At 39.7% G+C, this 144,179-nt stretch overlaps 1 protein-coding gene and 1 long non-coding RNA gene across 3 annotated transcripts; one reads left to right on the top strand and one right to left on the bottom strand.

Moving 5' to 3' along the window:
* Positions 1-3,856: 3,856 nt before the first annotated feature.
* Positions 3,857-30,721, bottom strand: NUDT4 (nudix hydrolase 4). Of its 2 annotated transcripts, none has more exons than XM_063154906.1 (5): positions 30,560-30,721; positions 16,968-17,078; positions 11,028-11,072; positions 8,521-8,608; positions 3,857-7,483 (listed from the first exon to the last, which is right to left on the bottom strand). In XM_063154906.1, the coding sequence occupies exons 1-5, from the start codon at positions 30,656-30,658 to the stop codon at positions 7,281-7,283; spliced, it is 546 nt and encodes a 181-aa protein (XP_063010976.1). In that variant the 5' UTR covers positions 30,659-30,721; the 3' UTR covers positions 3,857-7,280. The 2 variants fall into 2 exon arrangements, with proteins under 2 accessions (XP_063010976.1, XP_063010978.1); XM_063154908.1 differs by having other exon boundaries at positions 8,521-8,605; positions 30,560-30,716.
* An 11,213-nt stretch (positions 30,722-41,934) lies between these two features.
* On the top strand, positions 41,935-67,308 carry LOC134417561 (uncharacterized). Its single transcript, XR_010027588.1, has 4 exons — positions 41,935-44,534; positions 61,082-61,302; positions 61,493-61,568; positions 66,944-67,308. It is a non-coding gene; the product is annotated as an uncharacterized LOC134417561 (long non-coding RNA).
* Positions 67,309-144,179: the final 76,871 nt, after the last annotated feature.

Consider the following 144,179-nt stretch of genomic DNA (forward strand, 5'->3'; position numbering starts at 1 on the left):
TAGCATAGATAACTTCTGTGGCAGGCAGCTGAGAATAAGTCAGCTGTGCTGTAGACTCTGGATTCACTTCACCTACCTCTTAATGCTTTATCTTATACTACATATGCAGCTTTCCTCAGCTCTGTCTCTAGTCTAAGGGCTGGTGGCACCCCCAGAGGACAGTCAGACCCACCTAAGCATCCTCTTTGAGAGTGGCTTTCCCTCCCTTCAGCAGAGAAACAAGACCTGAGCTGGCACTTAAAACAGTTTCATTTTCATAGGCAGAATTAATCCAGACCCAGATAATGTATATTAAATAATACTTACTTTACTTTTAAACCTCTAAGAGCCCTGTATAGAGTCAAGCTGGGAATGATCCAGCTTGTGTCAAGGAATGTGTGACAGGCTAAGTTCTTTGAAGCCAGTAAGATAAAAGCTTTTCCTCAGCAACTGGGAATATACACCTGCTTAACTATGTGAAACAGTTATCTCTCTTCCACCTACCATTGCAGCTGATAAGCAAATGCAGCTGTCTTTTATGGAATGTTAGTTTTATCTCCATTTTTAGTATGTGTCTATTGAATCAATTTACAGCAACTTCAAAATAAATGGGTTTCCTCTACCATTACTGGTGCTATGTGTCAAATGTCCTAAAATCCTGAGCAAGAGTGATGACATAGCATTTTATGTGTCAGTGTTTGGGTAGAAACTGTGCAGCTGTTGAGCCTGGGTTATCATGTGGGCTCTGTAACCACACATGCAAAATACTTTTGCAGTAGTTTCCTGTAGATCAAGAGGAAGACTTTTGGTTTTGTATAAATATTCAGTGGTGGTCTCTTCACATGTAGCCATGTTCTGTCATGGGTATGAAGTATATGATTATTGGGAACTGATGGAACAGGTGTTTTGTATCTTAGCTGACTTTAGTCTAAACCAAGTGAAACATTGCTTTGATAGCTTTCAAGTAATTGTATTTCTAACACATTGAGACTATTGTGGACCATCTTAATGGACTAGTGACATCAAAAATTGTGACATCTCTATTTATATACATTTCTTCTTGGGTTGGGTTTTTTGTTTTTTGGGGTTTTTTTTTTTTTTGAAGGTTAAAGTAGAATGTCTGGTAGGTTTTGTCAATAACATGTCTTGACTGTAATGTGATATGACACTGAAATAAAAGGAAGAGTGATTATTCATTACTTAGGCACTGAGCTTCATTTAACTGCAGTTGGCTGCCATCAGTGTTCAACAAGTTTCCTAAGAGTTCTTAACATCTGGTAAAATAAGAAAGATAACCTTTAACTACTCTTACAACTTTTCAATTGCTTGTGGCTTCCCCTCACATTGTAGAGAGAAGAGCAGCACTTCTAGCCTAGAAATCCTCAGAGGAAACTGCTCTGGTACACAGCCCAGAGGATGTGTTGAGTCCCTCCACTGCTTCCCCACCTTTTTTGTTTGTTTGATTTTGTTTTGTTTAGGAGTGTGTGGGGTCTTTTGTTGTTTTTTGGGGTTTTGACTGCTTGTTCAAATCTGTCTGGTTTAGTACAAGGCTTTCCTACTTACTTGCAAGTTTGGACAGTTTCTAGTGCTATCAAATTGATAAATGTATTGAGCTTTGCTGAAGTGTGTTGCATTATGAGCATGGCTGTGTTGCATTATTAACAAGGTTAATTATCACATGCCTGCTGGAGTGGAGTTTGTACAGTTTATTGCAGCCTTTTCCGTGGAAGTGTGCGGGATGCTTTTAAAGCAAATATTTAATTATGTTGCACTGAAGTGCATTAGAAAAGAGGCATCAAGCAGCATGACTGCCTTATCTGTGGTGTTTGCTTTCATGAACTCCCCTCAGCTCTTAGATAAGGGTTTGGTGAGCAAGTAGAGTACACCTGGGGAAAGGCTGCTCCAGTGAAGTGCTCAGGGGAACTACCCACTGGGTTAGGGAAGGGAATTGTCCCCCAAGAGGACACAGCTGGGTAGCTCAGTTAGTTGCTGCAGAGCTGTCACTCTTGGTCAGCTCATCACTGAGACCGAGTGCTCTACCTGGAGGAGAATTCTTGAGCACTGGCAGGTAGAAACCACAGGTACTTCCACACTGCATGGTAAGAGATGGATGCAAGTGTGACATGTAACAGAAGCATTTTTATTAGTTCATGTTTTAGGAAGGTAAATACAAATTATTTCACATAAAATCATCTCTGACTGAAGTACTTGTGCAAGGTTGCTCCAGATACTCGTGTAAGCTGGGTTCTTGCCTTTAGAGCTGGAGTGAAGGAGTATTTTTGGTTCAGGCCTAATCTGAACCTTCCTACCTAAGCTGCCTACTAAGGCTTGAAAGGTCATTTATAAATCAGAAACATTCCATGTTTGATGTTCAGTTGTTGCTTGCTGTAGTGGGTGTGCTTGTCTCAGCCTGAATACCTGCTGTCATTTTCCCATCAGCTACTCATGAGTCATACAATGTTCTTCCAGGTAAATCTGAAGGCTTAGGTTGGGTCCTGGTAAATTTATGGAAGAATGTCTGTGGTCCCATGCTCAATTATCAAGGGCAGACTAATCCCACAAGACACAATAAGATGATTCTAATGGTGTTTTTTCTTCCTTCAGTTGCTGTGGATGTTCGTCCAACTTATTCAAAGACAGGTTGCATTAGTGTCCCAGCCAGAAAGCAGGAAAGGAAATATTTAGGAGAGTGAAGCAGTTGAATGACAGCAAAAAGGCCCTTAGGACAAGAACCTTGTTACAAAATTTGTCTGGATGTAATGAGCACTAGGCCACAGGTAAGCCAACAGCAGGGTAAGTGCACAAGCTGATGGTCTTTGGCCAGCATCATACATGGCTGTAGTGCTTCTTCATACTGCCCATCCATCAGAACTGGTGGTAAAATGAGGGAAAGCTGCTGGGAACCAGTGCTACTACCACTGAGCTGCTGAAAGCAGTGTGGGCTGTGAGGCAAGCAGCAGCTGATCACACAGCAGCCACATTCAGTGGCCTCTTGCCTTCCTAAAATGGCTATTTGAACAGTATTTCATGCTTACTTAAGGGAAGGAAATTGTCTGAGATCGTTGTTTGGGGTGGTGGTGCATAGCACGTAGCAATCAGACTGTCACAAGCAGAAAATGCCTGTGATTGCTGAGTCTGCAGGTTAAGAGGTGGCACCATTCCTTATGTGGAGCATTGTCCTAATGGGGATGTGGTGCTGTTCATCACTTGAGCCAAGGAGGCAGTGCCTTGCCTAATGCCACAGCAGTACTGAGACCCTAAGAGTATTGAAAGAGGCTAAGTTTAAAAAAACCCTTAACTTTTTCAGTTCAAGATTGAAGATTCTTAAAATTATCTCCCAAGTCTTGGGAAAGTCAATCACTCTTGCCTTACTTGCCATGTGTGTGCTTTGTCACACTTCTGCCTTGAGTCTTACATGTCACTGGATGCCTTGGAGATCCAGTGATAGGAGCGAGTCAGGACTATGGCACAACTCCTTAAGCTGAAGAGAGAGCTGTGGTAACTGCTTGTCACAAGTCATACTGACAGGGGCAAACACAGGAGCTGCTCTCCAGCCTACCAGCGTGGAGGATTGCAGGTTCAAAGAACAAGGTAAGGGGAGGTAGGGCTCCAGCAGCAGGCTGAGCACTGCCACCAGTTTTCAGTTTTCAGGTTGGGACAGGCACTGGATATGAGTGCTAAGGGGAGAGGGGAGTGTCATGTCAAGTTAAGGAGAAGAAGTGATTCTTTGGAACAAGGAGCTTGGTAAAGCTTGAGTGCAGGGACAAGGCAAGAAGTAGGAAACATTAGATGAAACTTAAATGTAGTTTAGATGGGGTTGAAGCCTTTCATACAGTCATTTCTGGTGAAGTATTTGCAATGGAATGACTACATCATCCACAGGACTAATTTAGATTTTATTCTGGTATTTCTCAAATATAAAAAGTCAGAATTCTTACATCAATCTTTAAAGAAAATCCATGCAAGCAGGTCAAAATGTGTACAACTTAATTCCCTTCCCACCCCCCCTCCCTTCCTTTCAGTTTTCACTTCACAAACCATGCTGGTAAGTAAACCAAGTGTCTGCCCCTCATGTTTCTTTTCACAGCACATTGTTAACAGAACAATGCTAGGCTAAGCCAGGGGTGCAGTAAGCACCAAAATAAGATTTTTCACTTGAACAGCCTCTCTGCAATACCTCAGGATTTCTTGTGTTTAAAAGCATGTCCATTTTGCTTAATTCTGTCTCCATGAGATTTTAAACTTTAAGGCTCTTTTTCTTTGATACCACCATAATGTAACTGATGAGAAACCATCAGCCAGGAAAAGCAGCAGTACAAAGGAGACTCCAGCAATTGCAGATGACAACCTGTCTCTTCCCTTTTTCTTCTGGAGAACCAAATTGGATACATTGTACAGAATTTTTTGGTATGAAAGAAATCTCAAATTTGCTTTGTTTGAAATAGGTTTGGCCCCTCAAACTAGTGATTCATGTAAAAACAAAATGCTTCTAACATTTAAACTGATTGGTAGTAGAAAAATTATAGCCTTCCTATTCCCATTTTTACAGCTCTTTCTTTCTTGTTGGAGTTCAGTGTCAGATTTCATTAGTACTGAAGCCATACTGCTGTCCCTTTACTGCAGTTGTTCCCTGTAGCAAAACTGAAATGTCTTCAGTTTACATCTGCAATTCACAAAACATTCTCTTTGAAAGGGAGTAGAAGTCAAAGCAATAGAACTTCATTCTGAAGGTTGCATAGAGACTGAAGAGATTTGTACAACAAATGCTGTTTAAAAAAAATCTGTCTGGCACTACTGAACAGCTCAAATGTGTGTGACCAAAAATATTTAAAGGCAATCAACTCTGAGTTTGTTAGCAACAGCAATACTGTACATTTTACATTATTATCAAATACATAATTCAAGAGTTACAAAATAAGATCATGCATTACCACTAAATCTCATACAAGCTTGGATGATTTCATTCCAAGAATCTGAAATGGAGACAGAGCGTTTTCTTAAATGAATAAAAACCTCAAACTCTGGATTCAGTTTTAGCTTTCATGGATTTGATATAATCTTGTTACAAGAAAACCTATAGTTTGCTCAATTTAAAGTGTTAAAATAACTACTGAACAAAAAAGGTGAGCATTAAAGTGATCAAAAAAGGGAGCTAAATGATTCATTCTTTTAAAGGCAGCTTTGGAGCCAGAGGTACCCTTCCACACCATGAGTATGATTTTAATAAAGATTAGACATTCATTGTGCTCAGCCCCTGCTTCTCCTGTTTCACCTGGCAGAACAGTTTAAAATAGTGAGCTGAGCAAATGGTGTGCCAGTCTGGAAGAGGTTCAGTGTAAAATAGGGATTCCCCTGTGTGCACTACTGAAACAGCAATGCTCCTTCCCTGGCCTCCCACCTCATGAAAGGATGGACAAGCTGTTGGCAATGCTTCCACCTGTAGGTGCACCTGAACACTTGTGTGTTCTTTCCAGTTCTGGAAGTGACCTGGACTAGGAGCTAAGAGAGATGGAAAGCAGCGTCCTACCCACTGTTTCAGAAGTCTTCAGCTTTGTGGCTCATGCCTCTTGTCAGTAGTATTTATGCCTCTTCAAAGAGAGCAGCATTAAGAGATCAGATCATCTATCTCCCTAGTTTCACTGCATTTACATATGGCACAAGATTGTTTTTCTAGGAGTAACTTGTGGCAACAACATTTTTTTTCCTAAAAAAGTGTAACAGCACAAAAAAATTCATAGCAGCATTTTACACAATTTGTGTTAAAAAAGTAGAAGTTAACCATTTGTGTATTGAGTAACAAAAGATTTAAATTACATTTATTTTCCATTTTACACTCACTATTTACTAGTTGGACTATTTACAAAGGTTCAAATGTTGTATAAGAGAATGAGCTTTACCCAGAATAAACTTCACGTGTGAGGTAGTGGTCTACCTCGACCTGTTTTGGCTGGATATAAAGGAGGTACAGTTGGGTTTAAATCCTAGAAAAAATTCAGAAGTAGGATGTTCATGTGAATTAGACTGTGTTCTTGTAGAAGAAACCATGCACACACACACATACAGAGAGAGTAATCCTATGGTAAAAACATTAAGACCAACAGTGGATTTAGTTTTCATCTTCTTGGATGAAAAGCAGGAGAAATAATTAGAACAGGGAGGTTGTCAGCTGTACCTCATTTATTTCAACTATATTTTTACCAAGAGGCCAGCTTTTATTTGAAGAATCTAAAGAAACTGATGTTCAAACAGTAGAACTGAAGGATTTAAGAATTAACTTAAAACTGGGGGTTTCAGCACTCCTAATAGGACAAAGGAGTATTTTTTCTCTCCTGGTGTAGTAGCTGTCAACACTCCTGTCCCAAGCACTGCAGGCAGCACTCCTGGCTCCTGCAGGGCAAGGCACCTCAACACATGCTTGCTAAGAGACACCTCTGCAACCTCAGGGTGCCCCTGGTTAAGTCTTCCTTTCCTCCAAACATTTTTAAATTGCAACAGACTGCAGGAACACTATATGAGATGTTTCTAATTGAAGAAAGAAGTTTTTGGAACCTGCAGTGTAACCACACCATGAACAAAACATGGATCAAGGTTAGAAGGAAAAGAAAGGGGGAAGAAAGATCTACAATGCTTTTCACACAAATCTTCTGACAGTTCACCAGCTGACCAAGTGATGAAACTACAGTCTAGTGGATAGTTTTGGTAGCTGCAAGACAAATTCTTGTTCTTTCCCTAGTTTTATGTTACATGAAGATTGCATAGGACAAGGCAACCTTTTGGATAATTGAGGCAAGCAGTGCTTAGTGTTGGTATCCTTTGCTCTTGACAGGCTGAACGTGGTTTAGTGCTTTATTGTAGTCACCCTTGTGCACCTCTGCCTTCAACACATTCATTTACCCAAATACTGCCAGCTCAAAGTCTTAGCACTTCATCTGTGGATACCAAATAAGAGTTTAGTATTAGACTATCTGCTCAAGCTTTAACTACTGACTAAAACTCACAAGTTTTAAATAAGCTGAACACCACTGAGATGCATATTTTATTTTAGCAGATATGCAAATTTATAAATTTATATAGTCAAGTTTTTTTTTTAATGGCCTAGTAAGGCATCTTAAAAAATCCCTATATGGCTTTGGTTTGCTGAAATACTACTTTACACTGTTAAAAGAAAAACATGTTCAAATAAATTTGACATTATGACACATTCACATATTTCACTTAGAACTGACAGTTATACAGATGCCTACATGTGATCACAGATGTCTCCTGTTGTGATGACACGAATAAAAAGGTAATCCAAATGTTTATCTCACAGTAGAGGGCAACCCAGAAGTCTGTGCAGAAGTGACATATAAGGAGTTATTATCTGGAAGAGGGGGAACCACAGAGTTTCCATTAGTGGGTGAACAGCTCAGTTTCAGTTTTTCCAAGTATTCTGCATGAACAGGCTTGTGACACTGAAGGACCTTGATTGCATCTTCTACTTTAAACCATTCTCTTTTCCTTCCTGAATCCACAAGAAAGAACAGAGGTATAAAATGTTAACAGCACTATTAGTTGCTATCTAGTTATTCACTTTTTCTCAGTTCTTTGGAAGTTGAAGTTGTCAGGCAAAAGAGTGAACAAAAAGACCTTGAAAGAACTGATTAACCCAAGAGATTCACTCAGGCTTACTGAAATGCAATTCATAAGAAGGAATTTCAGGTAACTCTCTTGAAGCAGATAGTGGACAGAAACTCATATGACTCTTTATATGCTCCAAAAGCCCCAGCTGGTCATTAGAGGAAAGTGTGATGTATTTAAATTACTAGATACTGCCATCCTACATTGTTGTGCCCAGCAGAAAACCAATCTTGAGACTGAACATGCATGCATGAGAATGGCTTGGTCTGATTTCAAAAGCCATGTTCCATACTCAAAGTCTCCATATGCATCCATATATGGACTTGCTCAGGTTAGGTGTGAGTTTTAAAAAATAGTATACCTTGTATCAGACATGTTTATGTAAGTTTCAAGACTTTACTAAGATCACTTAAGACCATCTTAACTTTTACAAGCTGGTCCTTTAAAATTCAAAGTCTCTGAAAATACATATAGCCAGGTCAATGATGGTCTTGTTAAAATGGAAGGAATTCTATTTTTTTTTTTTTTTGGTTTTACAGCATTATATGTACTCTGCTTGAATATACATAAACCACTTATTTAAGATCAAGGACACTTTCAAAAACACCCTAGATTATCAGACAGCAAAACATTCTACTTTTTATGGAAAAAACAATTTGGCAGTATAGTATTTGGCCTCTAAAAAATTACAATATTTATTTTGTCATAATGTTATAACAATTAGAGTATTCTAAGAATAAGAGTAACACTATGTTGGAAGCAACCCTAGTTATGTATTAAAGTATACAAAAACCGCATGCTTTGAATTTTTCAAGAACAGAATTAGTATTACCCCCAAATTAAACAAACTGCTTAAGAAAAATGAAGAGTTTGCTCACAACATTTTCAAGTGTAGCACATAAGGACAGATAATTAGTTTACCTATATTAACTGAATCCTCCCAGTCTTCCAGTATTTCTGTCACAGTAAGAACATAAACGTACGTCCTATGCTTCCGATCCTGGTTCTGCTTGAATACGAGAAGGACAAGTTTAAATTCTCATCTAAGTAACTTACAGACTTGCCACAACTACAAGATAGAAATTACTTACCTCTAAAGGATAGCTGCCAGCAAGCCTGACTTTTATTTTCACTAAACAAACATCTGTACTGATGAGACCCAAAATAATGGGAAAACAAAAGTTTTATTTGAAACAGCTATTTTCTTTTACTAGACTGAAAAAACTGAGCCAAACCAAAGACAATACTAACAATTTTGAAGATTGTGAAGTTCTGACCAAAGTGTCATCCAGCTAAATATTAGCATTATCCACTAGTACTGCCCTGGATAATTACTAGTACTTATCTTTTACACATGTTGTAAATTACCACCATACTCCACATTTGCTAAAACTGTTTCCACAACACATTTCGTGGATGAAAGTTCATTTAAAAAAACCCAAGCACTTTTTTCAAGATGGAACCACTGCATCATGTGGCCATGTCATCTACACAATGCTGGCTGTAAAGTTTCACTCTGTGAGTGCGGCAAATTAAATAGCCTATGCTTGCAGTCATGCCAAGTGCAAAAATCATTGCCATCTGCTCATTCAGCAGGTTTGCCACCATGGCAGCACTCACCACGTGTTTCAAAGGCAGGTGTTTTGCACGGGGCAGGTTAAACACAGTCTGACAGAGCTGTCTGCTCAGGGCAAGGCCCCTATGCTGCAGCCAGCCCATGGGAGGTTGGCAGAGACATTGCTCCCTGCTACTCCAAAGCAGGCCAGTGGCAGTGTTTGAGGTGTTAGCCAGCCCATTAGACCATCCTTCCCCTTGGAGAATAACTGAGCTCCTAATAAAACCAGGACCATCTGCAATGACAACTGTACTAAGAACCAAGAGATGTTATGGCCTAGCTGCCCTAACATATGATTGCATTCTTGTGCAAATAACCTTTCCCACTTAACTTTATTTCACTACAAGCTTAAAATAGTTTTGAACTGATGCACTTTACTAGGAAATAAAAATTCTCCAGGAGTTCTTTGTCAGTATCACCATTAAATGAGATACATTTATTTATAACACATATCCTTTCTGGCTGTAGTTCTAGAATAAGAGGACTCAGCAGCAGCATTTATTTCCATCTTCTCTTAGTTTCATCCCAAGTCACAAGGTGTGGCCCCCTCAATGGTACTAACAACAGTTTGTGGGAGCCTGTTGAGAAATTAAAGTAGGGGCTTGATTTAAGTTAGAAGTAACCTAGAAAAGTTACAACCAATTTTAAATGGCTTCAGAAGAACATATACCTGAACTATCAAGGAATCAGCATGCTTTGCAGCCAACAAAGTGACAGCTTATCCTGGGCTTTTTGGTCTGAGCTGAGAAATGGAGAAAACTTTTGCAGACTGACCAGCAGAGTTAAAACAGCCAAGTTTTTAATGTGTGAGACCATCCAGTTCAACTCAAACCCAGAACATATCAGAAAAACTACAAAGCTTCAGGAGCTCCTCTAATTGTGTCATGTCTTCCATACTTCACACACTGGGACACATGACTAAGTAATACCTCACACAGGAAAACCCTGTCAGGAATACACTGCCTATAAAAGCTGGGTGAAGATTTGTACCTCACTGAGACTAAGGGACTTAATATACAGCACAACATAGTAACAACTGGATGTATTAGGAGCTGAAGACTATTTAAACTACAGTCTGTTCTGGTCTAGAACTCGAGCAGGACTAAAATAGAATTCTAGCTAGCATGTGTCCTTGCACTGTTGGTAGTTCAGAGTCTGATGTTTATACCATCAAATAGATGTTTTGAACCACACAGTTTGCTAAAGGTTTGATATATCTGTTTTCCAAAGCCTTGGCCTTTTTTTAGCAAATTAAAGCCATAAAGAGAATTCATATCCCGACTCATCAATTTACATGTGTGAAAATTGACAAATTACTTCAGCAAAATCTAACCAGGGAGGAAAAGTCAAAAGAGTGCCTCAGAAGAGGCTGGTGTAATGGTTCAGAAATTCTAACTTTATGACTGGTTTGGTTTTTAGGGATTTTTTTTTCTCCATAAGTACTAATTTAATCTTTCCAGTAGAGGTCCAAAATGAGCTGAGATTAGCTCAGCTGGTGAGAGCTTGGTGCTGGATAACACCACATTGATGAGTTTGATCCCTGTACAAGACATGCACTTAAAAGCTGGACACTGTGATCTTTGGGGTTCCCTTCCAACAGAGAATATTCTGTGAAACTGGGATAAGTACCTTGAACTCTTCCTATTCAAATCTTCACAGATCATGTAACACCTAAAGTCCTGTCTAATGCAGCAGGTCCAGCAACACTGCAAAATTATAGGTAGGTAATACTTATGAACTTAAGTGTGATGTTGCAGCTTACCAGTTTTCACAAAGCAGCCATTGCTTTCAGAACTCAAAGGAAATAGCTCACCTCAAATATCCCAAGTAGTCTGCCTAGCTTTCCCTTTACTCCAGCCTACAAAACAAACAAGAAAAAGTGTTAGTATTTGGTATTAATTTAAAAAATATAAAGCATCTGTACCATCATCCTACATTAGCATACTTCTCCTTATTAGGGTTATTTAAGTAAGAGTTTTAACTTAAGTTTTAATTAAATACTGCTGCACTAATTTTGGAGATTCTAGTTTTAGACTCTTTATGAGTATTAGAGTACAAAAGCTTGTCCTAATGAGTGAATCAAAGAATCCATAAATCCTTCAAGGTTCCCATCCAGACCAAAATACCGTATTACTTCCCACATTTTTAATGTACTGTATTTTATTAAATAGATAAATCATACCCAATACTGAAATAATCTAGGAAAGGAGAAAGGACAAGAGAATTTCAAATAGTATTAGAATTAATCTGAAAGAAGCAATCATCAAAACTCCAGTGCTATTTTACACAGAAATTTAAGTACAAGTTTTAAAAATACAATAATAAATAAACTGTAGGTTGTTGCATGGATTTTGCAGCATAACGACTTCACGTGTGCTAGTTTTCATATCCCAAGTAGCTTTTGTCATGTAATATAAGCCCCAAATTTACATCCCCAATTCTCTGCAGTTTTGAACTCTTTCTAGCTAGTACGATTACAAAACACTTTCAATTCAGACTTTTATTCCAATATTTTAAAATAATCCCTGTATCAGCCTATGCTTTGTGATTTTTATCAATTCAGTGGTCATTACTTTCTACTAAGATTCTGAGGTTTGCTTTTCCAAAAGTAATATATCATGCCTCTTCCAAGGGACATGGCTTATGATCCTCCACTAATTCTAAACAAAACTCAGTCCATATGCCTGACACATAAAGGCATATGTTGCCTACTGACAGACAATATTTAGATTGTTTTTGTCTTGTTATACAACCAATATTTAAAATAGGGCTTCTTAGTGCTAAGATGACATTTTCTAGTTTTCAGTCTTTGCTTCCAGCCTTAGCTAACGACAGTTATTGATGTATTATGTCTTTATATAAAGGACCATATGGATCTTCATTACATTTTAATGAGTAACTCTGACAGGCTTTAGCAATAAGTCTAATCAAAGTCTTACAAGTGAATGTTTTCTGTGACTGCCTTTTTAAAGAAAGCAGACGGCTGGTGTTATTTATTAAGCCATTTGGATGAAGAAAGCCCAATCACAGCCTCTGCAAAATTATCAAGGCATTTTGCTTATCTAGAGCAAGAGCTAGAGCAAAAGTTAATGCAAAACTACATGCAATATTCTGTTTGTCTGCTGTGATGGCCAAGATACCTGTTAGAGCTCATAAAGCCAAAATACACAACTGGACCTGATAGATAAGTGATTAAGCAGCACATTAATTAGGAAAGTGACAAGCCCTTGTTTTGAGCTGAAAGAGTAAGGTATGCCACAAGAGGCACTAGAGATTGCTTGTGCTTTATACTGGGTAATGAAAAAGCACTTATTTGTGAAAAGCAACATGCTGAAGAAATGTTTTTTACTGATCAGTCCTAATTTCCTCAGCATTACAGTATCACTTCAAGTGAGAGTCTGACAACTAATATTTAACACATGGCAACACCACCATGACCAGCTAGGTTTACTGATACTGAATAGCTTTCATAGAGGACTTTTGTCAACTTACTGGTATCCCATAGTCACAATGTGAATTTATCAATGTAACTCTAAGTGGAATTTACTTAACACTTTCTCTTTTCTCCCTCCAAGCAAATAAATGGTTTAAACAAATGCACTTAGCTGAGTAATTCTGAATGAAAGTATTAGAAGCACTCCATTAGATCATGTGTAACAACTTCCCAAAGCTTGAAGTGAAGCTTTGGTGCAACCAGATGTTGCTATGTAAATGTGATTACTATAACCGATGCCTAGTTACTCTCAAATAGACATGTTTCCCAAATGTAGCATCATCCCTGCAGACAGCAGTATATTTAGAAAATCTCTACACTCAGAAGTGCAAGAAGGTAGTAATTCAAGGGCTTGTGATTTTTTCCTGAAAATAATCTTCAACTGAACAATAATTCAAAGTCTTGTGATTTTTTCCCAAAACGATTATTCAAGTGAATAATCTTCATAGTTGAAGAAGCACCTTGAATTTGACAGTCATCTTTTAAGTGCTTTTACTAACAAGAATATTTCCTTCAAGTTCTTTTCATAATGTGCTTCAAAATGTGTCAAATTTAAGTGCTAGAGGACCAAGAAATAGTTCAGTTTTATCCCCAGAACATCAAAAGCAGTTCCCCCTTTCCCAATGGTAAGCTTCTAATCCAATACAGTGGTTAAATTCTAGACTTTGAACCATTTTGCCTCTCATAAAAACATACTTCTTCCTTTGGCTTTTATGTACCCATGGCTCTTAAAATATGGTTCTTCATGTAAACAGAATCCTATTGGCTTCTGTAAGTGTGTAAGGCCATCTAAAGTTTGGGAAAAAAGCCTGAAAAACCCCAGTTTTCTTCTGACAGACAAGCTGTTGAATTAAGTGCTATACTTGCCCAGAACAATTCTCTAGGGAAGTCTGAGTGCTCTGCAAACAGGACCTCAGATCTGAACATTATGCATATATTTTAGCATTAGTCTAACTCAGCCACAAGAGAGAGAATTCAGCACTGCATGCCATGATCGGTGTGCCCGAGGTCACTCCCGCTGAGCTGCGGAGGCACTGCAGCCTCAGAGGAGCGCCAGACTCGCCTGTGCCCTGCAGGTGGAGCCAGAGTCACACTGCAGTTCCACGGCTAAGCCAACAGCTACCAGGGCAGAAAGTTGCTGAAGATATGAAAGATTTGGGTTATTTTTAACTCCGGCATTTGTAGGATAGTATTGTTGCCATTTTATTAGCTACACTCCTGAAGAGATGGTGGCAAGACTACTCCTGCCCCATTTTTGCATACTTTTACAAAACAAAATGCTTGACTACATCTGCCCTAATCTTTCAGCTGAGAGTGTGCTTTATTTCTGCAGTGTCTAACTAGCTCTAGTCTGTAGCACCCGGTCATTTTTCAGATATTAGATGCTCATTGGAGCTAATTCCTCTATTTCCTGTGAGAAGTCTTAGATGATATTACTGTCATTTTCACAGTTGCAGCAAATGATCTTCAGGATCATCCTCTTCTTCTCAGAAACTATCCACACAGGGCTGAGGGAAACTGCATTTTTTCTCATAGGCCTTTCAATACACTACTAAAGCAAACAAAACAAGAGTCTCTTTTTTGTGAGATGGAGCCAGAAAAGGGAGTGGTTCACAGTTCACAGAACATCTCCATTTACAAGGCTGGGCATCATTGGCTTGCCACTCATTTGTGTCATTTTTCTTTGAACAGTGCATTTTGCAGACAACTTATTTTAATCTTTCATGCTATGCAATTAAAGGCAAAGTTCCAAATTCATTAATGGAGTAGCTCCTCATTTTGATGAGGTTCAATACCTTTCTGGGATTGCTTTATTCTATAACTTCATTTTGGTATTCTACTTGCAGGTTTGCAAAAGTTTATTTCATCTAAATAATTAAGGTAACTGTCAATTTCCAGTAACCTGTGAAATGTCAGACAACCTTAAATGAAACACTAACTATCTAACTAATGAAACACTAACACTAACTAATCATTATCACTAACACAAACAGAATTGAAGAGTAAAAAACCCCTGGAGTCATGTACACAGGCAGACAATGAAACAACTGCCATGCATGTACATTACAGAGATCTCTGAGTTGTAAAACATTCTCAATACACTACTGTTGATGTTGAAGTGAGGGTATTTAAGCCAGTGGGCTATCAACACTTCTACCATTAAAAAATGCTATTATAACTCCCATTATGACTTTATCCATTTTAATAAATTAATAGAAATACTGAATCATGCTTAGTTTGTGCATGACCCAATACTGAAGAAACACATTTCAAACCAGCACCACTGTGCTTTCTTTGAAGTTTATTCATTCACAAAACTCTTAACAGTTCACTGTACTGTAACCAGCCTGCCAGGTGACATTGACCTTAGTATAAAAATAGAAAGGACATCCACCTTTAGAAAGGTCAGTATGAATTTCCATGGCTCAAACCCCTAAATACCATTCTTTTTTCTTTAAAAATGGCACTTGGCAATCTCATGGAAGCATATAAGACTTACCCAGTAGCTGAAGAATATTTCACTTTATGGTATGAGCTTCTAAGTCTGATCAGCTATACAAGCTATCATACCCCAGGAATTCTAAGGGAGTAGAACAAGTGTAACCAAATTGTTTTTGCTTATTAAAGCCCCTAGTCTGTGAAAACTCTTCATGCATTTGCAAGCACAGCTCAAAGCTGAACATGGCTGGAATTTTATATTGTACTCCAAAACACCATAAAAAGCACAGTCCCTTCAACATCATCCATTCTTTACCACCAAAGAAAAAACCCCAAACATATGACTACAGTTTAATCAGCTTTAATTTAACATGGAGATGAGACTTTACTATCCTTCACCTTGGACTATAAGTCAGATCAGCAATTATAATTACCACCATTCCTAAGAACACTGAGCAGAGGACTGGGCTTTTTAATCCTACCCATGGAACTTGTGACAGTGGGAAGACAAGACTCTCCCTAGAGGTGTTACTACTGCTTGGAAACCTAAATCTTTGCTGAGTCATTGCTAGAACCCAAACTTTTTGCTCCTTTCAAATGGACTGTATCCTGTGGCTGAGTATGTCTTGTGTGGGTCAAGATGAGCTCCTCCAGCCTGGAACAACCACTTTTCGTTCAGTGAGGTTTATTCATGCTTGAACCTTGCTGCAGGAAGGCTGCTGAGAGCAGCCAGTAGTGAACCAGTCTGTTCCCCAAGGAAAATGGGAGAAGGGTCACTGAGTCATAGCTCACAGATCTCATTTTGGCACTGAATAGCAGGCACTGCTTGGTGCAAGTCACATCTACATCAAGTTCCTAAGCCTCAACATCACAACAGAACCAGTTTTAAGGGTAAGCAAGATGAACCATCAAATAGTATAGCTAATAGAAAAAATCATTACAAATACTAATCACCAACAATATTAGCCATAGCAAAATGGGATGAGAAAACTGGTTAAGTCTAGTTGAAATCCTACAGTTCACTCACCAGAATGCATCCAATTTATAAAAAAATCGTATACCTTCTATTTCAAAGTCTGATATTTTGATTTTTCTTGCAGTTTTATTTGGTTTAGACATGGCTGTTAAGATATTAAAGAAACACTTAATATTTTTCAAAATTTTCCTAGGAAAAATAAACAGCAAATGAAACCCCAGAATTCTGAATTTGAAACTAAAGTGTTGTAGTATAGGGAAACTGCATGAATTCATCATGATTTAAGCTCTGTTTTGCCTGGTCATAGGGGTAGAGATAGAAAGGCAGACAATAACCATGGTGCTTTCTTTATAGATAAGCAGCCATAAACATATGAATTCTCAGCTGCTCAGACAGATCAGTTTCTAATCTGTTTAATTTGAAATGTCCTCAAAGGTTTGCTGATTTCTTGTTCTTATGCAGCTACATGTTAATGGTTAGTTTACCTTCACTCTGTTCTAAAAGAGCTGCAAGTCAAACATTTTCTTCACAAACACAGAAATGTTACAACACTATAATATGCCATTTGGCATAAAGTCACAGTTTTACTTCCAGTACTTGTTTGTAAAGGCAGACAGAAATTTAGCTATGAAATGAAAAAAGAAGCTAAATTGATTAGTTCACCTCACCACACTATACCCCAATTCTAACACACAGAACTGCAGTTCTTTGAATTTCATAGCCACAAAGGTCTGTCAAGTACTGGATAAAGGAGGTAAGTAATTCCCTCTTCCTTCTTGGTTCCCATCTGAAGGCAACAGCAGCACAGATCAGCTGGATATTTTGCTTTGTTTGGTTTTTGTTACCTCTTCATAGACCTCTCTCACGGCTGCTCCCCCCGGCTCTTCCTCTGGTTCCATTCCTCCACCTGGTACAATCCACTGGTCTGGGTATCGGCTACTGCTTACCAACAGCACCTGGAAAGAATTGCAAGGGACTGTTACATACAGCTCACAAGTCAGGAATCTCACTGCTACCTGCTTGTCCAGCAAGGCACTTATTCACCTAGCCAGATGGATTACAGGCTTCAGAAAGAAAACCTAACAGGCAAGCAGGAGTTGGAAAAAGAGGAACACAGTTAACATCCAATGTGTGAAACTAAGTCAAGACATTGTCATTGTGATCTCTTTGTACAAATGCTTTCATTGGATGCTTAACACGATGTGGAAAATACAGAATAATGTGCACAGGAGTGAAGGCATACAACAAAAATCTAACAATATTTTCCAGAACTAAGCTTCAAATCATAGAGATGGCAAAGTGTGAAAATTAAGACATTTTCATCACAGAGAAGTTAAATTAATTCTTCTGGAATGGCATCTTCTGGCTAAAAATAGACCTTTGAAAATATTTCTCATTTTTAGACAGATACAAGCTTCTTTTTAGTTACTGAAGTGTTATGTTAGCATGACACGCTTACACTATTGCATAACTAAGATACAGCAAGAGTACTTCATTGGCCCTTATCCAATTTGATTTCTTTTAAACATTTATGTAAGAGGAAAAAGCACAACACATTGAATTTGATTTCTAAATTTAACATTTTTTCCCCCAAGATGCTTTAATTTCACTTAATTTGACTCTAACCTGGTTCTGTCATTGATACACACCAATTTAAAACTCCCTCTCTGTAGGACCTGCACTTCATAATATTCAGAGCAGAAAGATGTTAGCTACCTGTCCAACAAACTATGATACCTTGTATTTGGAGTAATTTTGCAGTAGAAGTTTATGAAGATAAGACCTTGATTCAGGACCCCTTGGAGATAAGCAGTTTAACTTATATTTGAGACACATCCCAGGTACCAAGACATACTCAGTCATCTGTGTAGTAAGAGACTTCCTATTCTAAGCATTGCTTACATGAACCCTACCCTGAAGTCAAAGGACAACTGTGGGGAGTAAAAGGGCAGGGTCAGTGCTCAAATCTTGAAAAGCAATTAAAAGACTAGAACAAGAACCTCAAGTCTAAAGGTTAGAGTTTTAACTGGTGCCAGACAACTTAAGTGACCGTCCCAGCCCTCACCTTTATGGACTTCAAACTTACCCCTGTTGGCTTAAATAGGAAAATGACTCTGCTGACAGTAACAGGGAGATGATTACCACTTACACCACATCCCTTTGGCACTCAGGGAAATGGGCTGTAGGTTCACCTACAGGAACTGGGAGTGTAATTCAGATGGCTGCATACTTGGTGCATGCAATGATATGTGTGCATACTGAGGTGCACCTGGAAGAGCCTTCTCTGACAGATACTGTCCTGCAATGTTTATCTTGTGTGCAGTCAAGATTAGTACAGTGGAGAATCCTTTAGGGTAGGACTAATTTCCCCAAAGCTTTTTCCTATGCTAAGGAATACAGCAGAGACATCATTTAGTACAGAAGCATTCTTAGCATCTGATCTAAAAGTTCATGTTTTCAGTCAACTCAAGTACTTTACTCAGCTACCTAAAAACCTAAGAATATTCACAAAAGCAATAAGGTTAGACTCAAATGCATCTCAACTTGATTTTTACAGCCAAAGGTTTTGGTTTCCTAGGATCCTTTGACATTAACAAAAGACTCACAGAGCGTACACAGCTCTACTGAAAGTAATTTTAGAAAATGTTTTTGAACACTTAGTGGAGCACCTATATCACTACAAAGAACCACTTTAGCAGTGCTTAAAAAGCAGTTGTAAAAATCAAGTTATGAATTCACTTCTGAGTTCCAGATTTAACCAGTAAAGATAATTTTCTGCTGATGAAACTAACACTCAATCCACTCACGTAAAAGCTAGCAACAATAATAAACAAAAGGATGATTATCATTAAATCATTCCCAGCTTGGTAGAAAATTTAAAATCAGCATTCATTGCTTAGATAAGGCTAAACATAAAATTCTTAATTACTACCATGGGATAAATCAGGTTGCTCATTCTGGCAGTGTAGTGTAAAGCCAGGAGTTTTTACGCCTTTATATTTAGTAGTTGACTACTGCTAATCAGATCAATAGACTATTAAGCTGGGCTTGTACATATATTAGCTTTAAATTACCCTCTTAAAAAGCAGAAACAAATACATCTATCAAGTAATCAACATTAAAATACATCAACTCTTGTAGATAGGGTTTACAGCTACATATACAATAAACTCGCAAGTGTTACAACCTGGGAATTAATTTTAGCAACCATCCAAACCTCTAAGCCTGGAACTGAAGCATTTTCTCAAACATCTTTCCCTCTGTGCTTTATTGTCCTGTGATCCCACTGCTTTTACAGTCTGAATCCAAGAGATCACACTAAGATATATCCCTGAGATCCTCAGATGCACAATTTTTTTTTACCATTAACACATGAAGCCACTAGGGCACGAGGCATCCATGCTGGGGTAATGCTATCAAAAACATACTTCGTGCTAATCAGATTCCACAAACAACAAGACCTGATAGCTAGCAGCTGCAGGATTGTGTGGTAAGGCTGAAAAGCATTCCACAGACTTTTCCAGTATAGCATCAAGCAGTCTTCCATGTTTTTGGGGTTTTTTTCTATGCTGTTTTTCAGTCCATATAGTTTTGAGGTATTTCCATCTGTAAGTGGCCAGAAGATACATCTCCCAGTATTTAATGATGAGAGTGTAAATAGAAATGTGATTTAACTATGAAGACACCAAAAAGCTGTGGTTGGTTGACACTGCACTCACATGCCAAGAGAAGTGCAAAAATCAGCAGCAAAAATGCAGCAATTCACCTTCCCTTAATAGAAGATAATCAAACTAGGAGAAATATGATCTAGGTTGCCTGGACAATCCAGTCTTGTCTGAGGAGGCTCACGGTCAAGCAGATTACAATAGTCTACTGGAAAAGAAAAGACTGCAGAGCCTCACACACCTGTATTTTTTCCTGGTTTATGCACACCAAATTTTACACCAAAACCCCATTAGGCTCAGAAGAAAAAAAAGCAAAAGTACTTCCTATGCAAAGAAGTCTGTGTCCTGTATCCCCAGATGCAGAAAAAGGGCTAAGATTTGAGTTGCATTACTTACTAGAGGTCACTGCCTTTCCCAGGTCTCTGACTAAGACTTACTGTCCATAACTCTTGTTCAAAAAAGGTACAGAGTACTGCAGTGCAATCTGCTTGTCTAGTTATACAGCTGAGCTTATCTTACTCCAAAGACTAAGGTAAAGATGCTGTAATGCTGCCAAGTGAAGAAGTAAAGCTGCAAAGTTCAGCTAAGAGGAAACAAAAGGAAAAATTCTTCCATTAAGTGTTACCAGCCAAGTTTCACCTCACTTCCAAGTCCAGGAATAGAAATGACCTTTGAGTGTAGTGAGGAGGAGAAGCTGCTAGCCAGTCTGCTTGTAATAAGCACCTATCAATACTCATAACCATAATATGGTTAACCAAAAAGGTTATTACAGGGCAGGTGGCATCATGGGACTTGGTCACTATAAATGCTACGCTTGCAGACAAACAACTGAAAATTTCTAAAGATGCTGAAGTTTTGGCCTTTTTAGTGTTCTCAAGTCAAAAGCCCTCATGAAACAGTTAGCAGCCCTGTATTCCAGAAGACCAAAATGGTAACAGCTCAGAGTAATATAAATTATAACCACAAGATATTAATCTTGATATTTTTTCATATTAAGCTCTAGAGAGATACAAACTGGTTTAAGTTTATATCATTGCTTTCTACCTTTCTTAACTGAAGGACATTATACTTTACCAAAATAATCGTATTAAAAACCAATTTACATTAAAAAAGCAAGAATAAAGTTTAAATTAGCTAGAGCAGACCCCCTCAGAGCTGGATTCTTTAGACTTCAAAACAAAGTGATCCCCAACTTGAAGGTGAAAATATACCATCCAATTTTACAATAATTATTTGTCATCAGATGTCAAAATTCTCTATTCCCAGCCTAATCCCATCTATTCTTGTCTTTCCCACTGCACACCTCATTTTCATGGCTCCCACTACTCCAGTAAGCTGTCCAGCTTAATGTCTGAATTACCTGATGGAGTCAAGTCTGCCCTTCTTTATAGCAAAGCTGGCAGTTAGAAGGAGCCATGTCCAAGAGAAAAGGAATCAACCCCTCACTTCCAAAAGACAGCTGAGCATTTGTGACTCAGCTGCAAAGAACATCACACTGCCCAGGTGTACTGCTCAGAAGACAGGTGTGAGGAAGACAAAGGATTCAGCTCCCAAACTCTACAAAGGTGAGCACACACAAATCATTTCAGAAGATTTAAACAGGTCAGAGTATAGAAAAGATCAGTAAGGCATTAAAAGGTACCTCTCAGGTACAAAACAGTGCCAAATGCTGTTAAGATGTATTGCATATTTTCATAGGCATCAGAAACATTAAGAGGATAAAACAACCAAGCCTACTTTGAGAAAAAAGACAGGACCTACTCTGATGGACTTAATATAATATAATTTAACACACTCAATATGGAAACTCAGCCTACATGGTAGGTCTGCTTAAGTCACAGGCAACTGAAAGAGTCAGAAACATGGTTTAATCCTAATAAAGCCAAAAGGGTCAGTCAAGCCCTAAGATTTGTTTAAAACCAGCCTTAAGCCTTAAGCTCAGGGAAGAATACAAACAGTAAGTACTTTATTATTTCCTAAAATTTTCAACTTGCAATTGTTTTCACCTCAGGAGCTTCCTTAAAAGCACTAGGGGACAACTTTGAATGCTGCAACTCAGGAACACTATTGAGAAGCATCTTTTACAAACACTGGATCATATTTGCAGATTTAACTGTAAAAATTTTTAGGCAGAAGCACACATTTCAGAGAGCATATGTCAATCTGCTACTGTAATTAAAGAGATTTCCTTTATCTAACAGTTTTTTCCTCTATTTCAAGAATCACAGCCTCATTTTAGTAGTTATGAAACAGTTTTGCAGTTCCCCTATAGGTTAATGTGGTATCCTTGTCCTAGAATGCCATTGCCTTTTGGCAATGAGGTTGGAAAATGCAGCTTTAAACCTTGCCATAGCAATGCCACACAGGCAGCATTTAGTAAGGAACATTTGCCTTCCTGAAAAGATTCTCAGGAGAGTGACTGCTTTTAGTCCTCATTTGTTACTGCCAGAATTTTCAAATTTATTTTTTAAACATGGAGAAATAACATGTGCAAAGTTATTGTAAAGTAATAACAAAACCACAGGATCAGACTGGACAGCATTTTAAGAGCTAATTAAAGTCAAGACTGCAACACCTTTACTTTCCCCCTAACACTGGGATAATGAGTTTATAGGAAGCTGATCAGGATGAAAAGTAGATTCCCCATGAAAGCTTTGTCCAGCCTGCCCACACAACACCCATCAGGACACAGCTGTTCAAGGGGCAGTGCTGCACAAACTGGGGCAGGAAGGCACCACTGCAGCCTCCCAATTCCAAATGGGCCTGTACTAATTTGCAAGAGCCTCTGCTAAAGTGCTTTAAAGGCCACAGACTGAAAAGCAGTCCCCAGCTATGACAGAGGTTATAAAAGATGATTCAGCCTCACTGAACAGGAGCTAGCACAACAGCAGAGGAATGGCTAACTAGCAGTACATTAATCCTAATGCTCATTAATTTGAGCACAAATCTTGAATGCATCTCGGAAATCTGGGTTCTGTCTACACAATATATTAAAGTCTGAAATATCCTCCCAACTTTACTTGTATATCCCTTTTCAAAGCAGCAACACAGCACCTGGATATCAGTCAGTGCTACTTTTCCCCCATTCTGAAGATGAATGGTAAAGAAATATGGGTATAATTATATAATACTATATATAAATAATTAGATCTGCAAACTATTTTTCCTTTCAGACTTTTTAAGTTTAGGGCTATATAGCAATAAGGAGAGACATGTCAGCTTTTTTTCAGAAGAAGTTTTGCTTTGACTTGCAATTACAGCTGTAATATTTCATAAAAATTTATTTCATATTAAACGCAAATATTTGGTTAACATGTTACAGTGACACAGAATTTTAGTGTCTTCCTCTGGCTATTTAATATACTTCATTTTGTTCTTTGGCTGAAGTGTTCATATCAGGAATAGAACAGCACTGTACTACTATGGCATGCCAGTCAGAACACATTTCCTCACATAAAGTGACTCAAGTCACCTGTAGCATTCCATCTCCCCTTAAGCTTTAGCATGCTTTGGAAAAACAGATGTGACAGGTCTCACAGTGTGATGAAGGGTGCAGATCTTGCACCCAGACATATGACAAAAGGAAATAATGAAAAAAAACCCCTGCAAAAAATAAGAAACTTCCCACAAGTACCTATATAAAAGTTTTACTTTTTACTGAGCAAGAGTTTTACTTCTCACACTGGGCCAGTTCCCGAATCCTCTATACCCAACAACCTTCCTCCCTCATGCTTGCTAATGCAGACCAAGGGAGAAACCACAATTCCAGGTAGCAGGGGAAGAGCTAAATTAATATTGCAGCCCATTTCTTTTTAACTTGAAACCACGTCCTAATCTCGAGCAGGGGAACTGGGCTTTGCTGGTTACTCAGCAACATAATCTGTTTGACTGAGGGATCAGCTTCCAAGCACTTGTCAGAAACAGGAGCTCCAAGCCTTTGAGAGCTGCTCAGCTGCAGGTAAAGATTTGACAAGGTTATTTCTTGACAAGTACCAGTTACCTTTTAGCCTTTTCTATCTTTGAGATACATCTTTGAAGACTAAAATTTGTGTTTAAGTATTTACATTTGTAGAACTGGTTTCACCGAAGTGCTTAAGCACTAGGTCAAAAAGCCAACAAATTAAAGTAAGCTTTTCAAGAGTTCTACAAACAAGACTGGGAAAAAAATACACATCAACCTATGGTCTGTGAACTCACACATCTACAAAAGATGTCTAAAAAAACATGTGTACAAACTCTAGCTAGAGATAAGAATGCATATATGTGTATGTAAATAGGCATATATATATCTAGCTATGATATTAATGCATTTCTGAAGAAGTCTGCCAGTGCTATTTCACAGTAACTTGGAAGTTTTGAGCCCCACTGAGTTAACTGAAGCAACTCAAATAGAAACTCTGCCACCAGTTTAAATCCCAAGTAGATTTAGGATGGTGCAAGTAAGCTAAAAGGATATTTTTTTTAGTATCTTAACATAAATATAACTGGCTCAAAAAGACATCATCTTCAAAACAGGGTAAAAAGTGCTTTGTTACAGGACATCTTAGACTGATGTTATACAAGTACAGCCATATTTCCTTCTCCCCTCAGCCCAGCCCTCTTCAAGCAACTATCAACCCCATTAAACATATCCATATGGCATAGAAAAGTAATACCACAGGTATAGAAAAAAAAATTTGAGATTTCAAAATAAAAAAAACCCCATCATCGTTGACTGATGTCAGTATCTGAAGACTTATGAGTGAAGACTGAAGATTTATGCCATGGTGGACAGTTGAATTCCCACAGCCTCACTAAACCTGCAGGCTTCCACTGCTGGCAAGTAGTTGGAATTTGTGGAAAAATATTCCAGCATGAAAACATAGTGTGTATGCCACGCCTGCAGAGAGCTGCTTTGCTGTGAACATAACAAACACCAGTGTCTTGTATCCAGAGTTGGTTACCTGACAACATTCAATTTTTCTTAACATTAACACAAGCTTTAACCCCATATGAGCCTGCAGGGATACACTATAAGCAAATACTGCCTCTGTAGACACATCATAAAGAGCCATTTTGGAAGCTGTTTATAGGTCTTGATTTTTCAAGCTATACCCTTTTCTACAGCATGCAGATCATAGTTTCATAGAATGGTTTGGACTGAAAGGGACCTTTAAAGATCAGGCGGTAGCTCCAGCCCCCCTGACACAGACAGGAACACGTTCCACTAGAACTGGTTGTTCATCCAACCTGGCTGATAATGTCCAAGTGTCAAGAAAATGCTGAGGAAAAGATAAGGCAGCAATCACCCTATGTTAATTACTCTTCCTGTCCATTAGCAGGGCAGGGACATGAAACAGAGAAAATAAAAGCCACAGTGTGCTTGAAGTCCACAGTGAAATGTGTATTGTCTGTCATTTAAAATATGTCTATATTCTATCAGACCATCATAATGTAAGGTAGGTAACCCATACCACTGTGGAGACCATGCCAGCCTTAAATGAGGTGCCATGGTCATACCCCAAGTTATTTGAAAGCACACATTATTTGCATGTTGACACCTGAGAGCTCTACACTGAAGGATAAAGAAACCAAATGAAAAATTCCATGTCAAGAATGGAATATCTTTCATGACTCTGCAAGTTTAATTACAATAATTCCTCGAACACTCCATTTTGCCAGGGTAGCCAGGTGATACTTCTGGGCTCTGGTTTTATGGATCAGGTTGCATAACAAAAGGTCCTTCTGGCTTTCAGACCATTTAAACCAATGCACATAAAAATAACATTTTGCTTTTTTCTTTAATAAAACCATTGCTAATATAAAGCAACATCTAAAGACAAACTAAAGAACACTATCTTTTAAAATGATTAAACTATGACCATCATAACAAGATATAAGAAACGCTTGCTTAATCAATCTTGATATTCTACAAGCAAATAAAGTTATTAAATCAGACCAAAAAGGAGCTATAACACTAGGAGCTTATAATTTTTAACTCAAGGACACAAGATAAATAGTTGAGATGCAAGTGTATGCCCTGCTACAGAGGGGAAAAAAATTTCTACATTTCCTGTAAGTACGTAACAATACATTTTTCCTCACTGTCTCAATATTAAAAAAAACCACCTTCCCATCTGTTTTCATCTCATGTACAAGGCTGAACAACAAATGCAAAATTAAAAATTGAAAAGCTTGAAGACTTTTTTTGCATATTAAACTATTTTAGGTCTGCCACTAGTAACTGCTGACTGAACACTAAACTAGGGCTTTCAGTACCATATTTGATTACATAAAGCACTCTTACAGATGCCAAAGTAATTAGAATGCACTCAAAGTTTATATTCAAGATACTTAAAAATAACTACTCATTTATTTGTATAAGATGTAGTTGATGGAAAAAAAATTAGGTTTTAAAATTATTTCAGTTACTCAAATTGCTACAAAAATGATGTTTATTACTATTTGCTCCTGCTGCTTTAAAGGCATGCCTTGTTCTCTGCATTGAAAAGTAAGAATCCCCTTGCATACCTTCTGTGCAGACCCTAAGACAGGAGGGTTTTTATGTGAAACCACTGTTTGCTGCACACTGAATGTCTAAACAATTCCAGCCTGTGGAAGCCCCTCAAGAGGGCTCTCCTGCAGGCTTATTCTAGAGCTGCCATCCCCTCCCAGTTGCTTAAGAGAAACTTGCATTTCCTCCCAGCCCATCCCTGCCTGCTGAATGCCATCAGATTTTTGCACACACCTACCAGCTTCTTGTTTGTTCAATGCAGAAAGGCTGCACCCCCCACACACTGCATGCCCACACAGCCTGGTTTCTTTTTTTTGGGATTTCTCCTGCTTCATTTCCAGGATGTTTTTTCTTCCTAAGGGCAGACAGTCCCTGCAATTACTTGTTTATTTCCTTACAGAACAAAAGGAACCAGCACTTCAGCTCCTATCCAGCCATTTTGCTCTCTCTTCAGCCCAAATGACAGCAGTAAGACCAAAACAGGCAACACTTTACTGGCAGTAGTCCAGGAGACATCCTTTAATACCCAAAACCCCCAAAGCTACTGGGCACTTTACTTGGATATTTGGGTTTGCTCCTTCTTAAAGGATTTTTCTTTTTAAATCATACACTATGACAGCATGAAGGAAACTAAATCTAAACCAAAATGGGCTGTATAGCACTAAATCATTCTGTGTGGAGGCACTTCCAGATGAAGAAACATGATTTTCACAGTGGTGCAGCTGAACAACCATCAGTCGTCTCAGGTCCAGGTTTTCAGCTTCAACATCAGCTCTCAAAGCAGCAGCTTTTGACAGGTGGCAGGACTGCAGGGAAGCCCAGTTTGCAGCCTGTAACACTCAGGAGAACTGACTCAACAATTTTAAGCCTGGCAGCAAGGAGTGGCAAGTCCAGCAGTAAGCCAAACTGGACAGGGGGCTGGAGCTGGGAAATAGGAGCTTGGAGGAACCACCAGGCTGAGTTTTGCCTCAGCAGTATTCTACAGCACACTTATGTTCCAAATTGAGAAATAAAGAGCAAACTGAAACTCAATGTAAACAGTTGTGTAATAATAGTAATAAAATAAACAGAGGTATAATGAAGTGTAAGGGATGGGTTTGGCCAGTCTTTTTCCATTGACATGTTACTTCACCGTGCATAAAACTCAGCTGTAACATCAACATCAAGGAGGCTGCACAGGCAGCAAAAGGAGAGCAGTATGGATAAGAAATGGACCAGGAAGCCATAACAAGCAGATTTTGCTAGATGAACAGTAGAGATATTAACTGTTTTAGTGACTTGCCCAGTTTTTGTCAATGGGCACAAAAAGCTGTTACTGAACATGCCTGAGTCTTTAGTCAAGAGGCAGCATCCAGAAGTCATGATATCAACAGGGAACATCACATGAAGTTGCAGAAGAAGGATCACCTCAGGTGAGAACACTGCTGTGGATTTCTGGTACAAGTTCAGAGTTCATGACGTGGCAACAAGTAAGAGACTTAGATATCACCAGAAAACACAAGATGACTACACAACAGCTTTACAGTCATGTAGAGATGGGTCCTATTGCAACATTTTTTCTGGTATAGCTAGAGAAGTGTTAGCAACCTTTCGCGCAGCATGATCCCATCTAAAGCACAAGTGTCACCCACATTAAAAAATACATTTTCCAAATGGAAGGAGATGTAAGAGCTACCATGATGACCAAAAGAGAAAATTGTTTCTAAGAAAAGATGATTTAAGTCTTAAAGTTCATAAGAAATGCTAAGAAAGGAATGACTGCTCTCTACAGATATGTCAGAAAACTAAGTGCAAGAAAGGAGAAAAAAAAAAACTTAAGCTCAGCTATAACTGGCTAGGGACAAGCCTTTTGGACAGTCAGAATGGAAGTAGAAAGAAAGGTTAATTCTAAGATTTGTACCACAAGATTGCTATAGATACTCATTCCTCCAGAGAGAGCCTAATCAGATGAAAAATAGACCAAATTTAGTCTTGCAGACAGTATCTCTAGAAAAAAAAAAAAGTTGAGATTTGGATTTCTTGCTTTTAAGAGTCCTAAAAAGAAATGTATTGCTAAAAATTGTTTTCAGTTGCTGGTTCTATTTTCTCAACTCCAGTGTCAAGCAACTCTTTGCTTATCCTGTAAATCAAAATAACTATGAAAACTATTCTATTCTGTAGTTCCCCTCCACCTCCCAATAACTTCTGCAGGAGTCTCCTGTTCCCTTCTTCTCCAGCCACTGAGACACCATGCTTGTGTTCCTTTCCTGCAGAAGTTACCCTGCACTTAAACACCCTGGAGGTGTAGCTTGGCTGAAAACTGATGGTGCAACCTCTAAAGACTTAGAAAAGAAACACTGAAGACATTTACATGGAGTAGACCAACAGAGAAATCACCTGGACAAGCGTTCAAGAAAACAGAAGCAAGCCTCAAACACCCAGTTTGGGGAACATGGCTCATGATTGAAGCTAACCACAAACAGCAGTCAGGCATCAAACTTGTAAGGAATAGATTCTGTACTGACACAGAGGAAGCTGGCACTTGGGAAACAGCTCCTAAGCGAGTTCAAGCTGTTGGCACTGCTTTCCTGGAAATAACTTGTCAGAAAGCAATTTTAACTGTTTTCACAGACATAATCTATGTCCTAAATCTGATCTGATGCTCTCCCATCCACTTCATCCTCAAGTATGTCTACCTGCATGATGCCAAGGCTTCATACCAGCAATACCAGTACTCCATCCAGAATACACAAGGAACTGCAGTGCAATAATGGTCAGCACCCACTCTTCTCACACAGCCCAGCCAAGCTGCTACTACCATGCTTAGCCTCAAAGGATGTTATTATACACAAGCAGTATTCTGAAGCAGCCAGTGATCTCATTGGATGCAAGACTGAAAGAGAATGACAAGAAGTTGTATCAGGAAATGAAGAATGAACACAAATCACTGACAAAGGTGACCTTAACCATGAATTTCCAACTACAATTGGTGCAAAAAGTTGTAACAGTGGCTCAAGTGTACAAACTCCAAATAAGTCTGGAGTTGCACCCAAAAATTCATATTAAAGTCACATAAATGGTGAAGTATGTTGGAATGTCAGAGACCAAAGAAAAGCTGTAACCCATAACAAGACCTTGCAAGACTCCTGCTGGGTGCCTTTCTCCCTCACACTAGTAAAAACTCATCAGCACGGTCCCGAGGTTATATTTATAACACAAAGGAAATAATTTTTCTTTGCTTAAACCCAAGTGCCTGTATTTTTTGATCAGGCCTCTTCCCACTGCATTATATTTACTTAGTAGATTTGTAAGGAAGACATTTGCTGTACTGACAGCTTGGGAAGGGCACCAGCATCTTCCAGCATCTAGATAAAGGCAGGAAAAGCCTCTAAACACTAACCTTTATAGTTATTTCATGGCTACCAAACAGGAAAATGAAAAGAGAAGTCGCAAAAGGGTACGCGTCCAGCCCGAGACCATCTAAAAAGCATTGTGCAATGAAAGCATCAGCGAGCTCCCAGATAACGGGCAGTGCCATTGACCTTGGCTCGGAACACGGGACAACTTTGTTGCCACCTCCCGACTCTGCTGCAACACAAAATTCCGGGGGAGCGCCACCCGCTACAACCACAGCCGCAGCAACAACTCTCCCGAGCCCGTTCACGAAAATATTTCTAAGCCCCATTTTACTCTCTCCGTGGGAAAACCAGGTGTTCCAGGCGCAGGGTTTTTTTATCGCACCCAAGCAGGAGGGGCAGGAGGTTCGCCTTAGGATGACACACCAGCCCTGCCCTCCACGCGCCATTATACATTAACCGGTTTTCCGCGTGCCACGGGCGCAGAGACGATAACCCTGGAGTTCCAGCCGGTGTCCTGGCCCATCCCGCCCCGCCCGGAGAGCTCGGTGTCCCCCTCCCTCCCTCCCTCCCTGCTCTCCTCTCCCCGCCGCGGGGGCCGGGGCCGCGCACAAAGGCGGCGCCGCGCACGTGGGCGCGCACCCCACCGCCCCAAGATGGTGGGCGAGAGGCGCGCCCGCCCCGCCCCCGGCCCCGCTCGGACCGGCATGGCCCGGGGGCCGCCCCGCCACCGGCCCCGGCCGGCCGCAGCCCCGCCGTGCCGCCCCTGCCGGCTCTCGGGGTGCCGGCAGCCCCGGCACGACCGTGCGCGCTGGGGGCGTCCCCCGGGAGGCGCCCGCGCCCCGCGGCCAGACAAAGGGATGCGGCGGCGGCGGGGCCGGCGGGACGGGATCCTCGGCCGGGCCGGGCCCGGCGCCCCCGCCCCACGTGCTCGGCGGGCTCACCTCGTCCTCCCGCTCGCTGCGGAAGCACAGGCACGCCGCCCGCTTCTTGTAGCCCTCCCGGTCGTACGTCCGCGTCTGGTTCGGCTTGAATTTCATCATAGAGGCGGTGACACGCGGGCTGCCCCCGGCCGCCGCTGCCGCCGCCACGGCTCCTCTCTATGAGCGCCGCCGCCGCGCCCCTGGGACACCGGCGCGGGGCCCCCGCTCGGGAGCGGGGCTGGAGGAAGGCCAGTCCCAGCCGCTGTCACAACAGCGCCGCGCCGCCTCTGCCGCTGGTGCCGCCGCCCCGGGAGCTACGCCGCGCCATGGAGGCTCTCCCGGCGCCCCGAGCCGCCGCCGCCCGCCCGCGGCGGCCGCCCCTGCGCCCCCACTATTTAACCGTAACGCGCATTCCTGCGCCCGCCGCGCCGCTCCGCGCAGGCGCCGGGCGGGGCGGGGCCGCGGGGGGCGGGAGGCGAAGCGCCGGTCACGGCGGGCGCGATCGGCGCCCTGGGGCGGGCGCTGTGCGGGCCGGAGCAGCGGGCGGGCCGTGTGGGGCGGGCGCTGTGCGGGCCGTGTGCTGTGCGGGCCGTGTGGGGCGGGCGCTGTGCGGGCCGTGTGGGGCGGGCGCTGTGCGGGCCCGGGCAGCGGGCAGGCCCCGCGGGGTCGGGGCAGGCGCCGCTCCAGGGCCGCTGGGCCGGTGCCCGCTACGGCTGCGGGGCGCGGGAGGGCTGCGGTCTGTGCCGGCAGCCGCCGTGGCACCGAGCCCGCCGTAGGTGTGCGAGACGGAGCGGCGTTCCCTGAGCGTACATGGGGTATGCGCATGGCTCGGGTGCCGTAACAAGAGTGTAGCTTTGGCACTGTAAGTTAACCCCTTTTGGAAATAACTTGTTTTTGGAAAACATGCTCTACGCAGGGTGCGGGCAGCTCAGGCTGGTTTGATTTCGTTTATATTATATTATTTGCGAGCTCAGGATGGACAAAAGGCCTCCCCAATGGTGCCAGTAGGCTGGGATGAAGTCTACTAGCTCCATACTTTTATTATCATCAGACTGTTGACATAAAAATCCCCCAGCCAACTCACAAAACCCATCCAAAATCAAAACAAGAAAACGCTACTCCTTTCAATGTCTCGGGTTGCTGTCAACTGCAAGAAGTCATCAATGCCTTCAGTGGTCGCGCATGAAAGATTACTCAGCTGTGTTGGCAGACAGAAGGTTGTGTGTCCTTATTTTAGTGGTGTGATTGTAAAAATTTCCCATCCCAAGTGTTCCTAAACTTTTTCCTTCAACTGAACCTTTTTGCTGTTCAGCAGGCTCTCTTATGCTTCTAGGGTGGAGCAATGTGCTTTAAACTTCTATTCTGCTTGGTTCTTGGTGTTACAGAACACCTATTTTTTTCATCCTAGTATTATTTTTTAAACAGTTTTGTTGATCTGTAACAAGTCAGACTTTTTGTATGCTGTTTATGGCATGTATTGAAGGGAGATTGGATTGTCATCACTGGTTGCTCTGGTCCTTAGTGAAATTTGGACCTTCTCTTCTTCAGAATATGAAGTGCAATGAATCAGTGTGACGTCAAGCTTCAGAACTATGAAAGCTGAAGGAAAGAAAGCACAATTGTAATGAGTTATATTATTCTGCCAAAGTTATAAGAAGCTGTAAAGTCAAACACCAAGAGATTAGGAAACTCCATATTTAATTTGCTTTTCCACATTAGTTACTTGTATAAACATATATGTTTAAGAAGGCCTCTGCCAATTTGCCACTTTTGCTGCTTAGCAAATGGACTGGCAGATAAGATTTCTTCCTTTTCTGCTCATTCAGTGCAGATCCAGGTCTCATTTATTGCTGCTTGTTACCAGTCAGGCCTCAGACTACATATGATTTTAGCAATTTAATGGATCTCCAGTCAGGATAAATTCTTTGTAATTTTTTTTTTTTTTTTTTTTTTTAATATATAATGAGGGAAGGACCAATACCTAATTAGTGTCTGACATTTTTAGTTCAAAGGTTACCAAGTTAATATTGGAAGGCTTTCAGAATACTGAGGAATGCTTTTGATGCTTGTATTCATAAATTTGTCCATGATACAGGGCAGGGAGTGTGGTGTAGTCTGCTGAATTCTTGTGTAGTTTAAAAGACTCATCTTACATCTCTATAAACCAGGTAGATGTCATTCATCAAGTGCATAAAGCAAGAAAAAAGATCTTGTCATTCTTTTGCTTTTAAAACAGACCAGGGTAGAACTCATTTTGGTTTGGGTGGTTCCTTGGGCTAGTGTTTCAGGGTTTGCCTTTCAATACAAACCCATTTTTAGTCTTCCACATGGATCTTTCCGAATTAACTTTTTTTGTTGTTGTTTTTTGTTTTGTTTGTTTGGGAGACTTCACCTCTCATAGATTTGGAGGAGGTTCAAAAATAGGATTTATACTTAATGAGAGCACTGTCCAAAGATCAGATGACCTTAGGCCAGGTTTTCCACGTCTGTACAGCTCACCCCTCCCAGCCCCCAAAAACAAACAAAACATTTGGCTGCCAAATCAGAACACAACACACAAATCTGTCTCTTGTGAAACTCCTGGTTTCCTTGTCATGTATTGCAAAGGTAAGGGCTGGAAGGCAGAGTTCTGTGAGACAGGCCCATCAGTGGCTGGCTGTAGTTACAGCTTCTAATCTTTCTGTTTGTTTGTTTTATTTTGGTTTTGTTTTTTGTTTTGAGAGAGAAAAGCTGAAATTCATTGTGCTGTGAATTCATCTTAAGTGCCTGAAATGACCTTTTTTTTTGTTTGGAAATGTGATCCTTAAACAAACCTTGGTTTTTAATCATCAGGAGGCTTGAATCTTCAAAGTTTTTGTGTTTTTTTCAATTCTTTCTTTTTTCTTGTAAATCTAAGTAATATGGTCTGTGTATACACTGAAATCAGCATCAACTGGGTGAAAAAGTCATATAATCAGTGAATAATTGATATTTACAATGCTACCAGATACTTATATTCATAATAGTTTTGTAACAATGCATTGCTTTTTATTTTCTTAAGGCAGTGCATGAATAGTGGGTATCAAATGGGATATATTGCTGAAAGGAACTGCTGCAGTGTGGTACCAAAGATGTATTTTAATCAAAGATGGGGGTTTTTTGTCTGCTTTTTTTCTGATGAATGTCTCTGGATTTTGTGGTTTACTGTCGGTTTCTCGGCTGTTTAGGTGTTCTGGAAAGGCCCAGAGTGGCCTTGGGCAGCCCGGCGCTTCAAAGGATGAGGAGAGACTTCTGATCTTGTTTTGGTCTCAGTGTTTATTAATTGTTTATCTAAAAGATTTTCTTTCAGCCCGACAGAGGTCTGCACAGCAGTCAGCCATGGGCACACTGAGAGCCCCCGGGGCGGTCACTTATCTTTATACCCGAAGTTACGTGTACAATATTTATAATTTTTCCCCAATACCTTCTACTCTTATTAACCGGTGCACTTCTAGTAAAGACCAATCCCAAAGTGCCACCATCACCACAGAAGATGGAGGCCAAGAAGAAGAAGAAGAAGAAGGACAGGACACGCCCCAATTGCTCCATCTTACTTCTCTAGACCCCCCTGTACAGAAATCCTAAACCCTGTGTTCTACACCTTAATTAACTTATCCCTTCACCATTCACCCAGTGAAATCCTCCCAGTCCTCATACAGGTGTCATCTCCTGTGTAGGATCAAAGTCCAGCCACCAGACACTTCTGGCAACATTCCAGGACTCCCGAGCCCCTCAAGGGTGGTCTCGGTCACTCTGCACCTTCATCCTGAGGTGCTGAGATCCCACAGTTTACCTCTAGTAATTGTGAAGTAAGTGATGATTCCTTGAGGACACGTGTGAACCAGACCTGAGTATAGAACCCAAGGTGCAAAGAAGGAGGTTCAAAAACCTCTACATTCAGGCAAAAATTATTTATCACCTAGCTGTAGTTACACTTTGGAGTGAAGTCTGCTTAAATGCAAAGGAACAATTTTCTTTTCCTTGAGAGGAAAGAAACAGGTTTAAAAATTTACAGAGTAATTAGATTTTCCAGTTCCCTTGACCTACATTTATTGCTGAGATTAGAAACTGCAATGTTCAATAACTATGTTCTGGCGAGTTTTATGTGACTTTCTTTGCCACTCTTAGTTTATTATGGTTAATAAAAAAGAAATATTTGCTTTGGAGGTACTTTTAGTGCTCTGCTTAATATTTGCTCTGGAGAGGAACAGATACCTCAGATTTTTTGTCGCCTCTTCAAATAGCACATCCAATTAATGACTTTATGTTAGGGAAGCCAGTGTCTTTAGTTATTATTCTAGGTGATCGTTTGCTCTGCCACATTGATAACATTTTTTTGTTATTCAACAGCTAAACCAGCACAGAACCCCCAAAGTTCAGGAGCAAACAATCCCTCTAGTGCTGCATAGCCTGGGCATTTGGAGCGGTGGGTCCTCATCCAGCTGCTCTGAGGCCGGGTGAAAGGCTGCCTGGAGCTGCAGCCTTGTCACCATTTCAGCAGAAGCTGCAATAACTGCAGTGCTGAGGCTGGAAAGGTTAGCCTGACTGCCACACTGGTGAGCAGCTTTCCCCAAACTAGAGTAAAAGTCTTGAACATGTTTCAATACAAGAACATCTGGTTTATGGAAAATGTAAGGATTCATTTGGGTTAGTTCTTATTTAAGTTGATTTACTCCACCCAGATACAATAGGAGGGAGTAGTGATTCTTCTGGGATTTTATATATTTGGCAGGAAAAAAATTACTTTAGGTAAGCGAGCAAGTGAGAACTGTGCCAAGCTAGCTTCCCTGCAGACTTAAAATATTATCTTTTTAATGATTTAGCAGTTATGAAAATGCCAGCATTAGTCTTAAAATAATTTTAAGTGCCAAAAAATATGCAAAAGTCTTGCCAATTCATACATGCACTCTCTTCTGGTAAACACTGAACAGGAAGAACTTTGAAAAATGGAGCACTTACATATTTCTAAATCATTCTGCTGCATAAAGAAGCTTTTGTGTAGTAAATCCCACATTATCTTTTCCCTCAGAGCCAGATTGTCACCTGGCTGTTTCAGCTGCACTTTGAGGAGAGTACACATACATGCTCATTAAAACAGGAGTTGCATTCTCCATCCACAGGGCTCCCTAATTTTCAGGTGAATCTTGACCACTGCTACAGGTGCCAACAATTTTTTTTTCTTTGGTTTATTCTTTATTATTATTTCTTTGCTGAACAACAGGTATGAACTGTATGCAATTACACTGTTATTGTCTGTGAGTCCAGCTTTATAATCTTGACTTTTATCAAAAAGTATAGTTTGCACTGCTTTGATGTCTGGTAAAAGTGACCCTGCCAGTAAAGATAGGGATTAATATCAAATGCTTATGAATGGGGATGAATAATAGTCACCATTTAATTGAAAGGAGGAATCAATTAAATGCTGTTATGTTCATTCGAATGTAGACATCTGAGCATGTTTATTTTTTATATATTTAGAGAACTGCCTATTTTTGTGCTTTTTTTTTTCTTGTGTTCAGTGAATTCTGATTGATTTGGATTTGCTTAAAATTGAGCTTTTAGTAAAATAGAAAAAGTACTACTTTATGTAACTGTTTAGCATATATTATTGAGCTTCTGTAATAAGGTTGTTTTGACAATACTCAACTTCATTCAAAGTACCTGAAGATTTTTTTGAAGTAGTACAAAATTATTTTATTTTCCTTATAGAGACAATACAAAATCTAAAGGATTTGTCCAAATTCCATGAAATAAGTAAATAGAAATTAAGATCACTGTTAGGTATTTCAGATTTTCTGTGAGATTATGTAATTTTAGATTCGGGGTTAAGCTCCTAAGGTCATAAAGCTTTGTTAATTGTATCTCCTGTTGTTTAGTTTTAAAGTCATAAATGTTCCTCCCGTGAAAAATGCATTTCACAATAGGGTCCTTATTATTTTCTCCTCTTTAGTTATGAACTCATTGCCATAACACTTTTTAAATTCAAGTTTTGATTTAATTCTGGTAGTAGACTACTTATAGTGCAAGTGGGTGTAGTTTGGAGAGACTGTATGACTTACTTACAGGCTTGTTCAGTGATAAAGTTATGCCTTCTAAGTGATAGCAATGAAATCCGGATTTAAGTGGAAAGAAAATGAGAAGTGTGGCTCCATGAAGATTGTGATAGTATGGGGTTCTTTGTTGATCCTCATTCAGTTTCCTGGATAGCAAAGGGTAAAATTTGTCTAGGTTTTGAGGAGTTTGGCTTATTGGAAAGATAGGACTTCACTTATTCAAAGCTATGAAAATACCCAGATAGTTTGGAGGTCTACCTGTGGTTAAGATGTTATCAATCCCAGAGCAGCAGCAAGCCTGTAATAAATACCAGCTGCTCCAGTGTCCTGGTTTAATGTACAGAGGAAATTGGACCATGAACTGAGTTGCCAAGAGATGGACACATGTTCTGTTTGGCTAGATCTGTGCAGTGTCTTTTCCAGCCATGGGCTGAGGGAAAGAGTTTATAGTGGCCTTACATCAAAACCATGCAGCTCTTTCTGGCAGAACCTACTTACTAGAAGCCAGGTTAATATTAAAAGGCTTGCTGTATTATTATCAGTGCATCCAAAATGGAAGAATAGAATGTCATTTACACAATCTTCTTTCCTAGTCTAACAAAAGTCTTCTTGGCTAGACTTGGCACTCAAGTCTCATAGAACAGGTTATTTGTTTGTTATGTTTATTTTGTTATGTTTGTGTAGCCAGGTTACTGACTATTTGACCCTGTCTATTTCTGATATGACTTTACATAAATCTAGCAGAAGAGTTTGAATGACAATGCACATCTTTTTTGACTGTAGAAAAATGTAATTTGTGGCAGAAACACTGGGGGCTTGACCAAGGTGTGTTTTATGAGGAAATGTGCTAAACAGCAGTGGAAGTTATTTTGTGTACCTGTGAGTTGAAGAAATACTTGAGATAATTACTAAAGGTAATTCCACATGAGCAGTAAACACTTATTAAATTTTGCTCTTATATCTGGTAGAATTTCAAAGGTAAATGGAAAAAGTGATTACTGCAAAGGTGTGGTGGCAGAGAGGGCAGTAAAAAACCCTGAGTGCTCCTCTCCATGTTTTCATCTGAAGATTTAAATCCAAAAGGGTTTAGACTTAATTCTAAGGGTTGTTGACCCTTATACATTTAGTCAGGCTTAACGTTTCTTGTTGGAAGCTCCCTTTAAAAAGAGTAGATAATAAAATCATAGAATCATTTAGGTTAAAAAATACTCCAAAATGCTGATAGATATGTACAACAGTATGGGTGGAGCAGATTTATAATAGGTAACCCACAAATTTTAATCATAGTTAGTCATTTTATGACCCATTACCAGACTCTTAAGATTGATTATGGGCTTCTTGAAAACATCCAGACTGCAAGCTGCTCATTGCTCTGTTTCTACGGGAATGTTGATGACTGAATGTGTTACTGGCTTTGGAACCAAATTGCACTGGGGCCTGGTATTATCACTTATATTTCAGTGCTTTTGTTTCAGACTGTGGTTTGGCTGCTGTTGCTATATATATGCAGCAGAGCTGTTTGCAATTTAAGATTTGAACCTCCCGGTGTTAGGAGGCCAGCAGAAGGTAGCATTTAAGCTGTGCCTGAGGGCTCTGCTGAGGTCAAAGGCACAGATGTGTGCCTGGTTTGTTTTTGTGCACAGAAAATCATGCAAGGACAGTCTGTGGGCAAATGGAAGATTTGCATATAAATGTACATGTTGGTAGCAGTAGGAAGTCACTCTGGTGGCTCTGGATTTTAGCCTAGTGATTTCCACATGCTTTGGGTTCTGTTGCTCAACTTCTGAGCAGGTGGAACATGTTTTCTGTGTAGGGCCACAATAAAATGGTATTGGTATGGGGGATGGATTCAAACATGAATATGTTATTAGAGCTAGCCAGCTTCAACTTCAGTTTTACTGAAGAATTGTATTTATCTTGACAGATTGTATCCAGAAAACTTTCCACTACCCATGGGATAGAATCTATGCTTTAGAAAGATCATCCGACTGGTCAGATGGTTGGAGCACTAAGACCCAGTAAGCTCCAAATTAGGAAAAGCCAAGTAGGGAATTTCTAGTTGCTACTCTGACACGTGCACTGAGTGCTTTCCTTTATTGCACAATCCACATGAATTATTTAAATGTTTATATTTATTTAAATTTAAATTATTTAAATTACAACTTTTGATAACTATCTATTGAAACTTGTTCCTTTTTGTAAATATTTTTCCTCTCATACAAGTAGTATGAAAGTGTCCACTACTTGTGTGTCAGTAGTCTTGAGAAGCATTCACCAATTATAGAATTTTTCTTAATAGCAATTTCAATTTCCCAAATTTTAGGAAGATAGAAGAAAAAAAAATGCACTTATGCACAGAATAAAATCAAGTTTTCCTCCTGGAGTTTCTCCAAAGTTAGCATATCAGGCTTTAGTTACTACTTTATAATAATTGCTGTTTGTTTCCAGTAGAAGCTGAGTAAATGGTTACTGAACTTTGTCCTGAGAAACAATAAATGGGGACAATTTCAAATCAAAGACTGGGGATGTTTGATTCTATAATTCAACTTGTCATTGAGCTGTCTGTTAACAGCTTCACATCTTTCAGTGCAATGAGGCTCAGATTTTACTATTGTCTAGGTAACAACTGTTAAAATATTGATGGCAGTGGTATTTACTGTAAGTATGCTGTAAATTAATACCTGTTCTATTGTTACTACTTGTAAAGATGAACTACAGTAGGAATTGATTTGTCCATTGTTTTAATAAAGTTCCCTATTTTCTTGATTTGGGATGAAATCCAGCTGTTTTGGATTCTTCCATAGAATAAAAATGTTTTCTATTCTGGTAATAAGTGTTTTTCAGGAAGAAAGCGTTTGTTATTGTTTTAGGATTTATCTGGTCTGCCTGTTGTTCATATTGATAGACAATGCCTCTTCAGATTATAGCGTTGCCCGAAGTCTGCTTTTTAAAAAATATTCTACCTTTGCTGTATTACTTCATTTGTTGTCCTATTAAATTAAATAACTAATGCAACAAATTCCATCCTTCCATCATGCTTGTGCAAGCTTTGGAAGGTTACTTCACTGTCTGTATTGCATAGAACTGTTCATGTAATCTTAGTTGACTTACATTATGACATTGTAGCTCTATCTTTATCAAGATTTCCTAAAATATTGTTTTCAGCTTTATCTCAATACTCCCTTACTTATGTGACTGTGCATGTGAGTTTTCAGGGATGCTGCTGAGTTCATCTCATTCTCAACAGGTCAAGTGGAGTGTAGAGCTTACAACGTTTTATCAGTGTTATGCATATTTAAATTAAAATTTGACTTTATAAAGCTTCATTTTCCATTTAACGTAAATTTTAATATTACTTTTTCTTGGATAAAGTAGTAATAAATTAGTAAAATTTCTGATTAAATTAAAAATTATTCTTCTGAATGAGTACTTAATATTTTCACTGCGGAAAAAGGGTAGGTGAAAAAAAAAGTAAAATTTCTTAAAAGACAGTGTATCTCCGTAAATTACATGTATATAAATGAAAACTCTGGGATAAGGGTTTAGGGTGCATCTTTATTCTAATTTTAGTAGCCAGTTTTAACATTTCTCACAGGATGGAAAAAGGTGAATTTTCTAATGATTTTTTTCTATTATTTCCTGAACCTTACTGTTACTATTTTTAAGAGTTTAGATAAGGTATCTTTGTATAGCAAAGAAAATTCTGGCAATAGCAATGCATTACTGGAAGCATAAAAGATGTCACAAACAAGCTTTTCTTTGTTTTTTTTTTTTTCCTAATAACAGGTATAAACCTGATTTATGTAGTTTGGTGTTTGTCACTCTTTCCTTCTGCCTGAATGATGAACACTAATCCTAGAGAAACACCAAGGATCCCATGGATTGCTAGTATTAGCAGGAGGCTTGTAAGAATGATCCACCAAGGACAGTGCTTTATTACAGATCTTGTCAATTTGAGTTTTAAAGGAAATGAAGATATTGTGGTTTAAATGAAGTTGGAAATAGGATTTAGAATTTGACTGAGGACAAATCTAGTTTAGATTGGTTTGAAGGCATAGACTTCACAAGTCATATCCTGATTATGGAAATGCTAAAAGATCAGTTGTATTTGCAGCTGCAAATTTGTTGCTATTTGAAGTGGTGACATGTCTTTTGAAATCATCTATTAGACTCAAGATACTTGCCTTGAAATGTGGCTGAAACCAGATTTTGCAATTGAATACTTGGAGTTTTTGCAAATGTTTTTCCCCTGATAGTAGGACCAAAAGTGCAGATAATTTCTAGAGATGCATTGTAAGTGGCAGCAAACAAAGTCCACTAAAATAAATAAAAACTGACCACATGAATTAAAATTCTGTAATATAAATGGTGAGCATGTGCTTTTTAGATTTTACCTTTCTTTCCTTTTCTGATTTTCTCTGATTACCTCAAAGATTTTTCCTTTTATCTTTTCTTTTACCTTGGGAAGTGTTATCCTCTTTGTATCAGTTTTATGTAGTATTTATATCGAAGCTGCTGCCAGATGGACTTTGTCAAAGGTCTGTAAAGTCTTTTGGGCCTTTCATGTATGTGAAAGGGACCTGAATTGATCCAGTTGTGGAATTGGTATTATGCTGGGTAAGACTGTTGTGAGTTTGATGTGTAGTGTTGCCCTAGTATTAGAGATCTTAAAACCATTTCATTCTAGACCTTGGAAAATAAGTAATAATTAGATATGAATTGTTTTGTGTTGACTGCAGTGGCATGCTTTCGTTGTTCAATGACACTGGAGCAGTCCCTTTTAACTATGAAGTAATGTCTGCCACTCAATTTGTCCCCACTTGAACTCAATGTACAGGCCTCTTATATAATAAAGTGCAAATAACAAAGAATGAACATGTAGTACAAGTACTTTATTATAAAAATTTAAAATTGATGCTGACATTTCCCATTCTCAACAGTTTTTAAATACTGTGTTGTGTGCATTATACAGAAATGGTAGTTTATTTTAAGGTAAGATTGGTTCTTTCACTGTTTTTCCTGTTACAATGATTTTGATTCATTCAGAGAAACTGCTTCAGTAGATTCATTTCTAAAGGTACTGTAAAATTCATTCTTACGTTAAGGATTGTAAACTTCTACAGATGTGACCATAATTTTTCTGCCTTGGCAGATATTTTAAGACATCTTTCCTGTCTATAGCTATTGAGCATTTTCCACATGATGAGCTTCAACTGGATGTACAGTGTATTACCTCATTGCCATTCTTAGTGAATAAACTTTAAATACTAAACCAAATTTTAAATGTAAAATGACATAAAGAAACTATACTTTCATATATTTTCTTTTTGAGTAATACTTTATGAATCCAGCTACTTAAAAATGCTATTTCATCATAAGAACTCTGGAGCACCTGTTCAATGTGGTATAATAGAAACTCAAACTGGATGTTCTTTCATGTTTGACTTTTCTTCTGAACCATTGGATGGCTCTACTTCATTGGCTGCTAACTAGTGCATACTCCACATTTTCTTTCTGCAACCACAAGAAGAAACTTCTTAATACACTTACCTTCCTCATTCATACTTGGTAACATCCATATCTGACATAACTTGAAACTCAGCTTTGTGAGTAATATATTTGTGCTGTAAAAGCTGAAGAGTACTAGAGGAGGAAGAGGGTGTGATTGAGTGAGTGTGGGGAAAAGAATGTGCTCAGAAACATGTAAGGCAATGTGTGGAGCCAACCTGACAGGAGGTATACAGGGTTGTCCAGGGAATGGGTGACTCTTCCTGGGTGTGCTGAAGGGGCAATGCATTTTTATTAAGGGCAGAGAGATACACAGCTGAATGCTTGCTTTTCAAGAATGCTCTGTTTCCCAGCTCCTTTTCTGCTCTTCCTTTCTTCCCTTTATGCCTATTTCTACAGTGATAAGGTTATCTTGGCAGCAAGGAAGTTGTGTGAGCATAACCATTCCTAATAGAAGGGCAGTTATGACTCTTCTGCTATGTGGAAGGGCTGGTCTGCTCAAAGATTGCTTCACCTTTTATTGTAGTTGACTGTAATCCAACAGAAAGCAGTAATAACAATAACAACAAAACCACAAAAACAAAAAACCCAAACTAAAAGCCAAGAAGATGCTAATTGATTTAGATGTCTAGTATTTTATTTGCATTTTGTTTACATTTCACTTTTTTTGAGGCTTCCATTGCTCTTCAGTTTCAAACAGCTTTACTGAATAGCCTGAATGAGCTTGTAAAAGATGTACAAGTGTTTTTCCTTCACACAGGTTCTAAGTCTTGAAACATATTCTCTTGAAATATAATATTATGTCTGAGTTATTCCACTGTAGAAAAACATACAGGATGAGATAGGATAATCTGTGGAAACGCCTTTCCTGGGATGGATGATCAGAGTTAATGGTGTCCATTGCCCTTTAGGAGATCTTCCAAGACATTTGGTGGGTGCTGTAAAGGCATTGCAGAGCATGGGAGGCTGAATTCTGACTGAAAAAGGCAGAAGTGATCAAATGGTTGTTTTCTTTCTCCTGTGCCTCATTTTGGTGAGCTGTATGCCTTAGTATAAATCTGTTGTGTTAATTCTTCCCACTAAGAATTTTAGCCAAGCTGATTATTGATTGTGTGTGCAGTCCAGAGATGGGAAGTATGATCTCATCTCCTATTGTATCTCTTGGTGACTGTCTGTAATTTGGTGACAATGCTGTACTTGCTCTTTACTGGTGTTAGATATAATATTTATCTGATAGTATGTGCTAATTATATTTGTGGTAGTATGTGGAGTAGTATTTTCAGTATGCATTTTTAAGGGAGTAGAAGACTCCTAAGAGAGATTAAATGGATGTAGGTAGTAATACTGTGGATTTTGTGTCTTGTCATGCATAAAAGCCTTCAATATTCTTTTCCCCTCCTCACCTCCTACTAAAAAAAAATCAGTCCTGTATTTTCTGTATTTTTCATTTTCATAATTGAAAACCTGCAGGATTTGGCCCATGGCGGTTTTCCCACATGTTGCACTGTTTTATACTACTCAAATGATCTCTATATCCGTATTTCTGAACAATTTTCACTTAGTAAGGTAAATGTGGATGTCTTATAAAAGTTCAAGCAAAATTAAATTTTACATTCTCAACATTCTCACATCTGTCTTGGATACTATGTTTTGCCAAATGGATATGGAAGTAGAAACTTGGGATAACTGAAATAAAGTCTGAGCATTTGATGTAAAAATAATTAATTTCCTGTAATTAAAAAAAAAATTCTCACATGGGCAGACAGTTCTAGAATTTGTCACGTTAGGGTTTCTTATAACATCCTTTGAAGGATTTTCTTTTTTACAAGTGCTTCTGGAAACAACTGGATCACTGGCTTATCTAACAGCATTATTTCTATGACTTTAATGGCAATCTTGTGCAGAAATGAGCATCAAAATGACTTAAGTAGTAACTTATATGACTCATCAAGAGTCACGTAAGTAGACTCAGATTAGCTGCGATACTGATTTTATGAAGAAGGAATATTTTCAAACGGTAATCTAGGCCAGACTGGCCTCTGTAAATACTAGAGAACTATTTTGCAAGAGTAAAGTAAAGCTAGTAATTCTTACTTTGTTTTGAAATAGTATACAAAAATTTTAAACTTTCCTTTAAAAAGTCTTCCTCTTCCTGCAGTGTAAACATTTCAAATTGCCCTCTTTGTGAAACTGAAATAGTTGCAAATTAGCTTGTGGGGTTTTGTTTTGTTTGTTTTGTTTTCTTGTTTTTGCTCCTCAGCTCTTTTCAAGAACACAATGGTTGTTGTTTGAGAACATGCAAGCAGTGAGTTCTGGACTGAACTGAAACTGAAGTGGAATGATAGAAAGAATTTCTGAGAACTAAAACAACAAGAATGAGCATCAAAAAAAAGGATGGAAATGAAAGGGAAAGGCAGGTATGAAAAAAGGGTAAGGCAGATATGAATGACAAAAATAAAAAAAAGATAACAAATATGATTTTATAGTGCATATTAGCTGCAATTAATAAAAATGGTACTTAATCTGCCCATGTGGATTAACATTTTTGTTTTTGCATCAGTGAAAGCACTTTGCTGCAGCTACCAGCTACCATTTTGGGAACCTCATTGCATACGGTATTTCTGATATTTCCTCTTTAACCAAGAGCCAACATTTTGTTCCCAAAATGTGATGACTAAACAGGAGAACAACTCTGAAAATGTGCTTAGCTTTATCTTTTTTTTACAGTCTGAGACTTTTATTACATAGAAGTAATTGGTAAGATTGCAGTTAGGAAATATAAATATCTCCAGAAGGAAATAAGTTTATTCAAGGCATCTTATGAAAACAGGCTTAAAATCACATTGTCTTCAGGAGGAACACAAAACATTCAGGTACTTAGATGACACTTCTATCACCTGATAGTGTATACATTAATTCTTATTATTTTCTGGTGAGAAAGGACTAGTTGCTCATCTGCAAGCCAGTCATATCAGTATGTTGGTACAAAATTTCTTACAAATGAAGGAAATGAATGTGGTAATTCTCTGTATTGTTTTTTTAGACAATTGTTGGTTACTGTTCTGATGTGCTAACAGTGTAGCAAATCGTTATAAACCAGTGGCAAGGACTGCTGACCTAGGCATTCCTGTGTCCAGGAATTTTCAAACTTAAAGCATCACTTTCAAGGCACAACTCTCAGCTTACAACAGCCTGCCAGAAATCAGAACATGTAATTAAAGTGCAACTCCTAGAGTATCAGTCTCCATATTTTTTTCCATAACTTTGTAGAAGCCTCTTCTGGGATGGGGAGGTTTGATTTCGTTTGTATCTTCTTGTAATCAGATGTAGGCTATTCTAGATATGGAGTCAAAAAATGTCAGAATACTGTTTAAACCCTAGCAGTCCTGCCTTGGAGTAGAGCAGTGGACCAGATGACATTTTAAGTCCTACTTTTTCAAGTCCTTGTTCTAGAAAGAAATATTTTTTTTCCTGATGTTTTTTTCCCATTGGAAGCAGGACAGTCTGACCAGTAGCAATGTCTCATTCATGCAAAAGGAGATAAACTGTCAGTCATCTGTCACTGCTGACAGCCTGTGATGACACATGGCATGCAAAAATAAGTGATGTCCGTGGTGTGTCCATGAACCATTTAAGACTTTAAGCATTAAAAGTAATATAAATAATGACTATCATTTTATGCATTTATCTCTTTTTCCATAGCAAGAAGGATTTCTACCCCTGGTCAGGGCTTCTTAGGATAAAACCTGGTTTGGAATGCATTTCTGTTAATATGCTGGAGAATAAGACTCAGCATGTGCTAGCATTCTCAATTTTCTTTGACATTCATGATTTCCAGCACAGCTGCTTTTTTTTTTCTTAATGAATGTCAGATCTTTGTAATGCCAACAATGTCTCATTGCCAGAAAAAAAATAAAAACAAAAAATCAAAACCCAGGAGGCAATAAATGGAATTGATTTTTTAAAAGCTCTTTTTACTCTTAAAGTAACTGAGGAGCATGCAGGTTTTCAGAACAAGATGTGTTTACTTTGGCAATAGCTGCCATATGTTATTTTTCTTTTTTCTTCAGTCATCTCTCATAAGGGGGATAGAACACTAACAGAACATAACTCTAAAGAGAGTCACCCCTTAAATACACATTTCCTCGTGGTATTATAAACTGGTGCAAGAAACTGCTTGACAGTTTCAGTTCAAGATAACTATGCCCAACATTTTACATGTAAAATAGCTATTAAATACAACACAATTGCCCAGTCTTAAATCTAATTTTCAAAGATGTGTGAAAGTAAGAGGTGGTTAGGAATTTCCTTAAGATTTGACTATGCTGTCAGTTTCTGGAAAATGTATGCTGATATAGTGGTAGCCAGCCACTGCTGTCTCTTACTGTTGAAAGCCATACATCATGATATGCTTCCTGATGTCTCTTTTTGTGCTGGCTGGGTGGTTATCTCCTTGCAAAATTGACATGAATCATGCCTTAGACATGCTTGTATTTTTCTTCCTTTTTCCTGGAAAGGCATTGAAGCAGCAACAGGGTAGTATAAAAGCTTCTCACTGCTGTTGGAGGGCAACACCAGTAAAGCTGAGACTGACAAAGGCATTTAGGAGCGTGATTCCCATTGAAATCAATAGGAATTGGGTGATTAAAGGCACTGCTTATGTGGGTTTGGCTTCTGGCTAGGCTGCAGAACAATGTTACTGGGAGGAACCATGGATGGGATGGAATCAAACAGCACGTTTTGGGTTCCATTTCCTTTCTCATGTTGGTCCCACCCATTGTTTGAACAATGCTAGTCAGCCCTCTGGCCATGAGCGGTGATGAGTTTGCTGACAGCTTCTTCTTTGTGACAGTCCAGTTGAGCTTTCCATTGACAGTAACCCACAGCAAAGACTCCTTAGTTTCTGTGTGCCATCTATCTTTTTTTTTTTTTAATTCTGTATCAGCCACAGATGTGTTAGTGTATGATATATATTGTTTCTCACTTTTAAACTGAAGAAGATAGTCCTTTCTGCAACCAGCAGCATGCATTTTGCAATCGTATTTTAGAAAGTTGCTTGTTTCTTGGTTTATTTTATATTTGTGTGCAATTAAATCCAAATGTCCTCCTCTACCCTATTAAAAAAAAAGGTTTTTTAATCCAGAATTTTTGTGGTGGCATGTTTCATAGCTACCATAGTTGTAAAGGTGAGGTAACAGCATTGACTCTGGATTTTCCTCTGTGGAATTTCTGTCCTGTCTTCTGGATGCCTATAGTTCATATGCTCTGAAATGAAATGCAAAACATGCTCAGTGTTTGTATCTACTGTCACTACATTATGCAAACACAGCCATCAATGTCTTCTGAGCTGCAGTCTGCCTTGAAGACTTTCTTGTGGAGCTGCCCACACAAGAAGTTCTGCAGATGGAAGTTGTAGCAGAAGCTCCCAGCATTCAATCCTGAGCTGGGAACTGAAGATGGAATTTACTTATTGCCAGACCAAAACCAAAGCCCTCAAGAAGAATCGGAACATATTTAAAACAAATCCGTATTATACCAGATGTGAACATATGAAAGGTGATATGACGGCAGTAACATTCCCAGTGGTGCTCAGGGTTAATTGATAGGCAGGTGGCTGTGCTGTTTCATAACTTCATCCCTCTCTGTCTGCAACATGGCCTCTTGATTATTGCTTATAAAAGCATTGGTAGAGGATAAAAATACCAGTCTTGGTAGACTAGTAGGAGTTTCTCATGGCTTAACTTCCTCCCCTTAAATTTTAGTATAATCTGAGTTCATAAGAGCGTTAAGTTAGGCAATTGAAATGTGGAATAGTGAATGTCCAGCTTCATTTTGAAATAGCAGACTACAGGATGTTTTGGAAGTTTGGCACAGTTTGCACTGAGATGGATGTAATTCCTTGGGTGCTTCTCAGCTTTTTTATGGCACCTTACTGCATTGCCATGTCCTTCCAGTTGTGATCCATAGCTTCTAATAAGACCTAGCCTACTAAGAGAAATTTAGTGTCTCAAGTATTTCTGAAATCAAATTGCCAATTTTGTTGTCTATATGAGTTCAGAGCTCTAATGTTAACTCCCTGTATCTACATTGCAGTTACAGGTGGGATAGCAATGCTTGCATATTGATCTAGCTAACCTAGACAACAGCACTGAAAATACAAAAGTGTTGCATTTGGCTCCTGCTGTACAAATCTGGGCTGTATGCTGGCACTGTGTGGTAGCTGAAGCTTTTGCAGTGCTTCTTTGGTTATAGCTATTGAATTTCGGTGTTAGTCAGCTTCAGTTCTACCTTTGACTGCAACGTACCAGCAGCCTGAAACTCAATCTGAAGAAAGAAGAGGTTCTAATACTAATGAAAAGCTTTAATTTGAAGAAACAGAACAGCCAAAATTAAAGAGGTGATGCTACATATTATGACTGCTTGTTTGAACTCACAGCTGCCTTCTTGATAGGGAAGCACTACTGTTGCAGCATTAGCAGCCAGACCATGTCTGTCTGGATTTGGGCCCATCTCGACTCAGAAACTCTGTTTATGTGCAGTTCATATAGACCATTCAACTACTTTGCCTTTTTCTGCACCTGACTGAATCAGTTTCAGCATGCTTTGCCACGTCGCATTATTGTCATTCTGGCACTTATTACTCTCATTAATGCCATATATATGAATCCAGGAGCTCAGGCAATCTAGAAAAAAATCACATGCACATGACATGTGTTTACTTCTCAAAGGTTTTGACTCACCTCATGTGAGGTTCACATTTTTAAACTTTTCTTTAGAAGCATGATCTGCATTATAAATCTCCTTTAAAAGAACAAGAGCAAGGTAAGAATCTGTGTTTGATCCCCTTGGCTGAGTAGCCGCTTGCTTCCTCCCTCAGTGTGCCGCGCTCTGGCAGCACAGGCCGTGGCTTGGGGTCAGCAGGCCTGAGATAGGAAGGGCTCAGCTGAGCCAAGCCCTCGGCGTGCAGTGGGCTGGAACGCCTGGCACGTGGCTAACAGCACTGGTGAGAGCTAAAGCATCAATGACTTTCATGTGCCAGAGCTTTGGAAGCAGATTTATAAATATAAATGCAGTGTTACTCGGGGCAGAGCCAGCTGAGGTGATGCGTTTCTGGGCCTCAGCGGGCCCCCGTGCTCTCCTCAGCCAGTGGCAGACGCAGTAACCGAGGGAGCGTGTTCCCTCGTGGGGAGCTGGGCTCATGGGAATTGCTTTGCAGGTTTTTTGTTGACTTCCACAGCCAATTGCTCTAGGTCAGCTGAGGTATGATACTTGATTAGAGTCCAGCAATTCATTTGAACCTTTAAGCCTTTAGACACCTAAAAATCTCTGTGGATGTGGCACTAATGATGTCGAAGCAAGTTATCTGAAAGTGCTTTTATCTAGCAGTTGACCAGGGAAGACTGTTAAGCCTGCATTGGAATGAGAGGGGAGCAGCTGGCAGGGCATTTTTCCACACTGCTTTGGAACTTGCACTTTCCCCAATACCAAAATAGTTCTGGGACATGCTGCAGTGGCCCACTTGTTTTTCTTAGCAGTTAGGGGTTGGGAGGATTCTGGGGGAAGATTGTAAATATATCTTTTCAGCTGTTGGGCTATGTTTATTATCCAGTAAAAGGGAGCTACAGCTTTAGTATATCTTTATAACTGACACTCTAAAAATATAACCTCAGCCAAAGGGTAAGCATCTCTTTCTTTAGAGTAACTGTATTCAGATGGAGTACAATCATAGAATCATAATGAGAAAGGAGGCAAGTCCATTTTGCTGAGAATTAGAAGAACATGTAGCAGTGTATATATATCAGGATACTGAGGATAACGTTTGCTAATGAATTGAAGGTGAGTTCTCAGTGAACTGATATTTATTCTCTAATTTTAACTACAGTAAGTTTACCTAATATTGGATTGCCATTTGCTTCCTTTCTACAAACATGCACAATTACTCTAAGTAGAAGATAGAATTGTGGTTGCAAGAGTTAGAAAATGGGAATTATTTTTTCAGCCTATTTTAGTTCTGTAGACTTTATTATATTCAAAGAAAAAATATCACCTTCCATCACTCTTCACATCATATATTTGCTCCAAGAAAAGGAAGATAGGAGAAATGGTAGTTGAAATGGGATTTGAAAAAAGCCTTTCACATGTTAATGACTGTAGTGACATGATAAATGTCAGGACAGAAACAAAGTCTTCTTGAAAACAATATAACTGCAAAGAGGACTAAAGAGCACCAAACAGAAGATTGCTCAGTATAAAAGGGTAATTTCAAACACTTTGTGTTATAACTCTTACCTCACTTCCCTTCAAAATTTTAGGGAGTGTGGGCAAAATAAAGTAGTGTTACAATGCTGTCTTAACTCTATATAGAAGATCAGGAGCTGGTATCTCATGGACAAATATAACCCAAGCTTTGGGATGCCATGGGATCATATTTCATTTACATCATAAGTTATAAGTGGTCTCTACATTAGATTTTCCTCTCTTTCCATCACCTTCTACCTTCCAAAGTACTTCTAAATAGATTACATCTCTTTGGAGTTATATTTGCTTTGCTAATGGCTATTTTTGGGCTATCAACTGGCCAGCTCTACTGCTGAAGCTCTGCTTCAGTGTCTTCTCTAATTTAGAAACTTACTTGAACGTAAATTTCAAAGCCCTGAAGTCCCATTTTCATAAGTGACAGATGACCCTGTAATTCTGCTACTCTTGAAAAGTTTAACACACATCTCACTTTTTTTAATTATTATTATTATTATTTTATTTTTAGAGAGAGGATGAGACAGCGAGAACAAGTTTAAAACATTTTTTCATAGGCATGATTTAGAATGCAGGTTTCCTCTTTGTTTAAAAGAAGCCAGACTTACCTCCTCTCTGGTGGTTTGGTATGTGCTGGCCTAACTTGAATTAGATCCTCTCAGGGCTGAGATAATTTTGCTTCTCAGGTCATCTTACAGGGGCTGCTGAAGATTTTCTGAGAAAAGCCGTCTGCTGCCTCAGACAATGTGCATGGGTGGAAATACAGCTGTAATAAACAGACTGAAATTTATTAATGCCTGGAAAGAAGATTTAATGAAATGGCTGCAGTGAACATGACCTAGCATTGTGATTGTGATGAGGAGGCAGAAAGGAGCCTTCCATCTCTAGTCCCACTAGAATGGACTGTAAGCACCTGAGTCTTCTATTGTATTAATTTCTCCAATTTAGTTTGGTGAGATTAAAAGAAGGATATGTTATGTGCAGTTATGCACAAAGAGTGAGGAATTTGTTTATGACAGAACAGAGAGGAAGGCATTAGTATAATTTTTGAGAAATAATGTGTGCTATTCTACTGTTCTGTGTTCATAAAAGATGAATTAACACTGGAGCACATGCCAGGAAAGGCTCTGAGGTTGAATGGACAGCATCTTGTAAGAGTCCATAAAAGCTAAATAAGCCTGCACCTCTATAAACCTGTGGGAGGAGAAAATACAGTTAGACTGAAAAACAATGTGGGGATAAGAACATGTGACTAAAGTAATTTATGGTAAGGTTTTTATAGTCACCCAACCTTCAATTATGGGGTGTGAGTGTGGAAGTCTTCCCTTAGGACTGGTGGGTTTAAGAAAACAACATTTTGACATTGAGATTATAACAACCTGGAGGTTTAATTGGTCCTTTTCAGTCCCTTTCAGTTTCCATGTGGGATACATAAAAATATGGTAGCAAAAATGTTAGCAATATCTCTGGTTTAGAATTCACAGAATAGTTGAGGTTGGAAGGAAGCTCCGGGGATTATCCAGTTCAATCCTTGCTCAAGCAGGGTCAGCTAGGGCAGGTTATTTAGTGCTGCATCCAGCTGTCTTTGAATATGTCAAAGGATTCAGTCTTCAGACCACCTCTTGGGAACAAGGCCCATGGTCTGATCACTCACAGAGTAAAAAGAATGGTTTCTTGTCTACATTTGTTTTTCATGTGTCCACATGAATTTTATGTGTTTTAATGTGCAGCCATTGCCTCTTACCCTGATGCTGGGCACTACCAGTCTGGTTCCCTCTTTTTTGTTTATTTCTATTCAGTATTTATACACATGGACAGGATCCACCTGAGCTTTTTCTACTCTGGGCTGAACTGCCAAGATCCTCCTCTGCAGAGCTGCTTTCCAGTCAGCATCTAGCCTGTACTGGAGCCTGGGATTATTAAAGCCCAAGTGCAGGAATTTGCACTTCCCTGTGTTGAACCTGATGGAGTTTTTCTCATTTTTCCTTCCTGTCAAGGTTTCTCTGGAAAGCAGTGTGCCCATGCGGTGTATTAGCCACTCTATCCAGTTTTGTGTTATTGTGAACTTGCAGTGGATGTGCTCTTGTCCCTTCACATGTCATTTATAAGAGTATTAGAAAGTACTGGCCCCAGTACTGATTCCTGGGTGGCACCACCAGTGTCTTGCCTCCAGCTGGACTTCATGCCACCCTCCCAGTTTGGCCATTCTTGTTTTCAATCCACCTCACTGTCCACTGATATACCCCATACATTGTCAGCTTCTGTGGGGATATTAAACAGAGGCAGTGTCAAGGGCCTTTAAAGTTGAAACTGCAAGGAGTTTCAAGGAGTTGTCAGTAAATGGCTGTTAATAGCACTGAGACAAAGTAGAATAACATATGGAAATTATTGAGGGTAGGAGAGATGTGGCAACCAGAATAAAACTCTTTTAAGGATGGAAGTAAAGATGCTTATGTTTCTCAGAGCAAGAACTGATTCTACAAATGATCTAGTATACTTTGTACAACAGCTTGTATACCAACAGCTGTTGCCTTTTAAGTTTTTGAGATAGAAAGGTACCTAATAGAATTAATGAATAAAATAATGTTTTGTAGTTACAAGAAATTACTTTTAGTGCACACTACTGCTACTGGTTGGTATTAGGCTGTTTCCAACAGTTGAGTGTAGTGAAAAATAAAAAATCAGTGCCCTTTTCCCAGATATTTTTTGTATGCTGTCAATGCAGCCACCACAAAAGAATGCTCTGTGTGCCCAGTGGATAAAGCTGACTTTTGGAAACAGGATTCCTAGATATTTAAATTACAGGAAGAGGAACCATGGAATGATCATAGTGAGGTCAAAGGAACTGGACTGATATTGCAGAGTTATAATGCAGGCAGTTCTAAAAGAGCCTTAGGTTCTGAGTGTCCTGTCCTCCTGTACATTATCTGTGATCTACCAATAGCAGTAAAATCAGATTTCAAAGTTTTAGTGTTTAGACATATATTTATGCCTGTATGAAAAAGCAATAGTGATAGTAATCTAAGACAACACCAAGTCACACCTTAATTAAAGAGAATGTAATTATACTACAATGAGAATTTTTCATCCTTTACTGTGAAATTTATATGGGTCACAGTTAGTAGATGATCCAAACTTTTTAAGTTTTACCAAAGTGTTTTATTCAAAAAGCAAAATAAACCTTGGCTTTTTAGAGAGCTGAGTGCTGCCAGTTTCAAATGCCATGCTATGAGGCATGAACAGGGGTTAACAATACTGTTCACCCTTTCCATGGCAAACTGAAGCTACTCAGCTGTATTGAGAATGTAATTTTAAAAAGACTTTCTGTATGATTTGAATAATATTTCAAGCTCACTTATATTTTGAGAAGATCAGCTTCTCAAATGTCTTTATAGATTTTTTTATTTAACATATGCAATTTCAGTGAACTTTACATAGATACTCATTTTAACACTAGAAAAAATTTATAATAGTTCTCAGACATAGAAACTATGCTTTAGTAGAAAAAGGTTCTTCCAGCTGAAATACTTAATGCTGGAAGAAAAGGCAGTTTTTTTTCAGACACTCCTTCTGGAAAAAAAGCAATTCTCACAAATCCAGTTCATGCTGTTCAGATGCTCAAATTATGTCATCCTGAGTTTGATGTCTTGAGGCCTAAACAGGCCTTTAGTTGACAGCAGTTCAGATAGGTATTATGGCATTCTGTTCCCTGAAAGACTTAAAATAGGAGGGTAAGTCTGTGGAGACTAAGCAAGCTTGAAGTCTGCACTCACACATTACACCAAACATTAATTAAGCCAGTTTTAACCCTTAGCCTAGCTCAGTCACCAGAAGCCTAAGTGAGAAGTGATAATGCCAATGCTATCCTGGAAATGCCTCTAATAAAGAATAAAAGCATTAAAAGAGGTAATTACCCAAAAGATAAGCTTAGTTGTGATTATCACCATCCATAGAACAAGAGCTGTCTACTCAAGACAATGCTCAGAGACTTAGAGATTCTGAATGTATTATTCAACAAGGAAACATCCACCAAGATTTTCCCAAGCCATGGCCATGCTCTCACCCTCAGGCCAGAAAACGTGATGAAGGAATATTACATTAGGTGCTGAAGGAATACCATTTAATCTCATCTTAACCTGCACCTACATGATTTGGGCCATAGTATTTCACAGGAAGTGGAGCTTTGAAGTAACATTAACCCCAAGAATTCTCCAAAATATGCTTCCCCCACCCAGCCTATATTTCTTATTTGGACTTTATTAAGGCTGTGATGGGAAAACTGCTTCCTGTAACCAAAATAAAAGTTATGGGTTACTATACCACCTGTTTTAAAGTAATAAGCTCAGTAAACAAAAATAAGTTCTATAAATGAAAATAGCTGAATTTTTAGCTGAATCCATGTGTTACCCAGCTAGCCTCTATCTAGACCTGACTGATGCATGATCTTAGCACTTATTCTGAAAGCTGAGGACTTGCTCTAGAAATAGTGGCTACAGTGGAGATTTTCAGAACTGACCTGTTGGGGGGACATAGGTGGAACTACAAAGAGCAGGTATTACAAAATGATCTGTCTATAACAGCTACCTGAATATGTCTTTCAGAGTAGTGGGATTTAAAAAGGCTGCAGACCAGATTCTTTCTGGTGTAGGTGGGTGTCAGAAATAGTTCCTCACAACAGTGTTAAAGTGGGAAGAGTAAGTAGGCGGGACGAATATCCATCTCTAGTGATCTGAACAACACAGAACTTGAATAGTGACATTTTTTCAACAAGAACTACACCGAAGTACAAAGATTGGAAGAGTCAGAGCTGGTCTACATTGTAATTGCTTTGGTAGTATTTTTATCTGCTCCACATGACTATGTGGTAACTGCTTTTTAAAGGAAAATTATTTCAGTGATGATGCAAGTGTTACTGTGTGTGCTTCTCTAACAGATCTTTAATAGATGGATGTCTCAACTCATGTCAGGACTGGCCAATCCTATAACTGGGAGTCAAAAGCAAAATTCTCTCTAACTTGTAAAATGAGATGGTTAAAGACAGTTTCTGGAAGGCTTTAGATAATAAGTATGATTCAATTCCTGAGACATCTTGCTGCCTTAGAGGTGTCAGACTGCAGTTTTTAAGTCAGCCGTTGTTTTAACACATCTTTTTTCCCCTTAATGGTTTTTGATCAGTTTGATTTAGTTACTGTTGGGATCTAAATCAGAGCAAATTTGGGAAGGTGAGAGCCTTCCTGGGTTTAGAATCCTGCCCAGAGAAATTTTAGTGAAGTTCATTGCAGTGGGAGTCATTAACTGTAACTCATTTGGACAGAATAATTTTTCTACTGAATATGTCTGCCTGGTATCAATTTTCCAGGATACTAGTAGCTCTTATTAATCTATATTGGTGCTAATTGTAAATGCTGTATAGTGTTCATGACAGAGACCATCTGATTAATTTTGCTCATGGGATTTGCAAGGTCAGATTTTCTATGACATTTTTGCAATATCTCTAGTGGACATAACTTTTTTAGGTTTTTGCTTGCATTCTTGTACAGGCATAAGAAATGGGCTCTATAATTGTGTAGCTTCTTCTTTTTTCCTGTGTACTAGTTCCATTGCTACATTAGGCATTGGCTGTTCTGTTATTTCAACAGATCCCACATTTTAGTCTATATATACCATCACAGTATTTGAGTGTTGTTTTTGATGGTTTTGGGTAATCTGTTTACTCATCAGTCCTTCATCTATACTGGACCTCTCTCATGCTCTGCTGAGGGAGTGGGGATGATCTGTTAGAATGTTGCCTTTGACTGAAAGTTTGCTTTGTTAGTTTGTTTTTCAGTAAATGTCTCACTATGAAAATGTATAAAAGATGTGGCCAAAATTATTACATGTTGTTCTTCAATGTACTATAATTTCTACAGGAAGGATTCCAAGGCTAACTGTAGCTTCCTTTTGCTAACTTGTTAGTTTGACAGCATTTACATCTTCTCTCCCAGACCTTCTTATTAATGAAGTCCCTCTTAATCAACTTTAAAAAATCTAAACTACTTTCATTTGGTTTTGTTTTCTCTTGAAGATAAAAGAAGCTCAAGATATTTCTTGTAGGTTAAATGTTGAACATTAAATGTTTTGGGAAAATAGCAAATCACATGCCTTGTCTGAATCTTTTTCATGGTTCATCACCAGATTATGCTTAGATTATTCTATTTCTTTTTCTTTGGATAGGCTTTCAAACCCTTGTAAGAAGTTGAATCAGGTTAAGTATGTCCCCACAAAATTCCTTATTCATATTGGATTAGTAAACAGGAATAAAATCTTTTTTTCCAGAGAACTTTCAAATACCCTGCATCACCACCTTGTTATCTGGCAAGGTAGTTTTATTATTGGGACTGCATAGTTCAAATCCTAATGTGAACCATAAACAACAGCTTACCATTTTTGTTAGTATGAGACATCTGTCCTTTTGATTTGTACTAGTGCACAGCATGCAGAGGTACTTCAGGATCTTGTCTGCTGTGTCTGAGTGTACAAGGTGGAGTATTAAGCCTGTACTATATGTGGCAGCATATGAAACCTCACAGAGTTCTTAAGTGATTCCACATCTATGGTGTATCTACTGAGGCAGTTGCAGATATTTGCAGCCTTGTGTTTGCAAGGTTCAGCACAGATGATGGTGTAAATTGACATGTTGACTAGTGTCGACTAGTATTTACTAGTTACTAAAAACAGTCATGAAGATAACTAGTGTCACCTTGTTGGTTGCAAAATGTTAATCCATCCATTTAATACTGGAATCTGACAGAGAGTCTGAAAGCCAGTGGCAATCCATGGCCTTTTCTGCATGAGGAGGCCTAGCTGGCCAACAGTCTGTTGGCATAGTGCACCTAGCAACTTCTTCTGGCAGAATGCATTTACATTTGGTTGCTTCTGTTGGCAATATATTTCTTCATGGCTTCAGATTGTATTGGCAAAATATACACAGCATGTAAGAGGATCTCAGTAACTGTGTCTGTAGGGCTGTGCAGCGTTCGTCTTGAAACCAAATGTGTTAACTGTTCATTCTGCACTTGTTAGGGCCTTGTTGTTCCTGGATCTGGGGGCACCTGAAAACAGCTGATTCTCTTGCAGGAAGAACATTAGTTAGTGCTGAAATGTTAAAGGTCATTCAAGAGCAGCCTCACTGCTTTGTGAATAGGCTGTGTGCCCAGCTAATTCAGTTGTCTGCAGATAAGACAGTTCCTTGTCTTTAGGACAGCTGTATCGTTGCTTGCTGTAAAGGGAATGAGATTTGTGGGCAGTCTGAGTGTCTGTGTGTAGACCCAGCTATATAACATGTCATTATTTGGCAAGCAACAAGGTGAGACTGCTTCTGAGTATTGAATATTGAATGAACACCCTTCAAGAACTGATGGAAGTGTGCATTAAAGCCATAGAAACTGCTTCCTCATGGCTGTATTTAGTCTTCTCACTTTCTCATTCATTTCACAGAATCATATAATTACATAGCTTGGAAAGGGCCTCTGAAAGGTCACCTAGTGCAACTGCTTGCACAGAGCAGGTTCAAAAGGATCAGGTTGCTCAGGTCCCTATCCAATTAGGTCTCCCCTAACTCCTCTCTTGTAAAGACTGGACAAACACAATTCTTCCATCTATGTACATCATGTGCTTCATCTCCCAGTCAGCTTGGTAGCCTTCCCCTGAATTCACTCCAACACGTCAATATCTTTCTTGTGATGAGGAGCTGCAAAGTGAACATGGTACTCAAAACCCTTCTATAAAATAGTGAAGCTGTACTGATACTTGACAACAGTGGTTTTGTCTGTTGTAGGATGGACAAGACTTTGTTCTATAACAAAATCTAATAAGAGGTCTGGTTTTCTACAGGTGAAATGGTTGTGATGGTGAATGCCATTTGTACACTACCTAATTTCTGGAACTATTATGTCCTTTGGGGACCTATTCAGGTGGAAAAATAAGGTGTTTGTAGTAATTGTTGGAGTCAGAGATATGCCAGTTCCACCTGCTCTGGTTACCAGTTGTTTGAGGGGGCATAAAAGAGTATTGTGATGGCACGCCCTATCCAAAGAGTGACTGATTCTTTTATCACATGTGCAGATTTTTAAAAATAAAATAATAAATAAAGCTGGATTTGTAGATATTAGACTGTTATCAAGCTTAGCTTACAATATGAGCAATGCTCACCTTGGCATTTATAGCAGCTTCTAAGTAGGAGGATTAATAGCAAATCTCTTCCATCAACGTTCAATATTGCTATAAAAATTGAGTTAGGAAGATGATGTAGGTCTTCAACCAAAGATTATTTCTCATGCTGTGTTGTAGATTCTGGGTTGCTATTATTATTCTTTTCTGAACAAGAATGCAGCTTAGTATTTTTTTTTTTTTTTAATTTTTTAGCATGTCTTGCAGTTTTCAATCTTTCAGGTTTTGTCCTAAGTCTCTGCAATGGGAGGGAGGGAGTTTATGTAGCCAATGTAGAAAAAAGAGTTTCTCTGATCTTTTTTTCCTGTTTATCATGTATTTACATGGTAAGGTGTACGCCTCAGATCCATACAGTACATGGAGTGGAATCTGATGGGTTAGAAATCCTGGAAGAGCTTTGAATATCTGTGATTCAACTGCACATCTAGAGATCATCATGAAAGCACTGTTGTTGCCTGATAGTCTGGAAATGATAGAAATTGTAACCACTATAACAAAAGGCCTCTGGGAAAAGTTTCTGTATGCCACAGGCTTACTGGGTGGGATTCATTTTACCAAACACAGACAATTCCTTGTCTGGACTTCATTTATTGTGTGTAGAGGAAAATAGGGAAATTTATAGGGCTTTTTGTTTTCATTTTGCAGCACAATTTTTCTCATCCCGATGCCACTGCCTAAAATAAAACAGATAAATGACTTGTTAAATACCTGTTTTCTTAATTGATTTTAAAGGGAGCTGGAGATGACTCTTTCAGCTCTAAAAATCTGTGCAATAGCTGACTAAAGTTGGTTGTAATAGGTTTGCTTTTATTGTAATAACAGCAGGCCAAAAGAGAACTTAGGTTGCTTATGGGAACAGTTTTAACTTCTCCAGTTTTTTTCCCATGTTCTCAGGGGAATTGGAAGCAGAGCAGGAATGCAGAGAGGCTTCTGCTGGCTGTTATTTTTCCTGGTTAAGAGTTCTTTGTTGTCCAGTGATTGTTCCGGAATAAAGTGTCAAACTCAGCCATGCCTGAAGTTTTCAGTGTTTCAACCTTTCTTCCTGCGTTAAGTTTTTTGAGCTTATTTGGAAAGTAGTCTTCACACTCTTAGATACACAGTGGATATTTTTGGAGAAGATACAACTGGCTGATCATCTCTGTTTCCAGGATTTGAACAGCCACACTGTGCCCTGGTTAGTTTCTGAAGCACTGAATTTCAATTCTCGAACACATCTTTTGTGGTTTTTCTATTTCCTTTCAGTGATCACGTTCAGAGTTGTGGTCAACTGCTAAGGGTCCAAGCTGAGACCAGCAATGTTCCTCAGGGATCATTACTGGGGCTGGTGCTGTTTAACACCTTTCTCAGAGACATAGACAGTGGGATCAAGTGCAAGCTTGCTGGTGACACTGAGCTTTGTGGTGCAGCTGAAATGCTTGAGGGAAGGGATACCATCCAGAGGGATCTGGACAGGCCTGAGAAGTGGGTCCATGTGAATCTTATAGACTTCAGCAAGGACAAGGTCCTACACCTGGGTCATGATAATTTTAAGCACAATTATAGGCTGGGTGGAGCATAGATTGAGAGCAGTTTTGGGATTTTGGGGTAAATGAATTGTTTTGGAATGTTATTCTTAGAGTATCATTACCTTCTGTCTTGCTTCTATTACTTTCTACTACCAATGAGATCTTCAAATGATAAAATAATTTAAAAGCACCCTATATTTATTTTGAAATTATGTGACTTGATCATCTGGTGTTGGATAACTTCAGCAGTTCAGAGAGGGAATTAAACACTTCTGCTTAATTTGTGACTGAGCCCTATTACAGCTGATTTTTAGGGTCTTTGAATTCAGTTCCAAGCAAATGTCAGTGGGATTTAGGGCTGTGGCAGTAGGAGCCAGTTTGAAAACTTAATGGCCACATAAGGCCTTTTCTTCCCTGGCCCCTTACTGAGTTACTGTGGTGGTACAGAGGAGTCTACAGCAGATTGCATAACAGTCCATGAAGAGCTTTGCTGTGTGCATCTGAGTGTAAGCTCCTAGGTTTGAGTTCTTGTGTATAAACAGGTAGCATCCAGTTTCTAGACTTAAACATTAGAACTGTATGTTTAGACATTAACTACCATGTTTTCACTGTACAGGACTTGTCCAAGAGTTTGTCCTACCTTTGAGAACCAAGTCACCAGCACAAGCAGCCTGTTTACTGTTAAATCAGAACTTTGTATTACATGAATTTCAGACATTTTTCTGCCCTCTTTTATTTGCTTTTCCTTCCAAGCTGCTTCTGAGCTTTCTGCTGAAAAGGTTCCTTTCAGTCTGTCCTTTAAAACTGATTTCAGTTTTACTTTTCAATGGTTTGTTTTTCAAGGCTGAGGTGTTACTATTCCAATTGTAGAGTTGGTTATCACTTTTTAAGTCAGCTAAAAGACTTGATGAAAAAGCAAGAAGCAAAGGAGCCTCAGAAGTTACATTTTAAAATTTATTGTGTATTTACGACTCTGTCATCTTTGTTTTCTTTTTCAGTTCCCAGCTTGAGCTAAAAACCTGACCATTGTATGCTGATGTTAAATGCATCAGAAGATTGTTTGGAAACAGGAAATTCAGAGGACTGTATAACAGCGTCAGCGTAGCAGACCTCCTGTGTAAATTTCAACCTATTGGTCAGTGGCTGCTTAATGCCATCACTGCCTGATGCTGAAGGTCTGATGTCATGTTCCAAGTGACTCATGCAGTCAGCAGTGCAGGTATGTTAGGAGAGCAGCAATTGGCAGTGGACAGAAAATATTAGTAAGTTGATCTTTTACAGAAATAACTCTTCTCTGTGGATTTCATAGCCCTTAAAGTGAGTTGAAAAGACAATAAATATCCCTCATTAGTGCTATTGCCACCTTTGCTCTTGCTAACTTTTGAGTTGCTGTTATTTTTGATTTTCAGACTGAGGAAATAGGAGGGTGAATTTGGGAAGTGAAGTTGACAGGAAGCTGACACTGTGCTGATAAAGGAAAGCAAGGTATGTTTGGCTGTCTTAAGCCACAGATGTTTCTTCTGAAATACGTAGAGACTAAATTTGGAAATTATGTGTTTCTGTAGCCATTCCCTGTTGTTCATGCCAGGCAGTTTGTGTCTGTAGATGGATACCATTTTCAGCGGGAAATTAAGGAAGCCACCTGTTTTCTCATGACATTACCCTTCTTTAATTATGGCAACCACAAGAAAGCACTTACTACAGAGATAATTATATAGCAATCACATTATGACTCCATCTTACATAGAAATACTTAAATTAGCTTTAAATTAATTAACATCAGCCAAATACCCGTATCAGTATAGATTCAGCAGCAAAGAATTCAGTGCAGATTAACTTTCTGAATTTGCTTTTCAGGCAGGCTTTGCAGTGTGTGCCAGGTTCTGTAGCTTCATTGCTGAACTGCCTGCAGTCCACCTATGTAAAGTACACCTTGATGTAATACAGTCATGCCTTGCTGGAGATGTAAGCATGCCCTGTTGGTCTGGATAGCACCAAGCAGAATGGTCTTCTCTTGTGGTCACAGTCTTTTACCATAACCTTGAGAGACCTAATATACCTGGCACGTTTTGCTATTTTTTTTCCTGAAATTTTATGGAGGGATGTCCAAGTTCCAGTGGGATAAAACTAGATGAAAAATGAAATAATGTATCAGCAAAGTCATATCACTAACATTAGTGATGAGAAACAGCCTGTTGGAAAAAAAATAGTGATTAGAAAAAACAGGTTGGAATGAAGTTTTGAGATTATGTATATGGAACTGGTGGCTGCTGCAAAATAAGTAAGCTATTAACTCTTAAGTCTGTGGCACTCATTGAATTTCTTGCAATTAGCAATGTACTATCTAAAGAGATCTGGATTTGTTGCCTTGGAATAGTAAAAATACTTGTGTTCAGGAAGGAAGCACTAAAGGAACAGTACTGAAAATTTGACAACTGAAAGTTTATTAGCTTCAGAAGGCACACGACTAATAATCTAACTAGCTGACTAGGAGGGCCTTACAAATTTGGAAGGTCTCTTGAGACCTTCAGCTCTTTCATGCTGAACACACAGATACAATAACCTAGAAATATCCAGGTGTCATGGTAAAGCATAAGATGCAAAAGCTATCAGGTACCATGAGTTTATGAGCTGAAACCCTTCTAAGTTTCTGTTGCAAAGGAAAGTAGTTGCAGCTTAAGAATTTTAGAACTTTTTTTTCAGATGTGGTAATAATGCACTCATTTTCATGTTCTTGTTTGGATCCATGAATTACTTGAATCCAAGAGTTAATGAAATTAATCACAGCAACATTTGCTTTAAAAATATTTTTTAAAAGTAAGGCTGAGTTTCCCTCAAGAGATTTCATTTCTTTTAGAAGTGTATTTTATGATAGGAGGAATTACCCCATTTAAATCAGAGAACTTCTCCTCCTGTTACTGAGTCCCTACGCAGCTGGTGAGAATGGACACCCAGCTTCCACCTGGTGAGACAGATTCACAAGGACAGAGAGATCCTACCCATGGTAGTTAAAGTTGTACATTTTTACAGAAAGAAATTCCAAGTAGTAGCCACTGTCAACATTTCAGCATCCTCTTGAAAAAGGGAGAGACCTTATTTCTTAGGGCAAGATTTTTCAATGCATTCAAATATAGGAATATATCTACAGAAAACAAATAGTGGGAAATGTAAGCCTTTGCAGTAGGGCATTATGTGGGCAATATAGATGGGGAAGGGTCCAGTTTTCCATTCCCTCTGATTTCACCCAGTTTAAAGGCTGCTCTGTATTCTGTCAGTTAAAACATTTCCTGAGGGACCTTTCCAAAGGGAATTTCATTAGAAAAATTTATACCTTGACTTCTACCCACTTCTGGTCCCAATCTAATGATTTACTCCCATATAGCCCCACCACTGAAGGGCTTCCATATGAATGGGAGAAACAATGACCACCATATCTTCTACTTGTTTCTCTGAGCAACACAAAAGCGAACATATAAAGTTAAGTTTTGGTCTTTCTGAATTCATAGCAAAACTACCATGGATTTTAGTAGTATTAAGATTTTACCACAGGTAAGTTTCTTGGCCTCTCTGAATTTTCTTTTCTCAGCACTTCTGCTCTGCTGTGTTGTCAGGTTTTTTTGAGAACAAGAGGAAGTGGTTACTCTTTTGTTTAAGCCAATAAAGCTGGTTAGAGTTTTGTTGAGACTAGAATTGAAGCACTGCTTGATGTTGCTGCTGTAATATGTTTTAAAACAGTCTAAGGAAGTACCAGCTTATGGTTATTTACTATACCATGTTTCACACAGGTAACAGGAGTCTAAAGGCAACAGTCAGTTATTCTGACAGGTGACTTGACAATAAAACATTAAAACTGTCATTCTGGTCTTACCAGACTATAGGACTAATGGAGCAGTTACTGCTTGCTTTGCCATGAATTCACTAAAACTGTCAACACTATTGGAAACTCTGCTGACATTTATGGGACTATTGTCAACTTCAATCATACTTCTGTCAGAATATTTTATTTGCCAAAGTAACTGACTGGTGGTGTCTTTGCTGGAGGAGTTAAAAGAGCTGTAAATTGTACTCCCCTTCCCTGCCATTGGCAGCAGCCATTGTGGTGTGCACTCCTCATGGCACGGTGGGACACTGTCACGTGGCTGTATGAAGCATATCAATACATGAAACACATGTTTCCAAGGCTGCTTATGATTCTAAGCTATCATGACTAAATGAGATTTTGGGTAAAGTGAGGGGCAAAAAGGAAGATAAACCCCAGTTGTTAAATTGTTTAGGCTTTTCATAGTGTTTCCATTATGAGCTGGAAAAGGTAAAGAATAAATGACACAAAAATGAAGCCAAATGTTTGGAAGCTGTGCTCTGCAGGCAGAGTTCTGTTGACTTAATCAGATGAAATTCCTGCAGAAAGCCTTCTCCTTTGCTGGTGAAGTAAGTCTAACAGTCTTTCAGGCTAAAACAAACTTTTAGGGATTTGAAACAACAACGCTATGGTTCTGCAGAGACAACAACATGTCCATAAATTGAAACTAGTCATCTGACAGTCTCCATTTGTCTGACCTACTTTCTACTTGCACTCTGTAAACAGCCACAAGAAGAAAATTTGGGGATGGCAGAAGGGGCAGTTACAGGGACAGACAAGAGAGGCAGAATGTTAGATAGCTTACATATGCTTTATATCTCATAATTTATAACCAGAAGAAAATGAGGGAAGAGGAATGATCACAGAATTCTAGTGTCTAATGAAACATAGCCCCAGAAGAGTGGTTCCTTCCTCTTGGCTATCACCAGTGACTGCTGTAGGGTGGCTATCTCAAGAGATCCATAAGGATCTCACTGCTTTTTATCTTCCTAGAATGGATGAAGAAAATAGTCCATGTTCTGAGAAAAAACTCTCTCAGGTGTTCATGTTCTCCTTTCCAGAATTTGCTATCCCCAAAACCAGGATGGCAGAATGTGTGTCTGATGTCAGTCATCCCAGTAGACAGTCTGGTTCAAGGCTGGATTTATTTATGTACCAGATGGTGAGATGGAGCAGCTGAAGATACTTTGCCACATTGCTCTATGCACCTAAATATTGTCTCATTGATTATGTAGCTGAAGCTGGAACCCATGTAGTGTGGTCTACTCAGTCACATTCTACAGCTAGGAGCCATAACAAAATCTTACTTGGTGTTGGTTTGGAATATTTGGGATCTAAAATGTGCTGATCAGTAGGTTCTGGAAATCGCTGTTCTTTCTAACAAAGGTGGCATATCTGTTTTACTCAGAAGTGTAAATCTAAAAGAAAGCACTGGAGTCTTTCTATTGATTTGAAAACTCAAGCTACTGTTTTCTTAATAGTTGCACCTTTTTTTCCTGTGCTTTGCATTACTTATGGCAATATCCATGGCTAGTTGTTAATCTGCTGCAAAACCTATTAAAAGTTTTACTGAGGCTAGGAAATTTACTGTTAATACTAAAACAGCCCAGTTTGCAGCACTGCCAACACAATGCACATCCTGATCTGCCCTGGATTCTGACATTCAGGGAGATTATTAACTTGTAAACTTGTATGGTTTTCCTCATGAATGAATTCTGCAAGAGATACATGTGTAAGTACAGCTTCAATGCGTAGACAAGGCAAATACGCAATCGTTCCAAAGCACCATTATGTTCTCCAAAATATTGACAGGTCAAGTAAATAAAGTCATGAAAAACGTTGATTCCAGCAGACCTATGTGTAAAGGGAGCCCTAGGAGTCAGTGAGAGGAGTGTGCTTGGAGCTGGTGCAGTACTTAGCACTCAGTTATGAAATAACTGGGCAATAAGACACAGTGACCACGTGGACACAGTAATTATAACACTTGGCAGAGCTTATGTGATGACTGACCTCTTGCCAGTGCGAAAAGCAAGAGCTGTGCCACTCAGCTAAGGAGCAGAAGTTCTAGAGCAGGAAGCGGGAATAGCTCATGTTCTGTCTGGATTTCCAAAGGAGAAAAAGTGTTTGCACACACTGGGGACTAGAGTGCTATTCAGCTTCTCTATCTCCCTGCACTCCCCTATCTTCATCATCCTTTCCTGTTCCTTCCTCACCCACTCAATGGACATGTAACTTTACTGGTGAGCATGGAGGCACTCCAGTTCTCAGCAGTTCTTTCTGTAACAATATAAAGCCTGGCTTGCTGTAATAAAATTTTAATGGGCAATATTGTTCTTTAAAACATTCTCTTACTTTGCTATTTGCACTGCTATTGCATCTTAACTATGCGAGGAGTGATAATAATAACAGCTTTGCTGGCTTTTGCAGCTTTGCCAGGGAAGTAGGTGATAATATGGCAGCTTTCACAAGCAACTTGCATGAAATCTTTAAAAATGTGAACATGAGTCTGGGCTTTAGAAAGCCTAAAGAGTGAAAAAAGGGCAGTAGGGCATGGGAGAGATGAAGACTTCCACCTTCTAGAACATGTAAAAGCTGAGATAATCTGAGACTAGTAGCATATAACATTTTTATAGGGATTTTCTACAGTTAGTTATTGCTTTTATTCTAGCCTCCAGCTGACATATTGTAACTGGGATTGGTGGGATAATTACCAGTGTCAAAGAGACCAAGTACTCAGAATTTGTCAGAAGCAGCCTGGAAAAGAGAGCTGGAGAAAAGGAAGTCCCCTCCCATGCTAAAAGCATAGGGTCAGTCACAGACAACCTGTGGTGGTAATAGAAAGGTTTTATAAGCAGGAGTGGAAAAAGTGGAAGCCAGGCTATGAAATTTCAGTGTATTGGTCTTTCAATAATTGTTCATGTGGGAGAAATCCCTGGCAAAATCCCAACAGGAGAGCTTATAGCCTCTTTTCACTTGTCCTTTTGTCTCCTTTCTTGTGTAGGATCAAATGAAGAAGATCTGATCTCTGATTCTGTCCTGCTTTTCCCTTGATGAGAGGAAAGTAGTCAAAACTACCTAACCAGAGGAACAGTGTTTTGTTATCTCTTTTAATCTGGACATGTGAATTACTCTAACTCAATCCACAAAAGAGAGCAAAGGTATAGTGCTTGATATAAAATGACCAACAGTGACTCCTATACATGTCATACCAATGTGATCATTTCTCTGTGTTTGCTGATTCATACAATGCTACTCAACAGCACAGAGATTTCATACAGTACCCCAGCTGTGTTAGCCAACTTTGCAGCAGTTTGCCAGCTCAACCTACTGAATTCCCATGCTAATAAACAGGGTTTGGCTGCAAATGTGTTGTTTGCACTGTTCCTTAGCAAAGGTACTGAAGATCATAATTTTGTGCAAACCTCTGTGTTGGCAGACAGTCAAAATAATACTAAGAGCTGGTTTGTCAAATTTAGTTGGGCTTCCAAAAATAGCTTTTTATAAGGTGCATCTAATGTGCATGGGCTGTATGTTACCAGTGGGATATTCAGGATGAGCATTTTGATAAGGGCCTTAAAGAAAATGGTCTTCAATAGACTCTTTTTTCTAAAGTGTATCTTTGGGTTCACAGGGAACCCAGCTGTTTATACTGGTATCCAGAAACTGCTGCCAAGGTTTTGTTTGTCTAATCTAAGAAAAAAGGAGCATTAGGTCAAATGCTTGTATTACAGCACTGTAGAAAAAATATTTATGAAGGCTTTATGAAGGAGGTTTAATCCACAGCTTCTTTAGAAAAATGAAATGGAAGATAGTTCAAAACTTTTCTATAAACATTGTAAAAATCCAATATAAACATATAATAACATATATTTTTAAGATAAATTACTTCTTCCACTCTTTTATCCCATGTCCTACAGTAGTTTAACTTTAGAATCTTGTACTTTATGATGATCTTGATTCAGGAACTCTTTTTCAGACATAGGGAATGCTTGCTGACTGTGGTACATCCTAATGACATAGACTATCTCTTCAAAGTTGACTCCTGTAGCAGCAGATGCAGTCTTGTGCATCTTGACAGTGAGTGAGTGTCTGAATCTGCATCAGTTGAAATTATTTGCTTTATTAATTCTTTTATACTTAAACATTCTTTCACCATAGAAATTCCATGCTGACTTTTACGTCAATAGATTAAGTCATATGATGATTTAGCCACGTGTTCTGTTAATAGATTGTAAAGCAGGCTTAGAGCAGAGACATTTCAGCACTTCCCAATCTGCAGTGTTGTGATTAAACTGTCTGCCTGCAATGTTGGTGACTGGGGAAAAAGCAACAAAGGAAGCCTGTCAGTAAACAAACTTTATTGCAGAAATCTTATCACAAATGTCAACATATAAAAGAAAATGTAACATAAAAATGCATTTGTTAATTCCAGCTCCCAGTGACACTCATGGAATAGACTGGTTGGGCAGATGATTAATGTGATATATAACAGACCTGCTGCAGTTTTCCTTCTTTGATTCTGAGTTGGTCATTTGGTCAGTGAGCCTTCACTGCCTGCTGTCAGTGTGAATTGTGCCGCTGACTGACGCAGAGCAGGAAGTCTCCCCTGTTTGTGCCTGTGCTATGCCCGAGTGAACTGCACTACTGACTGATCACTCAGTCTCCATGAAGCCATGTTACCTTTTGATAAGTGTGTGTGGGTTTCCTAGGCTGTCTAAAACTGCTAGCATTGCTTTTGCAATTTATGTCTTAAGTCTATTAGGAAGTGCTTAGCAGCTGTCTTGCAAGAAGGGCAGATACATTTTGATGTCCAGCTAAGTGCAGCATGGCCATCCTCCTATATGATCTGTACATGTGTACACTTGGACTCATGTTAAGGGAAATGTAGGTCTGAGTCTCCTTTCCTCAGTCTTCCCTATATCCATGTGTATGACTGAATTTTAAAGTTAAACAAAAACACAATTTTGAGGCCAATTTATTGTCTGTACTTCATTTCCCCAGCTCCAAAACTGGATGAAATAGAACATTGCTGCTATTTCACTCCCAATAATGGTATTACTGCAAATTAAAATGAAAGGCTGAAGTCCTTGAATACTGCTGTGACTGGGATCATGAAAGCATCATACACAATTGTATTGTAGGTTTGCTTCTTGTTCCTATAGCAACATACAGGCAAGGATCTCAAGGCTCTTGTATTCATGAATTAAGCCTATGAGGTCAGGGATGGTGATTATTCCTGTTTACTAATAAGGAAATGCAGAGGTTAAACTGCTTGATCAAGGTCACACAACAAATCTGTATCCAAGCCAAAAATAAAAGCTGACTCTGGTCTGTGCTTCAGTCGCCAGCTGATACTCTCTGTTTGAAGAGCTGTGCAGGGCTGAGGGGAAAGCCTTGTAAAAAGTCTACAGATTTGTACATTCAGAATGCATATTCTAGCTCAGATTGCCTCACTTAAGTAACCTTATATTTTTATCTCTTTGTCTATTTAAACTTCGCCCTTGTGAAAACATCATTCTATCCAGTCAAACCAGGAGTAACATGATTTTGACAAAAGTTTTGCAAATCTCTGAAAAACAAAACTGAATCCTATGCAAAAAAAATTGTAACAATCTCTTCATGTGTGATTACTACTTATTCAGTGGCAAATAGATGAAAAGGTCCAGAACATACCTGGTTAATTTCAGTGACTACATAGACCAAAAAAATCCCATATGTATTTTTACTAAGAACAAATATGAATTTTCTCTGGAGTTACCACAGAGATATTGTACTGTACGATGAAAAAATACGGTTTGTTAATAGGCAGCAACAAATAAAAGTGCACTTTCCTGAGTTTCTTTTTAAATCACAGGAAGGGAAAAACTGTAAACTCTGAAAGTTTTTTTGGTATCCAGCCTCTGCTCCTCCTGCACATAGTGTTCACCAGAGTATTGTGAGCTGAGATAGTAGAGGAGAACAACAGCCACACTTTTTTAACTCCATCATCCCACTGGATACTGTTCGTAGAATCAAAGAGTGGAAAATAGCAAGTGTACTCTTAGGAATGTCCTTTTTTAGTCCGGGCTGAATAGTATAAAATGCTTTCTTGCTCCCTGATCTCTTAGGCATATAGATATCTGACCTAAGTCACGCTTTTTCTAGATACCATTCATTGCAGTTATCAGGTGGATGTTGGGCTGCTTGTTAGCTCTATCCTTGTGGTCATGCTGGTTTTTTTTTTTTGTTTGGGTGGCTGTGACTGCGAATTTTACGCTACCTAGAGGAATGGTTTGCTACTGTTTCCTCAGGATCATTGGCTACTATGGCTGTGTAGGATTCTGCTGAAGAACAGGTCAGCTGGGTGAACGTCAGTAATTTAGTGAGGAAAAGTCCTGTGAGAGTCGAGGATCACGTTTAGCTACATTTGCAAGTCTAACTAAAATGTTCACAGAGGCACTAAGCAGTAAGGAGGCTTATTGGACTGGCTTTATTGCTTAAAAGGAGCTAAAGCAGGGGTGGGTTAAGGACAGGAAAGGGAGGATCAGCACTTCCACCTGAAAGATAGAGCAGACCTGGAAGTGAAATAGCCATATCAATAGCTATATTTATATCTAAATTCAGATATATATAGATTTAGATATAGATGATGTAAATATACATTAGACATAGATGTATACATATAGATCTCCCAGTTGGAATGAATATCTGACAATATTCTCAGCTTCTCAGAAATCCTGCATCCATGAGTATTAAAATCTGTGAAACCCTGAAAGGATAAAGTGTAAGGGTCACATAGGGTCTGCTATCAATCTGCATTTTGATCACTTTGTTGAGTGACAGCTGCACCTCAGCTGTTGCTGTGCCCTCTGAGCTGGGCAGTCAGGGATCCAGAGGACTCAGTCGCAGTACAAGACTCTGCTGCTTCTTTTTTTTCTTTTTCTTTTTTTTTCAGTTTACTCTTAAAATGTTTCACTAACCTTTTTCTAAAACTTTTGTAGCAATCAGACTTGCTTGAGAATTTGTATGTAGCCAAGTGACTCAATATTACAAATCCCTACCTTGCTTTAGAAAGAATCACTTTGTACAGTGTATTTGGGTACTCAGCCTGAATTTTCAGGTGATATTGACTGACTGTAGATCCAGGTATGCTTAGGTTTTACAGGTCAGAGGAAGTGAAATGGGAAAAATGTAGCAATAGAACTTAGATTAAACTGTGACTCTCTGCTTGACAATCTCAAGCACAGGCCATTAGTTCTTCTTTTCAAAAACAATATTCACGGTAATCTCACAGAGGTCTTTACACTTGTGGCAATAAATGTTTAAGTGAGAATACTTTGAAGAAACGAAATTACAGGCTTTTACATTAAGAAGATCTACTGATCTTTCAGTGCATTGAAGTTTTTGAGAGCAGATGGCTTCTGTATATTTATAGTTTTTTTCTCTTTTCAACAGGTTGGACATGAAACAAAACACTGTCATTGTATCTGTAGGGAAGTCCACCTTTATTTTCATTTTCTTGCTCTCCTGCTGCCTTTGAAAGGTGGAAATTCTACTTGCCAGTGGCAGCATGTTGCAACTTGATGGGAGATGGGTAGTTTAGAAGTGCTGAGTAAAGATTTGATTCTGCTGAATACACTGGGTCCATGATCCATGGTCCAGGGTTTCACCTCGTGGGAATGCAAATGCCTAGTGTTTTCCAGAATAACCTGAAATTTCTCTCAATGCTGAGCAAGGGACATCATTGAGGTAATAAGCCCCAAAGAAACCCTTTGCTGTATTTGGAAACATTAGCAAATGTCACAGACAGCACTAACAGTTAACTACATGTCAGTGTGAAGTTATGAACCTCTTTGTCTAGCCACCACTCAAAGCTGATAAATCTAATGGAGAGAAAATTTTGCAGAATGTACAACTGGAGTCCTGATGGCTGGCCTTAGAGGCATTTTCCTAAATGTCAGTTGAATTGCCACCCAAACTCAGCTGCACTTTGTCTGAAGCATCCTACTCTGAAGTCAGGTAAATTTACCCCTGTTATTCTACAGCTTTGATGATCTACCAAAGTACAGTATCAAACTTGCCTTGCTACTGTGAAATGCAGCCTATCACTATATAAGATTTTCTGATAGCTGGAAGTGCTTTTCTGAAATGCATTCCTGGGGCTAAGCAGCCCTTAAACAAGTCAAGGAGCCAACTTATTGGTAATTTATCTCTTGCTGATCAGATTTACCTCATTCTAAAAAATTCATGAGATAGACTCTGAATTTTCTTAGCAGCTTCAGTGCAAATTCTTTATATCTTAGTGAGTAGTTATGAAGCTTTATTAGGTATAATGAGGGGTGCAAGCTTATCTCTAGTTTCTGTGGAGACTAACCCTGGTAAGTAAGAAGACAAATGCGAGAACAAAGGTGTTTGTGGAATATACCACAGCTGCCCACCATACTTGATATTATTTTTCCTGTTGTGGTAGAGCAGAGTAGACTAGAAGGACCTTTATAAAAGCAGAATGCACCAGATTCTCATCTTTCATGCCTGGTAACACCTCCACGCATGGTCTGATTTAAACAAACCTAATAAACATGTCTGAAGCAAAGCACTGCTCAGACATCATGTGCCCTTTGGAGAGAAACTGATGGAAGAAATTCTACACTCAGGCTGTCACTCACTCAGTTGTTGACACAACTGTTTGGGGGACTGTGAACTGGATCAGGCAACCAGATAAGGTTAAAAATAATGCAAATGAAAAGGGATCAGGAGAAGGTACCATCTTCTATGGAAGGGGAAAGGTTTTGGACTTTTTCCCTGAGCTGAGCTGTGCTTTGCACTGGCTCTCTCCCCCACCTGGACAACAGTTTCAATATTTGTCAAACCCTTCCTGAGCAGATGTAGCTCACTAAGTAGAACAGCAGAAAACTATCCAACCTTGTTTTTTACTATGCCATTTTAGCACACTAAATTATCTCTAAGGAGGGTCTGGTGAGCACCAGAGCTAGTAAGAGATAAAGAGCAGAAGCATGACTTCCTGCTCATAGTTTCAGGGACCTATTAGTTTAGCTCTGGAAACCCTGTGCAAATAATTGTGTCATTGCATTTGGGGTAGGAAAGAGCACTAGTGCTAAGCAAAACAAATGACTGACAGAGAGGGCAGAGAAGAATTACACAGCCAAAATCCCATTATTAATGAAACTGAGGTGTCAGCATGAGACAGAAGGACAGCCTTGTCTTTCTGTATCAGCATGTAAAAATCAGGTTTAGAAGGATGGAAAAGTCTTGGTACTAAGAACCTAAAGTGCTGTATTTATAACTACCTGTAGGGATTTGAAAGAAATGTAGAGTTGACTATGAAATAACAAATGGCGATTGTCCCCTTTAACAACAAGCATAATTAGTGGAAAGGTTAAATTTAGATTTGCCTATAGAATGATTCTCTATCTTGTCATTGGATAGGAAATAATTAATTACTTATTTCAATTCCAATGTCCAGTTAATGACACAGACTAGTGGACAGACAGCAGTGTGGATTACAGACACTCTGCATGTTGATCTTATCCTAGCTTTGATGATCTCTCTTTGCCCCCTAGGGACCATCACCAATGGACCAGTTGTACTAAATTCATAGTACACATAGCAAATGTAATTTTTTTTCCTATTTCAAGCAAACTAAGCATGGTATGCTGAACTGAATTAGGAGTGTGTGGATGTAACTAGGATCTTTTCACTCCTGGAGACTCAGCTGATTGTCAGTAAAATGGAAGCATTAAACTTGAGGTTAACTAACACCAGTTTAAATTAATAACTAAAATGCAGTGCCTAGCCTTTGTCTGCTAAATGCTGCACAAAGTGAACATGTAGCTTTAAACTGGTTCTTAGGTACAGAGGCTAAATAAGCTCAGTACCACTTATGAAATTACCACAGTCCTTTTATGAACAATATTTGTATTGGTGATTTCACAAGAGAAATAAAGACTGGACATGTCTACAGGAGACTTAAACTTGTTCTGTGGATAGAGGATGTCATTCCACCGTTAGCTATTTTTACCATAATATTTATTCCAATTTATTTATGATGCACATTAAAGACAAATGGTGAAATGTGACCTTTGCATCAAAGTCCGTTGATACACAGAAATGCGTGCATGATTTGATGGGACAGGGATGTTGATAAAAACACAGCTTTATGGGAGTGCTCTGCCTTCGTGGTGGTGCTGAAAACTCTGTCAGAGTGAAGGTGTTATTCCTGATGCAGATCAGCTCTTTGATCTACTGCTCAGTATAACCCCACAAATAATTTCATTGGCATGACAGAAGGAGGGGCAGAGGGGAACAACTGTGTTGTTTCAGTGAATTTCTTTTGTCATTAGCCTACAGCCAGAGCACTAGAAATATCTTTATCCACCTTCAGCTCTTGTCTAAGTGGTGAACCAGTTGTTTCTGTACTTGTGCTGTTGTTCACTTTTTTCTTTCAGCTGTACTGTGGTAATCCATGTGAGGCTGACCATAAATTGTTCAGTGAAGTTATTCAGGTTGAAAACCATTCCCATTCCATATTTGAAGTTCTGACTGTTCAGTTGATATGGTATTAAACAATGGTTCTATACAGGTAGTTGTACAGCACAAATAAGAACAAAAAACACTTGGCCAAGGATAAGGACTCTTGAAAACTTTACTCTTGGTTTGCTTGTGGGTAAAAAGATGAATAGAGCAACCTTTTAAGTGTAAGGCACAGTTTAAAATTAACTTAGTTTATTAAGAGGGTATGGTCTTGTAGTAAGGGTAATCTTGTATTTTCCATCTTTGTCTGTGAGGCAGGTTTCCATTGCTCACTGATATTCATGGAGAGGTTTGTACCAGTCTGCCTGTGTGGGTTTGAACTGGTGCTCTAATCATGCAGATTGTTCAAATTCTTTTCTCCTTGCTTAGTTAAAAGCATTGCTCATTTTTCTTCTAATTGCCCTTTTATAACACTGAAAAAATTTCTGCTTTATGATTATCCTGTTGATCAAGTTCTCTTTTATTTTGAATTGATACAGTGCTCTGATAGGGTGCACAGTGTTCATTAACCTGATACAGGAATAAGCAGCTGTGGTGGTGTGATTTAAATAGTTACCTAACATCTAGATCCAAGGCAAACTCAGGGTGACACATCCTTGGAAAGGTTCCTAGTGAAAACTGTCCTGGAGAGAGCATATCCAGCAAACAAAATTACCCAGGGCAAGGTTTGTCAGTTACTGCAATCTGAGAAGAGGCAGCTTGGAAAAACAAACTGGACATTGCTGTAGGAAGGAAATCATGCCAGTGCATTCTGTGAGAGACTGGGCACATGATGAAGGTGAGGACACCCTCAGAGATGTCCTCCTCAGTGATACTTGCATGGGTCACTGAGGTCAGAAGAATTAAAATAGTCATGGTTGTACTCAGTGTCTGTGACATATCTTGCAGCACTAGAACATTCAAATCCTTTGCAGTGCTCTTATTTTAAAAATTATGTCCCTTCAATCATTAACATTGGGTAGATCACAGAGTCCATATCTCCTTGCAACCTCAAGCTATCTTCTTTATGTCAGTTTAATTTTCTGATCTAGTCTGATTTTAAAACTTCTCATTAACATGACAGTTGGAAGTAACAACAGGCCAATTAATGAACTTCCTGTAGTGTGAGACGAACAAATCACACCATTTTTTTGAGAGGATTTAAAACCTTTGTCTGGTAAGTACAGGTGGATGTGGCCTCCATATTTTCTGTTAAATAATTACTCCAATCTTTTATTTTCATATAATGATATAAATACAAATCTGTAGTGCAGCTGAAGAAGGCTGAAGGTGGATTAGTCTAGATAAATACTTTCTCACAAAGCAGGTAGAAGTTTCTTCTCAAATTGAAAGTTATGGTATTTTTTTTTTTAATTCATCCTTGTTTATTAGGCACTGAAGAGGCTTTTCTCCTAAATGATAATATATTGGGTTAACTTTAGCAAGGAACAAGAGTGAGAATTAAGTAATACTGGTACCACTTTCCTAGAGCTTGAGAACTGGGGCTGCATTTTTGTAAGGGATATCAGCAATGCATCAAAACCCCCAGTATTGTACACATTGTGTTGCAAAGCAATCCAAACTCCTTGACAACAAAGCTGGAGGATATTCCCATAAATGTCTTTCTCACAAAGAACAAAAATAATTTCAAGTTTATGGGTGCTCCTACACTATCCCTTGCTATAATTTGATTGCTATACTTGTATTATATTTTTAATTTACTAAAACAATGTAAATCCTGTTTAGAAAAACTTTGCCAAAGATTTCACTGCACAATCTCTTAACTCATTATTGGTTTTTAATAAAGCATGATGCACAACATTTCCTAATAGTATATTCATTCTTTATGAGCACTTCTTTTAGGATAGGTGTGAAGAAATAATACAAACATGCTGTTTTTCCCCTATTATATCAGATATTATTATATCTGATTTAAAAGTTTTGTGACTGTTCTCTTATTTCTGGGTGCTAAAGGAGACTGTGGCAATCCTGTGTATGGGATGTTAACTTATAGGCTGTGGTCATTTTTGTGAATACCAAAATTGCCCAAAAATGCATTTTTAGGAGGCATAAAGGTAATAATTTTTAGGTCCCATGCTCAAAGATTTTCCTATTTTAAAAGGAAAATAATGGCAATTTAGCATATTTAATTTTGTAACTTAGAAAGATTAAAAATTGGGTTTTGAAAAGACATTGTGATTTGGAAATTTTCCTCTATTTATGATTTTAACTGAAAGTGGTTTTTCTAGACATAGAACAAAATACCGTTTTTTTAGCATGAGTAAAATGTTCTGGGTGATCTAGAAAGGAATATCCACATGTTGGCCAAATCTATGAACACAAAGTGTACAAATATGAAGCTGCCCATGGGTGCCTAAAATTTGAAATTCATTTTAGTGTGATATTGTAAACTGAGGTTTTCTAGGCGTTTAAACAGGTTGTGTGTGTGTGTATATATACATATATATATATATATATTATATACATACACCAAGCCATGTATTGCACTCACAGCCATTTTGAGCAGTAAAACAGTTGCAGAAGCAGCCAGAAATTGGTATTCTTTTGTTTGAGCAGGAATTGAAAAATTAACTTGTGATCTAAACCATATGTGTCTTATGGTAGAGGTATATGTGTTCTTTGTGTTCCTTAGACTAGGACTTTGGGGAATTTATACCCTGTGGGACTTTTTGAACAGGACAGTGACAAAACTGAGGGTGGTTATTAATTGATTCAAGCAGTGTCAGTTATTCTGGTATATCTATTTAATTTCTTCAATATTCCCCTAGTTTCACCTCTATGGCTGCCATGTAAGATGAGTAGCTCGTCTGACCTTTCTGGTTCCATTGCCTTCCTCCCCTTCTTGGGACTGTGCTTTTTTTCTATGATATGAAGATCAGTTCATGCTGTAACAACACCTTTTCTAATTGAATTCACAGAATTGTGTCTATTGAGATGAGTCCCTTTGCTAGGGGTTTTCTGTGCAATCGATATGGACAACAATGAAAGGGACTCCCTGGAGATTGTCTTTATACCCCTCATGTCACCAAGAGAATTGAAACCTAGGCAGATTTTGACTTTCTTGAAGTCACCCAGAACTGAACCTTCTTCCCACTAGCATTTGCTACACTTTTGCACAAAAAAGACTCAGAAAAGTTTTTGATGGCACAAGAATCAGCCATAGAAATGTGCTTATATGGAATAGAATGAGGTCTGAAGAAAAGTGGAAAAATGTTTTTTGCTTGTAGCATTTAAAACTCTGGTTTATAAACATTTGTATTTGATTAACTTCACCCTCAATAATAGCTCTGACTAAGCTTGCAATCCATAATTTTGAGACCACAAAGAACTAAAAAATACAGAATGTCAGGGTTGACATTCTGGAAATGTGTAAAGGAAAGGATAAACAAATAAAACCAGCCCCCACATTTTGGAAAGGAATGTTCTGTGCACTGACTACAGTCATGGGACTCAGTTGAAATGGTAAGGAAGAGTAAGCAGTATGAATTACTGAATGTTGTATAATCTTTGTGCATGAATAAAAGAATGAAGAGGATGTCTCTTGGCAGAAAAGCAAATGTCACATTAGGAGGAAAAAGTTACTACAGATCATAAATCGAACATTAGTATGTGATACAATCTAATCCAGTCTGAGGACTGCTAGAGCTCTGCAAACTTGAATGTATCTCTCAAGGCTCACTGCAAGCACAGTTAATTTCACAAACAATATCTTCTTCTGAAATGGGATTAAATATGGCTAACTTAAGGAGCTGGTGTAAATTGCTCCCAGAGGAGTTATTATTTAGCAGCCAGATAGCTGAATATTTCTGCCAGGTAGTATGAAGAATATGTCTGCATCTCTGCTTTCACCTTTAAAAAGAAGAAATGGTGCTTCTGGTGAAGCTTTTGGAGAACTGAGAACACACTTCTGAATGACAGGTGTTGCTGTTATTAAAATAGGTGTTGCTGTTATTAAAATTGCTTATATGCCATGTTTGCTATATATGGGATTAAGAGTCTATGCTAGACAGCAAAAAATGATCAGATTAATTCTTAAAAAGATTGAGAAAATGTTTTAGGCTTAAATCCTACTTCCAAAACTGAGTTGAAAGGGTGATTTATCTCAACAAATGTTGGTTGGTATCTGGAAATGAGATACCTCTGAATCCAGGGAAGAGAAATGGTAACATTTTAGAGTATGCACGATGACCTAGATGTGCACTTCATCCTGAAGGTGACATCAAAAATAGGTCAGTAGTGTCTTTGCTGACCAGCTCAGGACTTTTCTTCACACACCTAATCCAACATGATTACACATGGCCATCTAGGGCTTTATTCAGGAAATTCTACCTACAGGCATCAATTAGTTATTTCTTTTGGCACCTTCCAAGGCCTAGATTTGTTCAGAAGTAATTTTTCTGCCAAGGAATTAGGGAATGTATAACTAGTTTGGCCTGTAGTCTAAGGTCCAAGTCCTGAAGGTCCAAAAAAATAGGGTCCTAAGTCACTCTGGCACTTCCAGTGTGTTTATTTTCAGTGCTTTTGGAAAAGACACTGCTTTACATAACAAAATAGTAATTCTGTTTTGTGAAATACAAGTCTTCATTACATTCACAGTATCCATTGCTGAGCTTTTGTCACATAATTCTGAACTATCTTTTTACATCTGCTGATGAACCCTTTAGAAAAAAAAATGCACAAGTAGAAAATAATTGAATTCCATCTGCAGGATTCACATCCTAACAAAAACATCAGATTGAAAAGGTCAGTGAACTAAAAGTCTTTTTTTGGCAGTGGAGATAGGAGGTCCAGAAGAGTTTCTGCAAATAGAAAATATAAACAAATAATAAATGTAATTCAAAAGAACGTTATGTTCATGTTTATCTTGCAGATGGAACTAGAAATTCACAAACATTTATGCACAATTGAAAAGGGCGTTTAAGACAACCTGTTGTCTGCCTATTATCTGAACAGCTGTTTGTAAGAGAATTTTCCACATAGGTCACTGCAGAAAAAGAGTAAGGTGTTGACAGCCTGATGGATGAGTTTGGCTGGCATGGTGCCCGTGCAGTTGTACAAGAAACACTTTCGGGTGTAGTAAGTGTCACACACGTTCGGATTGCCTCTAACAGAGTGGCATTTCTTTTAAAGTTATTCACGGAAACCAGAAGATCACTTGAGTTCCTAAAGAGCAAGTCACACATCTCCTAAATGCTCTATCATTAAAAAGAGTAGCGAAAGTTCAAACTGAACTTAGGAGATGCTCTTTATGTGAAAGGTTGCACCTTTTAATATGGAAAGGATAATGCTGCTGCGCACACAGAGCTACAAGATAAGCAAAGGTCCCATTGCCATGTAGAATTGCACCACTCCTAGCACACATTGTTTCAATTAGTTTGTATTGACTGGAATCGAAAATCCCAGGAGTCTCAGCTGCTTGATTTGTGTGTGTAACTTAATGTGACTGCAATACAAATAAATAAAGCTTCAAGCCACAGTTTATATGAAGGAAAAGAAAGACATTTCTTTATTTTTTACTTGCCAAAGGACAAATGCCTGACTGTTTCTGCTAAACATTTCCCTAACATTTCTGTCTAAAGAGAAACAGACACCAACATGGTAGACACTTGATCTGTTGGCCAGTCCTGGTCTATTAGGGCATGGAATTGCAAATATGTCCTTTTTAAAGTCCTGCTACTAGGTGGCTCAGTGGCTATATGCAAATCATCTAACTTCAAGGAACTTACATGCATACTCATGCATACCATGGCAAATGCCTGCACCTGACTGGCTGAACCTTAGGCTGGGAGTGAATTTGGGGAAACTTAGTTTTGTGCTTGTCAGCCAATAACCCATGGAAAAAAAAGTAATTGAGTTCCTTAACTACTCCATTCCTCTGTTGCTGTATTTGCCAAGTTGCTGTTATATTTAGCATTTACCTGCTTTTGCAAACTGTTGTGAGGCATCTGCAAGGAGAATCTGCTTCTGTACAGAGTGCTCTCTTGCTATAGGCTGAACAGCTGAACAGCTGACATGACTGTCATCACCAGCCTGATTAATTCAAAAGCAATACAAGAGATTTTTCCTCTCCTGTTTCTTGACTGCATAGGATAGGAGTTTTCATTATCCTAATATATTTTTGAATAATGTATTTTTCATATATATATATATATATATATATATATATATATATATATATATATATATATGGATATATGCTTAATCTGTATCAAGCAAACCTTTGGGATCTCTCTCCTCTCTGGCGGGAGTTATTATTCTTATAGAAGGAAAATTTATTTTACCTCTACTTTTTATTGTAGGAGTAGGACAGCACATGACACTAACTCCACAGTGGAGACACCTGAGAATATGTAATTACCTTCCTTGTCTCGCTGGAGGAGCCTCCAGTGATAAGTGCAGGGTGAAAGGTTTTGTAGGTGCTCCACTTTGTTTTGCCCTATGCCCTTCTAAGAGTTTTTCTACCCCCAGAAAAGAGCCTGTTTGCTGCGTTACACTGGTAGAAGGTGAAGTATTCTGATGTCTGCTTAATCTCTGTAGCCAAGTAGGACAAAGAAGACTGAGATCTATCTTCATTTTGCTGGTGTGAACATGGACAAGGATTTGGCAAATGCCTCCAGGTGTATCTATGCTTGATACAGAACTGAGTTACGTCTGTCAGATGTATTCTCCTGGGTATATATTTGCAGCACTTCTGTCTGACACTACACACTAAAGGGTGAAATTTCATTTAACATCCATAATTTTAGTTTGAAGGTGACAGGAGTGATCCTCCCTGTGTTGAAAGAGATGCCATATTTTAGCTACATGGTTCTGGCAAACCTGGTATTTTTTTTTTTCTTCTTAGATAACTTTTTCCTCTTTAGGTTTTTCCAGGGAATTTCTAATGCTTGCCCTGAAGAGATATTAATATTTTTCTACTTCTTTTGACTACTAGGAGCTCCATATTGTGCTGCAATCTCCTAGGCTGCTGGAATGTTGGCTACTATGCTAGCTAGTTAATGAGGGTGTTGTGGTAGGGATTCAGGGGGGAGCATGTATTTCTGTAGAGGTTTTTCTAAGCCACAGGTACAGTCAATAACTGCTTAATTTTAGTCCCAGCTGCAGGGAAATGAGTTAGAAGAACTTTTAGCATTTAGCATTGTAACAATACCTTATTTCACTGCCCAACTTACAAATAGCCAAAATTTTAAAATTTAGCAGAAACCCATCTTTCCTGCAGAAACAAATGGAAAACACTGACAGTACAGACTACAAAAATTATGACATTGGAAAATGTGTCATGAAACTGGAGAAAACCCCCCCAAACACTGATTTGTAATTACAAATGCTATCTTCTGCAATATGCCCCATCTCACTGCCTCAGAACTGAAGCCCTGGGCTTGGCAAAGACTGTACTGATTGAAATCTAGAGTGATTCAAATGCTAAGATGTCATTCTTGAGTCATCCATGCCCACCAGATCTTTTACTGGCTTGACAAACTGTTCAATTTAAACTGATACTGTGCTCTGTGTATAGACAAAACTGGAGGTTTCAGCCAAGGTTTCCAAGTCTCACATGCAGTGAACTGAAGCAAAATGTAAACTCTGAGTCAACAAAAAACATTATGGGTTTTGAGCAAAGGAGGCATTGCCACAATTGCCTTATTATTGTTTGTCAATACAATGGTATTGTAGTAGTGTTTGTATAGATAGTATTAGATAATAGTATTGTATAGCATTTGTATACAATAGTATTTGTAGTCACCAGTGCCTACAAAAGTTGCTCAAGCATGAATTAAAAGTGGCTGAGCAGGGCAACCTGTGCTTTCACTGTCATTTGTGCACACAGCCTCCTCACCTGCCTCCCAGCTTGATACAGACATGCACAGCTTTTATCCCCATGGCACAGATTTAAATTGTTCCCACTGCTAATCTTCCTTGGTGACTGCAGAGAGTGGGCTTGATCCACACTGTCGGACTGAGTGACCACAGCACTGGTGGATGGTTCTGCAGAGAGGGCACAGTCCTCAGCCATGCAGGCAAAGCTAAGTGGGCTCACAGACAGCAGCCTTGGTCCCAGAGCAGCATAAAGAGCTAAAATGCAGTGAACACTGGATCAATTCTTTTTTATCAATGGAAGCAAAAGCTGCTAGAATGGAAAGAGTACTATTCCTAACTACATTTATAGCTGCATGCATAAGATATATAAGACATTCAGAAAAGAGGAAACAGCTTACAGGCTGCTGTCTCTCAAAGTTCTGCACTAATCTTGTACAGTAACTTATTCTGTACTTATGGATTACTTTGCAAATGAAACTATTGCCATGAATGTTTGGGTGTATAATACAAATAGGACTATGGAATGAACTTGATATAGGACTGAAAAAGTAAGTAATGGACCATGAATACAGTATGACCTGTAGTAGGGTTCAGCTATTTTACGCATACTGAATAATACTAACCAATCCTAAAACATGAGGAAACATCCAATTCAGATGATTTACCCCATCAGATGTTGTCATCTCTTAGGTCAGATCCTTTTGATAATGTTACAAGAACAAATCTATTTTTACCCAGCTCTGTTCAAACATAATTTACTGGCTCTGCAAGTGCTTTGGTCTAAAGCCTGAATGAACAGGTGTAAGAATATTATCTGACCAAATCTGAACTCATGTATTTTATATATTGTACACGCTCACACTTTTATTTATAAAATGAGTTCACTGTCCCTGGCATTTCACTTGCACTGTTTCTCTCTGGTCTGTGGAAATCTGAAATGAAAGAAAGCAGCACCAGTAACTTCTAAGCTTTCATGAAGACGAGCAAGTAAAAACTAAGTGAAAGATGAGAGGTTTTTTCCTCTTAGCTGATGTAGTGAGCTAAACACAAAGTTTATTTTAGTCTTTTAGTCTTTAGGAGTAAACTAAAACAGTTGCAACTGTTTGGTTTTGTTTACGCTGTTTTTTTTTCCTTTTAATTTAAAGTTTTTACCTACCAAAACTACTGAGAAATATAAGAAAACTTTTAAATTGTCTGTGATGTATATTTTTTTCAAGAAAGAACATAGGATACAAGAAGAATGTTCATGTTTTTAAGGACACTGTGTGGGAGTGTATGTGTCTGTTTAGTTTTCAGCAAAGATTTTGGAAGGAAGTACTTAAAACATTATCATTATGCATTTGACAAAGATTTTTGCACTTTGTGTACGGACTTTGAAAGCTTGGGAATTTCATGTCTGTAGACACACCTCAGACATATAGCACAGGGTGCCTAAAGCTATTAACAATTATTCTAAGGATCGTTGGTAAGATAAAAAGAAATTACATATAGAAAAAATGCAAGACACATTTTGGAAATGTCAGATCACGTAACTTTTAGACATGCTAGGGTCAAATGACTTAATGTGTACTTTTTGACAAGGATTTGTTAGCAGAGCAGCAGTATGACATTGGCAAGTAAGCTCTGTTTCATGTTTGGGGGTGGCTCATAGCCACCATGAGCATAAGCTTGGCATTTTTAGCAAGCATTTTTAGCAAAGTCTGTTAAAGTTGGAGCTGACCACCCTTCCTATGTAACCAGGGTCAGTATTTTTTACTGAAGCAAATTAAAGCTAATGGAGCTAATTTATTCAAGCCAACAATCAAAATGAAAGCATAAAACCTGTATGTAAGTACAGTTCCAGGAGAGGCAGATAGCACTGTGTGTTGTTAAGTCTCCACAGCATATCCTAGTATGGCTTTGTGTATCAGTTGCTAATAACTTTGAGAAGTTTAGCAATTTTGGCTGCACTTTTCCATTGCTGATGGAAAACTTGAGGTGAAAAACTTTGACAAACAGCAGCCAAGTGATTGAGTCATTTCTAAAAGGAAAGCTAAGGGAAGAATATGTTGCTTTATTTCTTAAAAAATATTCTCAAAAGTTGTCTCTGTTGTGTTGTAGTGTGGCCTAGAAACTGGGGAAAATGAGAGAAGGAATGGAAGGCAGCTCGATGACAGAGAGGAGTCATGGAGACGGTGCAAGAAGAGGGAGAGAATAAAGAGGGAAGCTGAGTCTGGAGATAAAAATGACTGAGATGATTATAAGCTGGGACTCCAGTAAGCAAAAAGGAGGACGGGTGGCCACAGGGATGTAGAAGAGAGCTCATATGTCAAAGTCAAGGATGGAAGCTGCTTGAGAAAAATCCTGAGAGAAAGGGAGATTGGGCAGGGTCATTGAAGACAAAGCAGGAATGAAGTAACTTATACATATATGAGCAGGAAATTGGGAGGATATTGCACTGGGAGTTATTGGGAGAGTAGTGACTTTGGAGGGAAGGCAAAGGAAGAGAGCTGAGAGTGGCTTAGCAAGGGCAGTGGGACTGATATAAGAGGCTTGCTGAAGAAAGAGGAGTTGCTGTTACAGAAAGCCTTATGCATGCATAGGACAGATAGGAAGTGCTGGGCATTGTCCACAAAATCCAAAATGAGTGGGTGGGAATTTTACCTGTCAGAACACATTCTTCTTCCTGCTATACCTTTTCTATCAGCCACTCATGGTAGTAAATGTCACCTGAAGAAGCAAATGTCTTGCAACCTCTTCTGCTGGTTTACTGGCAGGAAGGCAGCTTGTCTGGCTCAGAGGCCTGTGCTTTTGGGTCCAGGAGCCTTGGCTCATGGGTGGTGGCAGATACTTGTGATAGGCACACAGGAGTTGTAGTGATTTAGCTCTGTTCTGTTCAGGCTTTGATTTGAGAAGAGTCTAGGAAATTATACACAAAGACTGTAAAATCAAATGTCTCAAAGTTACTTAGACAAAAGTCTGCTCTGAAATTAGAGAGAATTATTTCCTAATGCACTTTCTTTTCTTGTGCCTCCATACGGAATTTATTCCATAAAACTCCCATGACATGATGGGGCTTTTGTATTCTCTCTTTGTTATCTGCACTACTTTATGACTGATGTGCCCAGGAGATGATATTTCAGAGTACTCAGTGTTTAGTACTGCTGATACTCAAAGTAAAGCATCCACATAAATCAACTACAAGCTGACTCTTTAACTCTGCTTCAAATTACAACCCACAATCTCAAACCACATATGGGAACATGAGGAACATGCAGTTGTTGCTAAAGAATAGTGAAAAGTGTGATTTAAATGGCCTCTCTGGCACTGCAGAAGAGCTCCATAGCAAAAAGCCACATTCATTTGCTTTCCTTGTGAGGCCTTCTACCTTCAAATTTGCCTTTTATCACTTGCCAATTTTTGCAACAAATGATATAGGGGGAAAAAGGAGTGTCCAGAAAGCATAGTCTTCATCCCTACTTTGTCTGGATTTTGTCCCAGAGGAAAGTCATGTAGTAAACTGAGTAAGGCAAGGGCCCCCCAAAACAGTTATGTAATAATGTATTTTAAGAACTTAACTCAGTGTACAGATAATCCTAAACTCAACATCATGTCATAAACTCAGGTGCTTTTGCACATTGGCAGATACTTAGAAAAACAGGCTTAAAGTTTGGCTTCAGATCTTTGTGAACACCAGGCCATGTCCTATAATGTGTCCTTTGCTGCTACTGCTACAGAAGGATGGGAATAAAAATAATTAAATGAGTCTTTGCTTTTATTTTGCAAGTGCATTTTTAAATGTGAATCTACTCAGAGAAATGTCTTTACCTGAGACCAGAATTTTCTATATTTCTAACTGTTATTTTTATGTTAAATGTGTTCCATTTACCTATCCTAATGGCTACTGCCTCTGCTTCATATCCACCAAGTTCTACCTGCACAATACAAAATAGAACAATAATATTAGAGGACTATTCCAAACTGTGTTCATAAGGGTGGACAAGTGCTGCTACAGCAGGCATGTTTATGTATTTCCTCCCACATGCCTCTGGGAATCTGGATTGTCCACATGCTCTTGTTATCTGTGACTCTTTTGACCTGATGTGGCCCATGTGGCTGGGTTGGTGCATAAATAGGAATGGCAGTTCTCTCAGCACCTGAAGAAAGCCTGCTTTTCCTTAGCCCATTCCAAAGTCTCACTCAGTGGGCAGCATGCTCCTGCCTGTGGCAAGACAGCTGTTGTTGGCTTTGTGACTTAATGCAGTGGGAGGATTTGCCCATCTCTCCTAGCCTGTTCTTGTGGAGGTCAGGTGCAGCCTGGCCACTGTCAGGAACTGTGAGTCCTGTGCTCAGAGTTGTAGCAGTTGGCTGTTAGTGTAGATAGAAGACTAGAAATAAATTTTTTCTCCTCCAGCTGATTAATCTCTGCCATTCCACTGAATGCTACATTTTATGAATGTCAATCAAGCTATGAAATAAGCCCTGCACACTCTGGAAGCAAACAAGTAGAGTAATCAGGTATGCATGCCAGAGTCACTGCATGCATAGAGTCACTTCAGTACCTATCATTGTACTTTGGGAGGGGAACATCTGAGGGAAAGTCATTCAGGAATTACAGTTATGTAGATGAATGTCAGGCTTTGTTTTTAAATGTGCAACACATTTAAAGCAAAGAGGTGCTGAATTGTTATATTGGAATAGCCAACTCTGCTCAGGGAAGAAGGGAAGAGAAAATTTCCTTTCAGTAGTTAATTGGTAAAAGTTTTGTATTTTTAAAGGAGAGTGGAGGGATTCAAAGGTAAAAGGGAATTATTTTAAAGAGTCAGATCAGAAATGAGGAACTGAACTGCAGGACCAAGAGGTACCAGGAGAGGAATCGGAGTGAGTGTGAAGTATAGAAACCTCAGCAGGGAGAACAAGGGGAGTATGGATCTATGGACACATTGCACATTTTTCCAAGAGGTTTTTCTGGTTGGTGTTTCTGAGCCACCTTCCTCAGACTCTCCAGCAAGGGTTGATGAACCTCTTGGAATTTGTAACCCTCATGTTGAAAATTACTGGTTCTTATCAAGAGGATAAGTGTTTAATGTTAACAGCAGCACATTGCTTTTGTGTGGAGAAACCTAATCCAGGTATCAAAACATTTGATCCTAAAGGAAAGACACTGACCTTCACTTTTACCTCAGCTGGTTGCAGGTAGTGCATTTCAGAACAGTGTTTGGATACAGCATGCGTGAAGATTAAAGCATATTCCCAAGGCATAGCTTTTCATCATAGCAATGTGAAAACTTATAGTCAGAAGTGCTTCAATAAAGCAATTCCAAATGTAGAATTACCTCTGTTGGCTTCCAGTGAAGTTTCTGCACTGGGAGAAATTTGATCTTTTGCCAAGAAGGTGTTTACTCTGTAATTGTTTCACAATCATTGAACTTTTGGATGAGAATTCACCCTATTGATGTATTTTTATGCCAGATGTCACTTTACATTTGTAAAAGACAAACAGCTGAATTCTTAACCAGTCTGGTTGCTGCTTCCCTGCCCTTCCTGCCACTGCTGGAAATGAGTCTTTCTATGGTTTCAGAAAGACCTTCCCCTTAGAAGAGACCATGAACAATGATTACACTTCAGAAAATCAGGTAAGCAAATGAACAAGTACTCAGTGAAGGACAATTATGCATATTTCTTTAGCTATTATTTCAGTATTTTCTTTTCCACTGGTAGTTTTATTCTATTGTGATTTTATAAGCAGCTTGTAGAAATGAAAAGAGACTTAGGATGTCCCACCAGCATTCGGCCTATGTGAAGAATGTTCACTATCAGTCAAATGGTTGAAAATAAAAGAAAACCTTGTACTGATCCTCATTAGTATGTAATAAGATGGACTGTCTTGTTATCTTGGAGTTACAGACCACTCTCCTGTGTAGTAAACAATATCTGCAAAGACGGGAAAGAAAAAAAATTTGTTTGTAGGAGCAGCAGTGTATTTGCCATAACCAGAATTGCTCTGAGGCAGCTATGCCTGTGCTTTTCCCCTGAGCAGTCACATGGCTTCTGAAAAATGTGGGATAAGGAGTGTCCCTTCCCCTGTTGGAAAGTGGCCATGTATATATGTCACATTCTCCAAATCTACCTGCCCTGTCACCTAGCTGCCCCATGTGCAGGTACACATGGAATGAGTCATGGCTGAAGGCTGTCTGTGTGTCCTGTCACGTGGCCACGCAGGTTTGCTCTGTCCTGTGACCGCTGCACAGCGTGTCCTTTGGCCAGAGGCTGCACAGCTGTCTTGGAGGATGTGCCTCCTCATCCCACCATGCACTTTTCTTGTGCTGTGGTTCTTTAGGCTACAGAGGTGAAGGCACACAGTGGAAAGTCTGTGACACCTTCAGAAGAAATGGTTTGTTCAGGCTGCCCAAGTGATCACCTGATTTGTGGCTTGCTGCCTCTGTGCTTCAGGGACACTGTGTGAGATGGTGCTAAGACTCAGCTGTAGCCTGGATGAGCTGCTTGGTGTGCTGTATTCAGCTCATGAGCTCACCACCCCTGCACTAAAACCACTCTGACTCACTAGCTAGAATTTCATCCATTAGTGTAATTAAGAAGTAAAAGGAAATAAAGCAAGGTAATGAGACTTCTTTAATAATCTCTGTGGATATCTTTAAACCAGAAATATAGAAATAATCTCAATTTAGAATAAGGGGACTTTATTTAATTGAAGTTTCAAAAATGACTGTGTTTTGAAAACTTTACAAGCTGAGTTTAACCGAACTCCAAATGCCAAAGCAAAGGTCATGACTTGTTATCAAACATGTAGTCTCAACATTTTTTCTCATGTTAGGAGTGCAAACAGATGTTTTGAAGGAGTAACACGTTCTATTTGTTTTGTAAACAAGAAACTAGAAAGGGAATGCCTGTCTGGTTTTGCCTTGTGTCTTCTGAGGAAGGAAGGCAGGCCAGCAAAAAGATATGTTCAGATTTTCCTGAAAGGTGGACTGACCACGAACGGGAAAAACAAACTATATCTATCACTTCCCTGGTCCCCTTATCTCCTCCTTTTACCCTGGATTCCACTTGGATACGTAAGAAGCCTGCTTTTTACTGATCTAAATCCCAAGTGTCACTTTGTTCTTATGCAAAAATGTTACAAGTGTATCAAAACATAAAAAGCATACAGAGTTTGTACTGATGTATGGGTGCTGGACTCTCCTGATTTGATCTGAATCATGTTGGAAAATAACATATCAGAAACTGGGAAAGACATACTTATTTAGTACCCTTCAGCATGAAACCCTATGAGTAGACAGATTCACCTGGAAAACTGAGTAACACCCGGAGTCAGCCATTGGCTAGGAACTAGCAGAGTGCCTGATTGATTGGGAGTTCTGGCAAAGCTTCAGAATGGTATCCCTTCCCACAGAATGTGGGTCCATTCAGAGGCTGAGGATGGCTGAGCTCTGGAACTCTGTCAACTGTACTATATTAAAGATAAATAACAGTAACTATAATAAGGATAAAGTGCTTGAAATAATGGAACTGCCTGCTTAAATGAGATTAGCCCTAGGAATGATTGGATGGGTAAACATGAAATAAAAATATCAGGAAACTTTGTATACAAAATTCCCTTTTTATTTTATTGCAAAGCATACCTCTCTGGACTTCATATTCTGCTTGGGTGGAAAGGCCAAAAGGCCAAGCGTTTTCTTAGGCTGTCCATTATTAGTTACTGGAATGAAAAGCCTTGGGGTGGGGATCTGCTGGCATGCTGATTTTCAGTCTCCTGCTCTTGGCTGCATGACTCTGCTTCTTCCCTTATGTGACTTCGCTGCCCGTATGCTGATTCAGCTCACTGAAGCAGCAGAGAAAAATCTGATTTTCCATTATATTCTTTAGATTAGTTTTCTACCTCATCAGTAAGACAAATTGGTTAATTGAAAAGCAGAACAAGGCAAGAAAAAAGACCAGATGACTGAAAATTGTATGAGACAGTTTGGATGCTCTTACTCTGGTTGCTGTAAGACATTAGATATATTCAGCTTTTCTTGACTTGGGAATTGCCCTGTGAGTATGATCTGTATGCTGATGTGGAGAAGGTGTTTTTCATTGATTCTTCTGAAAACAGCCACATGCCTAACTGCACATGTGACTTTTCCTTTAGACCTTTCTTTCTGGGAGGACTGTCCAGGTTAGCACAAATCCTTAGAGTACTGTATGGATGCAAAAGGGGCTATGAGTTAAACAGGCTTATTTGGACAAACATGAACACAGGGCATGTACATCTAAGCAGGCAGGAACGAATGGGATCCTCAGATGGGAAATAGAGACTTGAGGGTAGGAACATTTTAACAGGAGAATTAACTTTGTTCAGAGCCCAAACTTTTGTAGACAGGCAAAGGTGATGTAATATTCCCAGGAGCTGGAAATTACTTGACCTTAAACACTCCTTTGAGTTTAACTCACAGAGAAAATGACTTCAGGTGAAATAACTTTTGAAAACATTAGCGGGAGGATTTTGATTTTTAAAATGACTTTTATTTAAAAGCCATAAATATAAAGCTTATTTTTGGCACACCAGAAAATCAGTTGTGTTCCATAATGTCACAGAATTGATGGAGAAGATTGCTTCTGGATATCTGTTCAGTGGAAGAACTAGCATAAAAGATTAAACATCATGTTCTTCTTTGCTAAAAGGTCCATTTTAGGGGCTTGATAGGTATGGCTTCAAGAAACTGCTGTTGTAAAAGGCAAGGAATCCTTGTATCAGCTGAATCTGGGGGTGGAGGGCTGACCCTACAGGGCAGGTGCTCAAATCTCCCTTGCTGAGAAACAAATACCAGAAATGCTGTAGAAACAGAGCAGTCTGTTGCAGCGTGCCCTGACAAGCAGGCTGTGTCTTGTAAGGATGCTTCTCCCTAACTCTAGAGTGTGATGGCTATCAGTGGTAACACTGACATTAAGTGGCAGAGAAATATGATAATTTGTCTGAACTTTCACAGAAGATGGGATAATAGGTGATTTATTTGTATTTTTGCTCATTTAAAGTACCATGCAAGTATGGCAAAGAGCTAGCAAGTTGAACTTTACCAATAATAACCTCTTTTCTAGCACAGATAGTTCTTCAACTTTGTCTGTAGAAATGGGATACCCTAAAGCTAATGACTACAGTGAGGGATGAGTTGACAGTCCTGAGCTGTGGACTCATTTAGAGGAAAGGAGTGGAACAGGCTGTAACACCGACAAATTAATTTCCACCCTCTGGAAAATATCACTGACTTTCCCTCTGTGTCTTTGGGCCAAGAAGAAATACCCAGAACAATGAGATTAGAAACAGATGGATCTACTGTTATATTAGGAGTTGGAAATCCTTCATTTTTTAGTGTTTTAGGAAGAGGAATCAAAACATTTTTCAAGCTCTTTGCATGTTCAGTGTTGCACTGCTATGTACAGTTGATGCCCATAAGCCTTTCCCAAATGCTACAGACATTAACAACATCTCTCCAGTAACTGAAAGAGGATACAACTTTATCAAGAATGTCAAGCATTTGTAGAAGCAGACAGTTTGAAAACACATTGGCTTCACCTCGCCAGGTGGCTGAGTTTGCTTGATTGTGTTGACAGGAGAGTAAAGCAACACGGTGCACTGCGTAATTCGTTCCAGTTACCAGATGGAACTGGTTGGTACTGGCTGATCAGACTAGGCTGTTCCTGAACTTTTCCTCTCCCTGGCTTTTATCTTCATTCATCCTATCTTCCCTTCTTTACAAATAGTAGAAATGGCTCCCTTATTTACTCCTTTCCACCTCTAACTGTGCTCTGAAATACTATGATCTTGCAACGACTAAAGAGTATTGTAGCTCAAGCATTGCTTGTCAATAAAGTCAGAAAAGTGGAGAAGCAGGAGCATAACAGCAGAATGGGACAGGCAAATGAATCTTAGAAAAGATGTCCCCCAGGAAGTGGAACAAGACCTGTAACTCTGAGAGCTCAACAGGAAAGAGGAGCACAGCAATCTGACATAGGAGGCACTGCTAATTGCTGTGGAATTGCCAGCAGTGGAAACAGCCCCTATGTTTAGGTGGTGTCAGGGAGTAAAAGGTGTCAGGGAACAGGTAAACAGGCAAGGAAGGTTTGGCCACTGTCTGCACCTCACTTACCTCTTTTGGCCTGACTGTTACATATACAGAAGTCTGCATGACTTCTGTGGTGGTGTTCACAGGGATCCCAGGATGAGAGAAGAGACGAGAATGTTGACTCCATGTTTCAGAAGGCTGATTTATTATTTTATGATATATATTATATTAAAAGAAAATTATGTATTAAAACTGTACTAAAAGAATAGAAGAAAGGATTTCATCAGAAGGCTAGCAAGGAATGGAAAGGAAAGAAATGGAATGATAATAAAATCTTGTGACTGACCAGAGAGTCCGAGACAGCTGGACTGTGATTGGCCATTAATTAAAAACAACCACATGAAACCAATCAATGATGCACCTGTTACATCCCACAGCAGCAGATAATTATTGTTTACATTTCATTTCTGAGGCCTCTCAGCTTCTCAGGAGAAAAAAATCCTAATGAAAGGATTTTTCATAAAATATGTCTGTGACAGTTTTCCTTTATTGGAGTTGTCCAGGAAAGCAGTGGAGGAGCTGTGCTGTTATCCACAATGCCCCAAGTCACGTTCAGAATCAGCAGTTCAGTTGCTTTTGGGGGGCCAAAACTTCTTTTCCATTCTGTATACTAACTGGGTCCTTGTACATCCTCTGTCTTGAATGCAAATAACAGTGTAGGACACTGCTGCTGAGGCTGTGGGCTCAGGGTGAGGTTAAGGTGGGGCATGAACTGAAACAGCAGTGACTACCACATCAAAATAATCTCAAAAAGAATGGGGCAGCGAGTGTCAATCAAGCTAATGGTGGAAGAATCCACCCACCATGGAGGCGAAAGAGATAAAGGACAGAAAAATTGTCAGTGCTCTTGCACGGCAGTGGCTGTCAAAGTGAGTCCTGATACCCAAATCTTTTTCTGGGTCATTGTTGTCCTGGCTGACCGTCAGCAGGGAATGAAGTATTAATATTGTGACTTCTTTTCAGCTTCTGGTAATCTCATATCCTCTCTGTATTAATATGGTTTGTGTGCATGATGAAGAAGAGTGCTTAACAGCCAAGATATTCCTTCATCTGCACTAGATTTTTACTGATATAAAGGTGATGATCTTTTTATGATGTGGCAGTCTTCCTCAGCATGTTGCTCACTGATGCTACTGAACTGGGTCTTGTGCAGTAATTATTATATTTGGCTTGATTCCTGTTTCTAGCCTTTTTTTTTTTTAATTATTATTTGATTGGTTTTCAAAACAGTTTCAGAAAGTTCCTGCAGGTTTGTCCTTGCACTGTCTGGGCACTGAATGCAGTGAGCTAAGGCTCACTGATAGTGTTGAGAATCAAATCCATTAATTTCTCTTGGGAGAAAGACAAAGTCAAGTAATATATGTGTGAGGGGAGGGTGATAATGAGGGGGAAGGACAATAATTTAAGTGGTGAGTGCTGACTTTGAATTATAGGAAATATCTTGCTTGGGTGGCATATGCATTTGATGAAATCTGTGCTTCCAAATGCTGTAACTACTTATGCATATCAACCCGGTGTAATCTTTTGTGGGGTTAAGAGCAGTAAATGTTCAACTTAGATTTTCCAGATTGTCTGGAGGTTTAATTCTTTTAATCCCTTTGGGTAGAGGTGAAGCAAGTGCATAGCTTGGGCTGTGTGCTGTGACCTGGAACAGGATCTTGCTGGAATACACTAGCATGGGTGGCCTTCAGGAAGGAAGGCAGATGTTTATTGATATGAGGGGAGTGCAAGGGGGAATAGAGGGAAGTTTAAAAATTAACAGGAAAAACCCTCAGCTTTATCACTCCAAATAAGACCTTTCAGCTGTGACTATCAGTAAGAAAATCAAGAGCAGACCTGCTGCAAACCATGTCAAAAACATACAAAGGGTAGTGATACTGGAGCATCTTAAAGTCTGACCAAAACAAATTTGCATGCCCAAAACTGCAGTACATTTGTACCACTGATATGCATAAGGTGAATGTTGTTCTGTGCTGGTTGCACAGCAGTTGTGCAACCCACCAGTGATGGTGGGTGCTTGGAGACACCTCTCAGGTGGGTGTGGGGTTGGATACAGAATACCAGATCTTCTTTAATATGTGCTGGCAGAAGCTGAAGGGGCGGAGAAGGAGACTGACGAGGGCAAATCAACGCTAGAAAAATTTTGCTAAATGGAGAGTAATGTTAATATGTAAGAAACCAGAATATGAGGCCTGAGCAAGTGGGCATGACAGTACAGGCTGTATAAAGCCCAACAAGCTCACTTGCTGACAGGGACTCCTTCAGAACCCTCCCTGCTCACACCCCTTTGCTGTTGCATCTGGTATCTCCATTTCACCCAGCGCTGCCAGGTTTCTCCTGCTCCCTGAGTCAGTGCAGGTTGCCAGCTGGAGCATTATCTGCCTGTGGGCTCTATTTGCTATGCTGGAGTTGCAGGGGGAAAAGTCCTTGGGTATGCATCTCCAAGTCAGGGCTTCTGTGTGTTCCTTAGTTTCCATGCACCCCATCCCATCTGCCAGTCTCCCATGCCAGAGGCCACCTTCCCCCCCACTGCTGTCAGTGTCCTGCAGTCCCTCTCCCACAGCCAGTGGCTCTGGGAGCTCCTTCAGCCCCTTTGGCTTCTCCAGCAGCAATGCTGTGCATCTCTCCCACTGTCACCTCCCTAAGTATTCTCTCCTTTCTCTTCTCCCAACCTGCAGTGTAAGTTGTCTCTTCAAGGATGGGCAAGGATGGGACTTGCAAAGCTGAGATAGCCAGACAGGATGAGAGGGATAGGGGATATTAATGACTTCCTTGAAGAACCCTGGAAGTTCATGCTAACATGGAAGGGGTTGAAAAATACAAACTTAGGTCAGTGGATGTAGCCTCTGGTTTCTTGTTTTCTTGTCAAGTTTTCAGCCAGTAAGAATGAAATGTTCCTCTAAAATCTGAGGACAGATCAGAAGTGATGTTGCAGCTTCACATACAGACAGGAAGACAATTACTGTTGAGCAGAGTACTAGGTCATGCTTTCCTTGCCTAAAATGTTTTGAATTTCTTTTCATGTAGCTGACAGATGCTCTTTACTTGCACTCAGCTCTTAAAACTGGCTACTTTCCATTTCACACAGAGCTATTATTAGCAGAAGCTTGGGAACAGATCAAATTTGATACACCATGAAAAATTGTGCAAATCCCTGTTTTTCTGTATAGGAAAGCTGAGGCACAGAGAGGCTCAGTGCTAAAGGTTAAGCAGTGAATTGTGCACCAGAACTAAAATTAAACATGAATTTCTCATTTCAGATTTTCTGCTTGCCTTTTAGCTCTTACAGCTGTTTTCCAGTGCTGGTAACTCCAGCGAGGTGGTTTTGGCTGTTTAAATCGAAGGTGTATGTGTTTTCTGTCATTGCCTCAACCTGTGATATTTACCAAAACTGAGCTCCTTGGACTACTCACACAACCTGCAAAGGCTGATGTAAGATTAGTGTGGCTGCAAATCTTACAGGAATTATGTCCTTGTGCACAGGATTTTACAGGCTACTTTTTAGTCACTTGCAGGCTACAGATTTTTTTCAATATATGGTGAGCCTCTTGAATAAAAAAGGTCTTCTGCAGCTAAGTGTATTACAAGAAATCTGTGTTCTTAGCAGAAAAGAGACACTATTCAAAACAATTATATTAGAATATAGGAGAAATAAAACTTAGAGAATAATATTTAAAATAATTTATCTTGTAAATCAAACTGACTGGAAATGCATGTTCAGGCTGTAACCCTAGATAGAAAATGTATTTCAGTCAGCTGAAATGTTAACAAATATAATCATTGTGATGAAGTTTCTTGTGCACTATTTGTCATTAATTTCAAAAAGTTTAATCTAAATTTTCATTTCTGGAATGGAACTTTCATATAGTGTCTGTGCTACTGTTTGCAATCAATTCCTGCAGATGTAATGTCAATCTTGATAATATCTATCAATTTCAGATTACATTATCTGGGAGTTAGTCTGTATCTAAATGTCCTGTACTTGGTTTTGCTAAAGCTTCAGGACAGTGTTTAAGCACATATTTAAACACTCTAAAATACTGGTTAGACATCACAGTCAATAGGGTGTTATACACAGTGTTTTGGAATGTATGTTGGTTTCTTTATGGGGCATTTGTGCTATGTATACACCCTGTGTGAATAGTAAGAAACAGCATCTAAGAAAAGCTTCCTTAATGCACTGAGACTATTATCTGGTAGATATTAAAGAAGCTCTCTTCTGGTTCACAGAAATTAGATGTAAGAAAAAAGATTTTTTTTCTAACAAAAGAAGTTTGTGCAATAAAATATTCTAGTATGTTAGGACAGAATTCAGGTGGTTGGTACTGTCATGTATTTGGCAGAAGCTTCTTGTGGATTAAATTCTTCTGAAAATTCAGTTTTCTCATTGTTGTAACTACATAATTCTCATGTACAATTCTCAGCACTGTCTCACGAGCATTTAATCAATTTTCAGTTCTCCAGGTGTACAATGGTAGTGTGATATCTGAGCTATGAGACCATGATAGTGTCCTTCAGAAAGTCAGCTTGGGTGTTGACTCATGTTGTAATTTAGATTCTACAAAAGAATGATTTTACAGAATGGAAAATTCAGATGTTGAAAACTCATTGACTTTTAGAAAAAAGTTGTGAACATAACTTCTCTTTGTGCTTTTTTACAAACCTGGGTGTGGAGTTCATGTACTTTTTTGCTTTCTTTCCCCCTTGCTCATATGATCTCTTCCTGGTGTTAGAACAATTGTTCTCACATGAGCTGGTCCCGAAGGGTGGTGAGTTGTTAATGGAATGGTGCATGTCATCTGCTCTAAACCATATACAGTATTCTGGGGTAACTGGGGATATCTCCTCTAAAGTTGCTTTCCTGTTTTATGAAATGGGCAGTCTCCTAAGCCTGTCCAAATAAACAGAATTGAAAAAGAAAAATACTTGTTTTGATGTCTGGGTGTTGGAGATGTATGTACCAGTGCTTGTTTTTCTTTCCCTGGGCATGATGAAACAGTACATTGTAGCCACCTTATTTTTCTTGGCTGTGCTCCTTAGTTTCTCTTATGTAGATGCAAAATAATAAAAAAGAACTTGAGCCACATAATACCTGGGAACTTTTTGTTTAAAACATGTCCCAGTGCACAGATTGCACTACACAGTTGAAAAAGAAGAATTACAACTAGCTTAGTTGTTTTGATATAAGGTTTATAGGAATCACTCTTACACTGAGATTTCCTTTAGCTCTTACATACCTTTTTTTCTTCCTTTTCTTTCAGGCATTGTTTTCACTCCAGTTGCTTTTGTTGAACCAATATTCAGTACAACATAGAAAGGGTTTGATCAGCACACTTGACAAACAGGCAAACAGCTGCTGAAGGAACAGGGACTTCCTGGGTTGGCTCCAGTTGGATTGGACCTGAGATGTTGTATGATTGGGATCAGTGTTGGAGTACCTGTACTTGTGTGGTTATGTCAGGCTTTCTTATGCTTGTGGTATTTTAAGTGTCATTCTCTGTATTTCTCAACTGTCTCTTATCAACTTAATCCAGTGCTTCTGGCTTCCTATTCATGTGCATTCAGGGCTTCTTCCATTGTGCTGTCAGATCTGTTTGGGCACTTGCACACTTAACAAGACTCAGAATGGATCCACCTGAAAATAACCATTTATTTTGCTGAGTTGCTTTACCGATAGATCAGCCCTCTGGTCAAGTTCATTGCTTGGTGGCTCAAACATCCAGGCTGGCAGAACAGAGAGGGATCTAAGATGGAGAAGTTGTTCACACTGTGTGAAACAGTGCTGTTGCCAGGGAGGAAACCCACGTTCCTGCTCTGCCCCGAACTGCTTGTTCTACACGCTCTGAATCTGATGGACCAAAGACATATCTTGCTATCCTTCACCCAGAGCATTCAGTCTTGCTCAATGTTGACTAAAGGGAAGAGAATCCTGTAGGCACACCGTTTGTGGTAATTGGGAGTGGGGCTGTGGCTGAGCCTCATCCCCAATGGGCTACAGCTGTGAAAAGCAGGTGAGCAGCATTGAAAGCGATGGGACAGGGAGTGCCCAGGTGTACTGACCAATCACCGAAGGGAACAGAAGGCACACAGGTGCAGTGCATGAATGTTGAGGGTATAAAAGGTTCTGTTGAAGAACAAGAAAGAGCAGATGTCTGAAGCCTTCTGAAGTGGTGTTGCTCTGTATGGGGTCAAGCCTTGTGAAATTGTATGGTGATTCTTTGTGTATTCTGGGTGTCTCAACTGTGATATATACCGTGACAGAATCCTGGTTTATGTTTTTAAGATTCTGTTTCACTTGCTTCCCTGAAGAACCCTGGCCACTTTTTCACAGTCCCTTTAAATGAAAGATGAAGCAATATCCAAGAAATTAAAGCTTCCTGCATTTGCTTTTAGCAGTGGAATCCAGCTACAGGTGATGAAGCAGAAGAGGAGCTGGGGGATGATACTGATAAGTCTCCTTGGATGCAGTTTCTGAATTTTGTGGCAAGTGACATCATGCTAAATGGCCCTATTCTCCATTGGTTTCTCCTGTCCTGTTTTTTGGTGTAATTTTTTTTTTTAATATTAGGCAGAACTGAAGGCCTAATAGCCTTTTGACACTGAAAGATATTTAGATCTGTAGGCTTGCTTTCCCTCAGTTCCATAATCATAATTGGAACTGAAGAATGAAGTAGATAAAGGGAATTGTCCAACATCAGAGTTACATTTAATCATTCTGGTCTGTGAATAAGAGTTTAAAGATGTGATTAGAGTTTGAAATTACAGAAAGGGAAAAGAATAGAAGATGCATTTTAGTTGCTTACAATAGATGGAATAAGAAGATGGAAGATTGTCTCAAATTTGATCCCATTCATTGCTCATCAGATAAGGTAGGAGTATTCGAGTTGATTTAAATAACGTTTTTCTTTTTTTTTAAGTGAACATTTCTGAAACTAATGTATCCCACTGCACAAATTTTATGTGCAAATATCTTTTCCCATGTCAGGCTGATCTCTGTGGAAAATGTAGACTTAAGATATGACAAATAAAACTATCATCCTTGAAGTACAATTTCTTCCTGACGAAAGAAATGAGTCATAGTTGGACTTGGTTATGTCAGATGTCTATTTCAACCCTAATGATTATATGGTACCAGAGGAGCATTATTTTTCATGTATTGTACTTGACATACAAAACCTCCAGGTTTTATTTTACTTGAACATTTTTAGGCACCTTGGTGTTTGACTGACTTAGAAAAAATATCTGTGCAGGTAACCTGGCTTTATGCCTATTTGTAGTCCATTATATGAGGCATTCTTATGTCATTTTTAAACAGCTGGTCTTTAGTGACTTCACAAGGACATGCACTTAACACTAGATACCTTTCAGTTGTATCCACTACATCTGTTCGTACTTTTGTGGCACAAATGTGGGTCTCATATTCTTGGAAGGGTTTGGCATTTGCACTGTGAGGATCTCATTCTCTGAATTTCTCAGTATAATGCACTGGCTTCTCAGACAAACTAAAAAGGGAGAAAAGTGTTTCATGCACAAGCTGGCAGATGTAATTTTGCTCATACTAACTGTGAAATGACACCTTATGTTTGTGATTTAATTTTTTTAGGGAATGAATGGTTTTCAGTTTTTGTTCCTTTCTGAATTACCAAAACTATTTTGTCTATCTAGAAGCATAAGTAAACGTGCAGTTTTAAGAAAAATAGTGGCTGCCTAAGGTTTTCCATACTGTTGAGAATGAATCTGAAGCAGTTCTGGCTTTCTCTACATCATGGCAATGAATTACTTCATGTTCAATTTGTGGTTCCTATACTCACAGCTTTTGTTTTTCAGAATTTTTGCCCACTATGTATTTGTGCAATTAGCTCTCCCTGAGTGTAGTACTTTGAACTTACCATTTCTGAATTGCATCTTGTGTTTTTTCAAGGCCATTTTGAAGCCTGTTTATTGCCAGTGTGGTGCTTGCAACACTGCTCAGCATATTTTCATTTGAAAGGCGTTTTTGCTGCATTAGCAGCCAAGACAGTAATGGAAACAGAATAAGATCCATGCACCTGTCTAAGAGGAACTCTATGTAAGTAATCTTAGTCTATGAAATTGCTTAGAGGAACCTAGTAAAAATTACTCTTTGCATAGTTTTCCAACTTGTTTTTTGGTCAGCATACAATATTTGTACCTGGACAATAGTCAGGTGTTGTGTGAGACAGTATCAAAAAGCCTGATTAAAGCAATGACTGTGTCATCCTCCAAAGTATCTCCTACAGCCACAGGCAATTTTACCTTCTAACCATCTTAAGAAAGAAATATTTCCTATAGGCTTGTTTTTCAGTTCAGCAGGCTATCTATTGAAAATAGAAGTGTTGGCAGAAGCAGGTTTTGCTAGAATGAACAAAATATAAGGATTTCTTAAAAAAAAAAAAAAAAAAAAAGATTTTTGAAAAAAATTGCGAACCCGTCAAATAATTGGGTAAATAAAATTCTTGTGCATGACCTAGCCTGCCTTCAGGGTTGGTGGTGCTTTAAAATCCAGATCTCTCCTGCAATTAGATACTTTGAACTTTGAGGTTTCTAAGATGAGAATACTGGTTGTTTCCTAAGAAACTGGAAGGAAGTTAGAGCTTTAATGAGTATGTCTGGATTACAGGATGTAACAAGAAAAGACTAAGTAACCATAAATTCCCTGCTTCAGAGGCATTTTGGAAGATTTTGAGTAAAGATGTAGTTCGTGACAGCTCCAGAATTTTATTTTTCCTGCATTGTGGTTTTGGTTTTTTTTAAATTTCAGTTTGTAGAAGTAGTAGATAGTCAGTATGTCTGATGTCAGGTAGCTATGGGAGGAATAACTAACTTCAATGCAAAACCTGTTAGTTGAACTTAACATAACCTGCAGTACTGATTAAGCCATGAAATATCACTGTCAAGACATTTCTCTCCTTGAGAGAGAAATAGTTGATCTCTCTTTTAGCTTAGTGGCAGCAGTAAATGTCATTGTGGAAACCTGTCCTTTGTAAACAAAGTCTCTTCATGATGACAAGCACTTTCAGCTCCTACCTCAGAACAAATACTCTGACTCTGTATTTCCTTTATTTATTTTCTTTTTAAACACCTCTACAGTGTCATGCTGATAAATTCACAGTTAGCTCTTTGTGACTTTACTTTTCATGAGGTGAAAAACATTTTGAACATTTTCATTTGCTGTACTTTTAGAATATTAGATCCTTGTGTCTCTTTCTCTTCCACTGAAAATCCTTTGCCAGAAGGCCTTGATTTGATACTAAAGCAGTGCAGGATCGTGGGCTTGCTCTTACAAAACCCAGTAAGATCTCTTTCACAGAATAGTTTTGATTTCTGCAAAGCTTGTTTGACAGTAAAATTGGAGGTTTCTTAAGGCTGTTGCTGTCTTGGTTGCAACATTTCCTTGGAGCAAGACTAATTTTTATAGCTACAGTTAACTTGAATGCGATAAAAGCTATCAGAAGTCTTAAAAGCACAACCTGTGATGAAAGAAAACGAACGAGGTTTATTTAGCTTGGAGAAGAAAAGACTGGGGGGAAATGTGATAGTCTTCAAATATATTGAAAGTCACTTCAAAGAGAGAGAGGGACGAGCTTTTGTTTGCATCACTCTTCCTGGTTTTTGAACGTAGTCTAGCTAGGTCACATAGATTTATATTATTTCTGGGGTGCTATGAAGTTATTTGTTGTGTGTTGGTCCCTGAGCTAGTAGAATGATTGGAGAGTGCTGTAGGAAAGTACTGTAGCTGTATTCATAAGGTGTATGTTCAGGTGTGTTACAGTCATATTTTCTGGAAAAATCGCTTTGCTCAGGATTTCTCTCCTGGGAAGCTGAGAAGCCTCAGAAAAAGGAAAACAATAATTATCTCATTGCTTCGCCTGTGTTTTGCTCCTTTGTAATGTGTTTGGGGATTGTTTATCCAACCAACAGGTTGATTGGTTGGTTTCATGTGAATTGTATTGACTTATTGGCCAATCAAGGTCAAGCTGTGCCGGGGCTCTGGAAAGAGGAGTTTTCATTATCTTTTTAGCCTTCTGTAAGTATTCTGTCTGTATTCTTTAGTCTAGTTTAGTGTAGTATTCTTTATATAATGTATTAAAATAATAAATTAGCCTTCTGAGCACATGGAGTCAGATTCATCATTCCTTCCTCTGTCTGGGGAACCCTGCAAATACAATACAGGTGAAAGCTTCCAGCTTGTTCTAGAACACATTTGATGGCTTTCTGTTGGAGACATGGCAAAACTGCTGAAAATTTGCACAGCTGATTAGTAGTAATCATCTTTATTCCTAAAATAAAGAATGAGGTAGCAGAGGGGGACCGATAACCTTTGCCAAGAGCTGGGTGAGAAAAATCTTCCTGTTGGGAGCTCCCCTCTGATACTTTTCCTCAGGTTCTAGGAGGTAGAAGAATTTGTGTCTCCTTTAGCCTGCTGGCCCTCATTCAGTGATCTGACAGTTTTTATTCTGGTTAAAAATTCTAAGACAGTAGGTAAATTACAGAACCCTGTAGGATTTAAACTCTGGCTCTCTGTTTACTGCTGTTTCTCCTTATGAACCCTGAGGGTCTGTCCAGGTTTAGAGCAAATTTGGGGCAGAATTCCCCACAGGAGCTCCGGTGGGAAAACATATCCAAATCGGCCCCTGCCCCCAACTGGTCCGGGAGAAAAAAATACCTCCTTGGAGAAAGGTGGAAAAAACCTGTTTATTAAACAATAAAACCAAAACAATATCAAACAATAAAATCCCTTGCCACTCCAAAAGAGAAGACAAACTGAGAAAGTCCCTCCCCGGGTTGAAGCTCAGCTCACTCAGTCTCTGGTGAGTCCCTCTGGTGCTGGAATTGTCGTAGGCCAGGCCTGGCCCGGTGGGCCTCAGGTGCAGCTGCCGGTGCTCTCCTGGGTGTTCAGTCCAGAGCAGGTTTCAAGAGGTCCAAAGAAAAGGAAAAAAACCACAGCCTTCTTTGCCTCAGCTAGCTAACACTAACTAAAACGCAAAAGAAGAGCTCTGTCCCGCTGTCTGTCCACAGACAACACAGTCAGGAGCAGGAATGTGGAGGAGTGGAGTACAGTGTCTGAAAAGAAACTGCGCGCTTCTTCTCTCCCCCCCTTCACTCTCTGGAACACTCTTAAAGGTGCAAAGCTTATTATTCAACATAAACAGAATGAGACGATTTGGGATAAAAGCATCATATGGTCAACCCAGGACAGGGTCCCAGAGTTAGCAGCCAAATAACTACAATAGCATGTTCAAAGTTAGCAGGGTTGAGGTTTTTTTATTTTGGTTTTTGACACTTTTTTATTGTTGTTGGGTTTGGGGGGTTTTTTTGGCTTGTTTTTATTTTTTTTGAAAGTCATATATTTTTAAATTCATATTCTGAATGTTCTGATAGAGCTTCAGCAATTTTTTTTTCAACCCAGCATCTATTTCCAAAGTATCTGCACTCTGAAATCTGCAATCACCATCATGTTGCCCATGTATTTAACCCAGTAGGGCTTCTGACTGATTAGTCATTTGGTAGATGTCCAGCATCATGCCAGAGTTAGAGACCTACAGGGTTTAGGGGAAGCCTTCCCTTACTAGATATATTTACAGAAAGAAGCAGTGAGCCTTTCTTAAAATCCCAAATAATTTCCATGCAGTGGAAAGGTTGCAAATCTGTATATATATTGTAGGCAATTTTTGGTGTTCAGACACCTGCCATAGATTCAAGTATGGTTTTCCAGCAAGCTTAAGACCATGCTGCAGCTCAAAATAATGGTCCTACCTGCAATATATTGATGAGTTTTCATGTGGGTCATCCGGTTGTTCTGAGTTAGCCCCTGGCTGGATGAGTGCTACAGGCAACAGGAAGGCAGGAGTAGGCATGGAGGGAGGAGCTGGTGTCACCTTTGGAGGACAGAATCCATGGCTTGTCACAGTGGCTCAGTGTAAAACTTCAGGCTCAGGACCAGGCTTAGGTCAGACAGCAGGATCTTTGCCAGTGTTATGTGTTTTCACCAGTTTCTGCCTTGCACTGGCTGTGCTGTTTGTCCCATTTACCTAACAAGTTGTGAATTGTTTCTTTCATAAGATCATGGGAACTTGTCTCCCTCACATTTTTCAAATTCCCATTACCTAGGCTAAATGCCTCTACTGTCTTTCTTCTCTTTTGCCTTGCTTTTGGATTGACTTCTCTGTCAGACTTGAAGAATTGTGTTGTTTTCCAGCAGTGTATTCTCTTCGCCCTTTCTAATTCTCATGTACTGTGACATTCCATATTGATTTAAGAGGTCTCAAATTGTCTTCTCTATAATCATATTAGGAAACTTTTTCCTGCTTTTGCATTTAACAGTTGTTATAGAGAAAGAGTAGAGCATTAAGTAATAGGCAAGAGTGATGGACCATCTCTAGCTTTGTGCAAACTGTGTCTACTCATGGATGTTTTAGAAACTGTCTTGAGCTGGATTTTCTGATTGTCTCTGCTGACAGGAATCATGAAATCACCCAAACATGAAGTAACTAGAGGACATGAGAGACAGCTTATTTATTTGTGAGTTGCTACTTCAATAATTTTCTTATTGTGTATACAGTTACAGCAAACAAGTGACTGCCTGTGCACAGCTAAAGAGGACAGCTTTAGTGTCTGCTGCACTGTAACTCCATGAACACACACACATGGTCTAAGCCAGTCTTGGATAGAGTGAATCTTGTGTCCCTGTCCCCAGGCAGCAGCTCACACTCTCAAGTGTCTACACATGGGGTGAAATGGGTGGAAGATGCATCCCTTGAGAAGTGACTTGAGCAAAACAAAGGCAAAATTGATTTTTCCTCTAAGTTCCTCAGTCCTGTTTCTCGCAAAGCTGCAAAACACATCTGTGTCTGCCAAAAGGAAATGGAGACATGGGGTGGGAGAGAGAGTGGACCCATGAGATGAGGGACTATCTGTCTCAGAGGCAGAGCCAGCTGATCCTAAAACAAGCATTTGTTGAATTATGAATCAAGGCAAGTGATGGCAAATGTGTTTAAGATGTCCTAAGCAACCTCTGGACACCAGCCCCATCTTTCAGGCAAGTTATTGTAATTCCAAAGTCTTTCAGCTGCTGCTTGTGCAGCTGAAAAAAACAGGGTTTAGATGGGGATTGGGGTTTCAAACCAGTTTGAAAACTGTTTGCCCTGGGAGCTCCTAAATGTCTGCCCTTATAAAGAAGGGAGCAGGACCAGGCTGATGGTGGTGGGAAGAAGGTGGGAGTTGTTTAGGTTGGCATTGGCACTAGAGAAAGGGATCAGCAAACTGAAGGAAACATGCAGTTGTTCATAAGAGAAGGGCAGTTATTGTTATAAACACGTTTTTTTTTAACAATTGGCCAAAAATTATGTCTCTTGAAATGAAAAGATTTCTTTTTCTAGTGGGAAAGCCAAACATTCATTCATAAGTTCTGAGTCTGTTTCATAACTCACATTTTCAGTCACTGGGTATGTCTTTTTACTATTTTTAATATTCTTCTGTAGCTGCTGTGTTTCTCTTAGCTCCCTATACTTAGTCATGTATGGGTCTATTTTTTTTCTATTTTTTTTCTACTTTATTCACTGGAGCATATGATCTATTCTGTTATTCTGTTTTATCCTTGCACTAGAATGATTAGATTCTCTTAGAGGGTGAAAAAAAAACCCTGGGAAAAAACTAAAAAAGCTATGATTTGGGAAGTGAGGTCTATGCTATAACATTTGGCTCTTTACATCTGTGAAATTCTCATCACTAGTAGTGGACATACTGTTACATAGTGGAAGAAATACATTGGAATAAACATTAGATAAAAAAATAATGCCCTAATTGCTGTTCTCAGTCAGTTCTTCTCTATAGCAGGCAATGCAACTGGTATTGTTTTTTCTAGGAGGATGAGCCACCTTTGCTTTCCATGAGCCATGGTGGTATTGATGTTGGCACTGTAATGACTTGCCATATGACCATTTGCCTTGCAGTGGTAGAAGAATAATTAGGGCTGAGACTTCCTGGACCCCAGACCTTGATTTAAACTTCTCCATCTTTGAGCATATTTCTAGTCTGTCTTGGAGTTATCTTGTTTACCTATTGAGGCAGCTGGTTAGAATGCCAGAATGTGAATGCTGGGAGTAATGGGGAATGCTTACTGTCCAATGGGATACAAGTTAGTGCCTTTATCAACATACTTACACTTGTTAACCAGAAAGTGATTTTTCTTTGAACATCCTCTGTGGGGGATTGATTTTTAGATACTGCATAATTCTGGTCAGCTGAGCAGTTTCCTGTAACAGTGAAGAAGCCAAAATCAGCTTCCATTCTACTGACACCATTCAGTGTGGATTCATCATGTAACACACTCTTGCCTATCATGAAATCTATCCCTGCAAAATAGATGTCTGGTGTAACCATATACTGCTTTGAGCTGCACAGAGTTGGTGTCACACTCTGAAGTCATCATTATTTTCAGAAGGCTTTGCTAGTTCCATCTGCCTAACTTCTCAAAAATAGCCTTACATTAACATTGTTAGAGTAGGCATTTTATGTTGAAATAAATTCATATATTGGCATTTTTGTTCCTCAAATAAATGCCTACCATGATAAGCAATAGACAGTGCACTTATTTTAGAGAGGATAGTCTTAGTTTTAAATTATTTACCAAAATCTTTGTCAGTATCAGATAGTCTTTAAGTAGTCTTTAATGAATGCTGAGTTGATCTAAAGAAAAGCCTGTCAAGTGATCAGTAATTGAATTCAAAATTTCATCAAGAGCAAGACTCCAACAAAAAATGAAGTCCTCTTTCATTTGTCAGCCTTTATAATTGAGACCGAAGCAGAGTTATAAATTAGCTTTTGCCTCTGGTGGGAGCTATTCATGGCAGTAAGTTTTTGTGACAGTATGGCATTGTCCCTGCTATTGATTTTTTTTCATGCTCAGTTACTCAGACTTCTTGTGCTGCTGATTTTAATTCCACAAGGAGGTACAACAGCATAGGAAGTTGTCTGTGCTGGCACAATGAGAAATGTTTTATGAATGGATTATGACAAAGATATGCACTTTTATGGCCGCTGGAGAGGCTATGAAATTAACAACTGATCACCTCACTTTTCGATTAGTCCGCACTGTGACAGGAATATTCCTGCTCAGCTTTGCTGATGAGGGAAGACTCAGCTACTGGGAGAGATTCTTCCATCAGATCTTCATTACCTGCTAATTCTGTATTTAACCTGGGTTTTCCACTGCCACGTGGGATATAGTGTTGAATCTAAAGCAGCTGTCAGAGGCACACATGAAAGTTGGGGTCATGAGCTGCCTTGGTGGCTTTTTATCGGCTGTTAGTGCCAGGTGTCCTCACTGAAGGCATGCACTCACACAAAGCAGTAATGAGTCTTTTAGCACCTGCCCTTAAGCCTCTGGGCACTCATTCCAATACACTACTTACCTGTGCTGGCTCACTCTTTGCATCATTGGCCTAAAAAAGGAGACATAAAAGCTTGGTGTCTAGTATCCCAACCTGCCTACAGTCTTCTAATTTTAATTTATCTCTACATTTTAAGTAGCAGAGCAGTGAGGCCTCAAAAATCCAAAAATCTTCATACAAATCACTTGACTGTAGGAGCACATCAAATGCCTGGTGTCAGTCTGAACAGAAGACCGCAAAACCTGCTCTTTAGTAATGAAGAGGAACAATGAACATCAAGCTGATGCTGTTTTACCAAAGGATTGGGGATTCTGAAGATCAGTGTAGAAGCCTCTTTAAGATAAAGAGACCTGAGCAGGTAGTGGCTGGAAATACAATGGGAAAAAATCCAGCGATGAAATGGAATTCTCTGTCTTTCCCTGGGTGCATGGGGCAAAGGTAAAAGTATCCATTTTGAGCATGACATCATCAAAGACCAGTCCACTCCAAAGAACACAGAGAAAGACTGTGGGACATAAGTGGCCTTCCCCTGCCTTGGAAAAAACTCAACTTTTATATACAAGATGCATGTCATGCAAAGACTATGAGCAGCACAGATTAGGATTCGATCTCTCAGGGCAAAAAGATGGAGGCAATTGTGTTTATTCCTGTTTCAAAGGACAGTTTCAAACTGAAGGTGTTTGCCAGATTCTACACCTGGGATGGGGCATCCCTGGATGTATGGACTGACTTGGAATGAGAAGCTGATGAGCAGAGCTGCAGAAGGATCTGGGGCTCCTGGTGCATGGCAAGCTGTACATGAGCCAGCAGTGCCCTGGCAGCCAGGAGGCACCAGACAGCCTGGGGTGTCCTGGGGGAATCAGGCACAGCATCACCAGCCAGGCAAGGGAGGGGATTGTCCCCACTGCACTGGGGTGGCCTCACTTGAGTGATGGGGACAGTTCTGGGTGCCACAATATAAATAATATTGGAATATATAAATATTGGAGAGTGTTCAAAGGAGAACTATGGCTCTTCATGGAATGGTGAAGGGCCTTTAGGGGAAGCGGTGTGAAGAGAAACTGAGGTCACTTGTTCTGTTGAGCCTAGAGAGGAGGAGACCTCATCACAGCCCACAACTTCCTGACAAGGGGAAGTGGAGGGGCAGGCACTGCTCTTTTCACTCTCATGACCAGTGACAGCACTTGAGGAAACAGCAGAAGGCTGAGTCAGGGGAGATTTAGTTTTGATATTAGAAAAAGGTTCTTCACCCAGAGGGTGGTTGGACTGGGCACTGGAAAAGGCTTCTCAGGGAAATGGTCAAAGCACCAACTTCAGTTCACAAAGTGCTTGGACAACACTCTCAGGCACCTGCTGTGACTCTTGGGGATATCCTGGGCAGGGCCAGGAGCTGGACTTCAGTGATCCTTGTAGGTCCCTTCCAGCTCAGGATACTTGATGATTGTATGATTTGAAGGTTTGCCTTCAGTGTTCTGTTTGGAAGCCTAACTATTGCTCATTTGCCAATGGTTCTTCCATTTTCTTCTTCCTTCATCCTGATCACATTGCTCAGACTGTTTGGCTTAGTTATGAGGTGGCAAAGAAGGCAAGTAGCATTTTATTGTTGGATAGATTTTCCACATGACCACAGCTCTCAGCTGGTAGAGTGGCTCTGCTGGAATTGTATATGCTACTTCTCTGAACTAATTTCTGGGGTCCCTATTTGCTTCATGCACTTCAAAATAGCTTGCAAATAGGAAAAAATGAGGAAATCTAGCACTTCACAGCAGGTGAATTAGTTGGCCTATTCAAAATTGGAAGCCTTTATATGCCAACTTAAAACACTGTGTCCACCTCTTCATCAAATCTAAATTTCCAGATGCCTGCATGCTTCCCTACCTGTTCAAATCACTTGCCTGTTTGCACTGCCTGTAGGTCCTCACATATCAGGCTGTTGCCTAGCTGACTGAATTTCTTTGTGGAGAGGAACAAGATAGAATTTTCCACTTGCTTAGACATCCAGACAGTGATTCTGCTGTAAGAAGAGCATCTCTTGTGTCCCTCTGTAGTTTGCAGTCTCTGTCTGTCACTTAGCTCCTTCAGTTCAAGATAAGTTTTGGTGGTACAAATGGAACCTCACACATTTTAAATTGCTTTTATCTTTCTTTGATTTTGGTATGTGAGGGTCAGATATCATAGTACAGTACAGCAGATTTTAAGGTCACCATCACATGTCAAAGCCGGTTTCTTTAATTTCTCCCTCTCTTCTCTTCCTACTCTTCCTCCTGTCATCAACTGCACAATTCTCCCCTTTTCTTTCTTGGCAGTCCTCTTGCCCTTGGTAGGCCAGTTCATCTCACTGAACACGCAACCCCCCTCATTCAACACGAGCAAGTACATATTCTTCTGAGGCTTTAGTGAACCAGAGCAGCTCAAGCTGTGAAGCCACACAAGTGATGGAACAGGAATGCATAGAAAGGAATGGTGGAGGAGGCAGCCCACTCCTTGTAGCAGCAAGATCTGGCCAGCTGCAAAGTGAAACCTTACCTGAATGGAAGCCTGCAGAAGTCTGAGAAGGGTACTGCATAGCCACTGCTGCTATGTCTTCTATTAATTGACCTCCCCACCTCCTTTACTCCAACAACTGTTTTGAATAATCAGAAGTTAATTTTAACTCCAAATTGCTTCCCTGAGGATAAGTCCCTCTAAGAATAATTCCCAGCAGACAGAAGATTAATGGCAGAATGAATAAACAACAGGAGCCGGTGAACCTCAAAAAGAACAAAGATGGGACTAATGTGTCTCCTAATCCCTAGGACTGGGTCCTTCTATTATATTTGCGCATACTTTGACCAAGTTAGGCAGCTACTTTTTTAACCTCAAGGGTTTCCAGTGCACATGGAAAAAAAGGAGACTATTTATTTTTGTATCATGCATATAAGTATTGTATCTGTATACAAAGCAGCAACCCCAGTGTCCCGTGCACAGCCCAAGCATATGACTTTATCCTACTTTGCAGCCACTCTGAGTGTATTAGAAAAATTGTATCCCCTACCATCTTTGCTCTGGCAGCTGTGTGGCTTGCTGGAGCTCTGTACAGCATGGGCAGGTGTGAAGCATGACAGATGTGGGTTTGGGAGTGTGACCATACTGTGGAAGGGTAGGCTGCTGTGTGTGGATAGCTCTGATTAATTACCTCTGGCATTGAAGAAAGGGTTTTTGCTTTGTGTCTCATGCACTGCACTGCACTTCTGTGCTGTCCTGGTACATTATTTTTCTGCCTGACAATTGGTGCTGGGAGAATAAAGCGTTTGTGTAGTTACTATGCTGTGAACTTAGTGACTCTTTGTGGTGAGCTACCAAAGGGATGAGTACAGGCAAAGTCAACCTTCCATACAGAGGTCATTCTTCCAATTTGGAAGCGGGGAAAGAGGTGTGTGATTTGAAGATGTTTGTACTGTAATGTGTCCCTGACACACTGCTGAGGTCCTTGGTGTTTCTGTGAGCAGACAGACTTCGACACATTCATGTATCAAAACAAAAACTGCTTGTTTAAGTTAAAGTCAGCTGCATTTTATGATCTGGTATAGCACTACTCTGCTTCCAGCCCGATGCCCTTGGAGGATATTGCTGTAGGCATATTTCAACTGCAGGCATCTCTCCTCCACTAGATTCTCAGCAGATGGGGATTAGGATGCAGTACTTGGCTGAAACTGTCCTGCTGACAGATCACAGTGACCTTGCTGTGACTTCTGCTCTGATCTCACTGGCACTGCTGGAATTTGACACACTAGAACATGAGATACTGGCTCCATTATGCCACTAATTGGTGTCCAGAGCATTGTGTTCCTGCCTCCTTCACCATCTGATGTAGGTGGCAGATAGTTCTAATTTATCTTTGCCATGTGATTTAGAAGGCTTAAGTCTCTATCATCAGCTAGTTGATGACCTTATCCTTTCATTTGGCTCTCTTTATCATATGCAGGTGTAGAGCTTGACACAGGCTTGTATTGTAAGCATCCTTGGTCTCCTTATTGCTGGGTCTTCTTCTGGAATGAAATGAATTTTTTTTAATATTTTTGAGCATTGATAAAACACATAAAACACAAATATTTTTCTCATGTATCTCTAGATTTATATCTTAAAATATTTTCTCTATTTTTCAAATGTACAGCAATATAATAGTTTGTTTCTGCAAGATTATTTATTTTTGGACTGCATAGCCTGATTTTATTTTTATCTAGCAGTGTTGTGGAAGGTAAGACATAGGAAAGATTCATATTCTTAACCAAAATACTTCAGAGCTTGCTTTGAAGGATGGTTTTTTATCTTTATAATTATTTATTTTGTCCAAAAATCAGAACACTGGATAAAAATATCAACAAACTGAAACAGAAAGCATCTCCACATGGCATGATGTCTACAGCACCTTTTTTCCTCATGGAAAAAAGAAGGCAGTAGTTTTCCAAAGTCCAGTTTTGTCAGTCCTACAAGTTGGAATTTCATGCTGTTAACTTAATCATTAAGGAGGTTTATGACCGTGAAGAATATGACTTGCAAATGCATTGGTATCAAGGGGGGACAAATGACAAATCTGGCCCAGAGGGAGCACAGCAAGTAGTTGTTAGCAGAAAACTACCTGACACAATTAACAGAAAAATAAGTTGTGGATTTAATTACTGCAGCTCTGCCAGATGAAAGTAAAAGCTATTTATTTCTGTCACTGGTACCAATGGTTAAATCTGCCAGGAACACGAGCATTGTCAAAGTGGCTTTTACCTTGCAGGATCCTGACTCCCCAGGTGGAACTCACAACCTGCTGTTATACCCTGTAGCTCCATGGCACCCCATTGAAAAGCAGGTGTCTCAGTAAAATAAAAAGCAGTCTGCAACTACCTAAAACATCATACTTGAAATGCTGAATTACATAGCAGGTCTGAACCCTACTTCTTTTTCTTGGTTTATCCCAGGCTGTGTGAGTATGCCTATGCTAAATGAGAATATCCTCGTTTTAGGTGCTTAAGTGTGCCCTTTAGTAACGGGGTGGATGACCAGTGTTGCCTAAAAGTTAAGGCATGGGTAGGCTGTGGACGATGGGGAAACTCCCTTCTGATGAGGCTCTTCCTCGTCCTCAATTCAATGACTGTTCATACCTTTTACACTAGGCTGCCCACTTGACACAGCCCTCCATCTGAATTCTTATGTGGACACAAGGATTTCCAAATCTCAGAAGCAGGGTAAGTGATAGGAGAGCTTGCAGGACAGCAGAGCAACTGTCAGCATAGGCATGAATGCAACTCACATCCCTGAACTGGTTTATTGTAATGGTGCTAGGTTTGTCCTTTCTCTGAACAGGTAGTAGGTGGCAAAGTATAGAAGAGAACTTCTGATAATATTGACAAGGTGAATTAAAGACTTGTAAACTATACTAATGAGGCTACTCCAGAATGGAGGTTAAGAAGGAATGCTCAAAGAGTTTAATGCACAGAACATGTAAAAGGCTAAGCTCTCTCTTTTACACTTTCATCTCACAGATTATTTTTAACTAGCCTACAAAACCTGACAAGCAGATCTGAACAAGCAGATAGCTTTTATTGGGAAACACTGAAGATTGATTTCCTGAGTTTTATTGGCTCCCTTTTTGAGTACAGGTGCATAAAACTGAAGGTTGTATTTATTTCTTCAATAAAGATGTGGCAGAAATCTGCTTGTAAAAATCTTCTCTTTTCCTTGACCTTAGTAACATGACCTACATTGGGGATATAAAGTCCTTCATCAGAGCTTATCATCTGCTGAATACTGCAGTTACAGTTCACAATGCTTTTCTATAGTGGTCATACAGCTGAATGGAAAGCTTTAGGCAACTACATTGAATAATGATAAACTACTGCTCTGTAGTTGGGTGACTTGAGGAAGAGTTGTACATGCATTTTAGCTATTTGTTTTTCTTAGATTTAGGTGATAGAAGATGAATTTCCTAGATGAGATTGAAGAGCATGTCAATCACTTTGCTGTTTGTTAAAACAACTAGATGTTTTATGAGTTTGTTATTGTTGCTTCTTGAAACAAACTTTTATAGTTTTTTATAGTCGACATTTCCCTTGTGTCCAAACTCTTTTGAAGTAACTGTTAATGTCTCATAGCATTTTCCTTGGCATTTCCCATGTCATTGTAAGTATTTGTAACATAGAAGAGAGAGGTTTTGATTTTTTGTTTGTTTTACAAAGGAAGAGTCTTAGTCAAAATACAATTGCCTAAATCATTATAAATTGAAGAATTCTTTACCAGACAGTCATATACAGCAGTGTGCAGTAGTGTATCAGGATGCCACATTCAAACCTATCAGCACAAGATGGCCTGATTTATTTTCTTGGATGTTGGTTAGACTTCTTTTCAAGAGGTTTGACTTCCTAGAGAGTGGGACCTTAGGCTGTGGTTCCATAATATAAGGCATTTTGTGGCAGTGACAGATAACAGGTTTTCTGCTTCCTTCTCCTTGCTTCCATGTACTCTTTCCTTCCCCTGCACTGCAAGGAGCTAGCTCGTCAGTCAGCCAGTGCAGAAGGCATGAGCCAGATCAAGGAACTAATCCATTGTGAAAATTAACCTTTGCTTTGTTTTTAACTCTGGCTCTTTTGTGGAGTTCACAGTAGGGTTTCGGGAGTGGTGGTGCAGGTGCAGTGTTGCACTATGAAGTTGTGAAGATCCTGCTTGGCCTTCAATGGGAGATATAGATGGAATTCTAGGATGGGACATTTTTGCTGAAAATTGGTTACTGTGAAATGATGCTCTCAAATTTTCCATCTTCCCTAGCAAGAGCAGAGCCCTTTTCTTGCTTCCTTGCTGCCTCCTTGGGCTTACATAAAAGGACACCCTGCACAATTACTCTTTAACCAACTTTTTTCAATAAGGCCACTTTGAGAGCATTCTAGGTTCACACTGTGCAGAGGTTAAAGTTTTTTTATTCCACTATTATACCACTAAGGTATTGAAAGCACACTGGTTATTCCCTACTTCCTATCTTCAGGTGTTGCTGAAACAGTCATTTTTATTGAATTGCTTAAGCATAGCATGGTCAAAGGTTGGGAAAGTTGTAAAACCACAAGTGGCTAAAAATTCTCCAGCCTAAAGACATGTTTGAGGAGTGATAAACCTATCATCAATAGCTTTGCATGTGAAATGACAGACTCTGTTAATCATTGTAAATATTCTGCTCTGAAGAGTTCAGATACTGTCACTAAGGAGTGGTCCGGTTAGGATGAGGAAACTGCCCTACTTCAGAGGACTGATGCCAAACTCTCAAGGTACAACCAGCTAGCCTGCACCCTTATGAGGAGAGTAAACCAAAGGTGGTCCTGGTTTAAATTGGAGTTTCCACAGACCCAATCATAATTCTACAATCCAGGGGAGAATCTTTCACCTCTGTATGGATTGTGAATTCCTCCCAGCCTTGGTACTATGACTGTTCCTGCCCAATAGATCCCTTCCTGGATCACATGGGGTAACAAACCTGAGCCAAGTTATGGGTGGGCACATGATCCCATTCCTGTTGAATGCATTCTGGTGTGGATATTGGCTTTGTGTGTTTAGTCACACTTTAGAGGAGCTGTGCAAAGATGGACAGTACTTGATATAGCATAAAATCTGCCAGGTCAAAATAAATCCAACAAAAATTCTCTAATTTCATTTGAACTGGCAGAGTGAATTTATACTGGATGAGTGCGTAGTGTTCCGTGGCTGTGGCACTTCTGGGTCTGTTTTCTGTGGCCTCAGAGGAGAGTTTACCATGTTGTTGAAGGTTTGTAGACCAGAAAAACTGGGGCTGGGTGCATTTAGGACAAGGAATAGTGAGGACATTTCTCTGGTAGGTGCAGAGGATCTGGTTTTGGAGCTGGTAATCAGGGAGCTTCATGAATACTATGCTGTCAGTAAAGATAGGGAGGAAGGGATGTCTGAATTCAAAAAGGCAGCCTTCTCCTTAATGAATGGAAGCAGAATGTGGGTCTGTCTCATATTACAGACTTGTCCCAGAGTAACTCCCCTAAAGGATAAAAAAGGTACTGCTTTAAACACCCTACTTCATTGGTTTTATCAGGGCAGGGGTGATGCAGCCAGTGACTGTTACTTGAGTAAAGAGGTGTGTACATCCATGTGCACAAACACAGACAAAACCATGTCACTGTCTGAGAAACTTGAATTGTCTATGTGCAGATGGGTGTGATCTATGCTTCGAAGGTTCAAACTGGAAGCACTACTAAGAAATACAGTTTAATTACTGTCCTTGGAGCCTGGTTCTCACTCAGCACTGCCTGGTATCAACTGCTATCTGCTGCTTACCATTCCCTGATCCCTAAAAATAGACAGAGATAGAGGCAATATAAACTGAAACCATAAAAAGACTGGATTGATTTTTTTTTTCTTTCCAAGGGAAAAAGGAGGCAGAGCTTAAAAGGCAGATGTAGGCATGGGGAGTTTGGCTTGTTACCTTTAGAGGAAAACATTGTCAAATATTTACTCAGAGCCTAGAGATTCCCAGATATGTTTAGCTAGGAAGGAAGATAAATTAAAAAAATAAAGCCAGGAATAACTGTTTTAAGTAGGCTAGGTATATCTCAAAATGACTCAACTTTCCTGAGAAGTGTTGCAATCTCCAGGCTGTCCTACCCCGCCCTCCTTGCAGGTGAATGCTCTTGGGAGCAAGGATTTGAGAAACTGCTTTGCTGGATAAGCAAGGAGCAGCTTGGCTGAGAAAATATTATTTCTAATGCTGCATTTGTAACCTTGATAAGATCTCCACGGCAACAGAAGTTGCTGAATAGAGTTGGTCATGACGTTTTGACAGAAGTGTTCCACTAGAAAATGCTATTTTAATGCAAAAGTGTTGGGGAGAAGGATTTGATTTTGACAATATTTTGGTCCAAAAAAAAGAGGAAAAAATCTGAAAAATGTCACAGAAAGAAGAGGTTTTTCTATTTTTTTCAGCATGCTGTCTTTCCTCCTGGGACCTTTCATGTCAGGAAACAAGACTAACATATTTTCCTTTTCTATTTTGGGATTAGTGGTTGAATTCCCACTTTGTCTTCTCTTTTTGACTCTTTATTTTAATGCTATTCTTAAAGGCTCTAATCAAAACAGGAGATAAGAGAAGCCACAAATCTTCAAATATCCAAAGTATCTACTTTAGGAAAGAGAAATTTTGAGATAAAGCAAAATAATACACTGGAAGAGTGTACTATAATTACTTTTGCATTTTGTTTTTAGTAGTTAATTTTATACCGCATAGCCTAAAATCTCAGATTAGAACTGTTTTCTTTACTTATCTTCATCTCTTCTCTGGTCCTGATGTAATGGTGGTCAGAGACATGTCACTGTATATCATATCCTCTCGCTAACAGTATTAGTTTCACAGAGGAAAGTCTTGGGACCTGCAAGTGCCAACCTCGTAATTTGTCTCTTTTCCCAGGGATGGCTACTCATGAAACTAGTGCAGAAAATGGTATGGGTAATAAATGTCTCTGCAGAGGCAGTTTTCACTTGTTCTGCTTCATCACTCCTTATTTGCTCATTCAGTATTAAGAGTACAATAAAATGAAACATTCTTTGTGGTCAGAATAGACATAGAAATAGGCACCATCTTCAGTAAGAATGTTATTTCTAAGAGTTTCCTGTGGGATTGTTGGAAATATATTTGGTGATCAAGATCTTTAGTCAAATGTGCTGATTAGTTCTGTGGCTTTACTGCCTGCTGTCCCTAGCAGCCATTTCAGTACCACCTCTCCTCCCACTGCTCTGTTGCTGAGGTTACTGAAGGCTACCCTTGGGCCTTCCCCTGCTGCCCCCACACTTGCTGCATCTCCCTGAGAATTCTCTTTTTCAGGATTTCACAGTCGAACATGGGACATTACCCTGCAGGGCCAGGGCATGCCTTCATTCCTGGTCTAGTGCCAGGTGAGTTTGCCCTTGTCTCACAAGTCCAGTGAGGTGTTGCAGGGATGGACTGGTCTTCCCCCACAGCAGTGGCCTGGTTTTCAGGCTTGCACTGGCTCAGCCAGCCACAGCAGGTGTCCCCAGCTGGAACCTTCTGGCAGTGCTGCAGATGTGTCAAAGTGGTGCACACAACAAAATCCAGCCAGCCATCTTTATCTGTGAGAGGATGGGAAGCAGATATTCTGGCAGTTGTCAGACACCCCTACATTTCCTCCTGCACTTGCCCATCAGCGAGCACAGAGTCAGAAACCGCTGCTGCTACTGCCAAGAATGCACATTTCTCTTTCCAGGAGACAGCCATCACCATTACCACCAAGCTTTGCATATTTGCCTGGTGTGGACTCACCATGCAGGAATGTGCCATCTCACTGGAGGTGTTTGCACCACCTAAAATGTCCTGGGAATGGTAATAGCATTGGTCAAATGAGGTACCTGGAGAAAGTGTTAACTTTCTAACTGGAATGGCCAAGGTGATCAAAAGGACAGAGGTGAGCAGAGAGGGAAATAGCTCAAGGTCACACAACATGTAAGTAGCAGAGCTGGGGTGAGCATCCTCCATCCTAATTATCAGGCCTTTTTCCTATCACCAGTCCTATTGCAGACTCATGCTTTAGGTTCAATGGGCTTACGTCTGCTTTGGATACATATTTCCAGGAAAACTTTGTCTCTGCTTGCTTCAAACTGCATCACAGGTTTTGCACTCGTTGTGGCCAGTCAGCATCTTGACTCTGGTGTTAAAACTGGCAGAGGCAGATATAACTCTTTGTCAAAGCTGACGGATGGAAAAAGGTGGAAAGCCAGCACTGAATGCCAACTCTGATAGGAGGCTGACGCAGAAGAGGCTGAGGAATCATATAGGATTGCTGCCCTGCTTATATCACAGGGAATGTTTTTTGTAGATGCTCAAACTGGCGTACATTGTGTTTTGGCACGTGTTTGTCAGTGCCCTTATTTTATAGCCTGGCTGAAGGCTTGTTGACGGATGGCACTCAAGAGAGTGCTTTTTATAGGTGCCAGTGTCCAACTCAGATGTAATTTCTGAAAGGAAAAGGTGCTTGGGGTTGGAGGGATCTGACGCACTGCCAAAGCATTTTGTAAAAGGTACTTTGTACTCTTCAAAAAGGGGAGGTATGTGGGAGATGAATGAGGAACATCAGCTCTCAGATTTAGAGTGAGCAGTGGCTCCTGTAAGGGAACAGTAGTTATAGAATGGAAAAACAAGAAAACAGGAATTTAATTGGGCATATACCCTGTGTCCAGGAGAGGCAAGACTTGGGCAGTGCTTGTCTTACCTGGTGTTCTGGAGAATGATTTCTTGTCACAGCTTGACCAATTTCTTAGCTGGGGACTGAGTGTGTTATAAGTGAACTCAAGTGTAGGCTATTACTCCTTAGCAGAATTCTCCTTTGTGGGACAGGGACCTCAGGGCTGACAGTCACCCCATGTCAGGCTGTGCTCTAACCAATGGGCTGCTTTCCAATGAGGCCCAAACATGATGGGCGTAGCTAGGTGCTGGTAACAGGCTCCATCAACAGCTCCAGACTGAAGGAGTGATGACCCAGATCCAGGATTCATCCAGGGTATCCATCTGGGAACACAAGGAGATGAGGCCAGAGACAGGTTTGGAGAGAAGACTGCAGTGAGGATCTGTAGTCCGGGCTAGAGGCTGGCGCTCCTGTTGCAATCTCTAGCTCACGGACTGATGATTCTGGACTGAGATGAAATGGAATCCTATGCCCTGGGCAGGGTGGTGGGAGGGGCCCCAGGTGAGTTTCATCAACACCGGTAAGGAATCTTGTTGCACCTAGGACCCTGACAAAGAAGAAAAAGTGTGGTTTAGCTACAGGAGGCTGTGGGATTTGCATTCTCTGAACCTCAGAGAAGCAGAGGAGAGAATGATCAAAATACTTCTTATCTAATTTGCTGCTCCTGTGTTTGTGCACAAGTGAGATGCATTATGGAAGATTGTTTACCTGAAGGGATTTGGTAATTGGATTCTGGTGTGAATGTTTAGTTTTCTTGACCAATCTCTGCAAGCTGTGTCCTGATGGTTGGTCAGGCATCACGAGATTTTGTGCAGTTGAGTTCTTGTTCAGTTTCAGTTTAGATGTAGTGTAATATAGTATATAATAATATGGTATAATAAAGTAATTAATTAGCTTTCTGATATCATGGACTCCTGCTTATCATTCTTCCCAGACTTCAGGGTCACCTTGAAAATCTGATAGGAGGCTTCATATGCAGTGGCTGTCCAGGTTTACCAGAAAGAGCAAGTCATTAAATGCTTTCTTCAGGAATAGTATCCGGATCTCAGTGTGGCTGCTCTTTCTAGCCGCGGGGCTGAAGGATTTGCAGACTCTGACTTCATTCCCATATTTTTGGGAGTCAGGACATGTCTGTTCAACCATCTCCAGTTCTGAGTCTTCTGGCTGGCCTGTGTTCTGAGTAGCAGAGATTCAGGCTTCCAGTTGAGGTATTTGGGGACAAGACAGCTGACAGGCTGAAAAACAAGCATAGTCAAGGGATTTATTAAGCTCAGGCACTTCACTCTTTACAAGTACTAAGGAGCTCTACATATCTCTGAAAGAACACAGGTCCATGAAGTACCTTTTGTGGAAGTCTGTGGCAGAGACAAATATAGAATCCATTTATTCTTGGACGTATTCAGCTGTGGAATGATCCTTTCTGTTCTGGAAGATATAAATCTACTTTACCACGTGCTTTACAACTTCTGCAGAAGAAGAAGCAAGCCTGAAGAGCCAATAGTGCTCTCTGGAAGGCATCTCTGTGTAAGGCCTGGCGTGCATCGAATGGGGTACAGGGTCTTTGCAAACCAATGGTAGGTATTCCTGCAGTACACATACTGAAAGTTCCTGAAAACTGTATTGTAAAGAAAAGGTATTGTGTTGCAGGGGGAATGAAGATAGGGTGATGCAAACAACTGCATGATTTCCTTGTTCCTTTCTGCAGTCTCAGATTTTTTTTTCTGTGACAGGTTTCTTGTGTGCCATTTCACAGGGCTTTAGAGGAATAGAAAATGTTTCACAGTATAAGCCCTGCTTAATGAGATTTTTAAGCACTAAGAAGCATCTGCACCGAGATGGCAATTATATGGATCCCTGTGTGAGCCATCTGAAGCCTTTAGGTTAACTGGAACATGGACCCACCCTTCCTGTGTGCCCTCCCCAGGGTGTAGGGAGTTTGTTTGCCTGTGTCATGTTTACTACAGCAGAATTGTGAGATGCCTCCTCTGAAGGGGACCACATCTTGGAGGGCTTTGATCCCTCTGCCTTGTGTAGACAGCTTTTTTTCTCTTCACTCTGACATTTTTACTCCTCCAAAATTCAATCCTTAAGATTTCTGTCCCATGTCAGAATTTCTGTCCCATGCTACCCTCCTCCATGTCTCCTCCCATGAACTTTTTTATAAGAGAAAAAGTTCTCTTATACCAGGCTATTTCCTGCTAAGCTTCAAACTTTTATCTCCAAATATGGGGATATAAAAGCTCCCAGGAAAAAGTTAACTTTTGTTCTTTGACATGAGCAAAATGTGGGCAAGGCAGACTTTTATTTGGATTCATTTTTACGCATTGTTGCTCCATTATAATTGATACTGCCTCAAAGCAGATGTCCAAATGGAAAATTTAAGCTACAGAGATGGAGATCTGGTGAAGTATTCAGGACTAAAAAAACCCCATCATTGAATGGGAATTGTGAGACAATGCTAATTATAGGTGTGGCAAACAGCTGTAACAACCAACATGGCAATTTCTGCTGTTTCTCTCAGTGTTTTGCAATTTAATACTCTTACACTCTGTTGCCATTTTACAGCAACCGCACACTAGCAATTCACAACCAGGTAATGCTTGTAAACATCTGGAACAGAGATTATCCTAAAATGGGAAATAGAGGAAACACTTTTCCATGTGGCTGGGATGCTGTCTATTCCTGACCTCTCTAATGAATGGAATTTAGGGAAACCAATCATTAGAGGGAGGAGAGGAAGGAAACTCAGGGGAGAAGGTGGAGCAGGACAGAGTGCCAAAGTTTCAGAGCCAGCAGAATCAGTAAGTGCACAAAAGAAGGACCAAAGATTTATAGTAAGCAAGCAGCAGAGTCAGTGTGTGAATACAAACCAGTATCAGGATAAGTAATGACTATGAATTGAGATTAATAAAACCCACCAACAAACATGCTTGGTGGTTCTGTCCTGTTCAGAGAAGCTGCTATCTATCCCTGAAATTATGACAAGGAAGGTCAGTTATTATTTTTGAATGATAATAAGTATTTTCCCTAGATAGAGGGCAGGTGGAGGAAGTCTATCCTTGAAGAACTGGACTGAGTCTATCCGCGAAGTATTGAACTGAAATCTATGACTCCAACATAAAAAGAAAAAACTAATTTACATTTTTCTATCTTTGGATCTATTAGTGCATGAATTCTGCCAAGTATATTTGCTCAGCTCATCCCATCTGCCTCTACTTTCTCTGTATGAAATCCACGAGAAGGTTCTGCAGGTTTTTGGTGAGAAGAGACTTCAGAACTCAAAGATGTTGCATGCAGCAGCTCATAAACCTTAGTTATGCAGGTTTTAGGATATGGCAACAGGTAGCAATTTAATATAACTTCATTGGTTTTAGTATAGTCCTGTAATCAGAGCAGTATTATCAGACTGACAGCATGAACAATAAAGACAGACATAGTTTTGTATCAATTGTCATTAACAGTTGTTCATTCACTTTAATGTCACAGAATATTCTGAGTTGGAAGGCACACACAGGGATCCTCGAGTCTGACTCTGAAGTGAACCCACACCCATGGCATTATTAGCACCATGCTCTAACCATCTGACCTAATCTCAACCCACTTCCAGATGTAGTAAAAATAGATTTCATTGCATCTGGATGGAGTAGATAGCATGACAAAAATTTGTGTGGATGTACTGTGTGACGGTCACTCTTAAAAGAGTTTCACAGTTCATCACAGTAGTAGGGTAAAGTAAAGTGTCATTAGGAGTGGTTTGGGGAGAGGAGAGCAGAGGAGAGAGGAAAGGGAGGAGAAGGGAAAAGGGAAACAGTGATATATTGTAATGACAGTTACATTCCTTTCAGAAGCTACATTGAATTTTGTAGTTATTGTTTTTCATGGCAAAAAATCACCAAGTTTCTCTTGAATATAAACTCTAAAAGTGATTTTAAAAATGTTCATATTCAGAGCAGAACAAGAAAAGAAATAAGAGAGGACTATGGAAGGGAATCCACCAGATTAAGGGGCAATGGTGGCCTTTGGGAGTCTTTAGCTGCCTCAAAAATGATGGAGTTAGGCTTATAACTGGAGAAAACACACAATTTAGAGCAGAAATTTCTATGTCTCTCTTCATTAAAAAAGGATAAATTTAATCATGGTGAAGAGCTATGCATTATAACACTATTTTTGGAATATGCCAAACAGGTATGTCTTACAAATCTGAAAGGGTTCTGAGCAGTGGAGATCTTGGAAAGGGACAATACACAATTGGTTTGACTGCAGTCTTACAAGAGCCTTTTGCTGGTTGTGGTGTAATTCTTGCTCTGATGTTAAACCATGTTTAATACCCTGCTTGCACATAGCATTGATTTTCAGTTCCGGGAAAAGAAGTTAAATCATCTTCTATGATTCTGGAAAAAAGAATCTGATATTTAGATTGGCTGAGCAAATGGAGATATTTTAAAAATGGTTTCAATAACTTTCTGTAAGATAACAGTTGGTTTTCAGCTGATAAAGCTGATAAAGCTGATAAAGCTAGTCAGTCATGACTGAAATCAGAATTATGGAGCTGAAAACTGTTGTTTAATTAACATTCTTCCACATCTGGAACTTTCATAAGACAGTAAATAGTTCTGATTCTTCCTGAAAAAATAATGGCTGAATACCTGTAAAATCCATTATGTAATAATAGAAGTGCTGCTAGCATTACATTAGCAATTTTGAGGAGCTGGCTTTGCCAGCCCTTTTTGGACTTTCTTGGGAACTTTTCATCTCAGGCATCTCCAAATGTAAATTTTTTGTATGCTTTTCCTCCCACAGTAAGTTGTAGTGACTTCACTGAAATAAATCAAGTGCCATTTTGAAGTGAAGGGCCTTCTATTCCTAAAATATTTGATTTTTGCAGAGCTTTGGACAGATTGTCTAGTATGTTTAGGGAGTTCTGATATTTTTTCCTACTTCAGACATATATAAAGAACTTACATTTCTTCCTTTACAGCTCAAGATGCATCAAGATATTTCTCTGTAAGTGAAACACACAAGCTCCTTTTCTGTGGACTGTGCTCCTGATTTGACAAAGGTGCTTGGTGGCACACTTACCACTTCATCTTTCATGTCTTGATATAAGGGAAGTATCTAAAGTTGTGATCTGAGCAATTTTTAGAATTAGCTAGAGTGTAATTTCCGAAATGCTTATGAAAACTTCATTTATGATCATGCAGTTCTGAATAATGTTTTGCTGTGATAAGTCTCAGTGATTTCCAAAATCAATGTGTCTGTGTTCCGCATGATTCCTCTTGTGCAGTCTTGTACTACTCCAGACACTAAAGCTGTTCTCTCAGAGCCACCATTGTGTCATTTTTTTGTGATAGTTGCTCAGCCTGATGTTGCAGGTGTAGAAGCTGTGATTTCTGTTATCTCCTTTCAGGTACCTAGATTTGTGAGTCTCTTTTGGTTTCTTTTCTTTTAAAGTAATTTCACAACTTAGGAATTATTCAATTGCTAGTAAAGATGTCATAATCATAGAATACTTTGTGTTGGAAGGGACAGATCATCTGGTTCCAACCCCACTGTTGTGGGCAGGGATACCTTCCATTAGACTGGGTTTCTCAGAGCGCCATCCAACCTGGCCTTGAGCACTTCAAGGGATGAGCATCCACAACTTCTCTGTGCAACCTGTTCCACTGCCTCACCACCCTCACAGTAAAGAATTTCTTCTTACTATCCAGTCTAAGCATACCCTCTTTCAGTTTAAAGCCATTCCCCCTTGTCCTATCACTATGCGCCCTCATAAAAAGGTTGTGTGGACTGAAATTTAGTTATGTTTTTGCCTGTAACTTTGTAGAGTGATTAGTGCTTTAAAGATGTGCAAAATCATGGATAAGCACCATATTAAGGATATGAAGGAAGTAAATTTTTTTTTTTTACTTCCTTGTACAGTTTCTTACAAGGTCTAAATGGGAGCACCTACTGGACCACATTGTGATGCCCGCCCACTCTGCCTGCCTACATTCTCTTCTTATAACAGGATGAAAAATGAAAAGAAAGCAATTTGTACACCTTTCCTTCCTTGTAAGCTGGATGCCAACAAGTGGCTCAGGCTCTTGATACACCCCAGGTCAAGATAAGACATGCCAGATATGCCTGCACCTGAGATTTACAAAACACTGCTGGTTCCCACACTATAGACACAGCTTGAGAGAATTCTTTGAGCAGATTGCTGTGGTAGCAAAAGGACCAGAAGAAGCATAGGTATCTGTATTGAATAGGAGCAATCAAAGGCTGGGGAAATTAAATTTATTTACATTGAGTCTATTGCAATATCAGGCACTTCTTCAGTTCTTTCCTTTTAACTATTTGAATCAAGATTTCTGGAATAATTTCATGCCTTTTGTTTCACCACATGAGGAAAAATATGAAGAGAAGAATGCTGTGCTTAAATCTTTATCAAGGGTTTATGTTGAAGTCATTAGGATCTGATTCAAAACTCTTTTAAGAAAGTATACAGACCCTGAAATATAATGGAAGCAATGCTTCTAAATTCTCAGCAAAGGCTGGGTTTATTTAGGTATTTTTCAAAGGTGTTGTGCAACTATACATGTTTGCTGACAAATCTCATGGTAAGGGTTTGCTTAGTTCTTAATTATCAAGAACAAAAATACTTACACATGCTTACAAACGAGGCTGCTGGTGACCCTCACTTTCTGTTTTGTAATGTTTAACATGCAGTTTGAATGTTTTGAATTTTTGCTTAGCAGGATAAGAGCTGCACCATAACTCTTTTAAAAATAGTCTTCATAGCTGAAATGTTAATTAAAGTTTCTATTTCGGATGTTGAGATTTAAATGCTTCCGAAATAGCTTTACATGGAGCAAAGTAAGAATTAGGACAACGTGAAATATGTGCTGGTGTTGCATCAAAATCAAAATATGGAGTGCTACCAAGCCTAGACTTGTGTGGGGCGTGTTGTATGGTATCCATGGGATAAAACTGTTTCCTTGCAAGGCAGGAGACAATTGAATAAAACCCACTTTCTCCCATATTAGCTATTTCCTATTAGGAAACACTGGATATTGTTTTTCATAGCTGCACTTCATGAAGTGCATGTTATGATAATTGCCAAGTGCTGTGATACTTCTTCTTATTTGGTAAATCTTGTACATGTGGATGAAATATTATTTTTCCATGGATATGTTTATATGAATTCCAGCCAGCACCTCTACCTAGAAAACTATGTCAATGTAATGCAATGTTATGTAAGTTTTGTTTTGGTTCTTATATGCTGCACGTCACAGGGTTGAATGTCTTCCAGAAGTGCATTAACTGGTGCAATTGTCATCTGCTAGATATGGCTTTCCCACTCCCGTTTATTCTAAAGAGGACTTTTGTGCTCTCTTTATTTTTGGCCTCTTTTAAAATAGTTATATGATCTGTATGTGGTTCTGTATGTGTGTGTGTGACTCATATTCAGAGTAGAAGATAGTGAGCTTTGTGCTGGAGATAATTCCAGTGGAAACTCATCCAGAAATCTGAAACTGGTCTGGGAAAGCCTTATTTTCTGCAGAGCTTTTCTTTGTAGATGGATAATCATGCTGCACCTGCACAATGAAGCTACTCTCTGTTTTTCCTCATCCTGTCTCTCTCTGCAGGCAGCTGTTCAAATGAGTGTCTCAGGTCCCAAATGTCTGAATCCCTCTGGAACAGGGATGCACTGGGAGCAACCCTGCAGATTAAAACAGGTCTTAGACCTGGGCCCATCCAGGAGTGGTTGTCAGTGCAGCTGAATGTTGCCTTTGCACTCATGCACTGCTGTGTCTCTGCAGCATACAGTGGTGAGAGGGATGGCAGAACCCAGGATAGAGTGCTCCCAGGAGGAGCCCACATTGGAAACAGCATTTCTGTGGGATATCCCTCCTTTCCTTTCTTCCATTCTTTTTCAGGCTGAAGTCTAACACCGGGTCTTCAAATTCAGATGATAAAGCTGAAGCAGTGGCTGATGTGTATCACACAAAGAGCAGCTCAAACTCTTCTGACCAAGAATTACTGCTGTATAGTTTTTTGTCTTTGGGATTTTTCCCCAGCTGGATATTGCTTTTGAACTGAAATAATCTGTGTTTCTCTTAGGAGCTGAGCTGTCTGGAAAACATGTTGATCAAATTCCAACATAGTTTTTCCAAGAGTGTTTCTTTTGTCTTTTGCTAGCTGCTTCCTGGTGCTGTTTATCCAAAACCCCACCTGCTGTCAAGGGCAGTGCTGGCCGTGTGAAACATCTTCACAGCCATGAAGCAGCTGTATTTATTAGGCCTAATTTCTGCAATGAATTACCAAGTGTGTGTCATTTAAAACCCCCTCTTCTTTTCAGCCTTCCTACCACCACCAGGCATCTCATTCCATCTGCAAGCAGTGGTAGAACTAGGTTGCCAAGAACTTGTGAGGTTTGCTTTCTCTGCACCAAGTTTAGCATAATGTATGTGTGGCTTGCACAAGAAGGACAGTTTTTCTGTTTACCTGCCATATCACATAATCCTGGAATTTATCCTCTTCATCAATAGCAACAATAGCTATTAATTTTTGTGTATTTGAAGAAGAAGGGGGGGGGAAATGGAAATGAAGACTAAGCTTGGGAGGGATGCAATAGGATGATACAATTCTCTAATAAATATTTCAAAATTCCAAGACAATCTGAACTTGGAACTGACAAGCAAGAAAACTCACATGATTTCCATATGCTGTGGATGTCCAGAAAGCTGGATCAAAGGGAAACTGAGAATATAGTTTTGCATTACAGTACTCTGTGCTATATTTGCATCAAGCAATGAGAGAAGAAAAGAGAAACTGAATTGTTTGAAACTACAAGTGGAGATCATAACCATTCCAGAAGGTTTTTTTTTTGTTTGTTTGTTGTTTTTTTGGGTCTTTTTTGTTCAGGAGATCCTCAAGTGCTGTACTGTGGAAAAATAGAAGAGTGTCAATAATGGATTTGAACATAAGCTGCCAGCAAGCTGGATGAATGGTTTGCCTGTTACATTCACTGAATGTCCTGAAGTATCCCTGTCAAGATTTTAATTTCCTGCTAGTGCAGACTAATTTTATTTTGATTTTTTTTAATACATCAGAAAAATTTTAGCCTCTAAACTGTATCCACAACTGAAAGGATCTGAGGACTAATGTAACAATTTCTTCCAAACAGGCTACATAGCTCTTTGTTTCTCTTGTCCAGTATCCATGAACATTTAAGCTTTAGAAAGCCTTGAAGCAGTCATTACAGTTGTATTTGACCAATGGATTGCTTGGACTGCTCACCATGCATATGTGTTCAGTAGAGGCAGCCCAGTCACTGTAAGGTTAACAGTGTGGCCCTTCGAAGGATTCTGATACTGCCTTAAAAATCATGGTACTGTGGAGTTTAGGGGACAGATTTTTTAAGTTGCATTTTTAAGTCACATTGTCACTGTTTTCTGATCAAATACATTCATCTTTATCAACACATTTTTCTCCTTCCATCCATGTGTCCACATTCCTTTATCTCCTGTCAGTCAAGTTTTTGAAACTGCTTTTTGCAGCATTCCGTTAGAACAGGGTGTTGGGACTTGTGACATTTCTGAGCAACCCATAACTGAGAACTGTATTGAATTCAGTGAGTCTGTTTTAAGAAGGTTTTCATGTTATTTCAACAGCTCCAACACTTGTTTACCTGGCTTTCCTGCAAAAACCACTTTTTTCTTTTTTTCTGGGGTTACCACTAGATATCACATCTGGTGTCAAAGTCTGTGAGACTTGCGTAGGTCTGTGAAAATTTCTCAACCTCACTTAAATAACATTTAACAAAAATATACATTGCATACTTGGCACTGGAGAGATGCCACAGTTAGATGACAGAGCCAACCTATGAAAAGGGACTCATGATGCATTCCCAAAGGACATATCTTGTAAAAATAAAATACAAGGAAAACGAAAACATATCAAGAATAGTCTCAGTATTTCAAAGGGAACATGGCATGCCAAGAAAAACATTGTAATCTTGCTTCTGTCTTGAAAGAAAATTTAGAAGCATTTTAAAAGCTTTTTACTTCAATTTGGTGCCACTTTGGGTTTTCAGGCTTACAGGGCTTTTTTTTTTTTTTTTTTTTTTTTTTTTTTTTTTTTTTAATCTAGATGCACCATAGAAAATACAGAATTAAAAAAAAAAGCATTCCTAATTGGAACAGTGTGAGAAAACAAAAAACCAGGATGCCTTGGAAGAGAAAGAAAAATGTCCTAGAGAATGGATTAAAACCATGGAACATCTACATTGGGTGCGTTTATATACAAAACCAGACAATCAAATTGATATTGATTGAAAAACTAGAAAATAAATTAGTGTTCCTTGCAATAATGATAATAAGCTGGTGATGGAAACTCTTTAGTTACCTGAATTCAGGGATAACAGTGTGAGCTGCAGTTCTGTCTTCAGCTGCTGTTCTCTCTTCAGCAGAGAACACTACACAGCAGCTTCTGCTGGATACACACTGTAGGTTCTGCTGAATATTTTTTCTTGAAGCAAATATTAGTGGAATAGGAATGACACAGAGTTGGAAAAATACCAACTAAGAAGAAATGCTTTTTTCCAAACCACATTGTTATGAATAAGTGAAGAGTGTGACTGGTGAGGGAATGGACATGAAGAGTAAAAGGGATAATGCTCTACAGGTTTAGGTGACATCTAGCAGAAGGTGCCATCCAGAAAATATATCTGGTTTGGGCAGGATTGAACTATGGATGAGCCAAACTGAGTAGTGCTCAGAAGGGAGTATCAGGGCTTGTATTTCTGGTCAGCCCTGTGTTGCCATCTGTCCTTGCTCTAATGAGCATAGAAACCCTTAACCTTCATGTGTACCTGCTTAGGCCACTACCTGAGCATCTGTTTTGTTTTGCTGGAATTTGGTATTCCCACCAATGAGCAGGAGTACAGAACTCTAGAAAGTGAGTCTATATAAGTAAAAGTAACCTAACCTAACCCTGTAAAGCAGGAGGCGAAGGAAGGGCATTGCATTCTTACTGCTTACTGCTTCTGTGCAGTGTGCTGTCCACTCTGGTCCTCTTGACCTCTCCAGTTTCCTTCTCTTTCCCCTTGGGCTGAATTTATTTGGTGGCAGTACATTTTGTTTCTCTGTGTGTATAGTTTAAGCTACAAACCTGAACATTATTCTATGCATTTGTTTCCATAGATTTCCAAAGATTAGAGGAGTAAGGGTTTGGGTTTTAGATAATGATGTTTGTGATGGTCTGGGAGACATGAGTTAGAGCTTTATGCTCAGCCCCACTGGAGCAGGCAGCCTAGGACACTCCAGACCAGGCAGCTTCAGCACTGTGAGACTACCTTGTCCTATTTCCATCAGGATTTTTCAATGTGTCAGATAAAACAGCCAAACCAAACCTTTGGAAGAAGGCAGAAAATGGAATTTCAGTAAGAAGAGCTATAACCAAATGAAAAGTTTCTGAAAAACAATGAGTTAAACACATGTCTGGGAATTATCTAGCTATTAAAAAAATAAATAGACCTCAGATTTTGTCTTCATTTTTCTAGAAAGTGTCTGAAGTTTCTTAAGCTGCCTGATGGGAAGCAGTGACCACCTAGGATCCTGTAGGCTACTGTGTCAGGGGAAAATGTAACTCTCTTTTATGGAATTATTTCACTCTGCTTTTCATATTACTAGATTGTTTTGGCACTGGGCATGTTTAAATTACATTGATTTCAGAAAACACACAAACAAAAAATCCAAACAAAATTGGTTAATTAATTTCAAAACCTTTTATTTGAGAAATAATGTATGAATAAAGACTGTCAGATTAATGCAGTATTAGATAAGGAAGAAGAGACTTTTTTTCATTTCCATTAAATGCTTAGGGCAAGCATTCATGTCTGAGGCAGCCCAGCTGATGAATCCTGTGGTTTCATCCACAACATCACCCAACCAGGCCACCTAAACTTTTTCTGTAGGTAGCAGAGAGTGAGACCATGAACCAGGCAACCAAAACCACTTGGGTTAAGAGTCTTGATCAGCCAGTGAAGGAACTTCCTCTCTGCTGGATATGGTGAGAATTGCACGCTTGTGAAGTGCCTAAAACTGGGTGATGCCAGTTATCCTTCCTATATCACTTTTTAAACAGCTAATAGATTACCTTGAGTCTTCTCTGAACTGCCATGAAGACACTTATTTTGTGTTGTTTTAATTTCCCAGGAGTATATTTTTATTTCTTTCAGTTTCCTAAATTCTCCTTAGCTAGATTTTATGTGCCATTTGTTGCACCATGATGATAAGATCATCAGAACAACACTTCATGATTTGGCTTATCATAGGTGCATCAAAACTGATGTACACTGGGAAGTATTTCTTGCTAAATTTAAACATCAAGGTGAATTGTTATTTACATGCAAGACAGCTTTATTGTTATGATCATTTATTTATTGCACTTTTAGTGTATTGGGAGCTTTGCAGCACATATTGGTAGGTGTGCTCTCTGCCCTTTGAATACTGCTATTTTGAAATTCACCTGAGGCTGGTTAATTTACTCTTGAAGCTTGACAGGTGATATTCTTCTTTATCTTTTGAAAGTGAGAAAAACAACAACCACCATTCTTTCTGAGCATCTGGAAAAATGTATATAGCAGGTGTGAGCAATTGCAGTTTCCTTTCTCTGTTAATCACACTGTGTAGGAATATATACAGGTTTTATGATCTGATTGCCTTCTTCATGCAGTGTAATTCACCACCACAGGGATAAATATTGCAGGGAAGGTACTGTGAAAAGTAAAGTATACATTCTTCTTCAAGGTGGTGCATTTATCTGCTCAATAAACCTGGTTCACTGCTTCCAAGAGCTATAGCCAGGCATTAATAATGTAATTTGTGTCAGTCCATAGGGGCCTGGCAGCAGAGGAATCAGGACACCTGGCCACTGAGCCAGAGTCATGAGTACAGGCTGTGCTCCAAATGTGTGCTGACAGTGGTTCCCAAGGGATCCTGCTTTAAATGAAGGCTTAGTCATGCAGGCTGGCAAGAGAAAGGTGGGCAGGGGTGGTGCCAACAGCCTCATAATGGTCCTTACTGCTTCTGCATGTTTCTGGGCGTATTTTTAATTGTATTCACCCAGGTCTTACCCAGGACTCAGGAAAGTGATGGATGTGTTGTAGGTATATACCACTGCCTTCTAACAGATGGACTCAGTGGTAATGAGGAAAATATTCCTGAGTCCCCCAGCAAGGTGCATGGTATGCTTCAGATTGAGAAAGTCTCTGTGGAGCAAGGGGAGACAGCCTTAGCTTTCCCAGGGGTAAGATGTAAGAGCAGTGTCCTGGTTTATGGGAAATTTGGGAGAAAACCTCCAAAAGGGCCCCCCGCCCCCAGAAAGCCAACCCACGCATCCCCTCCCCCCAACTGGTTCTGGAAGAATTTCCTTGGAGCGAAGTGGAAAAAAACCTGTTTATTTAACAACCCAAGCACTCCCCAGCACACAAAATGAACAATACTGGATGACAAAACTCATTCACTGCTCTGAAGAGATGGCAAATTCAGAGTCTCTCCAGTGGGTGGTCACTCTGCTATCCATCCCTCTGGCACTGCAAAAGGCTGCTGCCCAGAGCAGGCCCCAGCAGGCCACAAAGTGTGAGCTCTCGGTGCTCCCTGGGTCCCGGTCCAGAGCAGGTTCAAACAGCTCCAAAAAAAGGGAAAGGAAACCAGTCCAGGGAACTTCTCTGCCTCAGCTAGCTGAGCTAACTGAACACCAACAAAGAGCCATGTTCTGCCCTGTCCGTGCCCAGACACCACTGTGGAGGAGTGAGAGCAGTCTCTGATAACAAACTCTGTGCTGCTTCTTCTCCCCAATTTCACTCTCAGAACCAGCCTTGAAGGCACAGAATGTAATGTCCAGCATAAACAGAGCACCCCATTGGGGATACAAGCATCATAATGTCACCCTAGGACAAGCAGTATATGCTGTAACTCTGCTAACATAGTGGTTAGAATTTTCTGGAACATTATTCCAAAACTAACAACAATTCTTAATGTGGTACTGGATATTCTGTTGGGCCCCACTGGATGCAAAGGCATCTAGTCAACCAATAATGTCTTTAATAAAGTTCTACTGCACAGATCCAAAGCTTTCTCTTGCTGAAGATGGCCACTTGGTACACTCTTATTCAAATGCACAGGCTGTCCTTGGAGCATGTTATGAAAGCAAAATAGATTAGGAAGATGATATTATTTGCAAACAAACTGAATAACAGTATCAAATCTGGTGGGGTAGCACTGTGCAGTCAGTTGAAACCAAGACTTAATAACTTCTCTGGTAAGGGAAAGAGGGTATTCTTCTTAGCTGGCAGTAAACTTCCCTGCCTACATTTTTGGTCTGCTACTGTTTCAGTCTTTATAAAAGAATTATATCAAGCTCCAGCTCTATTATATGTTTGCGAGCTCCTTGTCAATCTCTTGGGGTCTCTGGGAGCTCTGGATGAGGCTTTGATCTCCACTCCTAGCACAGAGCAGCTTCTCCTGTTCTCTGTGCCTGTGCATCTGAGGTGTCCATCAGTCAGGGGCAGTTACATGCTATAGCTCCCAGTCTAGTGAATTATTGAAGAGGGAAGATCCTGGTGCTCTCCCATGCTCTATTCATCCTTCTTCAGGCTGTGTAGTTCCAGCTGTCCTCTTCACTGTCTCTAGATATAACTGTATCTAGATCTAACCTGATTCAACTTGGCAGCACTAAACAAAAACATAATTCCAAAAGAAAAGCAAAGCATGGGGTTTTTAGTGCTTAGTAAGTTGAATTGGCTTTATTTTACAGATAGAGCATCATAAGTTGCACAAGAGAGGAGCTGAAGCTCTGTGTATGAGAAAAGGGAAACAGACAAGGAAGGGGTGAAAATGCTGGAGAAGGACCATTGTGTCTTGAAGCACCCAGCCATTGCTTTAAGCAAACAAATCCTCTCTGTTACACCTCTGGCTGTACTCATATCATCTCAACACCTCTCTGTCTCCAGGCTTCCTTCTGCCCTGCCCATGATGTTCTGCTATTGCCATTTTACAGCAGAAGGCACAATCAGTGGGTCTCTTGACCTGACAAGAAATCGAAGTCAGTTGGATGACTAGAGGTGAGTGTCTGAATCCCTGGCCATTCCTCCTTATCAGAGGGGGGAACTAATCTTTCATTTTCCCTCTTAATTCCTGCTCTTTTATGGTAACTCTAGTTCTCCTTATGAGCACACAAGAGTATTTTAATACTACACCGCAAAACCAGAGTTTTGGTATCTTTCTCCTGTCCTTTCATACATGAACTATTATAAATAATCTGCTAGCCAGGGGGCAGAATGCAGGTTGCCTTCATGTGTTGCTGCCCTGCTGTAATCTCACTAGTTAGCTGCCAGAATTTTCTAATTTCTAAAGTAAATGTGCTAGCACTTGGATATCAAATTGCAAAACCCTGTTGAGCATATTTGTATCCAGGAGTGCTACTAATTGGAGTTTTTATTACATTTTTCTTTGTATTCAGGACTAGTAACATGAAAAGATATTATGCTGTTTGAAAGCTTCAAGCTAATATACACAAAAGATTAGCTTGCTTCTATATAATAACCATGTGTCACTTAAAAGTCACTGTGCAGACTGTACATGATGCTCAGGGACATGTTTAAAAGCAGTGTAATCAGCTTTTAGTCTGGTCTTTCCCTTTGCATGCATTTACAGTAGTCAGACAAATATTCTACTCACTGGTCTTGCAGAGCTCACTTTAACTGCTCACTTATACAATCTTGTAGTGGCATGGTACAAAGGCAGAAAACAGCTCATATAACATCTTTAAAAGGAAGTAACACGCTGGAGTTGAAATGCGTCTGAATGATGATATATTAAATGCGTTTCAGATTATCCCAAATAGTTTTGAATTATCTACATTTTGGTCAGTAGCCTCTTTGTCTTATGGAGTTCATACAGACTTGACTGTACTTTCTTTGTTCATGTTCTGGGAGTATTTTTGCAGTGTGGAATACTTGGTATCCATAATACAAGCTGTACTAGTTAGCTATGATTAGTTACTTAAGACATTTGTTATTATTTCCATTACCTAATTAGAGGAGAATAATTTATAATTAGCAGTGTGAGTTTGGCTTCCTGAATAAGGCAGTAATTTGTGGGATGGGACTTAGCAGGAATTGGAATCAGGACATTTTCCCTTTCCTTGATTATACAGGTCTTGTCCTTAGAATCAATCCTGGAAAGTTAAGTTATTCTTAACACTTTAGGTAGGGAATATCTTGATTTTAAATACTGTATTCTATTTTTAAAGGAAGGCAGCTCTGCACTTGACATTTACTGGGAGAAGTGCTGTCAGTACAGTTTGGTTTATGTCAGGGTGTGTACAACATGTGCATTGTGTCTATCGCATACTTGGATAGCTTTGATCTGTGGGCCGTGGCTCACCCGTCAGTTTGAACCTGTAATCACTGACAGAACTGCAGACAGAGGGTAAAGGTTCGGCACAGGGCTCTAGATAAAGCTACTCCTTGCTCTTAAGGTGGCTTTGGTACCCTCTCTTCTGTGGTACATGTGGGGAAATGACTTAGGATTTTTGACAGTTAGGAGCCAGGAACTTATTGCTCCTCCCACTTTTGGTTGGACTGGAAGTGTCTATAAGGATACATTTAATGTTAAAGTCAGGGTAATGATGAGAGTCAGGAATGGTTGGAGACTTCAGCTTCTGCTGAATTGGTATTGGAATATTATACTCTGGGTAGGAGTGTTATCTTTAACTATGGACAAATGTCATTAGGTTATTTAAAATATTATTTCAAGCTTCAGTTTTGGATTAATTTTAGTGAGCTATTCTTTGATGTATAAAGTTTTAGTTCAGTCTGTATTTGGCTTTCAAATTGCATTTGAACTCTGACCAGTAGAAATGAGAGATTGAGGTTGAAATAAAAAGTGACAGGACAGTGCATGGAGCCTCTCATCGGTCAGTGATGAGAGTGAATGTTTGAGTATTTCTTGGAGGGCAGTTTTGACCTCTGATGAGCTGGTAAATTAGATGTTGCAGTGAATTATTTTCAGGAGGTGCTTGCTACTCTTCATGGATTACACAGAGGGACTGGTGTGATCTGGTTTCTGACTCAGGTGTCTGCATTAAATGGATGCTGCTAGATGGAATTAATCAGGCCTTTTTATTTTTTTTTAATGTTGGCAGTAGCACTAATGAGGATCAATTGCCTGTATTTTCAGCAATCTAGTCCTTATCTGGAATTTACTCAGATTGTTTTGGTCAGTGATTGATCTTCTTGTCAGTTATTTTAAATCATGTTTTCAGTCCTTTTGGTAAATATGGAAATACTGTGAAGATGAGAAACCTGGAGTGAAGGTTGGTTAGTTAATTCCAGCTTTGTTCAGGCTTGATCTAATTCTGAAGCAAACACTTTTCCACAAAATGTTTGGTGGAGACATCCCAAATTCTGTAGCTCAGCCAGTCTGGCTACTCCTGTTGGAAAATTTTATTTCTTTCATTCTTCTGTTCAGGTAAACTTTCTGCTTGTTTCTTCTTTCTGACACATGTACAGACTCACCTGGTTCCTATACATTTGATAGAGTATTCCAAACAAGTTCAGGTGTGTGAAAATATTCAATAAGCAATACTTAATCACCCTGCCCCACACCTGAAAAGGAAATTGTAGTGGTGAAGAGGTTTGAACAGGAATTGAATCTTCCTTCTCTGAAGGCTGGTATTAACACAGAATTCATTAATCTGCAGCTCTGGCTCAGGCAGGCATTTTCATTGCTCTTTCCTCCTCCTTTCCCTTCATCCTCTTGGCTGCTTGTCCTTGTCTGGCTCTTCCTCCACCATGATTGTGAATATGACTACAGAATATGTTGGACTGAGGAACTGCTCTGGAGAGAAAAAATTATTATTATATTGGTGGTACAGATTATATTTCAGCTGATTCACTTCCTTAGGAGACTACACAAATGTTTGTGCTGGGAGGACACTGTGAGAACCAGGACTGGAGGTGGAGTAGGAATGGCTTCAGCTGGCAAAAGCACCAGACTGCTGCCAAAGCCTCAGTCCCAGGAAAGTGCTGTGAAAGCAAAGGCAAAGCTGATCAAGTGGCCAGATATGGTGTTGGCAGTGGATCTACTTGGAGCAGGGTGTTGGACTAGGTGAGCTCCAGAGGTCCTTTCCAACCTTAATTATTTTGTGGTTCTATGATTCAAACTTAAATCCTTTCCCTCCATCAGGCATTTGCATGCATTTCATTCAGCACAAATACAAAGCTAAGATCAAAACTGTTCAACAGAGATAGAGGCCTTCTCAACATTTGGTATGCTCAAGACTGTAAAAAATAGATCACATCCACACAATTTTTATTTATTAAGAAGAACTTTTCTTTATTCTTTTCTGCCTTATTGCGCTATGTAGGCTGTTGAATTTTGATTTGTTACAATTTGTTAGTTGTAAATGTTGTGAAAGCTGAAAGGGTGATAGCGAGGTACAAACAGCAGGTAACCCTGTAACTGCACCACTGTCAAATTTTCTGTGATACCCATGCCTGTTCTTACCATAGCCAATGACAAAATAGGCAGTGCTTTATGTGGTATGGGACTATCCTTGAAAGCTCTGGTATCATCTCTCAGGGTCAGGGCCACAGTGTAGTGGTAGTAGGCTGTATAGTGATGGTGAACATATACCTGTTCCCTTCTTCCTTCCCACGAAGCTGTTGCTGAGAGCCCTTTTCCTTTCCAGGTGTGTGGCCTCATGTGCAAAATGCAGAGGGAGCAAAAGAGAAGGCAGCACCACTCTAGCTGCAGTAATGCAGATACCAAAGAAAGGCTGAAGTCCATGGCTCCCATCCATCTGGTGTGTCCCCTGGGATTCCAACTCTGTCAGCCCCTGCTATTTTCCAATGCTATGTTGTCCAAAAAGACCACAACATACTGCACAAAGAGATCCAAGGCCAAAAAAGGAGTACATTGTCCAGGGCTCAAAGAGATGTACCATGCTTTTTCAGCAGCTTGCACAATATCAACTGAATAAACCCCATAAAATTCTTTTTAGTATGCATGAAAGTAAAAACAGGACATCTAATGTTAAAATGTCAATACAATGTGTATTATTTTGCTGTGTGGTTTGCTGCCTCATGTGGCTCTGCTTCCAGGTGTTCCAGGTGGTGGGAGAAGATCCTGTGTACTGATCAGCCCCTGCCTCCCCTGAGTGGGGTGAGCCAGGCTGTAGTCACAGCACCTCCACTTGTCAGTGATGTCACTGGTGAGGCAAAGCAATCCTGAAGGACAACTTGCTCTTTTAAAGGAAGGCAGGGAGCCATTGCACATTTAATGTTGGCATCATACATACTGGTTATTTGAGCTGGAGTGGCCAAAATACCTTAGGCCTGTTGCTCAGGCTTTATGAGTTTATCTGGGTATTGCTGATAGCTTGCTGTCCCCAGCTCTGTGCCTCACCCAGGATGTGCAAGGTGCCTCTGAGTCAGCTGCTGCATCACCTCAATTTACATCATGGTTGTGGTCTGGAGTGTAATAGGGCTGATTCATGTTGATTCACCAGCAGCTCAAATCTCTCTACAGTCCATGCTAGACAGAAAGCTGGGACATTATTTTTCTCCTTTCATCCTATCTGAGCTATTCCTACTCTTCACCACTCTTTGCCCTTAGCCAAGCTTGACAATGGGGAGATTCGGTGTTCAGCAGTAAATTGCTAGAAGTTCTTCCTTCTCCTGCCCCACCCTCACCTCCCCCTCATTTCAAGAGACTGTCTTCAGTTGCAGAAGCACAGTATCAGATGGGTCCTGCTGTGCTGCCAACCTCTGCATGTCTGCAGGAGGCTGCCCCTTCAGTTCTTGATAGCTCATTGAGGCAAGTATTTGGCAATTTTCTCTCCTTTGCCATTTTTTTCTCCCCTTACTCAACTGGGTCCTAATCTGTTCTTGTGCCTTTTAACTTCATGCAGAACTGAAGAACATTATGACACAACTAGATTAAAAGTATTGCAAAATGCTCCTATATTTTCTACACAGCAGCTGTGGACAAAACTCACAAAATAATATGTTATTATGAGATACAGGGAAAAATAATACCAGTTGTAGACAGGCTGCTTCCTTGCTACTGTGAATGCTCCTTTCTGACCCCCTGAGGATCTCTACAGAGCAGAGGCACCCTAAGCATTTCTCTAGCTCACCTCACCACTTTCCTCCTTCACCCTATACTCAGCCTTTCATTCCCACCCCTGCTTCATCCTGCTGGCTTTGTCCCTGCAACTGTGTGCCAGGAGGTAGATTGAACCCTCTTGCTGAAATGACCAAAGCTGAAGGGAACTCCATTTCTGAGGGTTATTTATACTCCTGATGGCTGCACCAGGACAGCACCATCATCCAGTTATCAGGCAGTGCCTGGCAGAAAAAGTGGCTCTGGCTGGATGGGAACCTCTCTGGTGGCTTTGTCTTTTAGAAGGCTGAGTTTTGTGGAGCTGCTCCTGCCTGACAAGGGCCTGTCAAAGGAGCTTCAGCATAATGAGAGTAGGAGATCTCAAGAGGATTGGCTCAATGAGGCCTTGAAGAGGTGGTGGGGCAGGGTGAGAAAATGGGAAGATAGGTGGAAATGAGGGTATGAAAACTCAGTGCATCCAGACAAGGCTGGGAGTGCTGTCAGAATGGAGATAGAGTTAGAGGAAGGTTTACTGGGGATGAAGAAAGCTGAGCATCAGATCAAGTAGAGGGGTGTTGATGGGGAATGTCATATTTTCCTAGACAGGTATAGATAGAAAAAGCTCTGACGCACTTCCAAGAGTGGAGATGAGTTTATGTGCCTGAAAATCTGTCTGGTTCCTGTCCCTTTAATTTAATAAAAATAAGGCCTGCCCTTACAAATATTGCCTTGGTCACATTCTCAGGCCATCACAGCTCCAAAAGCCATGTGAATACAACCAGAAGTAGCGACAGAATGATGACAGTTGGTGGAAAAATTCAAAGACAATTCTTCTTGCCAGCTTTCCTGAGGATGTGTTAAAAACAGGCCTCTAACTTTCTTAAGCGGTCTCTGCCCAGCAATAGATTTTACATTCTCTGGGCTCCCAGAGTTCAAACACTTTTAATGACTAAAAATGCTCACCTCACAGTTCTATAGCTGAGTCCCTCTTGGCTTTCATCAAAATTAGCAGAGCTACCCAAATAGTAGATGTGATGAGGATCAGTCCTTTTCTGTTACCTTTCTGCACATTTTTCTCTGATCTTTAGTGACTGATGCTAAATATGGCCAGCATTTGTGTCAGAGCTCTGTCCCTAGGCTTGCCATGGCACAGGCGCTGTGTGGAGGAAGTCCCCTAGCCTATGGTAACACACAGCCCTCATGCTTTGGGTTAGTGAAGGGGAAGCAATAATATACAATTGCAAGGAGGATCACTGGTTTGCAATCTCTCCAGGAAATTGTAATGTTCACTTAGACGCTATCCTTAGTCTGAATATGTTAAGTCCCTGGTGAAAAGATAGCCACAATTTAAGTTAATTGTACAGTTACTGGAAACAATAAGAGTTCTCTTTGTAGTCAGTCCTCCCACTCATGGCATTAGCTGGTTTTGTATCCCCACTATCTCACACCACAAACTAGTGGGGAGAAAACAGTAATTCTTGACTCTTTTTTTTTTTTTTACGTGGAGGAGGCAACATTTTTGCCTTCTGTGCAAATTCATTTTCCCGCAAGCTTTGATTTAACTTCAATTTTCAAGTGTCTCACAAACGATTATCACGCGGGTCCTGAGAAATATCAGCAAGGGAACTGTCACTTTATTGTGAAGAAAGAAAACAAGACAAAAAAGAAGTGAAACTGAGGGAATTGGGGTTAGAACTTTCTGTCTCTAGTTTAAGGCTTAATTTGTTAGAAACTGTTAAATGGGGAGGTGAGCTTTTTCAAAAGGCTTTTTGATAAAATGCAATCCAATGGTAATGCTTCCATGTTCTTCTCCCCCATTTACACCACAGGGCTGTGGAATAGGTAATCAGGCAGCATTCTGTCTCACCAGTCCTTGAATCCTGAGAAAGGAAAGGAGAAATAGGCTGTTTGCATCTGAAGTGCTAAGTTGCCTCCAAAGGATCCTCAGCTTGTCATTAATAGGAGAATGTTCTTCTTCAAATGGAAGCAACTGTTTTGGACTTTATGGACTTGGGCACCAATGCTGGCAAGAGTTAGAGATTGCTGTGCAAAGAACTTTTCCCTGGGCATTCAGAAGGAATTTTCAATAGGTCTGCATGTTTACTCCCCAAAGCAGGAATTTCCATGTGCTTTCTGTGGACAAATGCTGGTGAAAGCAGATGCCAAACCATGGCACCACATTAAGGCCAGAAAAACTGCTTAAAAAACCAGATTGTTCCTCTTCCCTATTCTCAGTCAGTCATCCCTATTCTTATGGAAACCTTCTTACAACTGCAGCATAAGCATTTGTATGACTTTGTGGGGAACTATATTGCAAAAATTGCACATTTTTTCCCAGGGGCTGTTTTTCATTTGGATCAGTTCCTTGATCTGGTTAACCATGCAGCCACACAAATATTTATGATGGCACAGCACAAGAGATGATCTGGGAGAAATTGTGGGAGTGGGAGAAAGTGGGGAATGCTTTATTGGTAATCATGTTCACTTAAAAGAATACCAAACTGTAGCTTAAAGAAGAAAGGAATAGAAGTGGGATGACACATCTGAGAAGGGAATTGAGGCATATGCATTATTCTTCAGAAATGAAAACACAGCTTCAAATATCAAATGGTGCCATTACAGGGGGTGAATATCAGCTTACACAGCCATTTCCAAAAGTTGCAGTCTGCAGGCAGGGAGACTTTTCAGAGTTGCAGTCTGTCTGAAACTTCACTTTGAGGGAGCTGGGAAACAGAAGATCCAAAGGGCTGCAAAAGTAATGATCTGCATGTAGATGACCCTGTGCCTCCATGTAATCCACAAGATCTGAAGTGAGGTGCTATGTGAGATCGTTTTGGATAAATATGCTGGTATCTCTGTGTGTTTGTGAGTGTGCACAGATGGGTTCTTGCATGGTGATCTTCTCCTGCTCTTCTCCTGTTCTTCTCCTCCTTTATTGTAGGTTTCTTTTGAAGTGGTTTGTCCAGGAGAGCATGGCACACAGATTTATTTACTGCTATTTTCTTAGGAAGGTGTGCTACTTGCAGCGCTCTTCTGGGCCCTGCACTCTGCAGTGGCACAATAGCCTGTCAAGTCCTCACAGAAAGATGACGTGGCCCCTTGTTCCATGTTGCTGGTGCTCATCCTGACTTCTGTCACTTGCCACTTGGGCTTGTGTGGCTTTGGGAAAGGACACTCTCTCTGCCTGCCCATACTTACCAAAACTGACCTGGCTGAGCCTTTGATGGCCTCTGACATTTACTTAAATATATCTGAGTTTTATGCCAAAATATCCTAGTTCCAGTGCATTCAGGTTGAGAGGAGAGAAATTGAATAAATGTTGTTTCCTGCTTCCTGAGACTCTACTACATTTTATAAAACCCTTCAGAGACAATTCCTACCCAGAAGGGAGCTCACAACCTGCTTCAGCATTATTAAGCTAAAGCAGTTGCCAAGTCTATTCAGAGCCTTATAGCTACATGTGTGCTGAAACGCCTTTCTGGACAGAGGTACAAAATACTGGGCTATGTCAATGCTGCAGTTTCCACTCCCAGTTGGTATCTTTTCTTTCTCTACAGGACCCAAGGTATAACTTAGACACATCCAAGCTAATTTTGGACATGTTAACTCAGTTGCCTACAGCAGTCTAAGGAGCAAGGAGTTCATAAAAAATGTCCTGTCAAAAAAATTAAGGTAGATTAAGCAGCAATGAGCTCCCTGGTGCTGCAAGTTTATGACTGTTCCTGGTCTAAAACACAAAAGTTTGGTTCTTTTCACATGGTACAGTATTTTGAGGGCTGTCATACCTTTATATTGTGAGGAACTATGCTTCTTGAATACTGCTGAAATCAGTATTCTCTGTTTACACCTGCCTTTTAAGAGATTTTCTAGCCCACTGCTGCATAGTCTCATATTTGTACACAAGGTAAGAGAAGGGGCTTGTGCTCTGTAGTCAGTGTTGTGGCAGGATGGACTATGTTCATGTACTTTGATTCCAGACTAAATGCCACGTCTGGTTTAGCCTGGCATGTCTTGTGTTAGTGTTTCCAGGGACACATGAACCAGTTCCCTTCAGAAATGTTTTTTAATGAATGAAGTTCTGAATATCCAAGTGACACTTCATTATTCACAGCTACTTTATTTCAGTAGATGCTGTTTGAGTCAGTATCTCCCTAGCTTCTAAGTGAATAATGTCATTATACCTTCACTTCTTCAGAGGCTCTCAGGATCAAAGATGTCAGCTACACTGTGATCTTCATTAGAAGGGAAAGACAACAGGGACAGGGCTGGCTCATACAGTGAAAAAAGATATTTTAAACTCTTTGTCTCTTCAGACCATAATAATAGAACAGTGAATCTCACTGGGTAATGGATGCAGGGTAAGAAGCTGAACAGGGCTGAAATCAGAGAATTTGGTAGTTTTCTTCTTTAGTGCAGGGGAAGGTGCTTTCCAGATCATTACAAACGCTTTGTTGCCCCCACATTTAACTATATTGTAGGAAATCCGATGGGAAGAATGACCTTAGAATAGGTTTACAGTTCCAGCTGCTGCAAATTTAAGGGCAGGGTTGTTGGCTTATAAAGCTATGAGTGAAAAAGAAGCAAAAGTTAATCAATTGCAGGACCAGAAATATGAACAACCTTTTTAGTACTAATGTTTCATCTCTGCATAATTATATCAGGGCCCTGAGGGCACCCCCATTTCTGACTAGCCTTGCCCAGCCCTCTGGGGCTCCCCCCACACTGCCCACAGCCCAGGATCCCGTGTCAGCCCCCTGGGGCTGCTGGTGTCTGCCCCAGATGCTTCAGCAGAGGCACTCTCCAGCTGCCCACAGCCCTGCTCGGCTGTGAGTGCCCCAGGCTAGGACCACCACAGGCCTGTGTCCCCACAGAGTTACCCAGTGCCCAGGGCTGGGACTCTCTTGACTTTCCTGGTGCCTCCCCAGCAGCTCTGTTTTGCCATCTCTCATGGTAAGAGCTCAGACTTTGCAGGGCCCTGACAGTCAGGTT

This window comes from Melospiza melodia, chromosome 4 (assembly GCF_035770615.1).
Source record: "Melospiza melodia melodia isolate bMelMel2 chromosome 4, bMelMel2.pri, whole genome shotgun sequence".
Taxonomy (NCBI): Eukaryota; Metazoa; Chordata; class Aves; order Passeriformes; family Passerellidae; genus Melospiza; species Melospiza melodia.

Coding starts and splice junctions, on each gene's coding strand:
- NUDT4 (XM_063154906.1), bottom strand. CDS start 30,658: ATGATGAAATTCAAGCCGAACCAGACGCGGACGTACGACCGGGAGGGC. Junction 17,079..30,559: donor GCAGCGAGCGGGAGGACGAG/GTGAGCCCGCCG, acceptor AATTCTTTCCAG/GTGCTGTTGGTAAGCAGTAG. Junction 7,484..8,520: donor GGAGGATTCAGTTAATATAG/GTAAACTAATTA, acceptor TTGTGGATTCAG/GAAGGAAAAGAGAATGGTTT.